General features: G+C 46.3%; 7 protein-coding genes and 3 pseudogenes across 10 annotated transcripts; 4 read left to right on the plus strand and 6 right to left on the minus strand.

Annotated features, from left to right (window-relative positions):
* Positions 1-2,786: 2,786 nt before the first annotated feature.
* LOC136461127 (exocyst complex component EXO70B1-like) lies at positions 2,787-9,792 on the plus strand (annotated as a pseudogene).
* Positions 9,793-10,329: 537 nt separating this feature from the next.
* LOC136459339 (GDSL esterase/lipase At1g58430-like) lies at positions 10,330-12,222 on the minus strand. Its single transcript, XM_066459205.1, has 3 exons — positions 11,344-12,222; positions 10,982-11,237; positions 10,330-10,681 (listed from the first exon to the last, which is right to left on the minus strand). Exons 1-3 carry the CDS (start codon positions 11,950-11,952, stop codon positions 10,659-10,661), a joined length of 888 nt encoding a protein of 295 aa, XP_066315302.1. The 5' UTR covers positions 11,953-12,222; the 3' UTR covers positions 10,330-10,658.
* Positions 12,223-19,460: 7,238 nt separating this feature from the next.
* Positions 19,461-20,611, plus strand: LOC136459340 (abscisic acid receptor PYL5-like). The gene has a single exon (XM_066459206.1). The coding sequence runs from the start codon at positions 19,728-19,730 to the stop codon at positions 20,367-20,369; it is 642 nt and encodes a 213-aa protein (XP_066315303.1). The 5' UTR covers positions 19,461-19,727; the 3' UTR covers positions 20,370-20,611.
* Positions 20,612-36,226: 15,615 nt separating this feature from the next.
* On the minus strand, positions 36,227-36,529 carry LOC136461128 (uncharacterized). The gene has a single exon (XM_066460563.1). The coding sequence runs from the start codon at positions 36,527-36,529 to the stop codon at positions 36,227-36,229; it is 303 nt and encodes a 100-aa protein (XP_066316660.1).
* Positions 36,530-43,027: 6,498 nt separating this feature from the next.
* Positions 43,028-44,990, plus strand: LOC136459341 (phenylacetaldehyde reductase-like). Of its 2 annotated transcripts, XM_066459207.1 has the most exons (7): positions 43,028-43,154; positions 43,238-43,444; positions 43,558-43,730; positions 43,838-44,023; positions 44,176-44,338; positions 44,431-44,617; positions 44,705-44,990. In XM_066459207.1, exons 1-7 carry the CDS (start codon positions 43,079-43,081, stop codon positions 44,844-44,846), a joined length of 1,134 nt encoding a protein of 377 aa, XP_066315304.1. In that variant the 5' UTR covers positions 43,028-43,078; the 3' UTR covers positions 44,847-44,990. The 2 variants fall into 2 exon arrangements, with proteins under 2 accessions (XP_066315304.1, XP_066315305.1); XM_066459208.1 differs by lacking the exon at positions 43,028-43,154 and having other exon boundaries at positions 43,219-43,444.
* A 2,206-nt stretch (positions 44,991-47,196) lies between these two features.
* LOC136459342 (phenylacetaldehyde reductase-like) lies at positions 47,197-50,052 on the plus strand (annotated as a pseudogene).
* Positions 50,053-59,173: 9,121 nt separating this feature from the next.
* On the minus strand, positions 59,174-82,366 carry LOC136456758 (protein G1-like7). Of its 3 annotated transcripts, none has more exons than XM_066456719.1 (2): positions 81,460-82,366; positions 59,174-59,188 (listed from the first exon to the last, which is right to left on the minus strand). In XM_066456719.1, the coding sequence occupies exon 1, from the start codon at positions 82,077-82,079 to the stop codon at positions 81,462-81,464; it is 618 nt and encodes a 205-aa protein (XP_066312816.1). In that variant the 5' UTR covers positions 82,080-82,366; the 3' UTR covers positions 59,174-59,188; positions 81,460-81,461. The 3 variants fall into 3 exon arrangements, with proteins under 3 accessions (XP_066312816.1, XP_066312817.1, XP_066312815.1); XM_066456720.1 differs by lacking the exon at positions 59,174-59,188 and adding an exon at positions 78,460-78,475; XM_066456718.1 differs by lacking the exon at positions 59,174-59,188 and adding an exon at positions 78,502-79,535.
* LOC136461129 (3-ketoacyl-CoA synthase 1-like) lies at positions 71,888-72,966 on the minus strand (annotated as a pseudogene).
* A 23,945-nt stretch (positions 82,367-106,311) lies between the features above and the next one.
* Positions 106,312-111,280, minus strand: LOC136461130 (protein VAPYRIN-like). The gene is made up of 3 exons (XM_066460564.1): positions 111,275-111,280; positions 110,775-111,176; positions 106,312-107,003 (listed from the first exon to the last, which is right to left on the minus strand). The coding sequence occupies exons 1-3, from the start codon at positions 111,278-111,280 to the stop codon at positions 106,539-106,541; spliced, it is 873 nt and encodes a 290-aa protein (XP_066316661.1). The 3' UTR covers positions 106,312-106,538.
* A 6,608-nt stretch (positions 111,281-117,888) lies between these two features.
* LOC136461132 (vesicle-associated protein 2-1-like) lies at positions 117,889-118,446 on the minus strand. Its single transcript, XM_066460565.1, has one exon. It carries the CDS (start codon positions 118,444-118,446, stop codon positions 117,889-117,891), a length of 558 nt encoding a protein of 185 aa, XP_066316662.1.
* Positions 118,447-143,642: the final 25,196 nt, after the last annotated feature.

Raw genomic sequence — 143,642 nt, forward strand, 5'->3', positions numbered from 1 at the left:
GTCATATCACTTGTGTCATGCTCATTTGCCCTTGCTTCCGCGCTTATTCTTCGAAGCAAATGAGCTTTATTACTTGTACTCATGCTTAATTCATATTCTTTGAGTACATTGTGTTGGCTTGGGTCATATAAGTTTGACTAACACTTTTGTTCTTACCGACAAAAGCTTATATGAACTAAGCCCGTCAAAAACCTCACTCATTAACATACTCGAGGTAGTATTGTCATCAATCACCAAAAAGGGGGAGATTGAAAGCATCTAGGCCCCTAGTTGGATTTCAGTGATTAATGACAATACAAGATTACTATGACTAACGTGTGTTTTGCAGAGGCAAATAAAGTTAGGTCATGGTAATGGAGATCGATTGGGCAATCGAGGTTGTCATGCCCCTATGATGGAAATCATTTTGGTTTTCAAAGGATTGACGACAAGGTTAAGGATGACTAGTTCTAAGTGTCGATTGGAGTTGGAGAGACACTTAGAATAGTTTAGGACTTTATTTTTCCTTTGGCCGTACTATTAAGGGGGGTATGAACGAGTAGCTTGACCTAGTTGAGTCTAGTGAGTTAGGTGTGGTGCACACTTGTTAAAACTAGCTCTAGGTAGCTCCTATGAATGCCTAAGATCCTTTGGAGCAAACTTCATTCACATATGATTGAGAGTTGGAAGTGAATGGAGGGTCAAATACTGACCGGACGCTGGCTCCGGTGCGACCGGACGCTGGCCGTAGGGTCCGGTCAGTTCATTTGACCGAGGAGAACAAGTCTGGTGTGACCGGACGCTGGAAGGTCAATGTGACCGAACGCTGAGGGCTAGCTTCGGTCGACTCCAGTAAGGATCCAGACTTGAGAAAGTGTGACCGGACGCGTCCGGTCAGTGGTGACCGGACCCTGAGTATCCAGCGTCCGGTCGATTACAGTAAGCATCCAAGAGCAACCGGACATGTTCGGTCAGTACTGACCGGACTCTGACAACGTTTGGTCATCACTTGAAAACTGTTGTGCGGGTTGAACTGACCGGAGCGTCTGGTCAAACCGATCGGAGCGTCCGGTCATCCCACAGAAGCTCATAACGATTCGTTTTTTAGACTGCCTTATAAATAGAAGCTCCACTCATGTGTGGAGTTGCTTTTGCTTATTCCAACAGTTGAGAAACACGTTTGTGAGTGCCAAGAAGAGCAAGGTCCTAGTGAGGTGTTTGTGATTTGAGAATCCAAGAGTGAAACCTCATTAGTGAATCAAGAGTAGACAAGTGTGCATCCATCTTCTCATTAGGCTTCGCGTGGTCAAGTGAGAGTTCGTGCTTGTTACTCTTGGTGATCGCCATCACCTAGACGGCTTGGTGGTGATTGGGAGCTTGGTGATCACCCGGCGGAGCTTGTGGGTGACCCAACTCAAGTTGTGAGCGGCTTTGGGTGATTCGCCGCGACGGAGTGTCGAAGAATCAACCCGTAGAGAGCACTTGATCCTTGCGTGGATCAAGGGGGAGCTACACCCTTATGTGGGTGCTCCAACGAGGACTAGTGGAGAGTGACGACTCTCCGATACCTCGGTAAAACATCGCCGCGTTCCTCTCTCCATTTACTTTGAGCATTTACTTTGAGTAATTTAATACTTGTCTTTACATTCATAGAATTGCTATGCTAGAGTAAGTGTGGAACATAGGTTGCAAGTCTTTTGTGCATTAATTTGATAGAAACATTTTTCTAGGCACAAGGGGTTAATTGGGCTATCCGTAGGATTTGATTATTGCAAGGAAATTTAGAATTAGCCCAATTCACCCCCCTCTTGGGCATCTTGATCCTTTCACCTGGCTAATCCACACATCCACAGCTCGTCGTTCTGGGAGTGATCAAACTCCCCTTCATCGGCGTCGCCTACGCCTGGGGCCATCTTTGCCGTCTTCGGTTCCTTGACGGCTACATCAATCAACAACAGAAAAGCGGTTAGGGTAGGGGATTAGGGTTAGGGTAGGGGATTACCCTTACCTCTAGAGCCGGAGCACCGGAAACGACGATGAGATGGACCGAATGCACACCCTCGGTACCTCAACAGAGACCGGAGCCCCAGAGGTGGCGGTGGCCGGCGATGAGAACGACGGATAGAAGACAGAGATGCGTCGAGGATGCTAAGAACGAGTCTCAATCGACTTTCTGGGATGAAGAATAAGGGAACAGATGGAGATTAAAGGCGGGAACCACCAAATCTGAGAGAGAAGAGGGAGATTGAGGGCAGAGAGGGAAAGCAGGGAGATTGAGGATGGAACCCACCGAATCTGACCCCTTACCTGCCAAAGAACACCATGGACACGACGGAGCAGGGGAACAAGGCGACGATCAGGCGAACGGGCGAGAGCGAGGAGCGAGACGACAGCGGGTGAGAGCGATGAGTGAGACGAGAGCGGCGCAAGGGAGACGAGAGCAGGTGAAATGAGCTAGGGTTTGGATGGTGGGGGGGGCGGCCGCGGTGGGTGGCTTATATACTGGCATACCGCAGCCCCACCGGTGCCCCAGAGCCGTGCTAGGCACGGGCATGGCATCGGGCCGGGCCAGGCACGGGCATGGCTGGGGTGGGCTAGGGCCGAGCTAGGGCCGGGCTTTTTCGCACCGAGCTCGTGCCAGCCTGTTTCAACCGGCCTGTTTGGAAATCTTTACTGGTGGCTGTGTGGTTGGATGTTGCTATTCCTGAGGTAATCTCATTGTGACCCCCCAACAGCCACCAACAGCATAGATGGATGTGATGCTATGGTTTTGTTCGTATCCACCGCCCATTGCACCTCGTACATAAATGGTGGTCTGTTGTGATTTTGCATCATTTGGAACATCAGTAACTCATCTGTATGGAGGTCAAGTTGGATGCATCTAGGTGCTACTAGGAAGATAAAGTTTTGCATCCTTAGGCCGGCTTACCCCATATTCGATTTGTTTGGCTTCTTTTTTAGCCAGAACAGTATTTTTTTCTCACAACAATTCAGCCGAAACCGTGTTTTTCAGTCCAAATTTCAGATTCGCTTTCTGTGAGGTACGTTTCACACTCTTAGTTCTTTTATGATATGAATATGAAATGTTTGAACTAGTCCATTTTGCCAGCTAGAGACTGGAGATGATTGAACTGCATTGCACCATCGTCTTCTATGATTTGCCCTGAAGGCTTAAAAGGCTCACAAATTTGAAGTTACAGATCCGCATAGACTTAAGGGTGTTTGCTTTGTAGCATTAGTGATTGGCATGGAGGAAACTCTGCAAGCACTCAATGATCTGATTTCCTAGTTCCTGAGCTTGGATCGGTCTCTCTGGTCCAGTTCTGATGATGTTGACGCCTTTTTAGAAGCTATGGATGAACTAACTTCCACCATCCATGGCCTTGAGAACACCTCAGCAGATCATGTGCCCCTTGAGAGCTTTGATCTCCTTCTAGAGCGATGTTCCACGAGGCTTAAGGTTGAGTTCCAGCAACTGGTGGGTACATCTGGCTTCAGTGATGACCATGGTGACCACAATTTCAAGAGAAGCCAAAATGAAGATGACAACCACACCTTTGTAGTCCAACCAGTTAGAAACTTTGACATCATTGTTGATGCCTTACCAGAGGGTGTAGTCACTGAGGCAAATCGAATCGCAAGAAGGATGATCACTGCTAGTTTTGGTGATACATGCGCCGAGACCTTCTGCATGCCGCAACTTCATTGATGAGAGTATTGCTCGACTTGGGGTTAATGCTCATTTCGAAGAATTGTGCAAGTCAACATCATGGGAGGAGCTTGAGACTCAGATCATGCGCTGGATACCTGCAATACGTGTTGTGTTCCACATCTTAATCCCAAGTGAGCGTCACCTATGCAATTGCATTTTTGAAGAATTTACATCCTACACTAACCTTGCCTTTGCTGCTGCATGCAAACCATTTCTTCAACTCCTGTCCTTTGCCATAGTTATTGCTGCTGTTGGACATAACCTGGAGTGTCTCTTCCTCATTGTTGACATGTATGATGCTTTAACTGATATTCTTCCTGTCCTTGATGAGGCCTTTGATCATGAGGTAGCTGCTCTTCGTGAATGCCTTGGATTGTCAATTAAGGGCATATTTGTGGCTCTAGAAAAACTGATACGCTGTGATCCATGTGAGTCTTCACCACGAGATGGTGGATTGCATCCGATAACAAGGTATGTGATGAACTATCTTATGACAGCTTGTGTGTCTCGCCATACTCTGGAAGAAGTGATGCTTGTGAGTTTAGTTGTGTGGGGGTATGGCCCAAGACATGGGCCGCACCATCAGAGGTGGCTCAGCTCACAAGATCAAGACGTGCATGGCACTGGTCGACATGCACCGTAAGATATTGTATAGTACCAAATAGTATACTTTCTTTGTAACCCTACCCCTCTAGAGTATATAAGGAGAGGCAAGGGTCCCCTAGTCGATATCTTCATAGATCTCCATACATCTCATATACAATACAATGCACCAAAGACACAGGACGTAGGGTATTACGTCGATCAGACGGCCTGAACCTATCTAAATTGCTATCTCTACGCCTTGTGTCACCATCCGGTTCCTGATTACGCGCACCTCCTGAAAGCTCTAGTTTAGTTTTGGTAAATTGATGAAACTCTAAGTGCTAACCTAGTTTATCAAGTGATTATGAGATAGGTAGCACATTCCAAGTGATGAAGCAAATAAAGATCATGACATGAAGATGGCGATGCCATGGTGATGATCAAGTGCTTGGAATAGAAAAGAAGAAAAACAAAAACAAAAAGCTCAAGACAAAGGTATAAATGGTAGGAGCTATTTTGTTTTGGTGATCAAGACACTTAGAGAGTGTGATCACATTTAGGTTTGATAGCCGTACTATTAAGAGGGGTGAAACTCGTATCGAAATGCGGTTATCAAAGTGCCACTAGATGCTCTAACTCATTGCATATGCATTTAGGATCTAGTGAGTGCTAACACCCTTGAAAATATTTGTGAAAATATGCTAACACATGTGCACAAGGTGATATACTTGGTGGTTGGCACATTTGAGCAAGGGTTAGGAACTTCACCGGTGAAGTGTCCGCTCGTAGAGTGAGGACAGTCCGACGGTGCCACCGGCACCCTAGACAGAAAAGACGGAGGTCACTATAAGTGACTGGACGCTGGTCTCTGAAGGACCGACGCGTCCGGTCAAGTGTGGCAGCGTAGACGCCAGCGTCGGTCATTGACCGGACGTTGGGTCTTGGACTGACCGGACGCTGAGGTCCAGTGTCCGGTCCTGTCGTCGGGTAGCGCAGAAGAAAGTCACTGTGAGATCGGACACTAGCAGGGTCCGGTCAAGCATGACCGGATGCGTTCGGTCGAGGAAATTCGTTTCTGGAACCTTACTTAAAACGACCGGACGCTGGAGGCTGAGCGTCCGGTTAGTTTGTGCGCTGCGTCCAGTCGACTGTTGACCGTTGAGATCGAGTGAACAATATTCAAATAGAGGGGACACATGGCGTGTATCACGTGACCAGACACTGAGGGCCAGTGTCTGGTCGATCGGACCGGAGCGTCCGGTCACCCTACGCTGTGCCTAGTGAAGGGGTACAACGACTCTATTTCGTGGGGGCTTCTATTTAAGCCCCATGGCCGGCTCAAGCTTACTCTCTTGGCCATTTGTATTGACATAGCAACTTTGTGAGCTTAGTCAAAGCCCTCCCACTCATCTCCATCATTGATTCATCATCTTTGTGAGATTGGAAGAGAATCCAAGTGCATTGCTTGAGTGATTGCATCTAGAGGCACTTGGTGTTCGTGTTTCGCTGTGGGATTTGCTTGTTACTCTTGGTGGTTGCCGCCACCTAGATGGCTTGGAACAGCGAGGATCATCGAGCGGAGGTTGGTGATTGTCTCCGGCTCCGATTATGATGATTGTGAGGGGTTCTTGACCTTTCCCCGGCGAAGAGTCAAAAGATACTCTAGTGGATTGCTCGTGGCTTGTGTGATTCTCATCTTGTGTTGGTTGTGCGGCACCCTATTGAGGGTTTAACGTGTGATGCCAATTAGCGTGTGAACCTCTAAGTGAGTGAATTGCCACAACGAGGAGTAGCTTGCCAACAAGCAAGTGAACCTCGGTAAAAAATCATTGTGTTCATCATTTGATTTCGAGGTGATTGGTCTTCATTGTTATTCATTCTTGTGATTGATTGTCTCCTTCCTCGACATGGCGGTATAACCTTCTTGCTCACTCTCATTATATTACCGCAAACTAGTTATCAATCTCTTTAGTGTAGCTAGTTGTGAGAGCTTGTTAGTTTGGTTAGTGTGACTCTTTAGTTAGCTTTTGAGAGCACGCTAACTTAGTATAGTGTCATATCTATTATGTGGATAGAAACTATATAAACTAGAATTGTGGTAGGTGGCTTGCTATTTTAGTAGGCTAGCGCAATACTTACTTTGCCTCATAATTATCTAAACGGTTTGTTAAGTGTTATTGTAGAAATTTTTAATAGGCTATTCATCCCCCTCTAGCCATTAGGACCTTTCACCTCCGCCGATCAATCTATCTTCGTGGGATACTCCTCGGAGGACTGCCGAGCATCTTTTGTCGACAGTTGGCGTGCCAGGTAGGGGCTGTGCATGCTGATCCATGGCGAACCAGATGGCGTACCTCAAGACCAACGTCGTTTGCGGCAACTCATTTTGCTGTGACAGCCTCCTTCAACAACATCTACGACGAATCGGCGGCGGCGTTCAACATCGTGCGCGGTAGCCGTCAACAAATCCATCTACGAGTTGGAGCTTGACTGGTGGTCGACGAATTCATCGCCCGATTGCGCACGTGGGAATTGATTAGTTCAGCATGGTCTGACTCACGCATCTAGACGGAATAATTATCGCCGAGTTGCGGACGCTGTCGCTCGATCGTTGCTGCTGCCTCGAAGAGTCGATTTCCTTCTTTGAGTTCATTTTGGAGCAAGAGAGAATCAATCTACAAAGGCTACTGACTGCTGTGTTGTCAGACCGAGCACTGACATCGGCACCATGTAGGATCGTGTACATGTGCTACGACACCAAGCTAGCAAAGAGGCATGCAAGCCGACGGAGATTACACATACGTGATTCCAAGCCAATAGCAAGCAAGCCAGGCCAAGGCGTTTGTGCATATGCATGCAGGTATAGACCAAGATATGTACATACTTACGTGTGTTTCTATCGGCCGAGCTGCATCAGATCGGCTGCTGCTCATCTACATATTCAACACAAGACCAAAAGAGAGCCGCCCTAGTCGCCGACCACTAATATAAAGGCGATGTCGTCTGGACTACTTACTCCGACCACCTGCCACGCCGTAACGATGATTGCCACATAGAACTGTGCCATGACGACCGCGATCGTCGCCACGATGACAGTTCGGAAAGCTCGAGCGCCGGGCAACTTCGTCAACGCCGATCATATAACGTCATACGCCGCCGACCAGACGTTTTGTCTAAAGCTAAGTCACGCTTTAATATTTTTCTAAATATTTTCCAATCTCTGTATATCGCCGTAATGTTTCTCTGAGTTGTTTTCTCCATGTTTGCTCTTCAAACGATTTTCCGAACCCCCGAACAATCATGTTGATGCTCGGACGCCTACAGAGACGGCCCTGTCTCCGGCTCCTCCCTACACGTGCACGAGCGTCTATCCTCTACGTTATGGGTGGTCGGCAGCGGCTCCTTAGCGACGCTTTGTTCTTCCTACACGCACACGGGCTCTGCGCTCCACGTTATGGTTAACGGACTAGCTAGGGCTGGAGACTCAGTTACACACTAACTAGTCGGATGATTTATATTAAATATAAATACATCTTCACACCAACTGATCGTCGAGCTACATATGCTATTTCATCGCTATTGTTGTTTTTTTCTCTAGAGTTCATATATTTTTACATCATGTACTACCCGTTCTACATATTTGTATTGCAGGATCATCGTCCAGGTGATCGGACCACCTGGTGCTCAGACATCGCTAGATACGTCGGGGCTTCCTTGGTGCTCGGACATCGCCAGATACGCCGGGGACTTCTCGGTGCTCGGACATCGCTAACTACGTTGGTTACTCCTCGACGCTTAGATTCTTCGTGCTCGGGGACTAAGTGGGCACACTTCACCCCAACGTCGCCAGCTACACTCCTCGGTGCTCGGACATCGCCAGGTACGCCGGGGACTCCTTGGTGCTCGGACATCGCTAGCTACACCGGGGACTCCTCAGTGCTCGGACATCGCCAGCTACGTCGGGACTCCCTTGATGGTCAGATCTTGCTATGCCTCATCGATGTGCTATCAAGCTGCTCCATGCTATTCGGATCAGGGTGCTGATCTTGGGCAACACATCTGAGGTCTTGATATGCGCATGTCAGACGACATCGGCAAGCTTTTAGACTTGTTTTTCTTTGACCCTGCTACAAGATTCATTCTTCATTTTCCAGCAGGCTCGGGGACTAAGTGGGCATACTTCACCTTGCGGTGAATGTGCGCTTTTCAATTCAGGGCTCCGCCCGTGGACTGGTTGCCTGCTCAGCCGGTCTTCTGCCTTTCTTCTACTTTTCTGACCCTGGCACCACGTGACTACGTCACCTACTGTCAGGCTCGGGGACTAGCTGTGGGGGTATGGCCTCCCGATATCTGCAAGACAAGACATGTACCGCACCATCAGAGGTGGCCCAGCCCACAAGATCAAGACGTGCACGGCACTGGTCGACGTGCACAGCAAGATATGGTATAGTACCAAATATGATACTTACCCTACCCCTCCAGAGTATATAAGGAGGGGCATGAGTCCTCTAGTCATATCCTCATAGATCTTCATACATCTCATATACAATACAATACACCAAAGACACAGGACATAGGGTATTACGTCGATCAGACGGTCCGAACCTGTCTAAATCGCTGGCTCTGCGTCTTGAAACATGTCCAGTTGACCCTGACCGTCCACATCATCACTGGCAATCCGCTTTGCTTGGATTGTGGATGTGCTGATAGGGAATCTTGTGTCCAAATCCAGGATTTATGGTCTTGCTCCTGTTGGCTGTGTCTTCCTGATCAACAATGGGATCTATATAATCAAGAAAGTCAATGGTTGCGAGCTTAAGATCTTGCTGGGTGAGGATTGGATCAGGGTAATATCTGCAAAGGTTCAGCAATGGGTGTTGGAATACCGCCGGGCTACTGGGGGAGGGCCATAGCGATACTTGAGACTGACAGAAGATCTGACAGTAGTTTGAGTATTATGTTAGAGAAACTGAACCACTTCCGTAACTTTAGCTGGGTTTAGTTCTCAAAAAGTTTTTAAAAAAGTGCTATAGTAGCTATCACATCGAATCTTGCGATATGTGTATGGAGCATTAAATGTAGACGAAAAAAAAGCTAATTACACAGTTTGGTTGGAAATCGCGAGATGAACGTTTTGAGCCTAATTAGTCTATGATTGAACACTAATTGTCAAATAAAAACGAAAGTGCTACAGTAGCCAAATTCTCAAATCTCGCGAACTAAACACAGCGTTTGTGGAAGCGATTTGCCAGGTGCAGTCACGGTGGGTACCGGTGGATCAGCAGCAAGCAGTGAATTTGAGCATTATGGTTGAGGAGCTGGTTATTCCAGTGTACAGGGATACAATTGAGATGTTAAAGGCAACAGAGGCTGTAGGGGTTTCATATGTGCGACCTGAGGACGTGAAGTCACGGATTCAGCGGTTGTTCAAAGCAATGGCCAAGTCATAGAGTGGCTTTTCTGGCTGCGGCTTTCTGACTTTTGTTTAATTTCTCAGGTTTGTACTGTAAGTTGTGTTTCTAAGGGCCTGTTTGGTCTCAGTCATCTCTATTAATTTGACATACGTATGTTACAGTGATTCATGTTTCACTAACTAGGATCAAATGAACTGATGAACTCCTGTAGCAACTGGGTCTCCTATGCAAGCATCGTAGTAAAAAAAAAGGCGTACCCAGTGCAGAGAGCTCCCGCTCTGTACGGGGTCTGAGGAAGGGTGTTAGTGACAAGCCTTACCCTCGTCTGTGCAATGCGAGAAGACCGCGACTCGAACCCGGAACCTTCCGGTCACAGGTGGTAAGACTCTACCGCTTACACCAAGCCCGCCCTTCTATGCAAGCAGCATAGTATGCTAGCAATTAGTTCCTCCTAGGTTGGTCTAATTTTACCATCATTAGTATTATTTACTATGAGCCTAGAAGACTAAAATTTGTAAGGAAGTTTAGTTCGCTACTAAACTTGCTCTGCATGTGATCAAACGTCTGTGAATCTGTGATGACTAATATGAGCATGATGTAGCCAGTATATTATTCGTCACTTGTAAAATGCATACCTGACATCCTGGGGGAGACTCAGTTATTTACCTAGTGCTCATAAATCCACTGTTCAGTAATCCAATAACACATCAATACATCATGCATAGCATGATAGGTGACATACGAGAAGCTCTTCTATACTGGACTTAATACAAGGAGAAAACCTTATTTGGGTATTTGATTAATTAAAACTGTGGAATAACGTATTTGACTATGTAATCATTTACTAACATGTAAACCCTCTCTGTTGGGTGCACAGCATCGTAAAATACATAGGATGATACATTTTTGCAGATAGGAGTCAATGCATTGCAAAACAGAGCAACCTCTCTGAGCCCAGTCCCGCAACATCACCGTGTTGTCTCTGTAAATCCTGTTACCATGGCAAACCTTTGTCAGAATTGATATGGTTAACAGCAAGTCAAACTCTGGGCTGACATGAAGAAAGAACTAAAATATACTAATCATCATGCATTTTGCAATTGAATTACTAAATGGTTTTCTGCCAGCCACTAGGTTTTGGCTGCCAAGTCTAGCACAATACTACTGCATTGGCTAGGATTTAAGGCATTCTCTCTGAATTTTGTTTCAGAACTTTAAGTCTGTGATCAATTTCCATCACAGTTCTAGCCTCCTAGTGTATATAAGCCATGGCATTAACAGAAAACGTTACCGTATTTGGCTGGGTTCTCCAGGATCTCCATGAGAGCTCTGTATGCATCCAAGTACACAACTCTGCTTCCATGGAGTGAACCTTGCAACGTTGTAAGTAACTTTTGAAGTTTAGAGTTATAGACCTGAGCATCCCAGTTTTGCTCATCCACACATGCCCCGTCAGGGTCTCTGCTCAATGTGATTTGGATAGGTGTGCAACCAAACGGCGGAAGGCCTGCCAAACAGAATTGCCGGCCCCCAAGGTCATATAATTCCTGGATTCAAATTTAGGGAATTGAAAGTAAAGTAATGCCCAGTTTTTGAAGTGTAATAGAAGAATTCAGTAGAGACAACTCAAAAGCAGGAAATGCCTATTTTCACCTTGACATGAACTTGTACCATCCGGAGAACAAGATCTTGGTAGTCACCAATGTCCATCTTCCTCTTCTTCCACGAACGGTAGTAATGTGAGAAATCGTTGGTTCCTGAGCTGATAAAAATCAGAGAGCTGGCAATGATCCTGGAAGCCTCCTTGTCCCCAACAATGTTCCTGAGCCGGAGGAGGTAGTCCTTGAAGAGGTCCACCTGTTTGGACATTGGTAGAGTATTGGACAGCTGCGACGTCTGGTCATCTAATCCTGAACCAGCTGATGCAAAGTTCACCCCTGTCACCATGTCGTTGTTCGACAGCCTTGTATCCAGGAACGGCGGCGAGAATTCTTTGAGTTGCAGCTTCTTGTTGAGGAGGTCTGGGATAAGCCGGCCATTGGAGAACCTCCCTGTTGGTTTCTTCCCTGGGAAATCTCTTCCGTAAGGAACATGGTTCGCTACAGCCACCGTGGGGAGATGATTGTTGTTGCCGGTGTCAAGAACCGAGTCGCCAAAGTAGAAGATAGCCGAGAACTTCGGCTGAATTCTCTTGGAGGAAGAAACGGCAGTGGGGGAGAGGAAGAGCAAAAGGATTGGGAGAACAGGGTGTGCCTGTGCCATCAGAACGATCTGCTTGCCTCCGCTTTAATCCGCTCCTAGTCTTATGGGTGCTTATTATATTCTAGGCTAGAGGGCCCTTGCATGCCTAGTAAATTTTGGGAATATTTGGCTGATTCTCTGTAACTAGCATATCTTCTCGTACCGGTTTTAAAAAATGTCACGCCCTTATGGTGTTTGATTTGAGGAATGTGTTTAGTCCATTATTTTCTCACATACGCAACTTTGATGCCATGAGGGGAAGAGTCAAACAGATCAAATATATATAAGAAATTATTAATATTTATGGTGTATAATAAATATAATTAGATTAATCATTGAATATATTTTTATAATATACTTATTTGGAGAGACAAATGTTTACTAATATTTTATATAAATCTAGTTAAACTTAGAAAAGCTTAATATGCATGAAATTTTTATAGAAAAGGACAGGGAGTAATAATTGCACTAGTACGAGGAATTAAACTTATCAGCCTAGCTTATCAACCATGGTATAATATTTTTCTCTCACAACAAATCAGTATCAGCCGGCTTATCAACCGTAGAAACCATCAGCTAACAGCTCAAAAACCATTTGTAATGAGCATCATATTATTTAGAATGGTTTAATTCCTCAAATCAAATACACCTTGTTTGGTTGATGCCTCCCAGGCAGGAAAACAGCCAGGCAGACATCTCGACTCCACAGGCTGATGAAATCCAATGCCTGGGAGTGGTTGCCTAGCCCTGGCAACTTTTCAATCTCCCAACCAAACAGCCCTAGTGACTAATGGTTTGATTGTCTTTGTAGAGCCGAAGACTATGCAGCTTACTGCTGGTGGACGGCATGCAAAGCATGTGCTGGTTATTGTGCAGAATTTGGCGAAGAGTGAAGATGCTGATCAATTTTTGGTACATTTTTTTTTATCTTGGAGTTCAGATTCCTGTTTCAGATTTGTGCGGCGTGGTTCAGATTCTATATTGAGTATCCCAATATGGTTTGGCTCTAGTAAATTGGAAGCGATTTTGGTTGCTATATCCCCGCTTGTTTTGTATGAATATAATTGTTCTGCTTCTTGTGATACGCATGATACTCCAAGAGCGACTCCTGATTTTCTTTGGAGTGAGGACTTCTATTTTTCTTTGATTTTCTCATTTTGTTTGAAGCAAATATTTGCCGCAAGAAAACAATTTACAGATCGATATTTGCTGTAGGACAAAGTGTACACGCCACACACACACAATGACACAACAATATATGGATGATGTATTGGATTGAATTGAAGGGCTTGCCTGTTGATTGGCGTCTGTCGGGAGTCGGGACAAGCTGCAAGCTCACGGGATGTTGGAGCGTAGAGGCCTGAGTGGGATCGTCCAGCTCCCTCCATTCCACTTTCCACATGGCCATCTGGCACGGCCGCACGCGCAAAGCTGAACTACGTTCAGACTTCAGAACTTCAGGTTTCCGCTGCCGCCGTAATCTGTGTGCGTCGTCTGAATCGAGATGAAGTTACTGGTACATGAAATGGGACCTGCCAGACTTCATTTTGCGTGGTATATATGCTGGTTTGTCCACAGTTTATAGCCAAGTTACGTCGGAACGCTTTTCTGTGTGGTATGTTCTACCACTGCCTGAGTTAGAGGTGTTCAAAGATGAAGTTTGCAGAAATGAAACTTCCAGAAATGTATACTTTGTTTGAAAGAAAAAAGTTGGGAGAATCCTGTATGGAGCAGATGTGGCTCAATTAGTAGAGCATTATAATAAGCTTTCTATAGATACGGGTTTCAATTTATTGAGGATTTTTATCATCATAATAATGATTATACTCCCTTTGTTAAACTATTATAAATTCGAGTAAATTTATAGAAAAAAATAAGACACCAAATTAACTTCATTAGGTACAATTATGAGATTTAGTTTTACAATTTGCTTCTTTAATATGGTAGATACTCTTTTCATACTAAAAAATGAAGTCGTTTTGGACAAGGCTTGGGTCAAACATTGGGAATATAATTCATGAATAACTTTTAAGTTGTTGAGTTTGAAAATGTGAAAACCATATGTATAGATTTGTCTTGAAAAATACTTTCACAAAAATTTACATATATCACTTTTTGATAAATATCTTTATAAAAATAAGTAGTCAAAATTATGGTTTAGAGACCGTGTTGCTGTCCAAAACGACTTCATTTTTTAGTATGGAGGGAGTATAGATAAAATAAATTTGGTCAAATTAGGATAAATTTTGATCCCTTATATGAGTAACTAATAGCTAAATGTTCATATGTTACTACAAATAACAAAAAACATAGTATCTTTAGAAAAAAAAAACTAGTAACAACATTTGTTTGAAAGAATTGTATGAGTAATTGTAAACAGTACATGACTTGCTGAAAGTAAACACTCGTATTGATTATTTGTAAGAAGTGGTTTCTACTAACTTGTTAGGGCATTTTTGGAAAGGCTTCGTAGTGATCCTTGCCAACTCACTTTGGAAGTGTTTCAGAGGCTAGCTACCTTAGGCAGATGGGTATCACAACTCATGAGTGAAGTTGCATAAGCTCTGCAGAGTTATTCAAAACTACCAGTCATGCTCTCGGTCATGAGCGACATAGATCCTGTTTCGATTAGTTGTTTCAATGGATTTGAGTTATGCTTCTATTATGTGGATTATCACCTGGATCCTCTAACAAAAAAGTGAATATTTGGGTCCTTCAACTAATGTCGCATCCGAGTAGATGTTCAAATCCCACCGCATCATCTCCATATGCCTATGTGGTTGTACCAGCGTGGATGAGGCCAGGTAAAACTTGCAGAAAAAATCCCTCCCTTCCCCTCTCCTCCACGTACACTCCCTACTCTATCTCATGTTGGTCCCATGCTCGTCTCGTGGCTGCCGCCGCGTGCTTGCCTGCACCGCCGGCCTTGCGGCTACACCTGTGCTCTAGAGGCACACACTCAGCGATCAATGGAATAAACAAAGAGATGTAGACTACAAGAGAGAGGGTCCGCAAGGGGAGAGAGTCGAGAGGGGGTTTTTTTTGCAACTTTAATCAGCATGTCCACATAGGTAGTTGGCGGTGGCGTGGTCTAATTTTTGGAGAGTTAGTTTAGAGATATGGACTCCCTCACTCTCAACACACCAAGGAGAAACAACTCATTCCAATCATATACAGATGAAGCCGTACTCCACTTAGAGCTTAGAAAATAGGGAGAGAGTGAGGAGAGTGCGGGGGAGAGCCGTCCTATCGGTATCTTCCCCAAACTGTACCTTGGCGGATGCGGGCTTGTTGTAAGTAAACATCCGATATTTTTTATGGTAATTGATCCTTGGGTTTGGTAACTGTTTACATAGTTGTCCATGGGTTCACCGCTCACACCCGAGTGCTCCAATCGCTTGCATTGAGATTTGGATTAAATTAGTAAGATATAGTGTAGATGTGGTGTCTATGCTATACGCTTACTTGTGTGTACGGCTTGCCCCACGATTTGGCTTGGTAGTTAGCAGGTGGTGACAACCCTATCTGATCTCTATATTCCACCATGTCTAGTAAGTTCTTAAAGCGTAGGTCCACCCTTGCTTGGCGGCTTAGCACCCTTCTCATCCCTTTTCGTTGCTAAGTGGCATCTAGTGACCCGAAGTGAACAACATTTGTATCTACTTTGTTACCTTTCTAGTTTCATAAACATAGAAATCCTCTGCTGTCATATACCCTTGTGGCATCGTAGGACGAACTTGATTCTTAGTAGTTCATTTCATGTTTCTAGTGGAAATTGATACTCTAGAATACTCTTGGTCCTGGGTGAAAGCTACATTAACAGTTGCGCGCTTGCGGTTTTATTTATCTGCCACCGTTGGTGTCAACAATTATCTAGCGAGCAGTTTAAGCAGAACCTAGGATAGTTTTAAGTGACCCAATTCTTCCTCTCCCTCCCTCTCTCTGTCTCTTGGGTTACGTGGATACCACCCATTCCCTACAATCTTATTGATGAAGGCCTTAAATGTAAATGTGATAATTGTGTGTAAAGATGGTATTTAGTTTCCTGTTGTGCTATATTTAGTAGAAAATTGTAGAAGAACCAACATTCACTAGTCTATTTTCTACTATTGTGATGGTCCCATAGAGTGGAATCAAACTTTTGAGAGAGTTCATAGGTTGGGATAATTATCAACCAACATGGAATGACTTGGTAAGCCTAATAAAGCTTGATCCTTTGGTGGGCCCTGCAAAAGGTGGGCGGTAGGTGGTGGGCGGTGTCACGCACACCGATATGACAATAGCCCTCCCCGCACTCCAAACCCTACCTTTCGGCACGCAACGAGCACACCTACAAGCCACATTCCGATCCACATTCATCCCCTCACCACCCACCCATCCACCCACCGATTTCCTTATCTTCACCTCCCTCACCAGTTCACCCATCCCCTTGCCATTTCCGCCATCAACCATCGCTCTCACATACCGAACCCACTTCCTGTGGTCTTCAGTGTCTTCCTCGCCGCCGCCGCCACCACCACCGTCGTCGTCATCGTGCAACACACCATCTCTGTTGCTAGGATCTCTATGCGAGGTAGGTGACTACTGCCACCATTCAAATCCTATTGCTTAACCTCTTTGACAAGGCTTGTCGAGTGCCAAACCGTCCGATCTGACGCCTCCGCCACCTCTGCCTCTTGACCTTGCGTTTTCCATTATCGCCACCTCTGTCACCTCTCCCTCTTGACCTCTTGCCGCCGCTATCATTAATTGGAGACCATACCTCTAACCTCAGCAGCCATCAGATCTGTCTCCCCCTACCCACCCAAAATATTGAACCGCTACATCCAATCCCAAAACCTGATATGACACCTAAGTACTGCCCATCGCAGGATCACCATCGCCCATTGATTGGAATAGAAGGTTTGAATCGAGTCCTACTTCATACCTTGCCTAACAAAAGAAGTGGAGCCTTGTTTTATGGAAAAGCAAGAACCCTCTTAGTTTACCTTTTCCCCTATTTTTATGCACCTCATTTATTTCTTATTTCTTATTTTTTTTGCAATCTATGTGGAATAGTGCAAGGGTTGGAGATGCAAATATACTTGAATTAGGTACAATTTGTATAGACATCTTACAATAGGACATTGGACTATAAGGTTACCATGCAAATCCATATGCTCATTTTTTAGAATTCAAGAGGGACATCCCCTGGTTCATTAAACTACTTATCATGGCCAAGCAATGGTTGTAGTACAACATTGTAGTTCAGAGTTTCAAAAGCTTCTCCCTTGAGGAGTACCATGGCAGAGACATCAGAGCATGACATTGGGCTGGAGGCCACACTTGCAGGTTGTCCAATCTCCCTTCCAGTGTGTATTGTGTTAGGGCCGACCCAGCACCCCAGCATGTCTTCGATCTCGATCCATTCATCAGGAGTCACTCATGTCGTTTTGCCAGTTCCTCTAGTCTAGAGATGGCCTCCTTGTATTGTTGTAGGTATCCCGTGGGGCACAACTGCTCCAATCGCTTGATCACTGATAACATAGGTTACCATAGTGATTGCAAAGAGCTCAAATTCCTGCATGGAAAAGAACTGAGTTATTTGTGAGTTTCCACAAGCTCCAACTTACAGCAGAGCTCAATATGTTCCTAACTATGATTTTTTTCTCTCACCCAAGTTAAATACCCTTGAACAGAGCCTATACTAGTTCATCCTCTTCCTCATTAAAAGAGATAGTGGAAGCAAGTTGGATGACCTCCTCCCACTTTATAACAAGCTGCTATCTCCACATATTATAAAAGTACATCTCAGCCTAGACTCATTCCACAGCTACACAATAGTAGCGGTCTGCTCATGTATCAGTACATAAGTAAGGGTCCCAAAAAACTATACCAAGGTTAGATGAGTCTAGCCACTAATTGTCTTCCCAAAGTATCACCCTTTCCCATTTCCAATTTTCCATTTGTACCCTATTTTAGCTACTTGTGCATCCCGAACAAACCCTTCCAAAAATGAGTGTTGTTAGCATCTTTACATGAAAGATATTAGGGCTTGTAGTACTATATTTGAAGTTTATAATCTGTTTCCATAGCTGGTCATCTCTGAAGCATATCTTTCACTAGTAGATAGAAGGATTTTAGTCCCGGTTGAAATCGGGACTATGAATCCTAGTCCCGGTTGCCTTGAACCTGGACTAAAGGTCCTCCAAGGATAAAAAAATAATGCCTCCATAGCTGGTCATCTCTGAAGCATATCTTTCACTAGTAGATAGAAGGACTTTAGTCCCGGTTGAAATCGGGACTATGAATCCTAGTCCCGGTTGCCTTGAACCCGGACTAAAGGTCCTCCAAGGATAAAAAAAATAATGCCTCCCACCTCTGCGTGTCTCGCGTGGGATTCGAACCCAAGACCTGATGCATTGCCTCGCGCATACCTTTCCGCCCCACCTACACGACACATGTGACTCTAGATGGGATGCTTTCCTTTTCAACTAACTCGTCAGAGGACTTTTAGTCCGGGTTGGTAACACCAACCGGGACTAAAAAGACCTTTAGTCCGGGTTGATCACACCAACCGGGACTAAAGGGTCTACTTTTAGTCTGGGTTGGTGTTATCAACCGGGACTAAAGGATCAAGGCTGTTTAGTCCGGGTTGGTGTTAACAACCGGGACTAAAGGTCCTCTGCCGCCCAAGAAATTTGGACCCGGGAGTAATGCTCACATTAGTCCCAGGCCCAATTCTAGCCGAGACTAATGTGCTGAACCGAAAGTCCTTTCTATACTAGTGTTTTTACCCAAGAAGCTAATAGACTAATATTAAGGTGTCTCAAGTCAGGGACACCAAGCCGACCATACTCTTTCCTAAGGGAAACAATGGACCAATTAACCATATGGTAAACCCTATGACCTTCACAGTCATTCCACAAGCAATGAGCCATGTAGGAATTGATAAGCTAAATTGCCCACTTGAGGAACTTGATGAAAGACAGGAGGTAAATGGGCTGGTGCTAAGCATGTTTTCATCAAAATCAATCTCCCCCAATATGAGAGAGAAGTCGCCCTAGCTCTCCACTCTGCAATCCTTTTTTTTATAACAGAATTGCTATCCGTCAACCGGATGTTTTGGCTCCTTGCAGCAACCGAATTCTAGACCATTGGATTTGACACGTGTGATGCTCAAAAGGCCTTATTTTCTCTCACTAGATGCATGCATGAGTAGTTACCAATTGCTTATCTACCTAGCCATGCATGTGATCAGGACCTCATGTATGCTTAAAACATTTTGCATTCATGAATATATTTTCGAGGTAATACTTCATTAATGTCACAAATGCTAGTAGATGCTAGCTCCAAGTTGAAAACATGTCTCCTATTTTTTTAGAAGGAAAAACATGTCTCTTATTGCCAACAAATAATTTGTTTTTGTTTTTGTTTTGCCCAGGTCCATCCGGTAATCACCAGTAAACTGTTCAAACAACTACTTCCCTCCCTTTTAGGCTTTTACTCCATACCATCCGTCGGAAACCAAAAAAGTCAAAACTCTCTCATCCCCAAAACTGCACTGACTATTCCCAGCCCAGCCATCTAGAGTAACCCTTAACTATCGCATCAACTCACCCAACCGCACAGTAACAATAGAGTGATTGATTTCCTATGGATAAAATAATTTATACTACTATATACTTATAACACTTTCATGGCTATGCATGGTTTCCTTTGTTCATCCCTCCTAATCCAATCTTCACCTCTTATTTGCAGAGAGAAACAACTCGACCGATCAAGAACACGCGCGAGGCTCTAGCTCGAGATCGACAATGCCGTACGCAGCAGCCACAAGGACGTCACCGGAGCAGCACAGCCGTGTGGTCACCAACGGGAGGGCCCTGGTGGCGTGCGCGGGGCACGCGGGCGTGCCGGCCGAGGTGGCGCGGCACCACGAGCACACGGTGACCCCGGGGCAGTGCTGCTCCGTCATGATGAGGTCCATCGCGGCGCCGGCGGACGCGGTGTGGTCGCTGGTGCGGCGCTTCGACCAGCCGCAGAGGTACAAGCACTTCATCAGGAGCTGCCAAGTCGTGGACGGCGACGGCGTCGAGGTGGGATCCGTGCGGGAGCTCGAGGTCGTAACCGGGCTGCCCGCCGAGAACAGCCGCGAGCGGCTGGAGATCCGGGACGACGAGCGCCGGGTGATCAGCTTCCGGATCCTGGGCGGCGACCACCGCCTGGCCAACTACCGCTCAGTGACCACCGTGCACGAGGCGGCGTCACAGAACGGGCCGCTCACCATGGTTGTCGAGTCCTACGTCGTGGACGTGCCGCAGGGGAACACCGTCGAGGAGACGCGCATCTTCGTGGACACCATCGTCCGGTGCAACCTCCAGTCCCTCGAGCGCACGGTCATCAGGCAGCAGGCGTTGGCGGCAGTGCAGCACAACAACAACAACAACCACAACTGATCGCCGCCGGGCCGGCCGGCTGGACACCATCGCAGTTTGGCTGCCGGTTTCTTCGGAGGATTATCTACCATTTTATATATATATACTTTCGTCGTTGGTACTCTATACTTTCTCCAATTTTTTTTTTTGGGTACTGTAAACCTTTTAAAGTTTGAGGTTGTTTGTCTTTCCTTTCTTATTAAACTCTATAAACAATGAAGTATTGTATGATACACCGTCAATAATATTAAGACCAGTAAAGTAGTATAGTTTATATATATATGTATGTCTGTCTGTGTATATCTTTTCTTTTATACTTCTGGAATGATAGGACTAGCTAGCCAATATATATGTGCATGTTCTTGAGGGTTTCTTTCTTCTTTTTTAGTTTTTTTATGGACTGGTTCAAGATCTATGAATATTTTGTCCTCCTTAATAATACGTGTTTTTATTCGTGCATAGTGGTTAGGCTCCTTCAAACGTAGTGATTAGGATTGCAGCATCTATTATGGTTAGGATTGCAACATCCACATGCTGGTTAGGGATTGCAATAGACTTATTTAATATTGGTGCTAGTAATTAGGGTTGCAATATTTACATTGATTGGGTTTATGTATGATCAATTTCCTATTTTTTAGAGTTCTCAAACATGTGTCTAATATAATCATTCATTTTGATTAGTGTATTATTATTATTAGTATCCAAATTGTTTGTTAACGGTTTCCACTGTCCACCCCCAATTTCTATTTTTTTTTGCTTGATGAAACCAACAATTTTGACATCCCGTCTAGATGATTAAATGCTTGTGTACATGGGTACCGATCTGATTAGTTCATTGATATTTTTGTCGTCTTGGCTTCAATCTATTTCCGTGCCTATGGATCTTTGATTTGGTCTCAATCATATGCACGGATCCTCCATATTTCACTTGTATTCCTTTTGCCTTTACTAGGTAGTTGACCAGAGGCACTGACCGATTTGATGAGTGTAGGTGCCGATGCCTAGTACTATTTATAGTCTGGTTGATGTATTGTATTTGACTTGATGTATTGTATTTGACTTTGGAAAGGGACAAGGAGAGATCTGAGAAAATAGGGACGGTGCAGACTCTTTTATGGTTTGGGAGGACAAAAGCATAGGTGAACGATCATCACGAAGTTATTGGGGGCTTTTGGTAGGTCGTTAGTACGGAACCGAGTTTATTAAACAGAAATGCTATACAACACATATATGTTTTAAGGGAAAAAACACATGGATTTTTTTTCTCTTTGCTTTGGCTGTATGTCTGTTGCTTTGGCTGGCTGCGCGTGCGTGGAAACAGTCCCTGTGGGTTGACGCCTGACGGAGAAAAAAAAATAAGACCCTGTGACGGAGCCAGGAGCTTTGACATGACGGCAGCGGGTACCTTATTTGTGATTTGTCCTTCCATAGAAAAAAAAATTTGTTTTCTTGTGATTTGTGGATCTGTGATCTTGTGATTTATGATCGTATGAAGATAGAAGAAGGCTGGATGTAGAAGGATGATGGAGGCTGTTGGATCTCTAATTCTATGGTGCAAAAAAATTTATGTGTTAAAACTACATAAAACACATGGTTGTTGGGTAAACGGGACATATGAGAAAGACAAACCAGGTAAGAAAAAGAAATTTTGTCACTTCAATATTAGATATAGATATATAGATTAATCTTGACAAAACAATCCGTCTGGACTGCTTTGCCAATGGGCCACATGTTATGAAGAAATGCACAATCCACAAAAAAAACATACATCTGTCTGATAGCTTCTAATCTAATGGCTGCTAATTCGGATGTTTCTTTCGACTGAAACACTCGATTATTGATGTGCTGTTTTCAGTTATATTCCACGGCTCCAATAAACTGTTGTTGAGTCTAAAAAAATGGTAGAAGCTTAAGCTCCCTTGTGTGATTTGAGCCTTTCTCTCACTCGAATTTATCTACCCAATCCAAAAATGCCATGTGATGTTCTTCTTCAAATCCAACGGCCTTAGAAGGGGCTCGGAAGAAGCAGGCTGGCCAGGCGGTGGGGACGGTGGAGGGCAGCGTTAGGGTTCCGACGATGGTGGAGGCGACCAGACCAGGTCGGGGCGGGGCGTCCATGGTCATGGCCGTGTCCGTGGAGCTCGAGTGAGACCCTATGGAAGTTCTAGTTTGATTTTGGTGAATTGATGAAACACTAAGTGCTAACCTAGTTTATCAAAGTGATTATGAGATAGGTGGCATATTCCAAGTGGTGAAGCAAATGAAGATCATGGCATGATTATGGTGCTTGGACTTGAAAAAGAAGAAAGAGAAAAACAAAAAGCTCAAGACAAAGGTGAAATATTATAGGAGCTTCTCAGTTCAGTGATCGAGACACTTAGCGAGTGTGATCACATTTAGGATCGATAGCCGTACTATTAAGAGGGGTGAAACTCGTATCGAAATGCGGTTATCAAAGTGCCACTAGATGCTCTAACTCATTGCATATGCATTTAGGATCTAGTGGAGTGCTAACACCCTTGAAAATATTTGTGAAAATATGCTAATATATGTGTATAAGGTGATACATTTGGTGGTTGGCACATTTGAGCAAGGATAAAGAAGATAGAGTTGAAAAAAAATTGAATGCGCTGGTCACGGGGTGACCGGACGCATCCGACGTGAGGACCGGACGCGTCCGGTATCTTCCTGACGTGACCGGACGCGTCCGGTATCTATACCGGACGTGTCCGGTATTCTAGCCAGGCATGGCAGAGTTGACGAAGTGACCGGACTCTGGGTCATAGTAGTGACCGGACGCTGAGCAATCACCGTTTAGCGTCCGGTCGAGGTGACGTGAGGCGCTGGTGTTGGTCTAGAGAGGACCGAACGCAAGGGTGTGTCTGGTCGCAGTTCAGTGGCTCTGGGAGCTCTCTGGACGCGTCTAGTCACCACACCGGACACGTCCGGTATGAACCAGCAAGACTCGGGTTTTTAGCGCAATAATTGATCGAACACTGGGAGCGTCCGGTCCGGTGTGACCGGACGCGTCCGGTCGGCCCAGAGCGGCTCTGGAAGCTCTTTGGACTCGACCGGAAGTTACGTCTCCCGCGTCCGGTCGTTTTCTAACGGCGCGTCCGGTCACCAGTATTACTGCGCGTAGAGATAGCCGTTGGACGCGTATGGCCAAACAATTTAAATAGGGCACGTGGCGGTCAGGCTATGACCGGAGGCAGCGACCAGACAAGTCCGGTGCACACGACCGGTGCGTCCCGCAGTCAGCCCAATAATTGAGCTAACGACTCTATTGTTTCGGGGTGTCTATAAATATTATTTGGCCAGCTCTAGCTCACTCTCTTGACCAATTGCATTGATATAGTAACCTTGTGAGCTTAGCCAAAACCCTCCCACTCATCTCCATCATTGATTCATCATCTTTGTGAGATTGGAAGAGAATCCAAGTGCATTGCTTGAGTGATTGCATCTAAAGGCATTTGGTGTTCGTGTTTCACTACGGGATTCACTTGTTACTCTTAGTGGTTGCTGCCATCTAGACGGCTTGGAGCAGTGAGGATCATCGAGCGGAGGTTGGTGATTGTCTCTGGCTCCAATCGCGGTGATTGTGAGGGGTCTTGTGCCTTTCTCGGTGGAGCGCTGAAAGGTAACTCTAGTGGATTGCTCGTGTCATTGAGTTACCTCACTTGTGGGTAGGTTCTTGCGGTGTCTAATTGTGTGGATGAGGTTAGTGCAACACCTCTTAGCCGTCGAACCACCAAGTGTTGGTCGACACAACAGGGACTAGCGTGTTGACAAGCATATGAACCTCAGGAGAAAAACATTGGTTGTCTCTTGCCCTTTGGTATTCTCTCAGTGATTGAATTAGTATTCATCTTGTGATTAGTTCACTCCTCTACGTGGCGGTATAATCACATTACTTACTCATTTATATTTCTGCAAACTAGTTGTAGCAAGATCTTTAGTGTAGCTAGAATTGAGAGCTTGCTTTGTAGCTTAAGTTCATCTAGTGCAGCTCTTTAGTGTAGCAAGTGTGAGAGCTCTTAGTGAGTAGTGACTTAGCAAATTATGTGTCTAGTGATCATAGTAACTAGAATTGTTGAATAGGTGGCTTGCAATCCTTGTAGAGCTAGAGCAAGTTTGTATTTTGTTATTTGTCATACTAATCAAATTGCTCTAGTTGGTTTGTAGATTTGTAAATAGGCTATTCACCCCCCTCTAGCCTTATTAGGACCTTTCAAGTGGTATCAAAGCTGTGGTCACCGTTTGATTGAAGGCTTAACAACCTTGGTGTCAAATTGTGGCTCAAGTTATGTTCAACCATGTTAGGGGCAAACCACCGTTCTTTGATGACACATGTTACGATTATTGGAAGAGAAAGATGAAGATGTATCTTGGTTCAATCAATGATCAAGTGTGGGATGTGACCGAGAGTGACTATGCCATCATTGATCCCGACAATCTCACCAAGCAAGACAAGGCCAACAAGCAATGCAATACAATGGCTCTCAACACCATATACAATACCATTGATTCCAAGGTGTCGGTGTTTTGGACCAGCGAGCCCTCAACCAACTAGTAAATTTGTATTGTGTGTTCCCAATCCCGGATGGTGATGTAAAGAGACACAAGGTTTATACTGGTTCAGGCAATAGGTGCCCTACGTCCAGTCTTAGAGTTCGATCTTGTATTCCTTGCACCGAGGTGCTCGTAGTAGGGGTTTACAAGCAGGGTGAGAGAGGGAGCTAGTCCCAGTTCTCTGTGTGGAGCGGTGTGAATTGCTTGAGATGTTGATCTTAGGCAGCGGGGAAGCTTGTGTGTTCGTCCGTGCGTTTATGCGTGAGTTCGTCGTGTGGGCGTAGGCCTAATCGTAAGCGTCCGATTCTCTCCGTCCTAGAAACGGCCCGGTCCCTCCCTTTTATAGTTGAAGGGGGGGACAGGGGTGATACATGTGTTAGCTATGCGGCGTCGTGCGAATAGAGGCGGCATGTCTGAGCCCTGTAGCCTGTTACTATGGCGGCGTGGTCGATGGAGTGGTCCCATCCTTGAAGTGCTGGAGCAACACGCCGATCACATCCGATCCTATGCGATGTGGGAGCTCCAGTGATAGCTTGACGTGGGGCCTAGCGGGCGACGTGTCGGTCGCTGTGTGTCGACCACGTGAAGAGCCGAGGCTCAGTTGGTGCCGAGGCCGAGCCATCATGGGGGGCTCGACGGGCGTGAATCCTGAGGTTGCTGAGACCCTAAAGTAGATTGCCGAGGCTTGGAGGGAGCAGTTGGTCCCGTACACTGATTCTAAGGCTATTGTGACCCAGACTTGACTCCCCAAGCTGCGTTGTTCCTAGGGCGGGGTTTAGGTAGCACATTGTAGTGTAGGCGCCGGTCGTGGGCACATCACCAGAGCACAGTGGCCGGTAACCCCTGCCTCGTCCTGTCCTGGATGGTATGGCATTGATGTGACTTCCCATCTCGTCGGCCGCTCTACAGTGTCGAGCCATCGTCCAACTGATATCGTGGGAGTGGTTGGTCGCATTAATTGGATGCGACACTTTGTCGGGGAGATCGGTCGAGGCAGAGGCGACGGGTTATTGCTGAGCCGGCCTCGAGCGAGATGGAGAATCGACATCTCATCCGAGGCTTTACACGCGGGGCCTCGGGCGAGACGGAGAATTGGTTCCCCATTCAAGGCCTTTCATGCGAGGCCTCAAGCGAGGTAGAGATTCGATAGGCCTTCCGAGGCCTTTCGTGTGAGGCCTCGGGCGAGGCGAAGAGCCGGTGGCCTCGGACAAGGCCAGGGGTTAGCCAATGGTTTTCCTTTTGGCTTTGATTTTGATGGGGTCTAAGCGATTTTTTGGTATATGCTTAGGGGACCCCGTTTTATGGTACCCGACAGTAGCCCCTGAGCCTCAGGGAGAGCGTGAGCGCTCTCCTTGAGGTTTTGACGAGACTTGGCTCACGGTAGCTCCTGGCGGGATGGTGTTTCGTACTTCGAGGCCTTGGTGGGTGCGCGCAAATGCACCCGCCGGGTGTAGCCCCTGAGGCCCTGGGGGAGTGGATTTATTCCTCTAGGGTCTTTTTCTCACGTTGAGCGAGGGGTTTTATCATATTCACCGAGCCCATGAGTGCGAGTTCAGGTCGCAGGGTCTCGGCGCGGTTGTGGGAAGAGTCTCTGAGCCTCCGCACAGAGCGAGAGGGTGGTCAGGAGTTCCCCTAGCTTTTTGTGTGACCCTCGTGCATCCTTTTTCGCTCGGAAAGAGGGGTTGTTTGCCGAGCCCTCTCGAGTGCGAGCCTAGGTCGTTGGGTCTCGAAAAGGTTGCAGGAAGAGCCCCTGAGCCTCTGCACAAAGCGAGAAGGCGGTCAGGAGTTCCCCTGGCTTTTTGTGCGACCCTCGCGCTTCCTTTTCGCTCGGAAGGAGGGGTGGAATATGCCAGGCTACCCTCGGTGGGCGCGAGCGGTGACACTTTCGGTGAGCTGTTATCGGGTGAGTCCGAGTGGAGGCCCATGCCCCATTTGATAGGGGCCGGCTAGCAGTCCAAAGACGCGCTCCAAAGGTACTAGAGGGCTTCTCTAGTGGGTCTTAGGGCCGTTCGATAGGCCCTAGGGGCTCGATGCCTCCCTACGGTGGGATCCCATTCGGAGACTTCCCTACTGGTCTCGGACACGACTTAGGGTGTCCCAAGCATTTCGCTTGCTTGGGCCTCGGCCATGTATGGGCTCGCCCATAGTCATCCATGACTCTATTGCCTTGGGGCGGCTGTCGAAACCCTTGGGGCCCAGCCTTTGAACCCCTGGATTGTAACAGGCTCGGTGCCCCTTATCGCGCTTTTCCGATCCACCAAGTGCGAGCTTGGGTTACTTGTCTTCATCCTAGGTGCAGGAAGAGCCCCCGAGCCTCCGCACAGAGTGAGAGGGTGGTTAGGAGTCCCCCTGGCTTTTTGTGCGACCCTCGCGCATCCTTTTCGTTCGGACGGAGGGGTTGTTTGCCGAGCCCCCTCGAGTGCGAGCCTAGGTCGCTGGATCTCGGCAAGGTTGCAGGAAGAACCCCAGAGCCTCTGCATGGAGCGAGAGGATGATCAGGAGTTCCCCTGGCTTTTTGTGCGCCCCTCGCGCATGAGGGTTTGTTTGCCGAGCCCTCCTTGGGTGTGAGTCTGGGTCGCGGGGTCTTGGCATGTTTGTAGGAAGAGCCCCCTAGCCTCTGCACGGAGCGAGAGGGCAGTTAGGAGTTCCCCTGGCTTTTTATGCGACCCTCGTGCATCCTTTTCACTCGGAAGGAGAGGTTGTTTGCCGAGCCCCCTCGAGTGTGAGCCTAGGTCGCTGGGTCTCGGCAAGGTTGCAGGAAGAGCCCCCTAGCCTCTACACGAAGCGAGAGGGTAGTCAGGAGTTCCCCTGGCTTTTTATGCGACCCTCGCGCTTCCTTTTCACTCGGAAGGAGGGGTGGAATATACCAGGCTACCCTCGGTTAGCGCGAGCGGTGACACTTCTGGTGAGCTGTTATCGGGTAAGTCCGAGTGGAGGCCTGTGCCCCATTCGATAGGGGTCGGCTAGCGGTCTAGAGACACACTCCAAGAGTTCCAGAGGGCCTCTCTAGTGGGTGCCAGGACCGTTCGATGGGCCCTGGTGGCTCGGTGCCTCCCTACGGTGGGATCCTATTCAGAGACTTCCCTGCCGGTCTCGGACATGACTTAGGGCGTCCCAAGCGTTTTGCTTGCTTGGGCCTCGGCCCTGCATGGGCTCGCCTGTAGTCGTCCCTGACTCTGTTGCCCTGGGGCAGCTATCGAAACCCTCGGGGGCCCAGCCTTCAAACCCCTGGACTGTAACAGGCTCGGCGCCCAGTTCCTTCGTCTGAAAGAAATCGGGTGGGGGATATTCCCCCTCCCCATCGGCTTGACAATGGCAGGCGCGCCTTTTGAGGTGATTTTCTCAGGGAGGCAGAACGGCACCTGCCGCTGCAGTGGTCAGACATGACGCTGTGTCAGTGGATGGAACATAACTGTTCATGCGATTAATGAGGAAAAGGTGGGTATGTGGGCGGTAAAATCGGATCTGGATTAACTATGCCGGATCTGAGGGAAACTTCCCTGATTTTATCGCCCATCCGTTTTGCCTTCTTCCTACATAAATACGCAACGAGCCTCGCCCCTCCCCTCCTTACCTTGCCTGCATTCGCCTTTGCCGCCCTTGAGCCATTGCTAGAACAGAGAGCACCGGGGAGAAGAAGGGAGAAGGGCGAGGCAGAGAGAGGGAGAGAGAGAGGCTTATTGCTATAGTCGTATTCTCCATCGCACTCATGGCCGGTGCTGTTGTCATTGAGGCGGACCCTTGGGGTCAGTTCGACGTATCCGTGGAGATGCTCTAGTCGCTCGTTGACAACGGCCTTCTCCGTCCGGTTACCGACCCCAATAGGCCGGAGTGGATTGCTCCATCAGGCGAGCCGGAGCCGAGGCCACGCGATGGCTATGTTGTGAGCTTCATATCCTTTCATGAGCGCGGCCTCAGCCTGCCAACAGACTAGTTCATGTGGGCGCTCCCACACTACTACGGTGTGGAGCTCCACAACTTCAATCCCAACTCCATCGCACAGGCGGCCATCTTTGTTGCCATCTACGAGGGGTATCTGGGGATTGCTCCCCATTGGGAGCTGTGGCTCCACCTCTTTCGGGCGGGGCATACCACCAAGCCGACGGGCATGTTGGGCACAAGGAAGGTGGTGAGGGCTGGCAGCTGCACTCTCCAAGTGCGCCAGGACCGTCAGCACCTTTACATCCTAGCCCAGCTCGTGTCGACCAATCATTGCTGGTACACCAGCTGGTTCTATCTCTGCAACGACGATGGTGGACTTCCCCCCTACACCGGGTGGATCATGGAGAGCTGTCCGGAGAAGTGGAAGTATGGCGTCCCGAAGGAGGATCAGCCCAAGCTGTAGCCGCTCCTAGAGGAGCTAGAGAGGCTGTGGAGCCACTGCCTTACGATGGCTGTGGTCATGGCTGCCTTCCACCGCTGGAGGGTGCTGCCGCTAATGGCTCGGCGGCGGTGCCTATTCGAGATGAGACTGGATGAGCCGATCGAGGGCATCTAGATGTCCGCCTCCGCTCTCTTTGATGAGGAGATTCTTCATCGGGTGAGGGAGATGGTGGAGGCGAAGCTGAGGAGTGGTGGCCTAACCCCCATCACGATGCGCCCGTCATGGGGGTACCTCACCCTGGTAAGTCACGCGCCACTACAGCCCCCGAGGCCTCCCTGTTCCTCACCGTTTCTTGTTCTTATTTGTGTTCGCCGTTCCTACAGGGGATGAGGGACGTGCGAGCCTCCTCGCCACCCGTTCCTGAGGACGCAAAGCGACGGGCGGTGAATCGGGCGCACACCGAGGCGCAAAAGAAGAAGAAGGATGCCGAGGAGGCAAAGCGCACGAGGAAGATCCTTGAGCGCGAGGCGCTGGAGAAGTGCCGCCGGCAGCAGAGGCAGGATGGTCTCCTAGTGGAGGCATCCCCATCGCCTTCATTGTCGGAGGATTCTTCGAACGGAGATGATGAGAGCGAGAGGGGGCGGGGTCCCCTAGACCATCTCCCTGACGTCGGGGAGACGGCGCCCGGGGCGTTGGCAAGCAGCCCGGTGCTCCCAGAAGGAGGAGGAGAGGACGCCTCGAGGCCGGCGATCGCCTGCCCTAGGGCCGAGGCCGACACACCCAAGGCGCGGGCATTGGGAAAATGCGCCGTTAGCCCGGTGGGCTCGACGGTAGAGGTGGAGCAGGTGGTGGCGGGGGCGATGCAACTGCCCCCGCATGGGACCGAGGGGGCGTTGGAGTGCGGTGAGGGCCGGCCGGCACCGGTAGATACAGAGGCCGTGCTACCGCCGCCACCACCGCCATTGCAGAGGAGGGTCGCTATGCAAAAGCGGTTGCAGCCCCGCTCGAGGTAAGCGTTTTTTTGGCAGAGTTGCAGCATTTCCCATTTGTTCTTCGGTCGTATGCTGACCCCGTAAGTATTTTGTCTTTAGCCGGAAGCCACCTACGGAGGTGCCCGCCTTAGCGTCCCTTAAGGCACTCAAGGCGAGCCCCAGCTCCACCACCCACTGGGTGGTGGAGGCGTAAGCCGCCATACAACGTGGCGCGGCGTCGGTAAGGGCTGACCCGAAGGAGCCGGTCGCCCAAGGAGAGGCTACCGAGGCGGCCCCGGCATAGGTGGGGGAGGGAGCGCCTACGCCCTGCGAGGCCGAGGCCCATGGGTCAGATGGGGCCGAGGCGCCCTTGGTCGCTGAGGCCACCGAGGCCGAGGCCCCCCAGACCTCCAAGGCTAAGGCAACAGAGGCCGGGGTGCCCGGGACCACCGAGGCCACGATGGCGGAGGTCGGAGCCCCCGAGACCACCGAGGCCAGGGTGGCAGAGGCCGGCGTGAGCGCGGCAAAGCCGGCGGCCCAAAAAAGTGGAGATGAAGGCGGTGGAAGCCTCAGTACCGCCCTCGGTCCAAGGCCCACCGCCGTTATAGGAGAGCACCCAGGAAGTGGAGGTCCATTCGATCTCCTCCGATTATGCTTCCCAGGGGAAGGAGGGGGTGGATGCCAAGGCGGCTAGCACTGTGGAGCTGCTAGCTCCAACCTCTGGCGAGGGTGGCTTGGCCCTCGTGCGGGTATGACTTGAGCCCCGCAGGTGGGATCACCCGTGTGTCCTATGGGGAAGCCGGGACGACCCTGAGGGGGAGCCTATGTTTGCCCTGGAGGACGTGATCGAGGGAGGGCGCTGGGACACCTTCGAGCAATACCGCCAGCTAGCGAAGCGGTTGCTGCGGATAGCGCTGTCTGTTGTGGCCGACAATCTGCCCGGCGTCGCCTAGGTACGCGCCTTCCTTTCTCGTGTGGTGTCGTCTTTTTCCGAGTTTTCTTGCAGTGCATGACCCTTGTTCTGCTTATCCAGAAGCTCGAGACCCAGTCCCTCGGGAAGTCGGTCTTTCTCTAGCGGGAGAGGGACGTCTAGGACTAGCTCTAGCGGCAGAAGGACCTGCTTGCCGGCGCCAATGAGCTTCTATCAGCGCGGAGCGCGAAGGTGGAGGACCTCCGCCTTTGTTGTGTCGATGCGAAGGCCGAGGTGGCCGTGGTTCAGGAGTAGGCCGCCCCTTTGGCGGCATGGGTCAAGGAGCTAGAGGAGGAGCTGACCCGTGTGGCCAGCGATCGGGACGCCTTTAGGTCCCGGGCTGAAGAAGCGATGACCTCTATGAAGGCCCTCACTGGACAGCTAGTAGCGGAGCAGGGTGCACACCTACTGATGAAAGGCGCCCTGGCAGAGGCCCTCAAGGCGGCCGAGGCCTCTCGGACCGAGGCTGTGGTCTGGAAGGGAAAGGTCGAGGGTAAGTCCTGTTCCCCTTGTTTTATTTATTTTTCCTGTGTTCGACCCCTAACTCCCTGGTGTGATGCAGAGCTAGAGAAAGAGGTCTCCTGGGCGGCCGAGGCCTCTCGGATCGAGGTCCAGCGCCTGAAGGAGAAAGCCGAGGCCTCTCGGGTCGAGGCCCAGCGCTAGGAAGAGAAGGCCGATGGTGAGTCCCGTAGGCCCTAGCCCCTATTTGGATTGTTTCCCTTTGCGCTTAACCCCATCCTGCCTGTCTTGGCATAGGGTTGGAGAAGGAAGTTTCTCGGATCGCTGAGGCTTCCGTCGTGGTGCAGGCGGTGCTCGATGCCAAGATCGGGGAGCACAACATGCTACAGAGCGCTGCCCGTACCGCCTATGAGGCCCTGGAGGTCGAGGGGGTCCAGTCGGGCAGCTCCCTTGGGAGCTGCTTGATCGCGTTGAGTGGCCAAGTGCGCGAGCGCCTCCGAGGGGTGTTGCACATGGGCATCAAGCGCGCCCTAGCCGTTGTCGCCTCGCACTACATCGGCATTGACCTTGAGGCCATCAGCGATGGCTACGTCCTGCCCGATGATGACGAGGAGGCCAATGAGGAGGTCGTGAAGCTGATGAAGGCGGCTGAGGGACCTGGCACGGTGCTGGCCAAGTTGTTCGAAGAGGAGGTGGTCCCTCCCACGCCATCCACCGATGCTGGAGGCCCTGAGCCTTGACCTAGGCCTAAGAGGCCATGTAAATAGAATAGGGACTATTTTTGTATCATAACGCTTGTGGCCGTTGAGGCCTTTTTAAAGTACTCGTGCTTCTTAATCATTTTTATTATATTTCCAAGCCTCTGCCCTCTATCTCGTCTCTGAACCGATCTCTTGCAAAAAACTTCCTCGGAGCCTAAGCTACCCCTTGGGCGAAAGGTGGTGAGGAAGTGCCATAGCCCGGAGGCGTAGGCCGTCTCGCGACTCGACCGACCTTCTGGCCTTGAAATAGACTTTCGGTCCTTAGGTTTTTTTCAACCGATTTGTCAGGGCACGCTAGAGAGTTTGGCGTAGAAATTTTTTCAAAAAACGACTAAAAATGGTGCGTGGGACTTAGGGGGGGAGTCCCCCCATCTAGCCCCGAGGGAGACTTCGTTCTATAGAGGCAGAGCCGTGTCCTGTTCGAGCCCCGCAGTGGGCACCTCTATGGAGGCAGAGATGAGTCTCCCTTATGGTGTTATCATAATGCCAAGGCCCGCGATGGGCTCGGGGGGTTTCTTGAAAAATTAGAACAACTAAAGAACACTTCTTAATTGTATTTCGAGAAACAATGTATATAATGCTTGGAAATTTAAGGGTAAAAGCGACATAGATGTTCTATGTTGCAAGCGTTGGCGAGGATTTTGCCCTTCTCGTTGGCTAGCTTGTAGGTGCCGGGCTTCAGCACTTGGGCAACGATGTACGGTCCTTCCCATGGCAGGGTCAGCTTGTGGCGGCCCTTGTTGCTCTGCCTCAGCCTCAGCACCAGGACGCCCACCTTCAGGTCTTAGCTTCGAACACACTGGGCTTGATAGCGTCATAGGGCTTGCTGGTACTTGGCCGAATGTAGTAGCGCAACATCTCAGACTTCCTCCAGTTGGTCAAGGGCATCCTTGTGGGCGGTGCGGTTGCTCTGCTCGTTGTAGGCCTGAAGCCTCGAGGAACCGTATTCCAAGTCAGTGGGGAGGATAGCCTCGGCTCCATAGACCAGGAAGAATGGTGTGAACCCCATGGCTCGACTCAGAGTGTTCCTCAGGCTCCAGATGCCCGACGAGAGTTCGGTGAGCCATTTCTTGCCAAACTTCTTCAACCGGTTGTAAATTCTTGGCTTGAGGCCTTGTAGGATCATGCCGTTGGCACGTTCTACTTGGCCGTTTGTCCTAGAGTGTCCTACGACTGACCAAGCCACACGGATGTGGTGGTCGTTGCAGAACATCAGTAATTTTTGGTCGGTGAATTGTGTCCCATTGTCGGTGATGATGGTGTTTGGAACCCCGAACCTGTGGGTGATATCTGTGAAGAACAGCACTGCTTGCTCGGATTTGATTTGATTGATCGGGCGAGCCTCGATCCATTTGGAGAACTTATCGATCGCTACCAGCAGATAGGTGTAGCCCCCGGGGGCCTTCTATAGAGGCCCAACCATGTTGAGCCCCCACACGGCAAACAACCATGTAATGGGGATGGTTTGGAGGGCTTAGGCCAAGAGGTGCGTCTGCCGTGCATAGTACTGAGCATACTAGCTTGGTGGTGTCAGCAACCGCCGTCGACCAGTAGAACCCTTGGCGGAAGGCATTTTCGATAAGCGTCTGAGGCACCGCATGGTGCCTGTAGGCTCCCACATGCAAGTCCCAAAGTAGGACTTGGCCTGCCTCGGTGGTGATGCATCGTTGGAGGACACCAGATGGGCTTCACCTATACAACTCGCCATTGCAGAGGACATAAGTTTTTGCTCATCGCGCAAGCCATCGGGCTTTGGTCCTGTCTGCAGGAAGCTCTCCTCGAATGAGGCAATCTAGGAATAGGACCTGCTAGTCCGTGCCCTGGTTGGCCTCGGGAGGCTCCGTGTCGACTTCCATGACCTCAGGCTCGGCCGAAGGAGTCTTGGCGGTAGAGGGGGCCTCGAGCCCTACGGTGGGTCCGGCCGGTGGGCCCTCCTCCGCTATCGAGGCGTAGTCGATGGAAGGTTTGTGGAGGTCTCTAGTGAAGATGTTCGGGGGGACTGGGGCCCATGCCGATGCCATCTTTGCTAGTTCGTCCGCGGCCTCGTTGAATTTTTGCGCGATGTGGTTGAGTTCAAGACCATCAAACTTGTCTTCTAGGCGACGTACCAACTTGCAGTACACCTCCATTTTGGGGTCGAGGCAGTTTGACTCCTTCATTACTTGATCGATGACGAGCTGCGAATCGCTCCGTATGTCAAGACGCCGCACTCCGAGTTTGATGGCGATTTGCAAGCCGTTGACGAGGGCTTCATACTCGGCTACGTTGTTGGAGGCAGCGAAGTGGAGTCGAACCATGTAGCGCATGTGTACTCCGAGGGGTGAGATGAAGAGCAGACCCGTGCCTGCCCCGGTCTTCATCAGGGACCCATCGAAGTACATGGTCCAGCACTCCATCTGGACCTAAGCAGGTGGTAATTGGGTGTCGGTCTACTCAACCACAAAATCGGCCAAGACCTAAGACTTGATTGCTTTCCGAGGTGCAAAAGCCAGGGCTTCCCCCATGAGTTCGATGGCCCACTTGGCTATCCTACCCGAGGCCTCCCAGTTATGGATTATCTCTCCCAGGGGGAAAAACAACACCACGGTCACCGGGTGGGACTCGAAGTAGTGTCGTAGCTTGCGTCGAGCCAAGACTACAGCGTAGATCAGCTTCTGGATGTGGGGGTAGCGTGTTTTGGTCTCAGAGAGCACTTCGCTGATGAAGTAAATAGGTCGTTGGATGGGTAGAGCGTGCCCCTCTTCCTGCCTCTCCACTACTATGGCCGCGTTGATCACTTGGGTTGTTGCGGCGATGTAGAGTAAGAGGGCTTCAACTTCGGCTGGCGGTATTAGGACGGGAGGATTGGTGAGCAGTGCCTTGAGCTTGGCGAGGGCTTCTTTGGCCTTGGGGGTCCAAGAAAAGCGTTCGGATTTCCTCAGGAGGCGGTACAGAGACAAGCCTTTTTTGCCAAGGCGCGAGATGAAGCAGCTCAGGGCCACGAGGCATCCCATAACCCTCTGTACTCCCTTGAGGTCTCGGATCGGTCCCATGTTGGTTACGGCCGAGACCTTCTCTGGGTTGGCCTCGATGCCATGTTCTAAGACTATGAATCCCAAGAGCATGCCTCGGGGAACCCCGAACACACACTTCTCGGGGTTGAGCTTGATGCCCTTCTCTCTGAGGCATTTGAAGGCTATCACCAGGTCATCGATGAGATCACTAGCCTTCCTGGACTTGACAATGATGTCGTCCATGTAGGCCTCTATGGTTCGCCCAATGTGCTCGCCAAAGACTTAGGTCATGCAACGCTGGTATGTGGCCCCTACGTTTCTAAGGCCAAAAGGCATAGTCACATAGCAGTACATACCGAATGGCGTGATAAAAGAAGTCGCGAGCTGGTCGGACTCTTTCATCTTGATTTGATGGTAACCGGAATACGCATCAAGGAAAGACAGGGTCTCGCATCCCATAGTGGAGTCAACGATTTGGTCGATTCGAGGTAATGGGAAAGGGACTTTCGGACAGGCTTTATTCAAACCAGTGTAATCTACACACATCCTCAACTTTCCATTTTTCTTTTTGACTAACATAGGGTTAGCTAACCACTCCGGATGGGATACTTCCTTGATGAATCCGGCCGCCAAAAGCTTCTGCACCTCCTTGCCGATGGTCCTACTCTTATCCTCATCGAATCGGCGTAGGTGTTGCTTCATCGGTCTGGAGCTGGCCCAAATGTCCAAGGCATGCTCGGCGACCTCCCTCGGTATGCCCGACATGTCCGAGGGACTCCACGCAAATACGTCGGCATTCGCGCGAAGAAAGTCGACGAGCACGACTTCCTATTTGATGTCGAGGGTGGCACTAATCCTCAGCGCCCGGTCGTCGGGGCAGGTGGGGTCGACCAGGATGAGCTTGATGGCCTCCGCGGGCTCGAAAGTCCCAATACGATGCTTGGGCTCGGGCAGCTCGCTACCAAGTCGGTCAAGGTTGGTGATGAGGGTCTCGGCCTCCATGAGAGCCTCAGCATACTCGATGCATTCGACGTCGCAATCGTATGCAATCTCATACGTGGACTCGATCGTGATGATGCCGTTGGGACCCGGCATTTTGAGCTTGAGGTAGGTGTAGTTGGGGACCGCCATGAACCTAACGTAGCATGGCTGCCCTAGGATGGCGTGGTAGGTTCCCTTGAATCCAACCACCTCGAAGGTGAGGACCTCCTTGTGGTAGTTGGAGGGAGCGGCGAAGCAAATGGGCAAGTCAATGCACCCGAGGGGTCACGTGCGTTTCCCCAGCATGATGCCGTGGAATGGCATGGCATCACCCCGGAGCTATGAGCGGTCGAGCTCCAAGAGCTCTAGGGTGTTGGCATAGAGGATGTTAAGGTCGCTGCCTCCGTCCATCAACACCTTGGTGAGTCGGGTGTTGCCGAAGATCGGGTCGACAACGAGTGGGTATTGCCTGAGATTTGGGACATGATCGGGGTGGTCATCTCGATCAAAGGTGATTGCCTCCTGAGACCAGTCGAGGTATCGGGGAGTGGCCACCTTAACCAAGAAGACCTCCCGGCGCTCCCTCTTCCGCTGGCATGCCGTGAGGCATGCTGAGGGCCCACCGAAGATCATGAAGGCATTGTGCACCTCGGGGAACCCGTCGTCCCGGTCGCCGGCATCCCTCTTCTTAGCATCGTCGTCGGGGGGCCTGAGCTTGGCATAGTAACACCAGAGCATGGTGCACTCCTCAAGGGCGTGCTTCACTAGGCCCTGGTGGTAGGGGCAGGGCTTCTTCACCATGTCGTCGAAGAGCCCGGGGCCTCTGGGCCCCTGGAGATTCTTGCGCTCTATGACCGCGACTAGATCGGCCTCGAGGATGTCCTGCTTCCCTTGGCGACCCTTTTTCTTTTTCTTTGGGAGGTGGGAAGCCGAGGCCTCGAGGGCTTCGTCCCTCCGCTTCCCCTTGGTGTCATTGTCGGGGAAGATGGCCCTAATAGCCTCTTCGCCCGAGGTGAAGTTGGTGGCGATGTCGAGGAGCGCGGCAGCCGAGCTCAGCACGTTCCAGCCTAACTCTCGGACCAAGTCTCGGTAGGTGGTACCGGAGAGGAAAGCCTAGACAATTTCCGAGTCATCGATGCTAGGCAACTCGGTGCATTGCTTGGAGAACCATCGGATGAAGTCTCAGAGAGACTCGTCCGGCTTCTGGCGACAACTCTTGAGGTCCCAGGAGTTCCCGAGGCGCACGTATGTGCCTTAAAAATTCCCAACGAAGACTCTCACCAAGTCGCGCTAGTCGTGGATTTGTGAGGGAGGGAGGTGTTCGAGCCAGGCTAGCGCTGAGTCTGATAGGAACAAGGGGAGGTTGCGGATGATGAGCAGGTCATCGTTTGCGCCGTCTAGCTGACAAGCCAGGCGGTAATTGGCCAGCCAAAGCTCAGGGTTGGTCTCGCCGCTGTATTTCGTGAGGTTGGCCGGTTGGTAAAATCGGGCCGTGAAGTGAACGCCGCGGATGGCTCTGCTAAAGACTCAAGGACCAGGTGGCCTAGGGGAGGGACTGCGGTCTTCGTCGCTATCGTAGCGACCGCCTCGATGCGGTTGGTACCCTCGGGCAGGCCCCTCATTGTCATGGCATCATCGCCTGCCGACCACATTGTGGTCGCCCTGTCCCTCGCGTCGGCCGCCAAGGCGCTCGTGCACCGAGAGGGTTCTGTTGGCCATTGGTGCCCGAGCAGGCTCGGGACGAACCGAGGCCTCTCTATCCTGTCGAAGCAATGCTGTGGGTAGTTTCGAGGCACCCCCATGCTGTCGAGAGGCAGAGCTCTCGGCCTGCTGCACCGCGGTGGTCTCCAGGAGGTCCTGGAGCTCGCCATGGACCCATCGCCCAGTCGTGGTAGAGGGCTCGGGCATCATTCGAAGAAGCATCGCCACTGCCACTACGTTCTGGCTAGCGCGATTGAAGATAGGGGGCTGCTCGCCCCCTACGTCGTTGTTGATGCGGTGGTGGACATTGCGAGCCCTCCGCCGAGCTGCTCCGCGATCACCGTGACCCTGCTGCTCTTGCTCGAGAGTGTTTTAGAGCTGTTGCAGAAGGAGTCGGTCTTGTTCGACCTTGGCCTAAAGCTCGCGGAGCTGCTCCAAGTCAAGGCGTCGATGTTCCTCAGGGGCGAGGTTCTCGTTCCACGCCGCAGGGTGCTCGTTCTGTGGAGGTGCGGCGCCGCTCGCCCCGGTGGGGGGTGGGGAGCGAAAACCTGTCCCTTCATCCTCATCGCCGGTGCTCGGCATCCCGAGCCTGACGTGGAAGCACTTACGAGTGGGGTCGTAAGTGCCTTCATCATCAGAGTCAGAGAAATCGAAGCAGTAGTCGCTTGCTCGGCATCCCGAGCCCGATGCGTGTTCCTCTACTCTACTCGTGAGAAGGTAGAAGAAGGACCTTAATGCGAATAGAAATTAATACATGGATCTTATTGTAAAATACGTGACTCAGGTTAATAGGGTTAAATAGTGTCTAGAGTACTGCAGGTTAATTTAAAGAAAGATCAGGGGTCTCGGCACAAAGGGGTGCCGCCGTCGCTGGATTCTCACCCGTGGGCCGGCTTGCTGGGCCGGCCTGTCACTGACTGCTGTTGCGCCTAGGTCGTTCACCGCCTGTGCCGCTTGGGCTGGCCTGGTGCCATGCTGTGCGCTAGGCTGCGTGCCCCTGTGGGCTGCGCCGCGTTGCTGTTCCACCGCCTTGACCATTGGGCCAGGCTGAGTGGACCGCTGGGTCGAGTGGTGGTTGCTGGTCCATTTAGTTCAAAGAAACTATTAATTTAGTTTCATAAATAAATTTGTAAAATTCATAGTAAATGATAGAAAAATCGTAAAAATGCCAAACTAGTTTTGTTAAGTTCCTAAAATCATGATCTACCTAGTAGTGTATTTTGTTCACGTAGACTCAGTATATTTTTAGGGTTGCTCTAATTATTTAAAAATGCTTAATATTGTTAAAAGGAGAACTTATAGGAATTTCTATGGTAAATTAGTACTAATATGAATTTCTATGGTAAATTAGTAATAGTGTTGGATCTTAAATTTCTATAGTAGATTCCTAGCAATATTATGTACATATTGTAATTGTTGTAGCTCCAGGATAATTAGTTTGTTAGAAAGATAATGATGCCCTATTTTGAATAATGATTTAATCGATAGAATGAAATAAAGAAACAACTTAGATTTGTATAACTAAATTATTTGTTGAGAAATAACGTCTTATTCGACAACATGGATACGTAGAGTAGTACGTTAGTTGTTAGAATTAGCTTGTTAACTTGAAAAGCGTAAATCGTATTTTACGAGTCACGATTACAGTCGATTAATTACGTCTTTCCATTGCATCGCATTGCATATCATAATAGGGACGTCGATGGATCGCGGAGTCATCGGGAGTTGATGAAGAAATGGTGTCTCCAAGATTGGGTCATCATGATAGAAAGCTAACTTCTGATTATATGTTACCCAGACAAGCCCCGGTGCATAACCCCTACTTTTTCTGCAGTTTAAATTATATTTGTGCATTAAGTTTTAAGGAGTTGAATGAAACCCACTTGCATATATCTATCTTTATCCTATAAGTCTTACTAGTATGATAGGATCGTGTAGATTGCTATGCTACAGGACTCCGGTAGATGTCGAGTGATGGCTGTCACTCGCGAGAGATAGAAAATATATTATTGGATTATTACCACTTGGAATATATAAAAATTGTGGAAAGGAAAAATGGTGATCGGGTAGGGATATGGTTTGGGTATTGGTGGGTGTAAGAGGTTGTGTTGCCGCGGACGCGGGACATAGCTTGGTTACACTGCTTTCCCTGTCTATATCGGTTAAGGACCGGTCGTTGCATAAGCCATCGAGGCAAGTCATAGATTTACTATCCCAAGCACATACTTGTATATGGGCGCTTGGAAGACTTGTTACTCTTTTGTCATGGGTTCTGACTCTTTCCGGACCAACTGTCATAGTGATTTTTGCGTTAGGAGGTCCTTGCACCGCACTGAATCCGGGACTCAGGGGTGGGGCTTGGAGTCGTAGTTTGGACGGGGACCTGGACCCCGTGACAGGAGGGTAGTGGATTGGTCCTGCTTGTGCCCGGGGTACAAGCGGGGCATATGTTTTCGGGGTACCCAGCTGGGAGCATTGATTCGCGAATCGCCGGATAATTCGATACAACTTATTTTGTGCCTAGCACCGTAGTAAGAACTGAAAGATGAAAGATAGAATAGAAAAGGAACTCTGATTGCTTACCACCTGCTTAAAAGTAGTACAGGTGCTTACATAGAATGGTTAGTTAATGAACCAATGCGGCTGTTAATGAAAATTGAATATAAGAACACACTTTTAGTAATGCTCCTACCGATGAAATAAACCTACAAGCCAGATAGCCTTGCATATCCTTAGAGTCTTTTCTTTCCTCCTGTCGGGTAAGTCTTGCTGAGTACAATTGAGTACTCAGGATTTTATTTCCCCTATTGTAGGTGATAGGTGAATGCTAGAGTTGACTCTGTGTGTGGATTTCTCCTGGTGGGCTTAGAGAGGATTTCATTTACGCTGCGATCGTAGTTTTTATTTATAACTCTCACAAAATGCTTTTATAAACAAAAGTTTTTATAATCAGTTGTCATAGTTCATTTATCAATGTTTCATCATGCCATGAATAGATATTTATTTCCGTTGTAATTCTGATCATATGATTATATTCCACTGTTAACTAAAATTGTTCATAACTCTGATAATATGATTCCATTCCACTGTTATAATAATAAATATTATACTCTGATGTTGTATTAAAGTGATATAAGAAATAGTTAAGAATGATGTAAGCTTTATTATCTCATTTGTGATCCTAATGGCAAATATGTGGATTTTTGGGTTCTCCCCTGGGGTGCGCCCGACGGGACCGTATGATTTGGTGTTCTCCCTTGAGTGCTTAGTGTCTAATGGAAGACGAGCACTTCTAAGAGGTATTAGATTAGGCGGTTCTGCCACAACGTCCGGTCATAGTTCAGCGTCTCTGGGACCTCTCTGGACTCATCCGGACACAGCGATCGGACGCGTCCAGTCGCCACACCGGACACGTCTAGTGTGAACCAGCAAGACTCGAGTTTTCAACGCTATAATTGATCGGACGCTGGGAGCGTCCGGTCCGGTGTGATCGGACGCGTCCGGTCAGCCCAGAGCGGCTCTGGGAGCTCTTTGGACTAGACTGGACGCTGCGTCTCCCGCGTCCGGTCACCAGTATTACTGTGCGCAGAGATAGCCGTTAGACGCGTATGGCCAAACAATTTAAATAGGACACGTGGCGGTCAGGCTCAACGGACACGTTCGGTATACACGACCGATGCGTCCGGTGCACATGACCGGTGCGTCCGATCATCCCGCAGTCAGCCCAATAATTGAGCTAACGACTCTATTGTTTGGGAGTGTCTATAAATATCATTTGGCCGGCTCTAGCTCACTCTCTTGACCATTTGCATTGACATAGCAACCTTGTGAGTTTAACCAAAGCCCTCCCACTCAGCTTCATCATTGATTCATCATCTTTGTGAGATTATGAGAGAATCCAATTGCATTGCTTGAGTGATTGCATCTAGAGGCACTTGGTGTTTGTGTTTCGCTGCGGGGTTTACTTGTTATTCTTGGTGGTTGTCGTCACCTAGACGGCTTGGAGCAGCGAGGATCGTCGAGTAGAGGTTGGTGATTGTCTTCGGCTCCGATCGCAGTGCTTGTGAGGGGTCTTGTGCCTTCTCCGGCGGAGGGCCGAAATGTAATTCTAGTGAATTGCTCGTGTCATTGAGTTACCTCACTTGTTGGTAAGTTCTTGTGGTGTCTAATTGTGTGAACGAGGTTAGTGCAACAACTCTTAGCCGTCGAACCAGCAAGTGTTGGTCGACATAATGTGGAGTAGCGTGCCGACAAGCACGTGAACCTCAGGAGAAAAACATTGGTTGTCTCTTGCCCTTTGGTATTGTACCGGTGATTGAATTAGTATTCATCTTGTGATTGGTTCACTCCTCTACGCGGCGGTATAATCACATTACTTACTCATTTACATTCCCGCAAACTAGTTGTAGCAAGCTCTTTAGTGTAGTTAGAATTGAGAGTTTGCTTTGTAGCTTAAGTTCATCTAGTAGAGCTCTTTAGTGTAGCAAATATGAGAGCTCTTAGTGAGTAGTGTATAGTGATTATAGTAACTAGAATTGTTGAATAGGTGGCTTGCAACTCTTATAGAGCTAGAGAAAATTTACATTTCGCTATTTATCATACTAATCAAATTGTTCTAGTTAATTTATAGATTTGTAAATAGACTATTCGTCCCTCTCTAATTATATTAGAATCTTTCACCCTACCACACCGTGATGGAACGGTGGGCGCTGGGCAGCGACGGTGCGTCTGGAGGAGAAAGATAAATAGTGATCCGTCGGAAGAATAAGAAAAGAGTGATCCGTCAATGGAGTGACATACGAGATATAGACAGATTAAAAAAGATAACCGGCAGTTGGTGGCGTCCACAACACTCGGATAAGTCATAAGAGGTAGACAGCCCTTGTTGGATGCCTATTGCATGCTTGTTGTGCGGCTCCCTGCGACACGCCTCAGAGGCTTCCGTCGACCTCGCCACGCGCCAAACGTGCACTCGGTCCCTGTCCACGTCGGTTGGCCATGGTGTGCCGGGCACTGACTCTGAGTAGAGCGGCAGACGGCACATGCTTGTCTCTGTCTTCACTCAGAGCTTATGGTTCCGTCCCCTTAAACCTAGTTTGATCCGCTTCTTTTTTTATCTAAAATCGTATTTCTCTCTCACAAATTTCTCCCATCCAGAATTTCTCCGAACGAACGGAACCACCTACCCGAGCTCCCCTGTCGTCTGTCGACGACGACGAGAGAGACCGATCGCGATGGCATCTCACGGAGACGGCGGTAGCAGCCTCGTCTGCGTGACGGGAGGCAGCGGCTTCGTCGGCTCCTGGCTCGTCCGCCTCCTCCTTGGTCGCGGCTACACCGTCCACGCCACCGTCAAGAACCTCCGTGCGTGACATGCTCTTTCATCTCTCTGTTTCCTTATTAACACCTTCGCATGCCTGCCACTGCGCTCGCTTCGTTCACCGATGAAGCCGAATCGAAACTGGTTGTTCCTTCAGAGGACGAGAGCGAGACCAAGCACCTGCAGACCCTGGATGGAGCGGACTCGCGGCTCCGGCTGTTCCAGATGGACCTCCTCGAACCCGCCTCCATGCGGCCGGCGGTCGAGGGCGCCCGCGGCGTCTTCCACGTTGCTTCTCCGGTCATCCTGCACCCTACACAGGACCCCGAGGCAATTTGATCCTTCTCCATATTTAATCAGACACTGTTGAAAAAAATCCATGCTGATAAATTGCTAGTCCGAGTTGATAAATTGGTGTTTCCGCTGCTTGAATGAAGAATGAGCTGGTGGAGCCTGCGTTGAAGGGCACGCTGAGCGTCCTCCGCGCCGCGAAAGACTGTGGAGTCGGCCGTGTTGTCATGGTGTCATCGCAGACGGCCGTGGTGCCAAATCCTGCGTGGCCTGCTGACAAGGTCGTAGATGAGGACTCCTGGGCCGACATTGAGCAGCTCAAGAAACTTCAGGTACATGGTTTTCTTTTAGGTCCATTCCACACTGACAGATTTGTCCAATAGAATTGCTATCTACTTGCATGCACGATCCAGTTCAGACATTCAGTGTATTAGTAATAAGCTTAGGAGTTAGGACTGTGCTAATTACATGCATATCGTTGCAGCTTTGGTACAACGTTTCTAAAACACTGGCAGAGAAGGCCGCATGGGACTTCGCCAAAAACGAAGGTTTGGAGCTCGTTGTGCTCAATCCAGCTCTGGTGCTGGGCCCTACTTTGACGCCCTCTATCACGGCTAGTCTCCAATTGTTTCTTCAGATCATGGAAGGTCAGTTGTCTGCACTGAAACAACACAAGCTTCAGGCTTGCAGCTCATTTGGTATGAGTACGTTTTTTTTGTTCTAAGAGTGATCTTGGCAGGGAAGAGGTATGACATGGACGAGTTCTTCATTGGCTGTGTTGATGTCCGAGACGTTGCACAGTCTCTGATAGTGCTGTATGAGAACCCATCTGCCGAGGGACGCCACTTATGCCTGGAGTCCTCTCAACGGATGATCGATTTCACCGATAAACTTGCTCATCTCTACCCTGAATTTTCAGTTTACAGGTGATATATGCATCTCTTAGAACACTACCGGTCCTTTCGCCGGTTGCACATTGTTCTTCACTTGCTGATATCTTCTTTTCGCTCTAGAATCCAAGAGGACAAACAAGACTGGGTGGTGAGGGCAAAGGACCCCTCCAAGAAACTGATCAATCTGGGTGTCCGTTTCACTCCATTGGATAAAACTATCGCGGACACTATGGACTGCTTTAGGAGCAAAGGACTCGTCTAGCGCGTCACGCGGATTTCTTCAGAGGAAATGTCGAATATCTCATCCAGCTGGCTGAATGTGAAAATGTGTTGTTCAAAAACTGTTGTAAGGTGAAAATAAATTGCCAGAACGCAAATAATACATTTCTAAATGACGTTTTTTTTTCTATTTTCTTCTCCTTTCTTTCCCTTTGTTGCGTTTTTTCCAACCACCGTTGCATTTTTACATTTTTCCTTTGTTGCGATACTGCCGTCTAAGACCAAAACTTTGACTGCTTTACACAATTCATGCATACTACTATACGGAGTAGTAACTAATTCTAAGAGTGCACTGCACGCTGTGCATGCAGGTGAGAGACTTGACATGGACGCCTACCACATTGGTCGTGTAGATGTCAGAGATGTAGCACAATCTCTCATAGCGCTGTACGAGAACCCATCGGCACGCCAAAGGTCCAGTTAGATGGCTCCGACGGTACTCAGGTCCTGAGTGAGGAGTTCGATTCCTCACGAGGACAAATTTCAGGCTCAAGGATAAAAAGACTTCTCTTCTGTCCCACACCAATTTCTCTTCTGTCCCACACCAAAGCCGTGGCTTGAGAGAACCGGCACAAGGACGCCACTTATGCCTTGAGTCCATCGAACGGATGATTGATCTCACCGATAAACTTGCTGATCTTTACCCTGAGCTCCCAGTTCACGGGTGATGCAGATATCAGAAATGACGTCTTCTCATCAGGTGTAGTTCCTCGCATATGCTAAGCTCTTGTTTTCACATCAGAATCCATAAGGACGAGCAAGGATGGGTGATGAGGTCAAAGTATCCGTCCAAGAAACTGATCAGTTTGGGTGTTTGTTTCACTCCCTTTGACAAAACTATCAGGGACATTGTGGACTGTCTCAGGAGCAAAGGACTCATCTAGAACATATGCTGGATAAATTGCTAGATTGCGTAGACATCTGTTTTTTTTTTCACATGAAGGAATGTTGCATATGGACATCTCTGTAGACTGTAGACCATGCCTTTCTTGCTTTCGTTGCATGGATCTTTGTAACTGAAGCTCGTTAATTTTCTCTTTATTAGTCTCATTCATACATAGAATTGTGAGATTGCAACTTATTGGACACAAGTGGCCCCAGGCCCAGGAGCGAGAAAGAGACCTAAACTGCAGCACTTTGAACCTCCACCTATCAACTCTTGATGCCCCGGTCTCGAAGGAGAAATGGCTTGTTTGGAGCTTCGCCGGTGAAACAGTTTTTCGTGGTTTTAACTCGAAAAGCAGTTTTACGGATAAAGCTGAAATCGTTTGGTAAAGCAACTTCTCTGATGAAAAAGATAAAATGACTATTATACCCTTATGCTTTTCTCTCTGTTTTTCTTTTCGACCTCTCCTCTTTCTTCCTCGCGGGTCGTGGCGGTCTTCTCTCTCCCGATGCCTCTCTTCCCCCACGACAACACCTCACTGCACACCCTGCTCTCCCCGGACGGCGGCGCCTCCGCGTTCCCGTGCCTCGACGCCCTAGCCACACCGCCCCTCTCGGCGCCTCTGCACCTTGTCGGCCCCTCCTCAGCGGTGCGGCGCCTTCCCGGCATCGTGGCCCCTCCCCACACGGGCATGTCGTCGCTCCTTGGTGTGCTATCGCCTCCGTCGTGCGAACGGACATGGGAGCAAAAGAGACCATGGTGAAGATGGACCCCACCAGACGCAGGTGAAGCTAGGTGAAGCTAGAATTTTTGGCTCTTCCTCGTTTTCTCCTCCCTTGCCTCAGCTGAAATTCTGGGGCTCATGGCGTGAAACTGGGCGGGCGGAGGCCATTTGGCGCAGAACAGCTCTGAACCGCTCCAGAAGTTAATCCATAATCGGTACCAAACCCACAGTGTCAAGAGCAACTTCTCAAATGCTAAAGGACAATACGCGAGGCCAGATGGATTCTCAGGACTTTTCTTCAAGGAATGCTAGCCAATAATCAAGAATGGCATCATAGTGGTCGAGTTTAAGGCCATGTTTGGCAAAGCTCTCAGAGCTGGCTGAATCCAGCAGGAGCCCTGTCAAATATTTTTTCAGACAGAAGTATTTCTCTGCTGATTCCGTGACTAAGAGGTTGAGAGCTAGAAAAAAAAATAGTTTCTTTTGATTCTGTGAAGCGATTCTCCATCGTGATTTTAAAAATTTCAAGAGAATTGATCTCTTTCAGCCACAAAATCACCTCTTAGAGATAAATCACTTCTCTCAGGGAAAAAAAATCAGAAAGGCCTACCAAAGAGAGAACTTTTAACCGCGGATACAGCCTTCATTGTTGGGACGTCTCCATAGACGAGTAGCAAGATTTTTTTTCACAGTATGACACGTCTGTGTGGCAGCTATTGCTTGTGGACGCCGGGCGGGGCGCTGCTAGTCGCGCGAGGGACCAGAGGCCGAACGTTGCTCCGTCTCTTTCCACGTGCCGGCTCGCGCCTTTGGTTCGACTGCGACACCGGTGATTCCGTGCGAATTTAAGAGCGGCAGGCGGGCAGGCCAGTCCACCAACGCCGGCGCAACGAAATGGCGGCAGCCGGGGACGGCGGCCTCCTCGTCTGCGTGACGGGCGCCAGCGGCTTCATTGGCTCCTGGCTCGTCCGCTGCCTCCTGGACCGCGGCTACACCGTCCACGCCACCGTCAAGAACCTCCGTAAGCGACACACGTGCTCCGATGCTGGCTCAGATCACAGACCTCTTCCTGCTCGCCGTGTAGCCTCAAATTCAGTTGCCGGCTGAACCTGACACACTGGTGGATTTTCGCTGCAGAAGATGAGGGCGAGACGAAGCACTTGCAGGCCATGGGCGGCGCCGACACGCGTCTCCGGCTGTTCCAGATGGACCTCGTCGACCCTGCTTCCGTTCGGCCAGTGATCGAAGGCGCCCACGGTGTCTTTCACCTGGCGTCTCCTATGATACTGCAGGCAGAAGATCCAGAGGCACTTCTTTCTCCATGATCGATCACCCGATCGTTGCATAATCTGATTGCTCGAGTAGGTAACACTTGTATATTGGTTACGCGCATATGCAGAAGGAGCTGCTGGAACCTGCGGGCACGCTCAACGTTCTGCGTGCCGCGAAAAATTGTGGAGTGGGCCGCGTTGTGCTCATGTCGTCACAGGCGGCCATGGTGCCGAATCCCAACTGGCCTGCAAGCAAGGTCATAGATGATGATTCTTGGGCCGACGTTGAGCTGCTCAAGAAGCTTCAGGTAAACTGTATCTCCATACTGGCTGTTTTGCTGCACTGTTGCAGAAGCTATGGTTAAGGCTTCATGCTTGTGCTCATTTATGCTCGGAGTTGCAGATTTGGTACAGCGTTTCCAAAACACTGGCAGAGAAGGCCGCATGGGACACTGCCGAACAGGAGGGGTTGCAGATAGCTGTGCTCAATCCAGGGATGGTATTGGGCCCAATGTTAACACCATCAGTTAACGCCAGTCTGCGTCTGTTGCTGCAAATTCTGGGAGGTCAGTCAATCACTGTTTCTTGTTGTGTTGCGAATCTACAAAAGATGAATGGGTACCAGTATATATGCTCATGGTACAAAGTGTATAGCTTCTAAGAGTGCAAACTACTCAGGCGAGAGGCTTGACTTGGACGACATCGGGCCGTGTTGATGTGAGAGACGTCGCGCACTCTCTGATAATGTTGTACGAGAACCCATCAGCGCAAGGACGCCACTTATGCATCGAATCCGTTGAACGCCTGGTTGATTTGGCCAAATAAGATTGCTGATCTTTACCCTGAACACCCGGTTCAGAGGTGATACATCTATGAAAACCACTTCTACCTGATACAAAATGTCAAAATGTTCTCCAATTTACTAATGTTTTCTTTTTTTCATAAAATATTAATGTTTTCTTTTCAAAATAGAATCCGGGAGGACAAGCAAGGCTGGGTGGTGAGAGCAAAGGAGCCTTCCAAGAAATTGATCAAATTGGGTGTTCGTTTCACTCCACTGGACGAAACCATCAAGGACACCGTGGATTGCTTTAGGAGCAAAGGACTCATCTAGCCTATGAAGTATGCTTTATGAAAAACTTTTGTAAACACTATGTGGGGCAGATCAAATAAATTACCTAAATGAAGTAAAAATAAAATCAGCCTTCAAAAGCATAAATGCCACGTGGACATCATCATTAGATAAACATGTTGCCTGAATGCATATACTCTTTCCAGTAACATAATTCTTGACCTTTTGGATACCGACATGGTATCAAAAACAGTTTTGACTATGATTTTCTATTTATATTGGAGTATACAATAAAAAATAAACATTTTTATAAAGTACTTTATAAGATTAATATTCACATGTCATCTAAGGATCTGCTTAGATCTATTAGCAATGAAAATTAGCAGCTAAAATTAGTACCAATGAATCCAAACAAACCTGCTAATAAACCTGATAATTATTAACTGTTGCTACTAAAGTTGTTAATAGGTTCTAATAAGTTATATCCACCTTCAACTCACATCCAACTACCTATCCCACTGGGCCTGTTCAGCTGATCAGATTTTGGATGATTACGGATGATTCAATAGTATTCTGTGAGAGAGAATAAGCCGAAACAAGCTGAGAACTGAGCTGCCGAATGGTTGAACAGGCTCTAAGTGTCTTGAAACTAAATATTTCAAAAATTACTAAATATTTTTAGTGCCTATTAACAACTTTTTAGTGCTAATGGATCTAAACAGGTTCTAAGTGTCTTGAAACTAAATATTTCAAAAATTACTGGTAGTTGAAGTTTTAAAAAACTGACATTAATCTTGTTTAAAATGACAAGAATTGTGGAACGAGGGAGTGCATATCTTGGATATGGTTTTTTTCACGTGCTTTTGTAGTTAAACTCCGTATCCCACTACTACCTCCACTCAAAATTTAAAGTTAATAACTGGCCGGACTTTGTTAATTTCAGCTGCTGTCATTCCACTTAAGAAAAGTCCGCATCTTGGCTTGGAAGATGTACCGGTAGGCTCTTGTCATTTGTCATTTGCCAATGCTGGACAAGCGCTCACCTGATACTTGGACTCCAAGGGGACCAGGTCGTGTCTCAATATCTTCAGTAGAGTCATTATATGATATATGTCTTTCTTTATAGTTTTGGAAATCCGTGTATCAATTGTCCCTGGCTCTCCTTTTTGATAGTCCTTGTACAGGTGTTTGACGGGTTAGGCGTGGTTGTTGCATGGGCTCTCCATGAGCTCGTTGAAGTGATCCGGAAGGCCCTGCTGAGGCTGCTTGTCCGTGTGATCAGCCGTGGCGACCAACGCGGAGTTGGCCGGTCGGCGGCGATCTTTTTTATTCTTTTTGCCCCTCTGCGTGAAGGGGCCCTTGTCCTGATCCTCGCGTTTGGCCTTGCCTTTGCCTCGGCCTTCATTGAAGCGTTGCGGGAGCAGTGCTCTCTGGATGCATCGGGCAAAGCCCTGTGGTCCCGAGCCATTCGGGCTAGGACTCCGATCGTCTGGCCGGTGCCCGCGCATGGGGTGTGTTTCACCACCCCTCGCAATGATCCAGTCAGGGTCTGTGTCGCCTACCATCACTGCTGCTCGATGGACGCCATCATCCTGCTGAGACTGACGTCGGTCGCTGATGACGTTGTGAGCGTCTTGGTTCGGTCCGAGCCGCTCGCGTATAGGCGGTCAGTGCGGAGCGGGTGCCAAGTCAAGCTGAGGCGCAGATGAGGCCTCCTGTGCCACGCTCTTCGGCTGTAGCGGTGAGTGGGTGGAGTGATTTGTCTGGTGCGTCTCCACTCCCCTAGTAGGGAGGGAGGTCATGAGTCGGTGTTGTGATATGAAGCTCTCTGCCTGTTGAATGGCGACAGTTTCGACTAGTGCCCGGAGGTTCTAGTGGATCACCTGTTCCTAGGGGGCGTTGGGCTCGGGAAGGCCACGCAAAAGCATTGCCACATCGACGATGTTCTGGTCAGCCCGAGCAAACTATGGGGGATCGTTTCCCCCATCCATGATGTTGCGTTGGAGCCGGCGGGCGTGACCCCGAGCGCCGCTCGCTGGTTTATGCGCATGGGGCATAGTGTGGTGCACCGAGCGTGTCGGCGCAGGTGGCGGCTGGTTCTACCGCCATTGTCGTAGCTCCTCGTCGTGCTCTCGTGCAAGCGCAAGGGTCCCTGCACAAGGGTCTAGAGGGGTGTGAGTCTGTAAGGACTCCACTACCCCTGGTGGTTGTCCCAGAGCGTCTGTCATAGCGCACTCTTGGGATGGACGGTGGCTAGGTGCCACGTCGCCGATGCTGGAACCATCACTCTCAACATCGTCATCCATGAGGTCAAGGAAACAGGTGGAAGCATAGCTCGCCATCCCCACAAATTTGGACATGAGAGGGGGTGGCACCGGCATCCTTCGAAGTCCCCGGGCGTACGCATCCACGGGGGACGCGAGGCCGTAGGGGAACCAGTCGCATGGCGGCCACGACAGGGACAACGGGGTCCCTCCGGATAATCGGCGGAAGATAGTGAATAGCAAGTAAATAACAACATGTACATTACTCACAGCGGGGTTTGAGCAGCAAGTTTGCTTAGAATGAAACACAGGCGCCTCATCGTTGAAGTCGTCGGGTGTCTCGAAGCTGACGGAGGGCGCCCCTCTGACGGGCACTGGGATGGTTGCCTCCTCACGGAGGTGTAGTACGCCGAGCCGATCGGCGACGAAGTCCAGGCTTCCGAAGAGGAAGGCCTGGGACGGCTCGAAGACGGGTGGGACTCGCGTCCCGATGGGTGGGACTAAGTTCGAGAAACACCAGTGAGCTGAAGTGAGTCGTATCGCTTGAGCCCGCCATGACGAAGGTGGCAGAAAAGTGGGCCATCCGATGACCAAAAAGTGTTGAACGTACATCGTCTTCCCTATGGACGGCGCCAACTATCGGTGCAGAAAATGACCAACACGTAAATATTTGTAGTTTTGTCGTACGTTGTGATCGGATGTGGCCTAGCACTCAATGACACAGGGTTTATACTGGTTTAGGCAACGCACCCTACGTCCAGTTTGGGTTAGTCGGTGACTTTATTCCTGAGCCCAGGTGCTTGGAGAGGAGCTGTAAGCAGAGGTTCAACGCATTCTTGGTCGAAGAAGCGGGTCAGAGTCAGAAGTGGTGTTTTAGCCAGGCCTTCCGGTCGGAAAGGTCGTCCAGAGGTGGGCTGGAGACCGAAGCGAGCACTTCGGTCGGAGAGACAGGCTAGAGTCGGAAGCAGGCGTCGTTCCTCCTCGGCCAGGCCTTTCGGTCAGAGATTGAATCGCCCTTCTGGCCTATCGTTTTAGGTACTTGGGCCGGCCCAAGAGTTGCGCATTGGTTCGCAATGTGGTCTACTAGGCCAAGCCTTTATTGGGAGGCCGGTCCATGAGGGACCCTGGGTTTATGAACCCGACACTCTTCTTCTCGCTCTATCACCAGGGTGGCACTGACCACTTGCATGGTGGCCATAATGTAGAGTAGAAGCGGTTCCCTGTCAGTCGGGGGGATCAGGATCGGGGCCTTTGTCAGGAGTTGCTTGACCTTGTCAAGTGCCTCCTAGGCCTCGGGTGTCCATTTGAAACGGTTGTCCTTCTTCAGAAGCCGATAGAGGGGGAGACCTTATTCGTCGAGGCACGAGATAAAGCGGCTGTGCACGGTAAGGCACCCTATAACTCATTGTACCCTTTATGTTCTGAATTAGGCCCATCCTCACGATGGCCGAGATCTTCTCTGGGTTGGCTTCAATGCCATGCTCAGAGACGATAAAACCCAGCAGCCTACCCCTCGGGATCCTAAAAACGCACTTCTTGGGGTTGAGCTTGATGTCGTTTTCTTGGAGTTTTGCGAAGGTCTACTCTAGGTCGGCTATGACCTGGTTGGTCCATTTGGATTTGACCACGATGTCATCCACATAAGCCTCAACGGTCTGCCCGATGAGATCCCCAAAACACTTGAGCATGCAACATTGGTATGTAGCCCTTGTGTTTTTCAGACCGAACGGCATTGTGACATAGCAGAATGATTCGAACGGGGTGATGAAAGACGTCACGAGCTGGTCGGACTCTTTCATCACGATTTGATGGTACCCAGAGTACGCATCAAAGAAGCAAAGGGTTTCGCACCCTGAGGTTGAGTCGACTACTTGGTCTATGCGTGGCAAAGGAAATAGATCCTTTGGACACGCTTTGTTGAGACCTGTGTAGTCAACACACATTCTCCATTTCCCACTCTTTTTCATACAAGAACGGGATTGGCTAACCACTCAAGGTGGTATAATTCCTTGATGAACCCGGCCGCCAAAAGTTTCACAATCTCCTCGCCGATGGCCCTATGTTTCTCCTCGTCGAAGCAACACGGGCGCTGCTTCATCGGCTTGGAGCCAGGCCTGATCTTCAAGGCGTACTTGGCAACTTTTCTTGGAGTGCCTGGCTTGTCCGAGGGTCACCAAGCAAAGATATCTTTGTTGGCACAGAGGAAGTCAATGAGCGTACTTTCCTATTCGTAGGAAAGCTTGGTGCCAATGCACACCACTTTGCCTTTAGAGCTGCTATGGTCTATGAGGACCTCCTTGACGCCCTCTATAGGCTTGAAAGACCCAGTTGACTGCTTAGGGTCTGGTGCTTCTTCAATGACATCCTCCCTAATGGCCGCAAGCTCTCTAGAGGCGACAATTGTCGTGGTGTGTTCACAGCACTCGATCTCGCACTCGTAGGCGCGCTGGAAAGAGGTGCCAACGGTGATGACCGCACATGGACCTGGCATCTTCAACTTCAGATAGGTGTAGTTCGTGATGGCCATGAACTTCACATAGCATGGACATCCTAGGATGGCGTGGTAGGTTCCGTGGAACCTGACCACCTCGAAGATAAGGGTCTCCGTCCTGTAATTGGTCGGATCCCCAAAGGTGATGGGCAGATCGATCTGCCTAAGTGACACACCCTGCTTTCTAGGCACAATGTCATGGAAAGGTGCCCTGGTCGGTCAGATGCATGATCAATCGATGCCCATGGCTGTCGAGTGTTTCGACATACATGATGTTCAGGCCACCGCCTCCATCCATCAGCACCTTAGTGAGCCGCTTCATGCTGATGATCAGGTCAACCATGAGCGGCTATCTTCTTGGTTGTGGGATGCTTTCTGGGTGGTCAGTCCAATCAAAGGTTATGGCAGACTCCGACCATTGGAGGAAAGTAGGCACGGCCAGCTCAGCCGTATAGACATCGCGGTGATCAAGCTTCTAGCGACGCTAAGAGTCATAGGCCATCGATCCTCCAAAGATTATGAGGCAGCCATATAGCATCGGAAAGCTGCCATCCATCCCCTTGGTGGGCTTCTAACCCCCTTGCGGTCGGTGGCGGCCATGAGTGAGCTCTCGCACTGCTGCTTGTTCTTCTTCTTGTTGGGACGATTGGAGGCACCTTCGCCAACGTCCTCGTCCCACTTCATCTTGCCTTTGAGGCGATCAAAAATCGCTCTGGCCGTCTCCTCACCCGAGGCATGGCTAGTGGTGATGTCGAGAAGTTCCTTGGTGGTTCATGGGCCCTTACATCCTAGCTTGTGGACGAGGGACTCATAGGTGGTCCCAGATAGGAAGGCTCCTATGACGTCGGTGTCGGCGACATTGGGCAGCTCACTGCACTACCGAGAGAAGCGTCGGATGTACCTACGAAGAGTTTCCCTGGACTTTTGTTGGTAGTTTTTGAGATCCCATGGGTTCCCAGGACGTGTGTATGTGCCCTAGAAGTTTCTCATGATGATCTCTTTTAGGTTCGCCCAACTTTGGATTCAGTTGGGCGGAAGGTGTTCCAACCATATTTGTGCCGAATCGGCCAGGAACAATGGAAGGTTGTGGATAATGAAATCGTCATTATCCACTCCACCAGCTTGGCAAGCAAGCCAATAATCCTTGAGCCACAATCCAGGCTTCATTTCCCTAGAGTATTTTAGGATGTTGGTCGGTAGTCGGTACCACAGTGGGAAGACAGCGTTGAGGATGTGTTAGCCAATGGCCCGAGGTCCCAACAAGTCGGGGCTCAGGCTTTAGTCCTCACCGCTGTTGTAGCATTCGCCACGAGGGTGGAGCCATGGCTAGCCTCCTCCCTCGCATCTCCATGGGTACGCCTGTGGGCGTCGAGGGTGTCACGCGTGTCACGGTGGAGGCCGAGACGTTCGTGCACCAGGACCACGGTGCATGGCCTACCACCTTGTTGTGCCTGGTGGACCAACACATCCTTATTGGGTCACTCTGATGGCGCGCACTAGCTGGCGTCAAGCTCACGTCTTCAAAACAGCAAGCTCATGGCCTGCTACGCTGCCGCACGCTCGAGTAGCGTGCGAATCTCGCGATGGGCCTGATGATCCTCAGGTGTCGTTGGTCCTAGAAGCCCCGGGAGTAAGGCCACCATAGCAATAATGTTCTAGCTTGCCTGAGTGAAGTGTGGGAGGGCTTTGTCATCCTCGATGATCCTCCAGTTCACATCATGGGCCATGGCACGCACACGCCCACCGTCTCTGTGGCGCTCGATCTCTTGGTGCTAGGCCTTCAGCTGCTCTACCCACAGGCGAGGTGGGGCCCTTTCATCCCCCTCGACCTCGTTCGGGTAGCCTCTCCTTTGTGGATGCTTTCGACGTATCCCTCGGTGGTACCTGCCATGAAACATTCACAAGAAGGGTGATGGCTTCCCCTGCTGGACTCAGAGTTAGAGGGCGACCTCGATTCTTCTGTGAGGAGGTTGTGGAAAGATTCCGTGGTAGGAACAGGGCCCCATAGGAGCACGGGCACCACCCCTATTCCCGCCGTTGCCACCGGGGCCTCCACGGGCGAAGCCACCAATATCCTAGGCAAGCATCTCTAAGGCACGGACTGACTCACGTCGAGCAGCCATCATCTCCGCATGGGTCATCAGAGGTGGTGGTGGCAGAGGAGGAGGAGCCAGAAGTGGGGCCTCGTGGCTGTCCCCATTGGTGTTGCCATTGTCCTCACCATGACCATTATCACCTCGATCTGCCCCAGCGCTAGTACTCCCCCGACCAAACCTCAGGTTCATCTATAAACAGATAAGAACCAACCATTAGGGACAACCCTCCAGATTAGGAACAAGGGACTTAGAGAAATGATAAGGCTTTTATTAAAGCATTCTTTTATATTATCCTATCAATTCACTAATCCAAATTATATATGTGGGGGAGTTTAGTTTAAGCAAGATTCTCTTTTCATGATGCATGCATCGGCCTACCCATTCAATTAAGCTAGAATATAGTGGTGTTAGTGTTTTTGGACCACCGATGAGTAAATTTGTATTTGTGTGTCTAGCTCGGATGGTGTGCTTAGAGGATACGAGGTTTATATTAGTTTGGGCAGAAAGTCCATACGTCCAGTTCATCACTGCTGCTCATGTTACTAGCACTAAAAGTTTGTAGTAGGGTTACAAACATGTGAGAGAGGGAAAGGGTCCCAAGTCTCTGGTGAAAGGAGTGAACGGGTGCTGAGAGCTCGATCGCTGCTCAGTCGTGTGCTCATGTCGTGCTCTTCTATGGATCTAGCCCCCCTTTATGGGGCATCCTGCTTCCCCTTTTATAGGCGAAGGGAAAGCGTGGGTTACAATGAAGAAAAAGGAGAAGAACGAGAGAGAAGGTTTCTAGGATCGCCAGGTCCTTCTCCTTCATGCAGGTCCTACTGATCCTATAAATGTCAATAGGGATGGCTCCACGTCGTGGCCCTATCTGTCACTGGCACCATGCGCAGGCATCATCTGTCGGTCATAGCATTCCGTCCCGTCCCAACGGACATCGTGGTGAACTAACACGTCTATCAGCGTTCGTATGAGGGTTAGGCGGAACAACACTAATATGTCCAACGCTGTTCTTGATGTAAATCCTTAGGTATGGCCTATCATGGCCTCGGGTTACATCGACTCATGCCTGTCTCTTCCCTAGTGTTAGAGTTTTGACCTAGGCCCATACGCATGGACTTAGAGTGGTTGGCGGCGATATGGGTCCCCGTCAGGTGAGATAGAGCGACCCTTTGGGGTAAGGCGAGACAGAGCCCGTGACCCTTAGGGTCGGACGAGACGGAGCATGCACCCAAGGGTCGGGCGAGACAGAGCCCGCGGCCTCGGGGTCAGGCAAGACAGAGCCCGTGGCCTTAGGTGAGACCCCTGTGGCCTCGGGGTTAGGCAAGATGGAAACTGCGTCTTTGGGGTCAGGTGAGATGGAGCTCATGACCTCGCGTTTGGGTGAGATGGAGCCCGCGGCCTTGAGCGAGACACCCACAGCGTCGGGGTCGGGCGAGATGGAGCCCACAACCCTTGGGTGTCAGGTGAGACAGAGGACGCACCCAAGGGACTAGCAAGATGGAGCCTGTGGCCTCAGGGTCAAGCAAGACAGAGCACGCACCCAAGGGTCGGGTGAGATGGAGCCCGTAGCCTCGGGGTCAGGCGAGACGAAGCCCGCGACCTTAGGCGAGACCCCCGTAGCCTTAGGGACAGGTGAGACAGAAACTGCGTCCTTAGGGTTGGGCAAGATGGAGCCTAGACCCAAGGGGTCGAGCGAGACATGTTAATATGTCTTGCTCTGTCTGAAGAAGCCAGCATGGGCACTAACTCCCTTGCTTTGGGTATCCCTAATATCGATACCTGACAAGTGGCATTCGCAAAAAATTTCGGCACATCACACACTTACTTTTTGCTTGATAAACGATTCTTATGCAGCGTAAGTTAATGTACCTGTAGAAAATTGATTAGATAAAACTAGTGCCGCTATTCTAGATAGACCATATTGCTAGGGCTTATACTTATTTACATAATTTTGTCGCATCCTACTTTTCATAAAACTTTTATTGGTCAAATTTTAGGTTTTTAAAAGAGTTATGAAACTCATAACTCATTATTGGCTCTGATACCACCTATGGCAGAACCGTTTGAAATAACACACCTTTGGAGGTGCTTGTCTTCCACTAGACACTAAGCATCCTGAAAGTAAGCTACACCAGGCGGTTCCATCGAGCACACCCTAAGGGAGAACTCGAATAGTCCATGTTTTTTATCCAGAATTCAATAATGAGAATGATTTTACAATACTTAGTCCATTTCGAACAACAAGAGTTCTCAGAAATATATTATTACAATACCAAGTTCAGAGTGCGGAATTTAAACAATGGAATTGAAATAAACATCTAACAATAAGATACAAGGATCCGACTGTGCCCACCAGAAGAATCCTCCAAACAACAGCCACTCCTCATACTGCACCTACAATAGGGGTAAATAAACCCTAAGTATACAATGTACTCGCAAGACTTACCCGACTAGTGGGAATAATTTCCTCACTCCAAAGGATATGATAAGCTTTATGGTTTGCTAGGTTTCCTTTTTGCAAAAAGCATTACTAGTAGTGAATCCTTATGTATGTGTTTTATTAGCAGTTATAATTAGTTCATTACCAAGCCATTCTACATAAGTACATGTTCTACTTTCAAGCAAGAGTTGAGCAATTAGATCCATTCATCCCCTTTTGTCTTCCAATTCTTACTATGGTGCTAGACCATAGCCAAGCCATATCGTATCACACGGCAATTCACTAACCAATGTATCCTAGCTGGGTACCTCGAAACACACGCACCGCTTGTACCCTAGGCACAAGCAAGACCAACCCACCACTCTCCTGTCAAAGGGTCTAGGTCTCCATCCAAACTTGGACTCCAAGCCTCCACTCCCGAGTCCTAGACTCAGTGTGGTGCTTAGACCACCACCATCCCTGCCTCTAATCAGTCGGTTTAGAAAGAGCTAGAACTCATGACAAGAGAGCAACGAGCCTTCCCGCTCCCATAAGCAAGTATGTGCTCAGGATAATAAGTCTATGACCTAACTACCATCCACAACAACGGACAGTCCTTAACCAACATGGACAGGGAAAAAAGTGTAACCAAGCTATGCCCCGTTGGTCGTGGGACACAACCTATTACACTCACCAATACCCGTACCATATCCCTACCCAGTCTCTATTTCCTTTCACCATTTTATCATGAGAGTAATAATAATCACCAATTATGAGTAATGGCAGGTTACTCATGCTACTGATAGCCTAAGCATAGCAGCTACTCGACCTATGCTAGTAGGACTCATAGGTAGGTTTATCTATGCATGAAGTTTCAATATAAATCCTGTAACATAAATGCACATCACACACACACACACATATATATATATATAGTGATTATTCAAAATAAGGGTTATGCATCGAGGCTTGCCTTAGGCAGGTGGATTGTCAGCTATGTCAGTCGTCGGTGGCTGTGGGGCTTCCTCCTATACGAGAACCACCTCCTCGATCACCTCAACGTACTCCTGCTCTCCGGCAACCACGAACTCCACCAACTTATTATCTACATGCATGCAATGATGATGCAACACTTAATATTTTAGCAACAACAACTCTTAAAATAAGAATACACATGCTAAGCTACTAAGCTAGCTCTAATGACTAAGATACTAAGCTAATCATTATCTCTACCAAATAAATTTTAAGCTCACCCTACAAGTGCTTAACTTTTATAAACAAATATCATGCCATTATTCCTTTAGTCTTAATGGGTATTTAGCTACCATATTAAGTAGTCTATTCTAGGGCTACAAAAATTACAGTGAGCACATAATAATACAATGAAGCTACTATAAAAAAATTAGTATTTTTGCTATCACCAATCTACCACAAAAATTCCTACAATTATTAATCGAAATAATACTAAACATCTCAACTATTTTAATGCTCCTTAGCAACCACACAGATATGTATGAACTAACTATACTAACAGGTAGACAATGTTTTTGAAAACCTAACAAAATTAGTTTCATAATTTTTAGGTATCTACATTATTTTATATTAATTACCAAAGTTCAGCTCACAATTAAAATGAAAAGCTATTTCTATTTTCCACGAAAAAGATAAACCGATTTTGGTTCAACGCGGCCCACGCGCGAAGGCGGCTCGTGACCACGTGCGCGCAACGTCAAGGCAGGCCCAGCAGCATAGCATAGCTATAGGCGCGTAGCATGGTGATGCGATGGTGGTGGCAGCGGCGGCGGCGCGGCGCGGCACGGGCGTAGAGACAGCAACAGCACCAGCGATAGCCACGGTGGCAGGGGTGGTCGGGCGTAGAGCGGACCGGTGGCCTAGCGGTGCGGTAAAGCCGCGGCAAGGCCACGACGGCCATGGCCAGCCTGTGCGCGGCCACACACGCATGCACAACACAACCGCACGGCGACACGGGTTGGCCACGCATGATGACCACGCGCACGGCGCCAGACAACACAAAGTTATGACGTGCACAAATTTTAAAGCGCTGATCACGACGAAACTATTGCTCCTAAACCTAAACTGGCTTCACTACACTCAAGATGGCATATGGAACTACTAAATCGAATTATAGCACTACACCACTCCTTATCCTAATCTCTTCAAATAAATTGCTAAACATAGCAGCGTCTAGCTGTCCACAGACTTAGAAATTTTCTAAGCGTTTGAGCTAATCTTAATTTCATATTGCATTTCTAAGCTACTGAAAATATTACTTAGCAATATTCTTTTTCAACAACAAGTATTTCATTGTTATCTATAAAGTTTGCACTTTCAACTTTATTTAAGTATCACACACATGTTCTATAGTATTTTTACTTAAGAAAAATTGGTTTTATACCCTACTTGATATGCATGAAGCATCGAACCAACTTTTGTTTAGCATTTTTATTGATCATTATGAGTTATAGAAATTGATCTACACACTTCACCACATGTATTAACACACAAGTATGATGCTCAAGACACATTTTAGTAGATGATTAATGGTGTAACACCGAGGGTGTTACACCTAGCAAGCACATTCTTCACATAGCCATTAAGATCAGAAGCTGCTCGATCCTTGGGATTTATTGTGTGCCTGATTAGATTGTTCAGAATGTAGTAGTAGCTCTTCAAATCACTAACCTTACCATCTGCACTTCTCATGTCAGTCCACATATATGCAATGTTGTGGATCTCAGCTCTAGCCTCATCATGAATATAAGTGAAGCTCCGCTCCTCCTCTTCAAAATCAAGGATCTGGTTGAAAGTCACAAAGTCAATCCTATAATGCCATCCCTTAGTCATCTAGTGAATATCATCAGTGTAGATACCATAGAAGAAGGTGGCATAAAACTAGGCTAGCACTTCCTCATTCCAATTGTACCGGAAGCTCATGATATCGGTGAGGCCAAACAGCTCACAAGCCTTGATCACTTTATTGAACTCAGGCTCATTCTTCCCCTTCATCTCCTTCCAGTCAACATACTACATCTTGACAATCTTTGACTTTTTGGAGTTGAAAATCACTAAGGAATAAAAGTTGGAATGAAACTCATTCCGAAACCTATAGTCCACCCCCAAATCCTTTGGCTGCTCATAAGGATTGTTCTCATGTGCTTCTTCCACCATCTTTAGCTTTCCCGCATAGTTGAGCATGGGATGAGCGTGTGTGTCAACAAGACGCCTCATGATCACTTCCTCAGAATACTCTCTGATGTAATCTCTGTCAAACTCCTCAAGGTGAGGTGGAGTATCTAGGCAAGCACCTAGAGGAATGGTGTGGCTAGCCCTCTCTAAGTTCTCCTCCTCTAGGATCAATTGATCCTTTCTCCCCCTATCACTAGCATCCCCTCTGCCTACTGCACTGATGTTGCCCCCTATGGTTCTACCACGACCACGATGAGACATTTTCTTGTCATGAGGCTCGGTCATCTTCCTCTTCCCCCTCTAGTCATCTTCACCTTCAGAGGAGATCTATGCAAAAACATAGACCAAAATGAGAAACTATACAAATGAAGAGTAGAAGTTACCTTATAAAGCAAGTTAAGTACTCAAGAAGAGTCAACGTGCAAGTGAGGGAAGCAGCTGATGTGGTACTGCCCCTAGATGTCCAGCACTATCGTGCCTGGAAGTGGCACTGCCACACCAACTATTTCACCAAGACTACATTTTGCATCTTCTTGTCTACTAAACTTACTTCATGATTTAACTCTCAGCCCACTATACAATCTCAACAAGCATAGACATGTCTGTCATCGATTCATCTAGATACGATTGAGAGAAAGCCTAGTAATCATGAATCTTAGCATTGGGAGCTGAGTGAAATAGATAAAGTGAGCAACCATCGAACTAAGAGTTTAGCACTGCCAGCTTTGCCATAGAGGTGTGGCACTGCCATGCTGAGGGTGTGGCACTGCCATAGCAGTTAATTTGGCTCCAAGGTTGAATCATGATTTCTACTTCAATCAATCCTCAAAGCACCATCCAAACTACTATCTACTTTCCTATCAATCATCTAAGACAACTAGAATCGACACATTGCATAGATCAGGAAGGATTAGGGTTTCACCTTTGATTCACGCGGATTGAGGAGGAAAGAGATGAAACGGCTTCGCCCAAGAGCTTCAGTGGCACCGGTGACATGGGAGGGAACCGATGGACGGCAGTGCCGGAGGTGGTGGCAGCGCTAGACAGAGGCGGCGGCGGTGCTATCGCCCATGAGAGGAAGAGAAGGGCGATGGCGTCAGGTGAAAAGTGAGAAGAGGGTTACCCTAGGGCCAGATGAAAAGAGTTGAGTAAATGGGCCCCCACGGTAACTGTTGTCGTGGGCTGAATTTCGATTGAAACTCAAAGTGTGACACTGCCGCATTCTACCCGCGGCACTACCATAGCGCGGCACTGCCATAAGGCAGGCGTGGCACAACCGCACTCTCCAAACCAGCAAGATTTAGCTACTAACTAAACAGCTATATATATATAGGATATGGACATATATCTCAAGCATACTATGATCAACATCAAATAATCAATACAAACAACGATCATAATACACTTGTTTCTTATGATAAATTATTTTGAAGCACAATATTTAAACTTTTCCAATTCATTTCTCCTATCCATGCTAGTTCATCAATCAAGGTGTGCAATAGTTCAAACCATGTTACGAGAATCAAGTATATTTAGCTCACCACGCAAAGCACAAAATCTTGACTCATCGAGCAACTTAGTGAAGATATCAGCCAATTGCTTTTCGGTGCTCACATGGTGAATTTTGATATCTCCTTTGGTTTCATGGTCTCTCAAGAAATGATGTCTGATATCTATGTGCTTAGTTCTTGAGTGGCTTACGGGATTGTTCACGAGCTTTATGACACTTTCATTATCACACAAGAGTGGGATTTTAGTGAAGTGACATCCAAAATCTTGAAGAGTTTATGTCATCCAAAGTAGTTGAGCACAACATACACCGGCTGCAACATACTCAGCCTCGGTGGTGGAAAGGGCTACACAATTTTGCTTCTTAGAACTCTAATACACTAGGGATCGTCCAAGGAATTGACATGTCCCCGAGGTGCTTTTTTGATCTACTTTGCAACCGACGTAATCGGAATCCGAATACCCAAGTAGATCAAACTTAGAGCCCTTAGAATACCACAAGACAAGGTTAGGAGTGTGTACTAAATATCTCAAGATTCTCTTAACAGTCACTAAGTGGCACTCTTTCGAGTTAGCTTGAAATCTAGCACACATGCACATACTAAGCATAATATCAGGCCTAGATGCGCACAAATAAAGTAGAGAGCCGATCATGGAGCGATATACCTTAGTATCCATGGCTTTTCCTTCATCATTGAGATCTAGATGTCCATTGGTTGGCATGGGAGTTTTGATAGGCTTAGCATTCACCATGTCAAACTTCTTGAGCATATCATGGGTATACTTCATTTGGCTAATGAAAGTTCCATCCATCATTTGCTTGATTTGAAATCCGAGGAAGAACTTTAATTCACCCATCATGGACATCTCAAATCTCTTGGTCATGATCCTACTAAATTCCTCACAAAAAGAATGATTAGTACTACCAAATATTATGTCATTGATATATATTTGGCACACAAATATATCTTGGTCGACTTTGTGAGTGAAAAGGGTAGGATCGGCTTTGCCTATTTCAAAGCCTTGTTTAAGCAAGAATTCCTTAAGGCATTCATACCATACTCTTGGTGCTTACTTAAGGCTATAGAGCACCTTTTGGAGTTTGTAGACATAGTTGGGAAACTTGTGATCTTCAAAGCCTGGTGGTTGCTCAACATAGACAAGTTCTTGAATAGGGCCATTGAGAAATGCACTCTTCATATCCATTTGATATAGCTTGAAGTTGTGATGAGCAACCAATCTTGCTTCGTTCCTTGTCACCACTCCATTGTCATCTTGCTTGTTGCGGAAGACCCACTTGGTGCTAATGACATTGGTATTAGGTCATTCCACCAAGGTCCACACTTGATTTCTTTCGAAGTTGTTGAGCCCTTCTTGCATGGCCATCAGCCAATCTGAGTCTCCAAGTGCTTGTTCTACCTTAAGAGGTTCCAAAGAGGAAACAAACGAGTAATATTGGTAAAAATTTGCTAAATGTAAACGAGTTGTTACCCCCTTTCGAAGACTCCTAAGGATGTTGTCAATAGGATGACCCCATTGTATTTTTTGCCTTAGCCTTGGATGCTCAAAGGCCGCTTATTCATCTTCTAGACCTTCATCATTTTCTTGCTCAAATATGGGATGTAGGTCTTGTTCACAAGCTGGAGTCGAATCAGTTGTTGCTGACTATGTAGGTGCGGCACTATTGCTCTCAAGTGCGGCACTATCGTGTGCAGGTGTTGTAGTAGGTGTTTGCTGCTGTTTAGCATTAGGTACGTTAGCAGAAATTAGTGCAGCAGCAACTTGAGGAACCTCCATTCAGTGACTTCAACTTCTTATGGTCTAATATCACCAATGGCCAATTGCTTGATAGCTTCACATGGTGGAACGTCCTTTCCTACAACACTTGAATCTACTTGCTCCACTTGAGAGCCATTAGATTCATCAAACGTCATGTCTATCGCAATCTCAACTCTCCTGGAGGTTTTGTTGAAGACGTGGTAGGCATGCTCATTTGATCCATAACCAAGAAGAACACCTTCATCAACTTTAGGTGCAAACTTAGAGGTTTTGGGTTTCTTGTTAAGTATGAAACACTTGCACCCAAATACTCTAAAGTAAGACACCTTAGGCTTGTTACCGGTTAGAAGCTCATATAAAGTTTTCTTCAACTTCTTGTGTAGGTAGAGGCGGTTGATGGCTTGGCAAGCGGTGTTGACGGCCTCACACCAAAAGATGTCCGACATCTTATACTCATCTAGCATTGTCCTTGCCATATCATGAGTGTATGATTCTTTCTCTCTACTACACCATTTTATTGAGGGGTGTATGGAGTTGAAAACGCATGCTTGATGCCCTCTTCATCAAGAAATTACTCAACTAGAGTATTCTTGAATTTGATCCCATTGTCGCTTCTCACTTTCTTGATGGGAAGACCGGACTCGTTTTGAGGTCTTCTAACAAATATCTTCACCTTCTCTTGAACTTGGCACTTGTCATGCAAGAACCCAAGTGAAATGGGAATAGTCATCAACAATAACAAGACTATATTTGTTACCCCGATACTTAGGTAGGCGACCGGTCCAAAGAGATCCATATGTATTAACTCTAATGGTTGCTTGGTGGTCATTATGCTCTTTGGTGGGTGAGGTACGCCAACTTGATTTTCGGCTTGACAAGCGCTACAAATCCTATCTTTCTCAAAGTGAACATTTGTTAGTCCAAAGATGTGTTCATCTTTTAGAAGTTTGTCCAAGTTCCTCATCCCAACATGAGCTGTTCGGCGATGCCAAAGCCAACCTATGCTAGATTTTGCCACTAAACAAGTCTCAAGCTTAGCTTTACTTTTGTTGAAATCAACTAAGTAAAGCTTGTTCTTTAATCAACTCATAAAGACAATAGAGGAATCCTCCCTTCTAAAGACTTCCACACCCTTATCCGTAAAGAGACAATTATAGCCCATCTCACACAATTGAGAAATGGACAACAAGTTGTAACTTAACAAATCAACATGTAATATATTTGTAGTTGAATGCTCAAGGGTTATAGCAACTTTACTGAGACCAATCACATCCCCCTTTGAATTGTCTTCAAAGACAATATTTTTATTTGAGTGCGTCATCAGGGAATATGATGAGAACATACTTCTTTCTCTGGTCATGTGATTTGTATATCCTCTATCAAGCACCTAACTTGATCCACCAGAGGAGTATGCCTACAAAATAAGTTTAGTTGCTAGATTTAGGTCCCCAATTTGACTTGGGGCCTTGCATGTTAGTCACAAGAAATTTAGAAACCCAAAAAAAAGTATTCCTATATATATTGGTTTCCTTTCCAACATATTTGGCAACCACTTTTCCACTGCTATTGCTCTTCAAAACAAAGCATGATGTCAAGCTTTGTCGAGGTGCATAGATCTTTGGTTGATAGGCAGACTTGTTCTTATTGCCCCACATTGATTGCTTAGGCTTCTAGAAACATGTTTCTGCTGGAACACCTTCTTCTTGACCTTAGTTTGATCAGGAATAGAATTGGTAGCCTTCCTATTTTTGCGGGGTGTGGCACTGCCGCCCTTCACCACAGCATTGCCACTGCGCGGTACTGCCGCTCAGGGACACTACACTGCCACAGTCTGTGTAGGCTGATCTATACCAATTTTGCCCTTCCTCTCAAATTACACACACTCATAGCCATTCGCTATCATTCTTCCATTTGTCTTGGCTCCTTTTGTGTGTCCAAGCACATGCTTGATTGAGGGATGCCATCCTTAATGGAATTGTGGCCCTTCTGATTCATTATTCTTCTTGTCATTAGATTGGGTCTCACCCATCCACCCTTTTCCAATGATTTCATTAAGCCTAGCAATCTTCTTTCTCATAGCCTCCATGTTTGCAAGGTTAGTAAAATAGGCATTCAAATTAAGATTAAAACATTTTCCACAACCTTAACTAGTGGAGGGAGTTGAGGTTTCCTTTGTCTTAGGGAGATGTGAGTTGCTATCCCAAAGAATGCCATATTGCATCTCAAGTTCTTTGTGCTTTTCAACCAAGTCACAATACTTTTTCTTGATAGCTTTATTTGCTTTCTTTGTAATAGCATGGTCATCTTGCTCTTTGGCCAAAGCCTTGCACAAGGATTCCACCTCACTTCTCTCTAATACAAGAGCTTCTTTGCTAGCAATGTAGAGATCCTCTTGTTGGATAAGAGTCTCTTCTCTAGATTCTAGCTTGGCTTGGACACTCTCTAAATCCTCCATTAGCTTAGTGATGAATAATTTGGTCTTTCCATCCAAAATTTTAGTTATCATATTTATTTCTTTATCACTAGATTCATCATCACTAGATCTATCACTAATATCACTACTAGAGATATCACTAGGAGGTGGAGATTTGGCCTTCGATTTGGATTTTACCTTCTCACGCTTTGCCATGAGACAAATGTAAGGGAAATAGTAGTCATCGTCAGACATGTTGTTGAAGAGCCTTGGCATAGGGGATGACTTGTGAATAGCAATGGTTGTAACCTTCTCATCCTCCTCACTTGTGCTCTCTCTAGTTGAGTCCCATTCATGCCCAATATGAGCCTCTCCCATGTACTTCTTGCTCTTTCTATGGTCGATCTTCTCCTCTTTCTTGTCCTTCTTGTATTTGTTGTCCTTGATCTTATATGGACACTTGGCAATGAAGTGATCGGTGCTTCCACAATTATAGCATGTCCTCTTTTTCTTGTTTGGAAAGTTTCTCTTCACTACCTTGTAGCCTTGCTTCTTTAGCCTCTTGTGAAACCTCTTCATAAAGAGAGCAACATCATCAACCTTCTCATATTGATCATCATCATTTTCAATTTCACTTAAAGATGATGTGGTTTCTACTCTTCCTTGGATTTGCTTGATTGCATTGGGCTTGCTAGTTGAAGCTTGCTTGTTGATCTTGGACTTGCTTGTAGAGCCTTGCTTACTTGATTTGTTGGTCTTGAAAGCTACATCCTTGATCTTGATGCCTTCTAGCTTTGCTTGCAATTCACCAAGCTTCTTCCTCTCATTTGCTTCTTCTCTTTACATGTCAAAGGTCAAGATCCTCTCAAGTACATCACTTGGTGTGAAGTACCCAAACTTCTTCTTGTCTCTAATTAGAGTCACTATGGTCTCATTTCTTGAAGAATAAGCCTCCAACATAATCTTGACAACTTTATGATCATCTAGCTCATCATAACCATAGCCTCTAATCTTGCTCACCATCGTCATCAACCTATCAAACATCTCTTGTTGCTCTTCTCCATCCAAGATTACAAACCGGTTGAGCTTTGACAACAACAAATTAATTTTTGCCTTTCTCACTTTGTCAACCTCTTCATGTGCTAGGTGCAAAGTGTCCCATATTTGCTTGGCAATATCAACCCAATCACTCTATTGTACTCATCACCATCCAAAACACTAAGCAACACACTTGTGGCTTGACCATTGAGGTGAATGATTCTCATCTCTTCTAGTGTTGGGTTTTTGGGATTAACCGGTGGCTCAAATCTATTGCAAATAATCTCCCAAATGCCGAGGTAAAGACCTATAAGATAGGCTCTCATCAAGTGCTTTTACATGGCTCCCATTGAAATGGGGTAGCTTGCCCACGGGTACATTGATGAAAGACCTCCAATCATGGTTAGTCATAGGTATAGAAGAGTAGTTAAAGGACACGGTGGTAGATTTGTTGTTGTTGGCTTTGCCCTTTCCTCTCTTCTCCTTCTTGTCCCCCTTCAACACCTGGTAGGACTTATCATCATCTCCATCTTTAGAACTACTTGATATGTCACTTGATGATGCATTTATTGCCTTCTCTTCTTCTTCCTAGCTTCTATCCTTCTTCTTCTTCTTCTTCTTGCTTCTCTTATGAGCTTTCTTTCTTCTTTTCTTTGCTTCTTGTCTTCTAACCGTTGTTGCTCCTTCTTCCTCTCTTTTGCTTCTCTTTTGAGCTTTCTTGCCTCCTTCCTTCTTCTTTTCTCATGTCATTGAGAGCTCTTTAAGCATCTATAGCCTCAAGATGTGGTAGCATGATGTTGCTTGCTGTTGATGTGCTCAACTCGCTGTTGTCGGTGTCGACATCCACCGGCTTAACACCACTAGTTCCTTCTTCGGGCTCCATACCTCATGTGGTCAAGCGCACATGAGGTAACCTGCTCTGATACCACTTATAGGATCTCTGGTTAGCCTAGAGGGGGGTGAATAGGCCTATCAAAACAAACACTCAAACTTTCATCAAATTTAACTTACGGCACTACCGCTCTGACCTCGTGGCACTACCCGACAGCAGCACTACCGAGCTAGAACAGCGACACTGCCGCACCTATGGACAACTTCAAGTCATAGTTCAAAATCATTGAATGTAAACTTGAATCAGAGAAATTTCTTAGCTTCCTATAGGTATGAGATTCACAGATCGAGAGCTAAAAGTGGTAGGAACACAACACACAAGTAGATTGACCACAAACCCTAAAAATCACCTCAACAACAATATGAAATGCAAATGATATAAATCAAGCACAAGGTGACACGATGATTTAACCCGTGGTTCAGCTCATCACCAAGGCTTGCCTACGTCCATGTTGTTGAGGTTAGCCACTAAGGCTTAGGGCTTTGCAACCCTTCCTTGTTCTCAAGTCAAGAGACTCAACTCTTGAGATGAGTGGTGAGTTTACTAGCTTCAAGAGATGGTTACAAACCTCCCGGAGCTGCCACATAAGTTGGCAAGCTCCACGGGCGACGCTCTAGCCGGCTAGGAGTAAAGCTCCAAGAGTAATAAACACAACTGCCGGCTAAAATGTAAACCAAGTGCTCTTTTGAGTTGGGGAATCAAATGATCTGCTCTCTAATTGAGTTTGGGACCTTTTTCTCTTAAAGATTGATGGGAAAATCAAGGGAGAATGCTTGGGAGCTCAAGGTCACCAATGGAGGAGAGAGAGAAGGGCACTCTTCTATTCTTGGATGAGTTGAATGAGTGGGAGAGATAAGAGAGACGTTGGGGAGGAAGGGGAAAGGTATAAGTACCCCCTAGCCCCAACGGTCACTTAAGTCATGGCAGTGCCTCTCTCCAGGTGTGGCATTGCCGCACCAAGCAAGACAGCAAGGGTAAGAGTGATGTGTTGGCTATCTTGGCTAAGTAACTGGGGATGTATGTGTAAGATTGAGCACTTGGTAGCACATGTTAGCTTAAGCATTGTGTCCCCCTCTATAGTATGGCTTTTCTTATACTCAAATTCAAAGTATAAAAGAATTGAAACCTCCTTTGAGTTTGAAGTCATCAACATTTGTAATTGGGGCTCCTCCATTTTGTGTAACATCTTCGAATATAGATTCTCTGTTTGTCATCTCGATAAATCTCATTAGTTCTCTAATTGCATGGTCATTATCACCAAAACCCACAATTAGGGCTTGATTGCACTTTCACTCCTGCTCCTCCTCCGTGCGCCCGTCTCGCTGCTCCTGCCACTACTTCGCTGCTCGCACCTGCTCTGCCACCCGTTTGGCCTGACGATGCCGATAGGCACCACCATCGCAAGGAGAAGTGTCAGGCCCTGGCGCACTGCAGCGCCTCGATGCTGACGGTGGAGGAGGCCGCACTGAGATATGATGCATATTGCAAGCTCACATTTCAAATGTTTTAGATATTTTAGAGGTATGTTGTAAGTGTTTCATACGGATGTTGCAAAAGTAGATCGGGATGTTGCATATATTGCAATGGTTGTACACGCATGTTGCAAGAGTTTGTCTCCAATGTTTCATCTGCTTTTCAGACGTATGTTGCAAGCGTCTTTATTTGGATGTTGCGTATGTTTTCACACATATGTTGCAAGTGTTTTATCTGGATGTTGTATATGTTTTGCAATGGTTTTCACACATATGTTTCCACACATACGCTTGGTACCATAATAAAAACACATCACTTATCGGCAATATCTAGCGATCAAAGACACGACCATTGTAATGGATTAAATAAAACATGAAGCATGCAAATTACCATACTTTCCTAGGTGCTTAGCTCCCATCCAAAGTACTGACACATGCACCCCCAACTTCTTTTTATGAAAGAAAAGGATGGACATAGAGCAATGAGTGCATGAGAGACGAGAGCAGGCATAGCACATTACCATTGCTGGAGCATAGGGGATGGGGGCGGATGCCGCTGCATTGGGTGGCGGGAGCAGTGGTGCCAGAGCAAGGTGGACTGGCACGTGGAGGAACGGGCCCGGCGAGACCACGAGAGGGTCTTGTGTCTGTGTTCAACCCTATCACTCATGACAACTCGTCGTGAGACGGGTGTGTAAACCTTCTAAACTTCTTCTTAATAAAACACATGACATGCACGTTCTTGAAAAAAAAAGACCATGGGAGGGCCGAAGACGGACTGACGCTCGGCAGAGGACGGCAGCCGATGCTAGGGCACTTGGCAGACTCAGAAGGCGGAGTATGGAGAGGAAGCCAGGAAGAGGAACAGTCGAACAGGGACGAGCGTCGCGCTCGCAATCGCGTGTCCTATCCACGTGTCATCTCTCTTCTCTATGCTGGATTGCTGGGCCAATTAGAGGTGTACACATTTGGCCCAACTCCTAGAGCCAGGCCAAAAAAGAACATAGATGATCGGTGACTCGGTGAGGATACTCACGGTGCGCCGATGTGATTAGCCATTTTCTGCACCCCCAGAGCTGATAGGGCATAGCATCACCTACTTGCTCGCTGTCGGCTGTGGCCCGATGGATCCCGTTAAAGCTTCCACAGCTTGGGGGGCCAGAGAATTTGTTCACTGTGGCCACGTTAGAGGCATTAGGGTCATTAAAATATGTGCTTGAATTAGCAAACATACTTTGTAAAGTACTATTTTTTCATCCCTTCAAAAAATAAAGAGTTAAATGCACCAAAGATCCATTACTTGTGAGGAGGTTTCAGTTGGGTCCATCAACTTCCAAAGTGGTTTTTTGGGTCCATCAACTTTTAAAATGGTTCACTGTAGGTCCATACCTATTTATTTAACCTTAAATTCAAAGCACATTTGTAGAAAACCCCCTACCTTTATTTATCTTCTACGCGCTCACCCTTTAGTCATCATATGTAAGAGCTCTTGCTCTACGCGCCATTCCTGTCCAGCCCCGCCATGGCACCGGTCGACGACGACAACAGCGCCGACACGTCGTGGAGCGCATGCCACACAACGCTGTTGCACTTGAACCCGGAGCCGAAGCCGATCTGCCACACGCGGTGGCCGCGTCGGACTCGGCCCTTGGCCTTGGCGTACGCCAGCTCGTACCACAGCGAGCTGCTGCTGGTGTTGCCAAACCAGTGGAGGGCGCACTTGCTGGGCTCCATGTCTGTGTCTTGCAGGCTTAGGCTATGCTGCACCTCCTCCAGCACCGCGTGGCCGCCGGCATGCACACAGAAGTGCTCGAACGCACGGTGGAAGTCCGGGATGTAGGGGTGCATGCCCTTGACGCAAAACACGCGGCGCATCATCAGGGACTTGAGGAACTTGAGCTACTCGCTCAGGGGCAGCACCAGGGGCCCAGCGTGGTGATGTTGGTCTTGAGCGCATTGCCGGCCACCGCCATGAGCTCCCGCGCCAGGGAGACGCCCACCTTGCTGACCTCGTCCTCACGCTGGTACACGCAGTTGAAGCACTCGTCGATGGCACCCTTGTGTGTGCACACCGTGTGGAGCAGCCGGTACTTGGCTCGCCCGGTGTCCACGCGCTTGTTGGACAGCAGCGCCGCCGCGCCGCCCATGTGGAAGATGCAGTTGGAGAGGAGCATGGAGCGGTTGTTGCCGAAGTACCAGTTGAGGGTGATGTTCTCGGTGCTGAGCACGACGGCGTACGAGCTCGAGTTCGCCTGGAGCATGTCCTTGGCGAGGTCGATGGCGATGAGGCCGGCACTACACCCCATGCCACCGAGGTTGAACGACTTAACGTCCTCGCGCATCCTGTAGTGGTTGATGATCATGGATGCTAGCGACGGCGTCGGGTTGAAGAGGCTGCAGTTGGCGATGAGGATGCGCACGTTGCGGCGCGAGTCGATTCCTGTGGACTCGAACAGCTCGTCCAGGCACCCGAACATGATCGCCTCCGCCTCCATCCGCACCTCCACCATGTTGAGCCTAGGTGGTCGTGCCTAGACGCTCGGGGGCAGGTACGTCTCATCTCCCAGCGCGCCGCTGCGGGGCCGGACAGGAAGGGCTCATCGGCGGGGACCTCGGGTTCGTGCTGGACCTGGTGAGGAAGGCTAAGTCGGCGGTCATGTACGACTACCTGCTGTCGGTGGCGGACCTGATGGTGCTCACGGGGCGGTCGTTGTTCGCGCTGTCCAGGACGTACATCGTGTCGGACGTCATCCACGCCGGGTTCCTCACCAGGTCCAGCGCGAACCCACGGTCTGTAGTTTGCAAACCGAACCGAATAATCCCAAAGTCATGTAAACAAACTTGTAGATTGCTTCTAGCTCTACAATTTTTGTTACTACACCTTTCGCTGGATCGGGCTGGTTTGAGAGTTTGAGGGAGCGGAAGATTGAGTTTCAGCTTGTATATTTGAGGTGGTATTAATCAGTTCATTCAGTTCGGAAATTTTGAACGTGGCCGACTGTTCAGAAGCTTGCTGCCGCGTGGCCTCGCGCGCTCGGTCGGACAGGAAGGGCTCACCGGTGTCGAGGGCGGTGTCACGCTGCTCCAGCGCATAGGCGTGGGCATGGTGCTCTCCGTCGTGGCCATGTGGTGCCGATGCCTACAGCCTCATCGATCGACGGCCCCGCGTTCGCCGAGGTGGAGGTGCTGGGCCACCTCTGGCACCGCAACATCGTCCGGCTGCTGGGGTGGTGCACCGACGGCGAGCACCTCCATGGCGTCGAGGCGGGTCAGCGCGGGGAGACGCGCGAGCCGGGCGTGGAGCGGCCGCGGCCGGACCTCCACAGCGCGGGCGGCTTCGGCCAGCGGGCACCGCGGCCGCGCACTGGTGCGTCACGGAGAGGAGGAAGAGCGGCGGCTGGAGGAGGGCGCTGGGAAGCGAGCTGCTGGTTGAGCCCGCATGGCCACAACAGCGGCTCACTAGCGCGCCCACAGCAGCGACGGCGGGCGCCACGGAGCCGTTCGCGTACGTGACGTGGTACGGGAAGGGGTTTTCTCCAAATGTGCTTTGAATTTAAGGTTAAATAAATAGGTATAGACTACGGTGAACCATTTTAAAAGTTTATGGACCCAAAAACCCACTTTGAAAGTTGATGGACCCAACTGAAACTTCCTCACAAGTTAATGGATCTCTGGTATATTTAACTCTAAAATAAATGAACACTAGTTTCTCTATGGGTTCGTCAGAAGGCATTTGGTTCACATGACACCATTCTTAAGAACAACTCCAGACAAGTCCAGCAAGATCTCTCAAACTAGACCTTTACTTTTGATTTAAGGGCCTCCACTACTCTTGAGGGTTTGTTTTTTTACTCAACTTCAGAAAATGCCCTAGCTTCTTATGATAGGTAGGACCCACCCGTTAGTGAGTTACATTGGTATTTTATTTTATTTTTCTTCCACTATTTCCTCTTCTGGGTGCGAGGCGAGTTGCAACGGCAAGGGCTGGAGCTCGTGCTTGGGTCAGACGAAGGATGAGCCAGGCTCGGTGGACGAACTCCAGGGGCGGCCGCCCCAGCTACCGGCATTGTCGACGCAGACCTCCTCCTCTTTCTAAGCTCCGGCTGCCGAGTGCCCGACCAGAGTTATGCGGCCGCGACATGGCAACGAGCAAGCGCTGATAGTCGATAGAAGAAGATGACCCCGGCTGTTGTGGCACTGGGCCTATTTTTTGTCACTTTAGTTTAGCCCAGCAGCGGCCCATTGAAAGGGCAATTTTTTATCAACATTTCATAATCTTGTATTGAATATTTTAACCCCCTAAATGATTTCAATGAAAAAAGTTTCAACTATAAAGTTTTAGGTTTTGTCGAGCTCAACAATTATGATACATGGTTTGTCTCCATCCGAGACTATTTAAAATTTTCAAAATTTGAATCTCAAAATATATGAATTTGATTTTTTTTTTACAAATTCAAATAAATTTATCAACAACAAACTTGTAGATTGGGTCGGCTGCTACAATGTTGGTATGAACCATGTGAACATTCAAGGTGGTATGGAAATTCTAAATTTTGAATTTCAAAATATAAAAACTCACATATTTGGGACTCTAAACAATGTCACATCAAAAACTTTTTAACTATAAAGTTTTATATTTTATTGAGAACTACAACTTTGGTATATACCTAGCAACATGCCAACATCCAAAGTCGTTTGAAAATTTTGATTAAATTTTAAATATCAAAATATGAGAACTTAAAACAATATTTTGGGACTAAAAACAGTTTCAAATAAAAAAACTATCAACTGCAAAATTATAGATCACATCTAGGGCTACAATTTTATATGAAGTTTGTCTTGGTCTGACTTCATATGAAAAAGTTATGAATTATTTTTGGATGCATCTATTTCTAGAGGCACATCTGTTAAGATGAACGTCTCTGTTAATTGATTTCTATCGGCAGGCCCTTATAATGCTTGTCTCTATTAATAGCGATTTTCAGAGACAACATCATAAGAAGCTCGCTTGTATTAACGATTAACAAAGACGGTCACCTTAAGATGCTCACCTCTAAAAATGATCAACATAGGCGGACTTTTGCCTGGCCATTTACGTACAGAGGCGGTTACTAGACATACCGTCTCTGTTAATTAGAGAGGTTGTCTCCTAAAATCCTTTTGTTTAGTGACACGGAACAACAATGGCGATGCAATATAAGAAATAAAAACATTTCATATTTGATCTGTCACTGAATGTTGAAAGCAACACTAATTAAGTTGATTGAAATAGCATAATATAAGAAATCCGTTCACATTGCCTTAGGAAATTATTTGAAGTTGGCATGCGTGTAACGCGCGCGAGCTAGGAAAGAAGTGGATACGATTATGATGCGTGCTTCAACAAAATTATTCCAGTCTCTATCTTTTTAAGAGCAAAAACTATTCCCTACGCGCTTGCTCTCCTTTTCTGATGCTTACATCTTTTCTATATGAACCATTTGTCTGCAAACACTGATATAAATTCGTCTAGTTCTGTAGGCTTAAAGTGGTCCGTACATGCCTACTGTGAAACAGCCACACAATATATGAGTAAAATAGTGAGAAATCGAACATATCTCAACCTGCCCCACTTTTATTCTTCAGATAGTGAGGGCCCATTGCGTGGTGCGCTCTGCGCTGAAGGGAAGCATCATTCTACCAAATCACTAAGTTTGATCGCACTTTATCTTGTAATAATGGTTATCGCCAGCAAAAGATTTCAACACTCTGAGGCTTGTTTGATGCACATGTATCCCCCTCGGTCTATGTGTGTTGGAGCGTGGTTTGGTATGGAATACGTAAGTACATAAATTGCATTATTACTAGCAGAGTTTTTCGAACAATAGGAGCGTAATTTGTCGCGTGGACATAGGCCTATCAGGACTAAAACTTTACTTTGAAAATTATAAACTAATTGAAATGGCCATTTGTTGAGAATTACAAACTAATTGAATGGACATAGGGAATAATTCTTAGAGGGTCGACCACCAAGGTAATTGAATTTTCCTTGTGCTTTATTCTAATCTTAGCGGATTTTGCTTGACAGTTGATTGCCAAATACTATTTCCTTGGCAGCTCAGGGCTTTTTCTTGTTGGTTTTTGCCACCAAGGGAATTCTGGATTATGGTAGTGACTGCGGTTATTAACAAACATAGTTACACAAATTTATTGTCCCCACCCATTAACCATTATTAAACTGATGAAGGGGTGAACAAGAAACACACCAAAAATTATCAAACAGATTTCCATGTGTAAATGAATGCAATAATGTATTTTCAGTGGACCAAATGGAATAGAAGTTTACATGAGCATGGAGTAGAGGTGCCCTCTTTACCTCCACAGAGAAAAGGCTGTATAAATTTTAAAGCGTCATAAGTCTGCCGAAATAAGGAAGTATTTGAAGAGAGAGGCTAGCTGTTCATATCTAACATCATACCGTCGAACTGTACATTATTATAGGATCATACAGTCACGTTCTCAGAAAGAAGATCATATGTATGACCATATTTGTTCTGTAATATTAACCTCATCTATACATATGCAATAATTATGTCTTAAATGAATCTTTTGGTCAAAACAAGATGGAGATGCTTGCTGATTAGTGGCAAACAAAACCGAACATAAAATAAGGTTGCTTGCAAAATCAGGACAAGTACACACCTAACTTGTGATCTTGTAAATATTATTATATTTATAATTTATTCGTTGGTGTACTAACCAAGGTTTAAAATAGCGGGCTATTGCAAATAGCGGGCTATTGCAAATAGCGGCATCTTTTTTCCAGAAGCTATAAAGCTATAGCACAGCTATAGCGGAGCTATGATAGATAGCGGTTTTTAAGAAAACCATAAAAAAATCAAGTAATTATTTCATAAAAACACAAGAATCATGAAAATTACTGAATACAAATATGTTTTCAAGACTTTAGGAGTCTAGGGAATATTATTTAATATAGCATTATAGCACAATTTGTGAGACTCAAGTGTTCAATTTTCGAAAAGATCAACTTAACAGCAAAAGATAAATATATAATAAATAGATTGTCACTCTAAAAGCTAAAGTTGAAATAGCAGCGCTATTTTGAAGTCACAGCTAATCAATTTAGCGACGTTAAAGCATAATATAGTGGTTATAAACAATATAGCGGAAAAATAAAAATAGCGTAGCAGGAGCTCTCTCCAGAGGCTATAGCGGAGCTATAGCATTGCTATAGCCCGCTATTTAAATCCATGGTACTAACACTTATTTCTGAGTCTGGGTGACACTGTCATTAAAAGTGTAGTAGAATCTAAAGCTACCCACCTCTTTCTCTTCTACTCCCTCTGTTCACATATTGTAGTTAACTTTATTCTAACTCGAACATTTTTATCCCTGACATTCAATCTCTACAGAATTTACATATTGAGCAGCATGCTGATTATATATCATGAAAAGTATTTCTCATGGCGAATCTAAAAAACGTAGGAGTAATTCTAATTTATGATGTTAAATTATCACAATTCGTAGAAGTTGGTGGCCAGATATAGAAATGTTTTAACTTTGGACAAAATTAGAACAAAAATCTTGTCAAAATAGACAAATTAATTGAAGAGTATTCATAAAAAAATTAACATTATTAGTTATGTGGTACTTCATCCCAAATAAATCAACTTATAGAGTTATCCTAGGTCAAATTATTTTTAGTTTCACTGTAGCTTGGAGCCGATTTTCTCTCTCATGTTTTCTTCTCTACTGTAGCTCGGATACTGTAGCAAATTAAATTTTGGCTTCCCCAATGAAGCCGCTGGCTGTGAGAGGGAGAGAAAAATCTGGCGTCCGCTACATTGAATGAACAGTAGAATTGCAAGTGGGAGCCGGAGCCGTGCCAAACGGGCCGGCTTCAGCCTTAGATAGATTTTCTGTTCATGCAATCAAGTACTAACAAACAGTATCTGGGCATCCAATCAAAACAGTTACTGTACTAGCTACTATCCGATGTCCACCATAAAGAACAAGGCGACGATGTTGATGATGGTGGCTCTATATATGCACCACATCGTAGTACAGTCTACCACCTGCATGCTGTCGCCAAACCACACAAACATGATTTAAAATGGCATCATGATCATCGTCGATGAAGAATCCAATGATGTCTATCATTCCTGAGATATATTTTTTTTAGGACGTACTGAAAAAAGCTTAACATATATTTTTTGAAACAAAAAGGTTAACATATATTAATGAAGCACAGCCCCGTTCCCCATTTTTTTTAGATTAGACTAGTAGCTAGAAGATCGATCCATGATACCAGACATTGTCGACGAGGTGATGACAATGGGAACCTGCTACATGATTGCATGTGGTACTGTAGTACTAGACAGGCAAAATTGCAAGAAATTCAAGATTCCTACAGTAGTTAAGCCTTTGTCTTGCACAATACTCCGTATGGTGCAAGCCAGGGGAGGCTATATATACAGCAGGCATACTTGTAGCCGTCTATATGCATATAATTTCAGACAAGACCTGACAATTGTACACGTCCGGGCGGCAAGAACACGGGCCGCCTGTGATCGACCAGCTGCAGGACCCAGGAAGATCGAGTAGGATCGGAGGACGTCGCTGCGCCTCGCCGGTGGTGGCCGGCTGCACAGTGCGATTGCACGGTGGGGCCGGACGCGCGCGGCGGAGCAACGGCGACGCATGGCACCGACGCGCGCGGAAAGAGAGAAGAAGAAAAAAAGACGCTGATGGCAAGCAGCAGGCAGGCGGCCGGGCAGGCAGCCAAGTTGCGGGCTTGCGGCCGGGTACGGCATGCATGCCACACAGCGCGATACAGTGGCGGCACGAGCGCGGAGAGGCCCGCGCACGGGGTGATGTCATGCCGCTGGGGCTGGACACACAGGAACATGGAGGGATCACATACGTACAGGGCACGCGAGGGTGAGCAGCGCCTCGTCGGCTTTTCCTGATTCCTCCTCCCAGGCAGGCCAAGTGTGGACATGGCTAAGCGTTTGCATGACCCACACAGATCGAGCGAGCCCTTTGTTGACAAAGTGAGGGAGAAATAAAGCCTAAGCAAGGCCAAGGGAGAGACCACTAACCACTGTTCACCCTCGTCCTCGATCTCTTATTACGTATACATCTGAAAGCAATGCAAGCACTCGGTCAGAGAGGTCATATGGAAAACAATAAATGCTCATCAGATCAATTGGGCAACAGCTGAGACAGTACTGGATGATAAATTAGGCTCTAGGGAGATACAGTTATGTATTCATACTTATCTCTGGAAGTGACAGTACTAAACTGGTAGCTTGAGAAATATTGAACAAGAAAAGAAAAGAGAAAAGTGTAGTTAGACCGATCTACCGTTCAATTATGTGGAGCTAGCGAGGTTACTAGTTGAATTGTTAAGAGAGAGAGCGAGACAGTGAAAGAAAGAGATATTGAGAGGAGGCTTTGGCGATTATTGGCATGCAAAAATCCGCAAAAGGACCACGCGAACTGGCAACGGGCAGATGCGTGCGTCGATCTCTGGGAGAGGCAGAGACCAGAGAAGACGCAGTGCACGGCGGATCAAGCGGCGCGTGAGAAAGAGATGACGGCAGTCAGTGTGACAGTGAGTGAGTGGGCGGAGTGCACGTGTGGCCAGAGTCTTCAGAGCGCCTGCATGCCGTGCCATGGACCTGATGACTGATCTCCCTCAGATCCGTGCTGCATCCGCAGTCTACAGTCCATCCGCCGGCCGGGGACCAGGGCAGAGATCTCCTCCTCCTCCCCCGCGTCCGCGTCCTTTTCTATTTAAAGGTCAAACACTCAAACCCCTCGCGCATGGTGCATGCCTAGCCGACCGACTATCCCCTCGCACCCCTCCCTTCTCGTCGGCTCAGCTCGACGCCATTACAAACCACAAGAGAGTTACTAGCTGACGACGACACACGCACGCCTCTCCCTCCTATACATATACATACATGGTATAAATGTGAGCTGGTGGCTAGGTCAGGGACGATAGGTCGGACGACTGGGTCACGGAGATAGGGCAGCCGTGAACTGTAGCGGCCGTCAGAGGCGTGCGCCATGTGTGCCCTGGAGGGAGGGAGCACCGCCATCAATGCCGGCTTCGGGTGACTGTATGCCTCCCCATTTGAACAGTTCAGTTCATCCAACAGAAATCAATTGCATGATGAGCCACACTCATCGATCCGGTGCGGCAAAATTCAGCAAGAGAGAACGAACACGCAAGAAATGCTTGCGAAATGATAGACAGATATATACAGCATACTACGATGAATGTGGTTTTGAGTTCCACGAGTGCATCATAGCATGTAGATCCAGAATGCAAATTGTGCTGTTGATAGTAACTAGAAGCAAGTATATATATGCCATGCGAGGAACCATATATGCTTGGGAGATTTTTGAGCTCAAATGTTATTATTAGCAAGCTAGGAAGCCATGCATTAACATGGCTTCAAATCGTGCTTGCTTTACCAAGGATAATATATGTACATACGCATCAAATCAAGAACACATAGTTGCACCGATTAATAATCAGCCCATTTCCCCTTCGGCTACTCCAAATTCTAGCCATATATATACTACTGACCTAGCTAACAAGGGGGTGTTTGGCTACTCCTAAACTTTAGTTGTTACACATGCTTGGCACATGGAGCTAATTGTATAGTTTGCGATTAATTTGCGATACGAATCTTTTAAACCTAATTAGTTCATGATTTGACACTATGGTGGCTGCAGTAAACATGTGTTAATCACGAATTAATTAGACTTAATAAATTCATATCTCGAGGAGAGACGGATTCTGTAATTTGTTTTTCATGCGACACCGCGACACCCTCACGTACAGCTCCTAAATTTTAGTCTTCGGATCCCAACACCCCCTAAATCTGGAAGAAGAAAGATCCGAAAACAAGCTACAAAAAGGATGAAACCGCCGACAGAAAGAAAGATGCAAGAAGCATATGTGGAGCAAAAGTAGAATGAAAGCTCAAATCTTGCGATGCGGGAGACGGAGACGATAATTAAACAAGATCTGCAGGTCTACTGTACTGTACTCTCAAGTGGTGCTCGGTGCAGCGCTACTCCCTCCGGCCTGAGAGGCGGACGCAGCTGCAGCCCTGCTGCTCCCGCTCCCGCTCCCTCCGGCAGCAGCGGACGAGCTCGTCGAAGGCTCCGCGGCGGCCTGCTGCGCGCGCTTGCGCTTCTTCTTCTCGTAGGGGATGCCGCGCGCCTTGGCCTGCGAGTCGCGCACCTCGCGGAGGTAGATCCGCACGGCGCGCGCGGCGAAGGGGTTGGACTCGGGCGTGCCGCCGCTCTCCTCGTACGCCGCGCGCAGGCGGCCGATGAGCGCGTCGAGGGAGCCCCACGCCTGGCGCAGCGGGCACGGGCACGGCCCCGGCGGGGCCGGCTGGCCGTAGTAGGCGCACCCGGCGGCGTGCACCTTGGTCTTGCCGAACTGGTCCAGGTACCTGAGGAACTCGATCACGTGCGCGCCGCTGCACCGCGCCAGCGTCAGCGGCGGCCGGTGGTTCCGCAGGTACTGCAGGAACGTGTTCCAGTCCCTCCGCTTCTGCGACTCGTACCTACTCAGCTGCGCCGGACGCTGCGGCGCCACGGCCGGTGCCTCGCCGCCTGCTGCCCCCATGACCGACGACGGGCAAGGCCCGGAGGCCATGCAGGTCAGCAGGTGGGAAAGAGCTGAAGAGCGAGCGAGAGACTGACTGACTGAGTGAACAAGAAGGAAGAAGCGCAGCTGCGAGCTATACTAGCAGCTTGAGATATCAATCGAGCAGGCGATCGCGATGAGTGGACGCGCACCAGGGCGCGGGGTGCGCTAAAGCAGAGAGAGATCTGGGGGCCGCGACGGGGTGGATCGAGATGTGACGTTGGAAAGAGAAGGGGAGCGGGGGAGCGGAGTCGGAGAGCGACGGGGAACCGGGAACGGGGAGGAAGGGGGATGAATGTCACTGGTGAGGTGTTGTGAGCGGAGGGAGGGGTGACCCGCGGGTGAGGTTGATAGTATAATATATGGCATATCATCTCTTAAACATATATGCTCCTCAGTCTCGTGTAATATAGTGTATTTAAACGTAACATTTAAAAATTTATATAAATATAAAAAAATTAGGGGACAAGAGATAGTTTTGCATTAGATAGTATCATAAATGTGTTGTCATTATCAACTAATCTTCATTAATCACACCGATGATAACGTTTGATTAAAAATAAAATAAGGGTATAAGTGTCTTTTGTATTCTCCATATAGCCTTACTTCATTCTTTAATCAGACGTTATGTATCATCAACATATTAATGAGATTGGTTGGTAAATGATAAATATATAAGAGCCTTCCTATATACTCTTACATACATACAAGATGTCTTCTTATTTATCATGAGCGTGTGCCTCGGTCCCCATCAGGTAAGATCCTTCTTATACGTATACACGTGTTTGTGGTATACTTCATAGCCAGTCATAAAATAACTTATTCTATGATTATTTTGAGTTCATGCAGCCTATTCGTTTCGACTTATTCGCTCGTATCTGACTTATAATTCACGGCTTAAACAATATTTTTCTCTCACACCAAACCAGCCAGCAGTACTTTCAACTATGGCTTATAAGCCAATTCAGTCGAAACGAACATTCTGATGGTCGACCATAAAATAACTTATTCTATAGTCATATATTTTGAGTTTATCATAAAGATTATACTAGTTTGGAAGATTACACACATTGCTATCAATTTGTATATAAAAATATATATGTATATAAATTACCTCCTAACACCTTATATGTTTCTAACATTTTTTTATCGGATAAACAACATCATCAGACTGGGAACCATGGACACCATGATCAGGTAACAAAACAAAGCTCGGACCCATATACCCAGGAACCAGAATCACAGTTTTGTAGTTGACAGGTGAACCTTACATAATTTACTTTTTTCAGCAGATTCATCCAACGGCAGCACGTTGCCTTTTCCCACCGCCTAAAGACAACCAAGGAACACATCCAGCAGAAAAAGAATAAAAAAAGAGAAGGATGCAGACTACAAGATCCAACACCAGCATCTGTATGATACGCCCAAACTATGTAATATATAGGGGTCGTTTGGCAGGGCTCCGCGAGCGGCTCTGTCTCTGGCTCCGGCTTCTGCCGAAGCCCTGCCAAATGCACACCCAAAGAATAGCTCCACCGGCGAAGCCGCAAAGGAGCTGGAGCCCTTTTTCTACTGTGCCAACGGAGCCACGAAAACGAGCTTCCCCGGGCTCCTCCTTCGTCAGGGCGCGAAAGGACGCGGTGGTCCTCCGCTGGTTCGAGCGTCGGTCACAGCGAGGCCGGCCAGTTTTGGTGTGTGCACATGTTGTGCCTGATGTGCGTGTAGTAAAGAAAGAGGAGCTGCTAGCAAGAATAGGAGAAAAGATAGGGTTCCTAATGTAAAACTACAAGAGAGAAAGAAAATAAAGAATGGCTCCAATAATTTAGAAATAGATCAGGGTTCCCAATGAAAAAAAACAACTGTTAGCTTTCTCCTGAAGCTGACCAAATCACCCGATACTTGTAAAATACGTAATAAATCACATAAATATAAAAAAATAGTAAAACTAATTTTTCTACGTTGGATTTAACTAGATCTGCACCATAGTAAAACAATAGGTAGGGATATTATAGACATTTACCATCTTTCATCCATTCCAAAAAACAGGAGGAACTGTTGTGCCAAATGTTTTTTAAAACGGCTTCAGCTACTCCAGAGAAATTGCTCCTTCAAAGAAGTTAGAGCCACAGCTATTTTTAGAGCAGCTAGAGCCTGCCAAACATGCCGTAATATACACCCTGTAAATATGAACCAGTCATCGTACCTGCACTTTGTAAATCGCAGCCACCTCCTATGGTACACCGTAAACTACCAATGCCACTGCCATATGCCTGCACCTTTGTACGTTAACCATTCTGTAAATATATATCAGTGAAGGTACGTTGGGTCTGTTTGTTTAAACTTATTGGTCGACTTATTAGCTAAAATCTACAGTATATTTCTCTCACAACAAATCAGCTTTTAATATCAGCCGACTTTAATACCACACAAATGACCGTGCCTACGACATGTGCATCATACAGCATGTTCGCTTCGTCGTATTCGGCTTATAAACCATGACTTATTAGTCAACAAACGGTATTTTTCTCTCACATCAAATTAACCAAAAATACTTTCAATCATAACTTATAAATCAAACAAGCTAAAACAAACAGCGCCTTACACTCATTATTTTGACCATAGTCCTTTGTCCTCGCGCACGAGGGCCCGCGCCCTTTACTCGTTTGCATTGCTACGCATTTGATTAGACACAGGTTACTTTGTCCTGCAAAAGGAAAAAAAAATGCTGCCTCTGCGTGTTGCATCTCGGTGTTTCTAGACCCTACACACTTGAGTTTTTTCTTTACTTATGTCAATCTACCAAAACTTGTCATTTTATTAAAACACCGTTGTTTTTTAGCAGGACAGCCATTTTGCACACACGCCGCTTTTCTTATTACCCCGGTCATCAATTTATTTAGAATATATAAGTTCACCAAAAATGTTTCAAAAGTCTTTAGAAAATTTGTAGAAAATATGTTTTAAGGAGTCTTCTTAGATAGCTTTGTTTGAATAATTCTCCGTAAAGTAAATTTATGAATAGTGTTTTATAAATTATTCTAAAAAACTCTAAAAGTTGCATTGTAAGTGTGGAAAAAAATTCGAAAAGCGAGTTCGCTAGGAACCTTCCCAGCGCCTACATGGCAACCAGCAGGACCTGATCAGTTGGTTGAGTTCTTTCCAATGGAACCTATAATCTTGATTTGAGTACTAGACTCATCAATGATGTCCACGGTTTTCAACTATTTATGCATTTATTTATTTATTAGTGGACATGATATGCCCCTTGATAGCGATACCATCAATCTGAAGACCCATTAGCCAATATCTCATAGAAATTGATGTGTGTGTACACATGGATGTGTATATGCCCATCTAAAAAGTTAGTATTTTAACCTTCCTCACTCTACCCTTCCTTGCCCTATTGTTTCTATCTCTGCCAATATATATGAACATTTGATGGGCTTTTATCTGAAAGCACTAGAGCATACGTGTTCATTTCAAGAAGAAAAAAAGTGTACCATCTATATATGGACATTTGACTATTTTTTTAGTTGAAAAAAGTGCACTAGAATGTTTCCTTGTTCAATCCAACAAAAAAATGAGCGCCATGGGTTTTTGCCATGTTCCTTACTCAACCTACCATTCACTATCATTTGGATTTAGTGTCTGTTTGGCACAATATATTTCAGATTTTAGACCCATCATGGATTTGTAGTTTGTAAACAAAATTAAAGTGCTCTAAATATTTATATTTATACTCTCAATTATACACAAAACTATTCATCTAAATACTCTTGACTTACCCCAGCTTCAAATTCAATATTTTTAAGAGCTACATATATTTACTAGCTCCAAAAAAATCCTTTTTTTTGAGTTAGAGCTCTACAAAAAGTCCTTATTATTAGAAGACTTGAGTGGGTGGATAAAACACTTAGTGTTTATATAACAAAGTTGTTACATGCATGCTACAGTGCTACCACTGAACATTCAAAAGAGCAACAAATTAACACTCTCATATTTAGAAAATAATGGCCTGTTTATTAATAGTAATATGAGAAATTTAAACATCTCATTCCAAAAAGAAAACCATGCACATTATTTTTGCAAATTATCTATAAGTTAAAGAATTCTATCAAATCAAAGTAAAAAAAAGTTTCAAAAAACACACAATAAAAAACATAGATACTCACGTACAGGCAAGCAACTCACCCCTACAAACATGCACACAAGTCGCCCCTACAAATATGTAGACATCACTACTACAAAACTGATTTTAGAGACATCTTGATTTTTTTTCTCAAATACTGTTGTCATTTTAACTGCCCCTAGAGAAAGATTGATTCATTTTTCTTTGTTGCTTGCTTTTATAAATTAATACTCCCTCCATCCCCAAAAAAGTGATGTTCTGGGATTTTTAAGATAGATTAGTGGAGAAGAGAAATGTCCATAATACCCTTAGTAATCACACATGATTCTCTTAAAATAAGGAATGTCGCATGATGTACTTCCTAATTAAGACGCGCCGCATGCAAGCATGCAGAGATCCGAGGCAGGCAACAAACAGTAGCGCGTCTCAATTGGTTATTTGGTGCTGGATCTATGGGCCAACGGCGTGTCTAAAACTCATAACATCATTTTTTGGGACAAATTTTAAATCATAGGTCATCACTTTTTCAGGGACAGAGGGAGTATATAGCATGATATGGTGTATGAGTTTTGCCCTACTGTAAAATTATATAAATCATCATTTCAAATTAGAGAACCCTGAAACTTATACTCCTGTTTTAAAATTATGTGCAATTTCTTGGACTCACTTATCCTCAATCTAGGCTTTTTGCTAGGTTACTAAAAAAAATGGAACTGTATATCTAAAAGTTTTTTATGCAAATTTCCAGTTCTAGACATAAGTAACCTGTACTCCATCTTGAAAGGCAGTGGCAGAATTCTGAACTCTGAAGGGCCATTTACTGACTTCAGCATGTTCGTTTGGCTATGGCTTATCGTAAATAATCATAAATTTTTAGTCGAAATAGTATTTCTCTCTTATACAAATCAGCTAGTAATACTTTTTTATGAACCAGCAATAATACGAACCAGCCAACCGAATAGGCTGAAGTCAGATGAATTCCTGTCTCTATACTCCTTCGGTACGGAGCACCTTTGATTGGGGGCAGACAGACAGGTGCGCAGCTGTGGGCACACGGTGCATCAGAGTTTGACCAAGTGCCGGGCGAGGGCGACGCCAATTCAGCTGCCTTCCCCAGCGAGGATTTTTTTTAACCTTTTTTATTCAATATTTTAATAAAAACCACTATAAAAAAATTATAGACCTGACCAGTCCGGATGGCGCGACAAAATAACGGTCTCGCGTCGTATTCGTAGTAGCAGCTATGGATGAAAACGGTACGGATATTTATTCGACCGTCCGTTCGACCGAACAAATATGAACATTTATCTGGATAGTTACTCGGATATCCGGATTTTTTTTCGGATACGGATAATAAAACGGATATCTTAGGCGGATATCAAATACGGATGTAATATCATCGATATCCGGCGGATATCGGATAATCCGGATATTAAAACGGATATTATCCGGATATTAAAACGGATATTATCCGGATATTATTCAAACTTTCTCAAATGAAAAAATGGCCTATATAAGGATTGTAGATCTTGATGAGCTGAACAAACTTGGTATTCAAAACTTTTCAATTTGAGACAATCTAGGGTTCCGAAAACTAGTTTGTAGGCGTCGAAATTTAAAAATCACAAATTTGAACCGTCCAAACTATCTCAAATGGAAAGTTGACCAAAACAACAATTGTAGATCTTGATGAGTTGAACAAACTTGGTATTCAAAACTTTTCAATTTGAAGTCATTTAGAGTTCATAATACTAGAGTCAAAGTGTTGTTTTTTCATTTGACCAAATTTGACTTGGTCAAACTTGCTCAAATGAGACACTAAATGACCTCAGATGAAAAAACTCTGAATACCAAGTTTGATCATCTCAGCAAGATCTACAATTGTTACATAGCTAATTTTCCCATTTGAGAAAGTTTTATCGAACACTAGTCACGAATTCTTGAATCTCATATAGACTTTCTAAAACTATGTCACACACTTCTGAAATTTGAACTACATTTTATTCAAACTTTCTCAAATGAAAAAATAGTCTATATAAGGATTGTAGATCTTGATGAGATGAACAAACTTGGTATTCAAAACTTTTCAATTTGAGACAATCTAGGGTTCCGAAAACTAGTTTGTAGGCATCGAAATTTAAAAATCACAAATTTTAACCGTCCAAACTATCTCAAATGGAAAGTTGACCAAAACAACAATTGTAGATCTCGATGGGTTTAACAAACTTGGTATTCAAAACTTTTCAATTTGAAGTCATTTAGAGTTCATAATACTAGAGTCAAAGTGTTGTTTTTTCGTTTGACCAAATTTGACTTGGTCAAACTTGCTCAAATGAGACACTAAATGACCTCAGATGAAAAAACTCTGAATACCAAGTTTGATCATCTCAGCAAGATCTACAACTGTTACATAGCTCATTTTCCCATTTGAGAAATTTTTATCAAACACTAGTCGCAAATTCTTGAATCTCATATAGACTTTCTAAAACTATGTCACACACTTGTGAAATTTGAACTACATTTTATTCAAACTTTCTCAAATGAAAAAATGGCCTATATAAGGATTGTAGATCTTGATGAGCTGAACAAACTTGGTATTCAAAACTTTTCAATTTGAGACAATCTAGGGTTCCGAAAACTAGTTTGTAGGCGTCGAAATTTAAAAATCACAAATTTAAACCGTCCAAACTATCTCAAATGGAAAGTTGACCAAAACAACAATTGTAGATCTTGATGAGTTGAACAAACTTGGTATTCAAAACTTTTCAATTTGAAGTCATTTAGAGTTCATAATACTAGAGTCAAAGTGTTGTTTTTTCGTTTGACCAAATTTGACTTGGTCAAACTTGCTCAAATGAGACACTAAATGACCTCAGATGAAAAAACTCTGAATACCAAGTTTGATCACCTCAGCAAGATCTACAATTGTTACATAGCTCATTTTCCCATTTAAGAAAGTTTTATCGAACACTAGTCACGAATTCTTGAATCTCATATAGACTTTCTAAAACTATGTCACACACTTGTGAAATTTGAACTATATTTTATTCAAACTTTCTCAAATGAAAAAATGGTATATATAAGGATTGTATATCTTGATGAGCTGAACAAACTTGGTATTCAAAACTTTTCAATTTGAGACAATTTAGGGTTCCGAAAACTAGTTTATAGGCGTCGAAATTTAAAAATCACAAATTTGAACCGTCCAAACTATCTCAAATGGAAAGTTGACCAAAACAACAATTGTAGATCTTGATGATTTGAACAAACTTGATATTCAAAACTTTTCAATTTGAAGTCATTTAGAGTTCATAATACTAGAGTCAAAGTGTTGTTTTTTCGTTTGACCAAATTTAAGTTGGTCAAACTTGCTCAAATGAGACACTAAATGACCTCAGATGAAAAAACTCTGAATACCAAGTTTGATCATCTCAGCAAGATCTACAACTGTTACATAGCTCATTTTCCCATTTGAGAAATTTTTATCAAACACTAGTCACAAATTCTTGAATCTCATATAGACTTTCTAAAACTATGTCACACACTTGTGAAATTTGAACTACATTTTATACAAACTTTCTCAAATGAAAAAATGGCCTGTATAAGTATTGTAGATCTTGATGAGATGAACAAACTTGGTATTCAAAACTTTTCAATTTGAGACAATCTAGGGTTCCGAAAACTAGTTTGTAGGCATCGAAATTTAAAAATCACAAATTTGAACCGTCCAAACTATCTCAAATGGAAAGTTGACCAAAACAACAATTGTAGATCTTGATGAGTTGAACAAACTTGGTATTCAAAACTTTTCAATTTGAAGTCATTTAGAGTTCATAATACTAGAGTCAAAGTGTTGTTTTTTTATTTGACCAAATTTGACTTGGTAAACTTGCTCAAATGAGACACTAAATGACCTCAGATGAAAAAACTCTGAATACCAAGTTTGATCATCTCAGCAAGATCTACAATTGTTACATAGCTCATTTTCCCATTTGAGAAAGTTTTATCAAACACTAGTCACAAATTTGAACTATATTTTGTTCAAACTTTCTTAAATGAAAAAATGGCCTATATAAGGATTGTATATCTTGAATCCATGACCATGACTCCATGAGACCCATGAAGCCATGAGCTTGGCTATTTCTACTCATGCCGCGAAGATTGGTGCTTGTATGATGTTTGATGTATGATGTATCTGTATCTTTATCTTATTTGTTGCTTTACTCTTTAGTCTTTTGACTTAATCTAGATGGATTATGGACTTATAGAGTGGTGTAATGGTTTGCGCACGTATGATATATATATGCTGCTTTTACTCAATATCCGAATAGATATTTGTATCCGACCTTCTCCGAATCCGATTCATACCGTATTCGATACTCATTATTCGTATCCGTAACCGAGTCAATCCGTATTCGTATATGTATCCGAACGCTATCCGTGTCCGAATCCGAATCCGAACAGAAATATGAAAACAAATATAATATGAGTGATATCCGTTCGTATCCGATCCATTTTCATCCCTAGTAGCAGCAAGATCTTTCACGTTGGACGACATTTTCTAGGTCGAAAATCTTGTCACGCCTCCTCCATTAACGTGACAGTATTATTTCATCGTGCCATTGAGGGTGACGTGACAAGACTTAACCTTTGAAAATTATAACTCTTTGATACAAACCTTTGAAAATTATAACTCTTTGATACAACGTCTGGTGAAGATGATTCATATATGAAATATGCTGCTGAATTTTATATTATTTTTAAGCATTTTAATGTCTTCAAATGAAAAAGCTCAAAACTAGATAATTATAGATCTCATTAAGGACTACAACTTTAATATAAAATGTGTCTTCATTTGACAACAAACAAAAAAGATATTATTTTTTAATACGACAAGAGCTAGTACACGATTATTATGCTGCTAAAATTTATATTATTTTTTTAGCACGTTAACATCCTCAAATAAAAAAATTCAAAACTAAAAAATTGTATATATTATCGAGATCTATAATTTTTATATAAAAATCATCTTCATTTGACGTCGTATCGAAGAGTTATGATTTTTTTCTAAGAGCCTGTTTAGTTGCTCCCAACTCCCAACTTTTGCACTATGCAAAAAGAAGATTCTCCGTCACATCAAACTTATGGTACATGTATGGAGTATTAAATATAGACGAAATCAAAAACTAATTGCACAGTTAGGTTGTACTTTACGAGATGAACGTTTTGAACATAATTAGTCAACGATTGGATAATTATTACCAAATACAAACGAAATGCTACAGTGCGCTGCTGTGTTGCACAGTAAACCCGGCGGCGCCAAATTCGTCGAACTAAACGTGGCCTAAGGTTGAGTCTTATCACATCACTTCCAATGACGCGACAAAACAATACTGTCACGTCAACGGGGAGTAGTGTGATAAGGTTTTACACGTTAGAAACATCGTCCAACGTGACAGATCTTGCTGCACCAACGTATGTGGCGCGACAGCGTTATTTTGTCACGGCAAAAAAAGTTAGATCTATAAATTTTTTAAAACAGTCATTATTAAAGTATTGAATAAAAAATATTAAAAGTAAAAAAAAAAAAATCCTAGCCGGAGATCGTAGTTCCTGTCCCCGGCTGACCATGACCTGATGGCCGCCTCGGCGAGCCCAAGTGCGTTACTCTGACACGCTGCGCATGTTCATCGACATGGCCTTTGACGCCCGGAGCGAAAGATGTGAGGTGGACCTGTATAAATCTTGACTCAAAAAGAACCACAAATTGAGTTCTTCACGTAGGCGTTATGTTGATAGCAAAATAGAGCTGAGACAAATTTAAGCGGAAAGAATTAAATTCGAAATAAATTGGACTTAAATTGATGGATTTAGGCCAAGGCTGGTTTTGAAACTGGCCTGAGCCGGTTTTAGTTGGCTGAGTCAGTTTTAAATCTAATTGGATGGGAACTCGTTTGATCTCATGAAAAATTTGCAGGTTTTGTGTGGAACAGGTTTTCTACTAGATAAGACTACTCCACCTACTCCTTCTGTATATATCAAAGGATCACAAACAATTAAGGTAATAAGACACAATCGATCAAAAAACCAATTTACTATCCTCTTCTCATGCCTCAAGCGTTTCCAACCCCTGGTGTCCATCACCTTTCGCGACGAGATTTTGACAACGTTCTGGATGACCATGTTGATCCTAGGTATCTTCATTGTGCATCGGGTGCTTTGGACGAAGAACGAGCGTCAAAACTGAATAGCCGACTTGCTGGTCGGTCTTGCTGTTTGGGCCTCTCTCCGCTGCATGTCTTGGTCGTGTTTGGGTGTGGCCGTGGGGATCCAGCCTTTGTTCGTATGTGACTGGAATTCGTGTCAACACACTGCAATATAAGGGGTAACGAAACATGATCAAGTTTGTGAAACTCCCTCTGCGGGTGCGCACACTTGCTCAAAAAAGGCATGAAATGCGTGAGCCCATTCTCTCGTAAACTCAGGGATGTGAAAACTTTAAGTTCACTAAAAGATAGCTCAATTAGACATGAAGCATACTTTAAACTTCTTTGATCGATCACCATATGAGTTGTTCAAATCACGCTTGAATCATCACTTCATTGTGATCAACTTTCTCGTATTTATGATTGTCTCTTTTGTGACCTACCGTCATGCAATGCTAAATGCATTATTTAAACGTGGGTGCATAGATATACTGCAAGCAAATGCAAAAGAATAAACTAAGAGCATCCCTAGGAGTTTTGTAAAACAACTTTCTATTTTGATTTTTTAGCAAAAAGGAAAAAAAAAAGTCATTTTCTACATTTTGGTAAAAAGGCTCCTTAAAAATAAAAAGTTGCCAAAAATTCTCCTCAACTCGTAAGTTTTTGCAGTCGAGGGGAACTCTGCATCTGACGTTTTTGCTGGGAGATCGGAGTAAATTGGACGTATGAGTAAATTAAGAAAACAAAGAGTTCCAGGTGAGAAAATGGTAAAAGAGAGAGAAACAATTAAAAGAGGTTTGGTTGGTTAGAAATAGTTTAGGGTTTTCAATACAAAATCGTTTAGAAAGCTTATATAGAAAACCATTGAGAGGAAAATAAATTGAGATTGCTACTTGTTTTGTTAACTCACTAAACTTATTAGTTTAGCAAGTAAATTATAGGAAACACCTGATATAAGATCTCTCAATTAAGCATACACTACTGCAAAACAAAAAAACTTTTTAGAGGTAGGCCTTTTGGATTAATGGAGGCGGGCAACGCAACCACCTCCAACCAAAGGTTACGGTTAATCCGTGACCTACGGAGGAAGTTGCTTCGACCGCCTCGGTTAATCCTTGAACGGAGGCGGGCGTCTTATGGTGCCCGCCTCCGTTAATCGATTTTTTTTTTAAAAAAAAAGCCCAAACGAGCTCACTGTCGAGCCCAATCGAGCCCGTCGTCGTCGTGTCCACGCTGCCGCGTCCACGCTGCCGCATCCAGCTCGAGGTTCCCGTCGTCGGATCAGGACCCGCCGTCGCCGGAGAAGGATTGGCCGGCTCCAGATCTACAAAGAGGAGATAGGGAAGAGTGAGGGGGAGAGAGAGGGAGATGGGGGAGCTGGCCTATCTACACCGTCGTTGCGGACCTGTGCCTCACGGCCCCGTGCCACCGCGCGTTGCGCGTCGCCCAGCCCTGCGGATCCTCGGCACTACACCACCACGCGCCACCTCGCGTCGTCACGCCAACGTGGCCCCGCACCGCCCTGTGCCACCGCGCGCCGCCTTGCATCGTCGTGCCAACACGGCCCCACGCCACCCTGTGTCACCGCGCACCGCACGAACGCACCGCCCAGCCACTCGTCGTCGCCCGCAAGAAGTGAGGGACAGGAGAGGAGGAACCGGCAGAGGGAGGTGCGCCGGGTGAGAGAGACCGGAGGGAGGGAGGCGCTCTCACGCGTCTTTTGTTGCCAGAGAGAGAGAGAGAGAGAGAGAGAGAGAGAGAGAGAGAGAGAGAGAGAGAGATGGAGAGTGGCGCCTGGGACTGGCTCACTGGGAGGGTGAGTGGGAGTGGTAGCCGGCTAGGGTTTTCTGTTAGGTTATATACTCGACAGTGGTTATTGGGCCTAGAAATCGCAGCGGGCTGAGCTAGAATTTCGGAGGCGGGCCTTATAAAATAACGCCTCGGGAAATAGATTTACGAAGGTGGTTTTCTTAAGACGTCCGCCTTCATAAATGTACCATTTTTGGAGGCGGTTGTTTTAAAATGACCGCCTCTGTAAGTTCATTTTTGGAGACGAGCACTTTCCAACCGCCTCGGTTGATCGATTTTGCAAGGCGATCAATTTTTTGTGCCTCGGTAAATAAAATGACCGCCTCGGTTAATCGCCAGGCATTAGCCGAGATGGTTGGATTTTGGAAACACCTCAGTTAATGTTTGGATAGTGCCTCACAAAATTATTTATGTAGTAGTGATAAGATAGAGAAGAATCAGGTTGGTATTGATTTTCCGTTTCTTTAACTGGCCACAAAGATGTAACACCTACTAGTGGGAAGGGGCGCGCCCTCGCGCGCCGCATCAATCGGTTAATGATCTGAGAAAAAGTCGCATGGATAGAAGAAGGGATGGACACCACACCGAGTAATAAAATAGGTACGCATAATTTACATACATAGATATTACACATAGGATGGCACATCTAGGTTCTTCATAGTGTTTTTTTTTTATTTTTAACACCTTTTGTAAACTAATTTTAAATTTAATACTATTTTTTTCTAAAACTAACACTTTTGACCGCGCCTATTGCCATGGCGTGGCGAAACGCCTGTGACGCGCCATGCATGGTGGCGCTGCGGGAGGATGACGTGGCGTCATCGTGGCAGGGTCTGCTACGCCACCCATCTTGGCGCGGTTGTGACGCGCTAGAGCAGGTGGCGCGGTAAGGCCCATTAAAAAGCCCGCGACGCCCCCACTGCGCCCGCCCTCGCCCTCGACCCCAGCGCACTCCGCCACCGCCTGCGCCACCGCCTTGGCTCCGCCCAGCGTCGCCGTCGCTAGGGGTCGCCGCCCGGCAGCCGACCGCCAGGCACCGCCACCTAGCCAGTGTTGGGGCGCCAGCGCCGCCGATCAGCGAGGCCGCCAGCAGCCATCTCCTTCGGCTTGGGTGACCCCAAAAGGTCCCCGCTCATATCAAGGTAGCTCCCTCTCTTGATTTCTTGTTATTATGAATGTTGTTTTAGTTAGGGTTAGTGATTTATGATAGTTAGGTTAGTGAATTTATTTATTTAGGTAGGTAGTTTTTAGGGTTTAGATTGTGTGTTGTAGTATAGTTAATTTTTGGTTAGGTAGTTAGGGTTTAGGTTACTGTTAGTTAGAACTTTGGGTTTAGGGATTGATTAGGTATTTATTATTTAGTTAGTTTATAGTAGTAAAGGTGGTATAGATACTAGTTTTCAAGTGTCGGTACTTAGTAGTGCGTGATACGACGATTTAGATGACTTGATGAAGTTTCGTCAAAAGCTTATTTTTCTAGTGAAATTGTTTAATATGTCAGTTAATGTTACTTTGAACATATACATGTGCTTTCATATTCTGTTCGTATTGCATAACAAGTTGTTCAAATTTTGCAATGCTATATAATGTTAATTTGAATATTGTTAATTTGAATACTCTAACCCTTTGTTTATCAATTTATAATAGGATGGTCCCTCCCACGCAGCACCAGTTGTACCCCCTTCTTGAGGTGGAGTACGATAACCCACACCGAGCACACTTCTTGACTAACACCGACGCAGAGGTGCCCTTGCCTCCTTTGAGGCCCCGCACACACACCAGGGCGCACCAGTGGGACGAGCGTTACGTGTCATACATACGACATGTCAGCTTTCTCGAGCTTATTCGTGTTGTCAACTACGGTCTTCCACCCCTTGACCCAGCACTACTTATTGCAGTTGTAGACAAGTGCGAGTGCCTTCATTGTACGTAAATATTCTTATAACAAATTTGAGGTAACTAACAGTCGTTCTATTCTTATAACACGTGGAGGCCTGAGACCCACATGTTCCACCTACCTTGCGGCGAGATAACCTTGACCATGCAGGACGTGAAGGCTATCATTGGCCTTCAGTTGGGGGGACTTCTAGTGACAGGTATAGTTGACAACGATCACTAGAGAGAGCTAGTGGCTCAGTTTACTGGCTTTCTTCTACCGGATGACGAGGTTTCCTAGAAAAATAAGTGAGCAATTCAAGCCTATTTAATACTTGCATTGCTTTCCTGCAGCTATCAGGTCTCATTTTCTTTGGTGAATTTTAGGAAAAGTTCCAGTGTTTCATCGTCGTGGATCACAGAGTTCTTTGATTACTTGGACCCATAGGCTGATGAGCCTCAGATTGATAGGTTCGCTAGAGTGTGGCTCTGGCACTTCCTTGGTGCTTTCCTATTCCCAGACGCCTCGGGCAACACCATCAACTAGATCTTTCTTGACATACTACACCAGTCGTGGGATAACATAGCGGCGTACAACTGGGGTAGTGCAATCCTGGCATGGACGTATCGATAGCTATGCGTTGCCTGCCATCGCACCTCAGGGTATGCGAACCTTGGGGGTTGCTCCTACCTACTCTAGGTTTGGTGTTGAGAGCGATGGCCCGTTGGGAGGCCCCTTGTTACTGGTTTCCCTATAAGTACTTCGGTTCACTATATTCTTCGAGACAGTTACATATAATGAAATTATTAATGGCTAATTCATTATCGTGTTCAATGTAACATTGGAACAGGCAAGATACACTGCCTATAGCTCTGTATATCTGGACGTAAGCAGAGTTAGTTAGAGGGAATACGAGGCGCAAGTATAGGGAGTACACAGACTGTCTCGACGTCCTAACACAGCACTAGGTTACGCTCTCTTTACTATCATACACGTGTCTTGTTCGATGTACACTATATCACAAACTAACTCAATTATGAAATGTTCAGGTGCATTGGTGTCCTTGTGATGCTCCGAAGCTCCAGGACTATCTAAGTCCTGTCACTAGGGATGAGTCAGACGAGTATCGCTGCAACGTCCCTCTTATTTTCTTCCACGTGGTCGAGATTCACTTGTCCATCAGGGTTTGCAGGCAGTTTGGAAGAATGACAGGCTACCCACCACCACTTTACTCCACCAACCAAGAATTGCACGGGTGCGTTATCGATTAATAACAAAGCTATAATTCAGAGGTGCATATGGTACAACTAATAATCGTTTTGTTGTAGGTATGATCATAGGAAGAGGTACAAGACCAAGGATTGGTGTGTGACACACAACGTGTACATCCAGTTGTGGTAGACCAGGGACCGGCAGCCGGTCGATGCGGGTCCCCCACACGACCAGCACACCTTCAACGAGTATCTGCGGTGGCTTCACAGGTCTACGAGGACACATATCAAGCCCCCGTACACTGAGGAGGCGATTGACGAGGATGTCGAGGAAGATGTGTACGATGTTGCCACTAGGGATGACACATAACTACAGAGAGCCCCGCTTCAAAGATACATGGTAAGATACTCGAATGGTATAATTTGTTATCCACTTGGTATTAAGTATGTGTACTAAAACTGTCCAACCGCGTTTTTATACCCAGGCGACACAATTGTCAAGGCCGTCCAACGAAGCAGCGTTTCGGCTTCACGAGTCTAGAGGGCAGGGGCCAGACATTCTCGAGGCTTTTCTAGAGGTAAACATAAACTTGTCCTTTCTGAAAATGTTTCATTAGTGTATATGTGTTTGAGAAATGCACTAACTTTAACGTCTATTCATGCAGAAGGTAAAGCGGAGCTACAGGAAGCTAGCTCAGAAGTTGAGCTGCATGGACACTCCTTGGGTGGAATCCGATTACCAGGCGCGGTCGGGTGCCACGTCTTCTGGCTCTTTGAGGACACCAGCCGGCTCTTCTCAGCCGGTGACAGGTGCCGCTTTCGCTGTGCGTACACCACCACATTATAGCGCTGGGAAGGACCCTGCAAACGAGGACAACGATGACGACGACGACCCCCCGGGCTTCCGCATACAGCACCACCAGTGGGACCCTTGGCAGTAGGACGAGATCGGCATGTCGTGCCCCGCTTGGTACCCAAGGAGCCTCAAAAGTAGTAACAAAGGTAGTGTCTTTAAATACATAGGCTTCATGAACTAACGATCATAAAGATTATAAGTAATCGTGCATATCATATACTTGCAGGGTACGAGCCGTACCCACCGGCAACGCGACCACACCGACGTTGGCTACACTCCCAATGTGTTGCCTACAAATCCGAAGAGACAGAGGCGTCCGAGGCATCCTTACACTCCTGTGACTTAGTTAGTTATGTCGAACTTATGTCGAACGAATATTGTCGTCGGAAACTTACAGACTCATGAACCAATGAAAATGTTATGTGGCAACTTGTCAACTTGCGCACGAACTTTATTTATTTGCTTCATATTTGTTTCAATGCGCCGCGACAGCACTTGTAGTTGTTTACAGCACCGACAGCAGCTCCCGTTCAATTGCAATTGAGGTTGGTCGGCTTCCGTCTGCGTTCAGGTCCTGCCGTGCCGTAGGCCTTGGCGCGTCAGTGCCGCGCCGTGGGCTATGCCGCGGCAGACCCTGCCACGTCACCGGTCAGCGTCCTGATCGTCGCCACGTTATTCCTCTCGCCGCGCCACCATGCATGGCGCGGCATAGGCGTTTCGCCGCGTCGGGGAAATAGGTGCGGACAAAAGTGTTAGTTTTGGAAAAATAAAATAAAACAGTGTTAGATTTAAAATTAGTTTACAAAAAGTGTTAAAAAATCCTTCATAGTACTACGTGATTCCACTTGTAGCTAAGGAACGATAGTTTAAGGTAGCATAGCCTGGCTAATTTACAGATAACAGGCCTAGGTACAGGTTTGTTCCTTGTTTGTACAACAAGATTTTTTATTAAGTCCATCCGACATCTTTCATAATCTAACAGACTTGACATGCGCAGGAATCATTGTCCATGCTAAGTTTGTGAAGCATAGTCATGCACATGTCACAAAATGGTGTGGCGCACACTTTGTTGAGCGACAGCACCTGGTTGCACAAATAATTTGCTGGATCAATAGATGATAGGTATACGATATGATTTGTATAGCGTAAGGAAAAAGCTATTTGAATTTGTCAATTGCATGGGCGCGGCACATACCGGATATTTTGCATCTTGAATATATTTTAGTGTGACAAATTGGACCAATAAAGTGAACAGAATATGGTTGTGACAAAGTAAATTCTGAACTAACAAAACATTGTTTGTGGATAGACTTCGACACGGGGTTTGCGGATCACTAATTACAATATTTGTGCAAAAGAAGTAGGTTACTGATTGGTAATTATATTATGTTGAAAGCTGAGCAGTCATGAAATGTTTACCTATTCTGGGGTCTCAGTTAAAGAGGCCCTGTGAGTATTATCCTTTGGTTTATTCTTTGAAGCAGTGGATTTAGACCTGTAATTTGCATGTAAATACTGATGAAAAGATGTGTATGCTCGGATGAATAATAAGACATGGCTAGATCTGTGATTTTACCTTTTGGCTTTGCGTTGTAGCGACGATGCAGATGGATTCTCTTCGTCATCCTATATGGCTGTGGTAGTCTCCAAGATCTCATGCTCAACCGTTTCGTGGTAAATGGAGGCAAAGTTATTTAGGAGATTTGAAGATGCAAATAATTTGATGGATTCAGGTTTAGGAATCATGAGTGAGAAAATCCGTATGGAGCCACTTTGTTAGCGTCAGTATTGTCACCGAACAGCTGCCTGCGAGCGTGCGTTGTTGCTGTTGATGATCTGGGACAGTTTGGACGAATATGATATCTCCAAATAAATAATTTGTAAGGAATAAGTTTGGTACACTTGATTGACTAATTATGTTATGTTAGTGTGACTTGCCCTGTGGTAAGATCCTTTATTATCAGGATCAACTGATGGTGCAGGTGTCTGCACATTGAATGTAAAAATGAGCCTATGTATGTACGGAATAATATAAGGAAACATGTGAACACTATTAAGGCTAATTTAGAGTACTAAAGAAATTGCAGAGTTTACCGATAGAGCTTGTGGGTCTTGTACGGTGTCGAGTAACGTTCTTGCTATTGTCATACCAGTTATGGAGCTTGGATCATCCTGTGTGGCCGTTTCTGAAACACCGATGTTTAAAGCAGAGGTGCGCCACTGATCTGTCTAAAATGGAGTTAATCAGATACTGCCTCCTTGCTCTAGAAGTGAATGAGTCCTCGGTGAGCCCAACGGAGAATGCAAATTTCTTTGAGATTACTGCCTGGAGAGGCTGAGGTAAACCAGTTGTCAATTTCAGTGGATTTAAAATTGCTTTGCATTATTTGTGAATGATCTGCCTCGCTATATCATCATATGCAAAGAAGCTGGCCTCAGCTGTGTTGTCCTTGGCAGTAAGGAATAACAGGCATCTGTGTATCATGGAATAAAAAGCGTTAAGATCATGATATGGGATGTTATATTGTTCACAGAGCTAGCAGCTTTAGTGTTCCTAGGAACAATGATTACCTAGGTAGTGTGGCTGTGCCATGGCATTTGGGACATTTATATCCACCACCAGGTTGTGGGTTTGATGTTTTCTTGCGTCCTTTACAGGACATATACAACCAGGTGTTGTTGTCCGCTATGTGTGTAACAGTAACTGTGCATTTGTAGCCTTCATCCTATTATAAGGCACAAGAAACTGACATTTAAAAGGAGGCATAGGGCACTTGCACAAGTGACTGTTTTCTGATGTTTGCTGCATGTCTGCAGTTATAGAAAGGGAAAAAAACATGAAAAAAATGGATGAGGGGGAGTGAGGGGGGTACCGCAAAATCAACTGGGTCTATCTATTTAGCTCTGCAACATGTTTGTGTTGTAGTGGAGTAACTTGTATCTGCTTAGGTGGCTGTTCCTCAGATGGTGGAGGTCGTTCTATGTAAACGGGCTGATCTTTGAACCTGTTTCATGAGCTCATCAAAATTCCATGAGCATGGATCATATAGTCTGAAGCTAGTATTTTTTGACTGAGGTAACAGAGATATAATAATTTGCAAATTAATTTTATGAGTTCTTAGCGTAGTGCTGCATAGGTCTTACCTGGAGTAAAATGGTTGAGCCTCTTCGATATTGGGATTCAAATGGTGAGAAAAGGCGGTGCCACCACTGACATAGGGTGTATCTGTAATTTACCGGGAATGACATTGGTCCATGTATAAGTACAGTTTTTTTGTATCTATAACTAAGGAAAATCTAATGTAAAATATTCTCAAGAAATAAGATCTTCCTGAATATTTTTTCTGAGCATGCAACCAACAAATATCTTGACATTGTAGTGCCTCTTCGAGGCATAGAATCGCATTTGTAGTACATATCGTGGACGAGGCAGCAGCGATAAACCTGGCAAGAACAACAAAGTAGGTCTATGAATCCAGCGGAAGAAACAGCAACTGGCAGCCTTCGATGGTAATGCCCAAAGCACAGAAACAGGCCTGTTCGCTAGTTGCTTTCTGAGCTGGTTTGGACCGACTGGTGTTGGTTTGTTGTGAGAGAAAAATACTATCGGCTGGCTGGTTTGGGCTGGCTGAAACCAACCAGCGAATCATCCATCTTAAACTACACAAAGCATCTGAGGCATCATACAACAATAAACTAAAAAATAGTCCTTTCATTGTTTTGAAAAGGCAGAATTATTCCCTATAGTACAAGAATTATTATATGGTTCGGACTTATTATACACAATTTTAGCACTTGGTGAGGCCACTGTCTTAGTTAAACAGACTAAATGCAGGGAAAAACTATAGTACAAGATAAGGAATATATATATATATATATATATATATATATATATATATATATATATATATATATATATATATATAGAGAGAGAGAGAGAGAGACACACACACTCAGCTGAATCCATCAAGCATGATCACTATACGGGGCATAAAAAAAACAATAGATTTGGCATGCATATAGTACTCAACACGAATTTGAAAGCTTGAAAAATAATGTGATGTTTAGCCAGTCCCTGTTTTTTTGTTCAGCATATTAAAAAATCAGACTCATAGGTCATAAACAATGCATCCAGTGCAGTATCATAGACAAAACTGGGAAAAATGCAAGCGATTTGCACAGCTGTCCGACGTCTCGCACGTTTCACTAAGGAGGTGCAGCTCGAGCGAATGACGCCACTAATCGCCAGCCCACCCAGACAGAAGGTGGCAACCCATGCCTTAACGGAGCAGACGAATTGCCGCTCAGCCGCTGGCGCACATTCCGATCTCCAAGCGGGGCGAGGTGCTGCTCATGCGGAGGATGGGCTTTGCACCGCCGGCACGTCTAATCTCATCCGCGTCCAAGAGAGCTTACGACGACTTTTTCGCAAGAAACTTGACGTCGAGCGAAGTGGAAGCACTGGACGAGCTGTTCCCGACGACCACTGCTACGACTGGTAGAAGGCTCTTCTCGGATGACGGAGCAGAGTCGCGCGGCCATTAGCGGAGACGCACAGCTCCATAGGTTAGTGCGCTGCTCGTAGTTCAGTTGTTTACTTTTATGTAATATCGAAGTTTGAAACAGTCTGCTACCCTAAGGTCCAGTCAAACTGTAAGACCTCCTAGGGCGCTCATTAGAAGCGTGTCATATGTATGGTTAAACTCTTCTTCTTCTTAATTATAATGATACGCAAATCTTTTGCGTATTCGCAAAAAAAAGGTGAATTCAGTCATGTAACGTCCAGGAACAGGCAAGTAAGAGGATTTAGCACTTTTAACTTCGAACCTAGTGGTAGTATATACTTTCTCAGCGCTTAAGAGCGGGCTCTATCATGTACCTCTGTTTTAGGAATTTCAGCATATACATAACATTTCCCTGTTGCAATTTGGAAATAATAGATTTAAATAGAACATAAGGTTTCTTTATACTAAAAAAATGAACCACGCTTCGAACAAACAGGTTAATATAATCTGTATAGAATAGAAGTACATGTAGGTTTCTTTATACTATAAAATCAACAGTGAGCCAAGAAAGGTGGAATCACAAGATCTCTTAAAGGACTGGCAGAGCAAGGGGATAACAGGAAGGAAGGGACAGTGAAAAATAAAAAAATGAACCTGAGATAAAATGAACAACAGAGCTATGTTGTTGAAATTACAGCTTAGCACATATGAGATTCAGAGGCCTAATAAGAGGATTGGATCGCATCTTAATAAATGTAAAGCAATGGGGAAAAATAAATAAATCTAAGCATGAAAGGCAATTGTAGCTTGACATCAAAAGTAAAATTGGGAGACCTAAATGGCGATGGAACCTGGTGCTGTGCATGAAGAGGCTGTTTTTTTTCGTTACACATATCTAGAATAAGTTAGCAAATCACATTTATTCATAGCAGCAAAACGCTGAGGACAGGAAAGCAGTGAAATAAATCTTCATTAGCTGACATTCAGGTAACACGAAAAAGCACTTTCATCTAGCAATCTGTAAATCTGTGTTGGCCACTGATTCATGGTGTGTAACCAGGAATGGCACAACACTCTATCATTTCACTGTGAGCACAACTTGCATAGGGAAACATAAAAGGCTGAGGCTAACCTCGTTAGCAAGAATAAAGCAAATGGCGAAGAAGCATGTGAAAAAAGCTTACACAATAGTAGATAATGAGAGGACTGGCTGAAAATGAACCCAAAATTTACCATAAATCCAAAACTATACCAAATTAGTATCTCACTGACCTTTATCCAGCAAACAAATTCCAATTGCACAGAGCTACACAAATGAATAAGATCAGTATACGCAAATTAGGATAAACCTCCAACATAGGGAAATTTAATTTATAAGAAGCATAAGAAAGTACAACAGAAAAAAATGGATAACTCAAGGAAAGAACACTGAGCGTCACATTGGGATGCAACATACATCAGGTAGGCAACAGCAATCCTCCAATTGGCCAAAACTAAAGGGAGTAAGGGGCCAAAGAAAGAAGGGCAATTTAAATACTTTGGTATAGGTAGACACCGACAATTGTATACCTAATCCATATGCAAGAGATTTATTCAGGTTGACATGCATGAAGAACAACTAATACGGTGAAAACTACAAGTCAGTCCGTGGCAACCTAGCCAGACCAGGTGCACTGCAAGTTGTCTTCTTTTGAAACTTCAAAGCGAGTGAGCGAGCAGCCATTGCAAGTTTACTACTGGACTACTACTACTGACCATGCTGGAAGCTAGAAAGCAACGGTTCACCTGCTACTGAAAGAGCATGTCTTTCTTTTTCTGATGCCTGTGCAAATGTATGTAGCAAAGACCAATGGCCTCAGACCTTTGCAGAGAATCCCCCACTGTATGTTCAGCATAAGGACAGTACAACCAGAATAATAATATGATTATGAGAATAGCCCCAAAAGGAACAGGCGTGTATTACACAAGGAGCAATTTTAGTGTCTCCCTCAACAAACACGTAATCAAAGGAATTCGACAATAGGGAGTGCAATCTAAATTGGAATTTTAAAAGAACCAAGATCAATGATTTTCAGATGTCTCATAGGTGATAATGTTATAAGTGTCCCAACCTTCTCATGTATGGTACCGGCGTGAGTTGGTAATCTACTCGGGCCTTTATTTCCTCTCTATAATACAACGATACGCAACTCTCCTGCGTATTCGAGAAAAAAAAAAGATCAATGATTTAGTTATTTATTTAAATAAGATATTCAGTAGGGCAAGCCACAAGCATGCGTAGCATGTTTACAGTATGAGAACTTCAAGCCGATAGATGGGAAATCAAGGCTCTAAAAAGCAATTCAGTAAGTCAAAACTGTAGATACTTTGAAATGTGATACAAAAATAAATTTAGTTATCGAATTCAGTTAGTGCAAATATATGAGAATGAGAATCTTACTAACCCCACAACCTTTAATGTGTCATTCGTGGAAAGAGGAGGTTAGTGCTGTGCTCAAATGTTCATCTCCAGTTCCTGCAGGCACGTTGGATGGATCAACTCAGAAAAAGAGATGCATGTCATAAATTTTGACAGCACTGAATAATTTCTAACACGGTTTGGAAGGCATAGAGTGATCTAAAATATAGGATTCACATGAGTAAAGCAATGCAGTTTCCCTGGGGCAAGCCATTAGCATCTCAAGAAATGGTGTACCTATATACAAGCATGAAAACATACAAATATTCGTTAGTGAGTGGCACCTTTGGAGCAAGTCAGGTGACTGGAAGCTTTATAGCCTACAATGAACCAAATATTTTAGATTAGGTAACGTATGCAAGGAAAATTATATCAAAGAAGAAAATCGGATGCATCACCAAGTACTACCCGAAGAGTAATGATTTTAGAAAAGCTTGGCCTGTAGGCAGTCAGTTGCTTGCAATGACTTTTTAATTAAATATTTTGCTTAAAACTGAAAGAACCCTCAGACCACAGGGAAATAGGTACCTGCAGGTCACCACAAGAATAACCTCACTGCAAAAATAATGCCGGTTGCACGCGATTATGGGAACAACACCACAGGGGGAACAGGGACTCGCCTGCACAAATGTTATGGCAAAGAAGCAAAGCACGGGGAGAGGCTTTCCAAGAAGCGTCTCTGTGCGAACACAAATAGTAAGATCTGTGGTCCAACATTGTAAGACATGAAAGCTTATTTAGGATGAGGCAACAAATGAACCTCATAATGGCTTTCACATGGTGAAAACAAATTCTTGCAATAGGAAGATGGTGGAACCATAACTAAGATACGGAGGAGCAAAACTTACTTCGGTTCCCTCTTATAGCGAGAGCATACAAGTTGGCTGCAAACTGTGATATGGAGCAAAACTTACTTCGGTTCCCTCTTATAGTGAGAGCAAAAATATTGGCAGACCTTGAACGCTTACTCTTGTGGTATTTTAACTCTTCTCCCGTGCTAGAAACTGGAATTGTATTCGGATGAAGAACTGGTTAATCCGTGTGCTACTGTTGGTCTGATTTTTGCAATTTTATAGGCTGTTTATTTTGTTTGATGTTCCCAGTTACGCCAAATGCTACTTTTGTTTATTTTCTAAGCTGAATAATATGATGAGTGAGGAACAGTAGATGTTTTCCTGCATAGTAATACACACCACAACAATAACATCAACATGTAAAGCACTGCAATTGCATGCTTTTTTCTTCACCAGCACACTGCGTATAGCAAAGGGGCAGCCAATCGACCGTCCCCTTAAATAATGAGCTACTCACTCGTCTCTCCCAATAAAGCAAACAAACAACTATTTTTAGACTATACAGTACAGTGCAGTTTCGTGTCCTTCCAACCCTCCCAACTCTTCTGAAACCAGCAAACCAAATCAGGCGCACGATATGGACGATGAAGACGACGACGCGACGCACAACGCCGGTGCAGCAGCCACCTCTGCGCCTCTAGCGCACAGAAGCTGAGCGACGGCCTCGTACCCCATGGCCTCCGCCATCTGGAGCGGCGCGGCGCCGCGCCTGGTCCTGGCGTTAACGTCGGCGCCCATGTCGAGCAGCAGCTCCACGGCCTCGGCGTGGCCGCCCTCGACGGCGAGGTGCAGCGGCCTGTGGCCTTCCACGTCCTCGCACTCGACGTCCATGCAGCCCGACCCGGCGAGCAGGGCGATCGCATCGCAGTGGCCCTTGATCGCCGCCAGGTGGAGCGCCGTGAGGCCGTACTGGTCACGCCCGCGGATGCCCGCGCGCTTGCTGAGCAGGGACTCGAGGCTCCCGAGGTCGCCTCGCCTCGCCGCCGTCATGACCAGCTCCCACCGTTCCAGGACGTCCACCACTTCTTGCTGCACCCAGCAAAACAACACCGCCGTTACGCTATTGGAGAAGAATGACCTTGCATTAGCTAATACTATCGCTCGTCCTACTCGACCCGTTCCTGTCATGATTCACGAGCACAACTACGCGGCTCGCATAAGCCAAAAGTTGCGTGCAGCCTGAAGCTGGTCCATGGCGTGATTCCTTGTCTCTCTTCTCGTGTTCTGTTCGTTAATTAGTGACAGATTAGTATATGCGGTTTCCCGTAAGGGTTGTTTGTACATGGCAAATGAATCTGTGTCCGGTGAGGGGAAATTGCATTGTGCCTGCAAGTCCTGCACGGCTTCCAGCTGACGATCGGCGCCGCCGCCCCCCACCCAGCCCGCGGGCTGCTCGCCGCCATCTGCTCAGCGGCGGCTGTGAAGGATAGAGATGATGATGGGGCCCCCTCCCAGCGTCGTTCCTGGGCGGATCTGGCTGAGGGCGAACTTCGGGCGGAGGCTGCCGACCTGCAGTGGGAAGATGTCCTCGGCCGTGGTCCTGTGGAGCGTGTGGCTCTCAGTGACTCGGAGGACTATCTCGATTCTGATGTGCCCGAGTCGCCGACGCCGCCGCCGCAGGGGAAGGGGAAGAGTGTGATGGAGACTGCTGGTAAGCGTCAGCGGGCGCATCGTCATCGTCACAGCAAGCGCCGCACGGAGGGATTCATGGCGGCCGCGCGACGTTCCCACCCGGCCGTGGTGCCTGATCTGCCGCCCCCACCACCGCGGCGTGCTCTGGTCTGGGGCGGGAGGTCCCCGCCGTCGCACCCTGCGCGGCCTCGGGGACAGCCGGACCAGGAGGGGTTCTTCCAGGTGCGTTCCAGGCGCTGCGACAGGCGCCACAGTCCTCCAAGGTCGCCGCCGAGACCCGTCCCACCGGAGCTGGAGGGCTTGTGCTTCAACTGCCTCCAGTCGGGCCATGTCAAGGCGCAGTGCCGCGCCAGGCCGAGATGCTACAACTGTTGGGGCGAGGGCCACCACGCTGCGAGCTGCCTACTCCCCCGCTCCTCGGCTGTTGGGGTGAAGCGTGGCCGCTCCCCGCGGCGGTCTGGGGACGCTCGCCGGGTTGCGCCGCGGCGCCCGGATGGTGCTCGCCTTCGGCCCAACTCGGCGGACACCGTCTCCGGGGGTTCGTTGTTAACAGGGCGGTCCACGTCGGTGCCTTACTGCTGTCGGCATCCATCACCACCGGCTGCGCCGTCGCCGCCCCCACCACCTCCGCCTCCACCTCCGCCGCCTCCGCCACCTGTCTTCCAGCCCGCCGCCGGCACCAGCTCGGAGTTTGACAGGGGCTCCAGGAACCTTGCCGACCCTGCTATTCGGGACCCCCGCGCGCGCCCACGGTGGTTATCTCGCGTTCCACGGAGATCCAGGCGGCCGAGGATGCGCTTGAGCAAGCCCTGGTGGGCTTGGTGGGGGGCACCAGGCCGGTGGTTTCTACGGCCACAGTCTACAGCTTCCTCTACTCTGAGTTTGAGCTTACGATGAACAATGTGGAGTTGCGGCGGCACCACCCGGAAGATTTCATCGCACGTTTCCGCCGGCGTGCGGACCATGATCGTGTCCTTGCTTCGCGGCCGGGTGGATACCTTCTGCCCCTCACCTGGAGACCTTGGCAACGAACTTCACTGGCCACTGCAGAAAGCTTCAATTTTCAGGTGGTTGTGGGCATGCTGCGTGTACCGCTTCACGCGCGCAATGTGGCTACTGCCCAGATCATCCTGGGCCCTTCTTGCTCGGGGATTGAAATCACAAGGCTTCGAGACATACCTGATGACGACGACCGAGAATTCTTTGTCAAGGCATGGTGCAAACATCCGGATCTCATCGAAGACGAGCAGACCATCTCAATTCCGGAGCCTGTTTTGCCTGTTGCAGCTATGGGCAATCCTGCCCCGCCACGCCTCTTGCAGTACCAGGTTAGGATCAGGGTGGTCGCCTTCCAGGATTGGACCACACCCCCTGCCTCACCTGGTGATGATGATCGTAATGATGATAGTGATGGCCCTGATGATGGTCGTGCTGATGATAACTTTCAAGACCGGGGGGAGCATTGGCCAACACCGCGGCGCGATAGTGATGATGACTCCGGTGATAGCAACTGTAATAATTATCACCCAACATGCTACTACCCACCAGAGGAAGCGGGTGGACGTGATCCATCCATGTCAGTGCAGGTGGGCGAGTTCAGATGCCCCTGTGCGCCGGAGGTCGTTGCTCGGCACACTGATGTTCATGGCACGCGCAAGGAGTCTGTGGAGGCTCCCGAGCGTTGGGAGATGATGTCTGCACCGCGTACTCCTTGGACGCGGGCATCAAATTTTACGACGGTCAACACTCCATCACCGTGGATTGATAGGCAGCTCGGCTCCCCTACCACCGGCGTCGTGGCGCGGTTCCTGAACGTCGCGCCACTGCTCCTCCACGCGGGTGTTTCAACACTCGAACCTGTACATGTTGATCAGGACTGGTGGGCTGATCTGGCGGTGAATGAGCATTCAAATGATGTCAGTGCTCAAGCGTGTGTTGGTTAGGAGGGGGCCACTTCCGGGTCGACCTCGAACTCGGTGGACTGGTGGGCGGACCTGATTGAGGCTGAACTTGTCTCCACCACATATGTTGCGGCCAGCCCAGTTGTTGATGGGGCTGGACTTCATGAGGAGGATGAGAGCGCTGTGGAGGAACCTGTTTCTGTAGTGGATGCGGCCAATGATGCGGCCACTGTCATGGATGCGGCAGCTGCTACACAGGCTGCGCTGGAGGCGGAGGTGTGCGTCCCCATGCACACACCCCTGATCCGCGCGGGACCTAGGCCTCGGCGGGCGCGAACGCCGGTCTCCATCCCGTCGCTGCGACGGAGTGGCAGGATTGCAGCAAGGCCAAGGGCACCAAATGCAACGGTGCAGGCGCAGCTGCTGCTCCTTAAGAAGCTGGGAGTCGCTGTGGCGGAGGGTGAGCATGCCTATGAGGTTGAGAAGAAGATCAAGCTGGCATTCAGGGGAGATATGTCGACCAGGAAAAGGGAGGCACTACAACTCTTCCTTGAAAATGGAATTGACCTGACAACTGTGGACCTAAACCTCCATGGTCTGGAGGACGTGGCGCTCTGAGCGCTGCAATCACACACGGATGTCGCCAAATTGGTTATCCAATGTCGACGACCTTCAGTTGCTTCGTCTGGAACGTCCGCGGTCTCAATGATCGCGCACGTCGTAATGTGGTTTGCGAATTGCTGCTGCTGCACAAGCCGTCGTGTGTGTATCCAGGAGACCAAACTCTCCAGCTTATGTAATTTGCTTGCGAATGGTGGTTGCGGTCTAGAAAGACAGTTCAAAAATCGCTGCGACGTGGCTTTGATTCGCTTATTTTCCTGGTGGGCTGGATGTTGTGGAAAGAAAGGAACTCCCGCACCTTTAATGCTGTTGCATCAACGCCTGGGCTGCTGGTTCTCGCGATGCAGGAGGAGGCCGAGCGCTGGTGCTTGGCAGGGAACATATGCCTGGGGCTGATCTTGGCGAGGTTGTAGTTCGTTTTGCCCTTTGTCGCAAAATTTGCTAAAATGTAATCTTTGGTTGTGAATCCAGTAGTGCTAGGTTTTAGTAACCATGTCGTTACCATGGCTTGTTTTCAAAACTCTATCTGCTTAATGAAATATGCGCTGCGGCGTGTTTAAAAAAAAAATCCGAAGTCGATGTGCGAGTGTTGTTGGTACAGGACAGTAGGAAGGACAAGCAGGTAGATTCGAAGTCGCTCGCTTACGTATCCCTTCTCGCGGGCCACGTCCAGCGGAGTCCTCCCGCGCGCGTCGACCGCCGACGTGTCGGCGCCCATGTCGACCAGCACAGCCACCGCCTCGGCCTCGCCGGCCGCGGCCGCAGCGTGCAGGACCGTCCTCCCTTGGCGGTCACGCGCGGCCAGCGCCTCGGGCCCCAGCCGCCTCACCTCCCCGCAGTCCCCCCTCGCGGCTGCCGCGTGCAGCTGCAGCGGCTGCGGCGCCCACTGCTCGGCGTCGGCGGGCGCCGCGGCCTGCAGGTGCTCCAGGAACGGCAGCAGGTGCGGCTGCCGGCGCAGGATGAGGCGTGTTAGTATTGATCTCCCACCAGTTAGGCCCAACGGCCTAACTGGGCCTTGTCCTCGCGCCCTGATCGGGGGCGCCCAACCCTACATGGTTGGTGGGCCCCCGTCGCACAGCGCTATAAAGGAAGGTGGGGGCCGGGGCTCGCGACACGAGGTTTTTACCGCGCCGCCAGTCACCCCACCGACATCCTAAACCCTAGACCCGATCGAAAGTAGGGGCGCTGCCAGCGACGAGAAGTACCACCGACGCCGGCAACGCCACCCGACGCTCACGCCGCCGTCGAGGACGCCACAGCGCCGACTCCCTCTCCACCGACCGTCGCTGCCGGCGCGCAGATGGCGTCCGCCAACGAAAGCCCGGCCGGAGCTTCAACAACTACGGCGTTTGACGGTTTGCTACTTATCACCTATCCCTCAATCTCTCTCTGTGAAATCCGATTGATCTATTACTGTGCTAAGAATCCCGATCCGATGAACATATCTAAGAACCTTAGAACTAACAATGGCATCCGAGCCAAGGTTCGACAAGAAATCGATCCAATACGATGCGGATCGGGAAAGAAAACAGGAAAACCGAACTAAGACCTAACCCTAGAAAGAATCCCATCACCAATCGGTTCAATCCGAGAAGAAAGAAGAGGAACCCTACCATCTGGATCTCGAATCACACAAAAGGTAAACACGGATCGGGGAAATCGGGTTCAACCGAACCCTAACCCTAGATCCCCTTTTCGGGTGAACGAGTGAGAAGAAAAGAAAGAAGAAAGAAATCAAATCCGAAAGGGGAAAAAGGGAAAAGAACAAAAGGCGGCACAATGAAACCCTAACCCTAATCCCATTCGGATGAACAAGCCAAAAGAAACACAGTAAAAAAAAACCCCATTCCCAAACCCTAACCCTAATTCCCGTGCGTCGGAATGGGGAAGAAAGGGACGGGGAAGAAACCAGCGCGGAAGAAGAAGAAGAAGTGCACCGGCTCTTCCGCCGGCGCCGAAGAAGAAGCCGAGCCGGGGCGCGAACTCGTCGGGATCGGCCAAGGTAGCGCCGCGGCCAGGCCGCTCGACGGCGGCGTGCTCACCCGTTGGGGAGCACGCGCGCCGGCGAGGGGGCCGGCGACGGCGCAAAGGACCGCCCGCTCTGCTCCTCGCTCGTGGCTGCTCGGTAGCGGCTGTCCTCGCTGCTGCGACTGAGAAAGGAGAGAGAGAGAGAGCAAGAGCCGAAATGGCTAGGGTTCCAGGGCGCCGGCCGCGGCCTGGGTTTTGATCAGCGCGAAACAGCCGCTCGGCCGTTGGATCGACACGAACGGCTGCGATACGCTGGGCCAACTCGCCGGCCCAGGCGGGAGGAGGCGCGCGCGGCACTTTGCCGGCCCAGGCCCAGGTTGCGGCCTGGGTGCGGCCTGTGCGCGCGAGGCAAGCCGGGCCGAGCCGTTTTCAGCGCGTTTTGGGCCGCGCTGGGCTGAAATGAAATAAGAAAGAAAAATGAAATTTTGTTATTATTTTCCAGGAGTAATTTAAATGCATATTTTGATGAATTTGAATGATTTTGATACAATTTTCTGTGCAAATTTTATCCAACGATATTTTGCCCAGAAAACAATGAATTTTTTTTAGTGCTTCTGGAAAATAATAACATGAAAAGATTATTAATATTTCTGCTGTGCATGATAATGATTGTTCTCTTTGATTAAATTTGAACCAACGGGATAATTTAATTTTCAGAGAAATGAATTTCTGATAATTTTGATGCAATTATGATATTGTTATTTTCTGACCAACGTTGTTAATAACAATATTATAATTTTTGATCCATGAGAAATTGTGCATTAATTTTACTTCTGCCCAACGGTGATGTAAAATATTTTGCATGGATGAGTTATAAGTTTTAATTTGACCAACGTTGAGTTAAAGCATGGAATTTTATGTATAAATGTTTCTCACTTACTCTGGTATGATTTCAGGAGGCAAATGCATTGTGAACATTGCCAACATCCCGACACTCAATGGAACCAATCACCGTGTGTGGCGGGAGAAATATGAATTGGAACTTGCGTTGGGAGAGGTCGATTTTGCCATCACCTCACCGTGTCCTACTGAGCCAGAGGAACCGGTGAGAGGTGACAATGAATCTGACGCTGATTTCGCTTCTCGAAAGCGTGATCATGCTGAAATAAGAATGAAATATGACCTTGAACATAGGCAATGGACTCTCTCCAACCGCAAGTGCCTGTTGGTAGCCAAAGCCACCATAGAAGAACAGATAAGGGGCTCAATCCCTGAATGTGCTACTGCTAAAGAATATCTTGAGAAAATCAAGAGTCAGTTTACTGGGTCTACCAAGGCCACAGCAAGTTCACTGATTAAGAAGCTTGTGAATGAGAAATTCACTGGTGGTAGCATAAGAGAGCACATTTTGAAGATGAACACTACGGCATCTAAGCTAAAAGAGATGAATTTGAAGGAGGAGGATTTCCTAATTCATTTGATTTTTGCTTCTTTGCCGAAAGAATATGACATCTTCATTGTGAACTATAATATGCAGCCTGAAAGATGGGGCATAGAAAGACTTATCTCAATGTGTGCTCAAGAAGAGGAGAGGATAAAGTCCTCACAAGGTGAATCTGCTCATTTTGTGAAGGACAACAAAAGAAAGAACTTTAATGGCAAGAATTCTAAACCACAAGGAAAACCTAAGTGGGATAAGTCCTCTTCCTCCAGTTCACAGGGAAAGAAACCCCAGGATTCTGAGAATCAGCAGTATGATGGAGCTGAAAAAGATCAGTGCAAGCACTGCTTCAAGAAGGGACACTACAAGAGGGATTGTCCAGACTTCCTGAAATCTCTGCTAAAGAAAGGTGATGAATTTATTACATTTGTAGATGAATCTCTGTATTTATGTTATGATAAATCCACTTGGTGGGTTGATTCAGGAGCAACTACTCATGTTGCAAATTCTTTACAGGGGTTAAGTGGGACGAGAACCTTGCAAAGAGGAGAAAGAACGATTAAAGTTGCAAATGGACTGCAAGCCAATGTTGAAGCCATTGGAGATTTTTCTTTAGAATTGAATAATGGTTTTGTACTTAGACTTAAAGAAGTACTTTATGTTCCCTCCTTGCGTAGAAATTTGATAAGTGTTTCGAAACTTGATGATGATGGAATTGATTGCCATTTTGGTGATGGCAAGTGTAAGATACTGGTTAATAATAAATGTGTTGGTCTTGCCTTCCGACAAGACAAGCTTTATTTATTATCTCTTGCTGAGAATGCGAACAATGTATGTGATGAGAATGTGAATGATTCCCCATCTACGGATGTAACTAAGAAGCGGAAGAGAATTGATACTATCTCTTCGAAATTATGGCATTGTCGCTTGGGCCATATTTCGAGGGGGAGAATGGAACGATTGGTTAAGGAATCAATTCTCCCGCACTTAGAATTTTCAGATTTAGAGCAATGTATTGATTGCATCAAAGGAAAGTATGTCAAGAAAATTAAGAAAGATGCCAAACGAAGCACAGAAATTTTAGAAATAATCCACACAGATATATGTGGTCCTTTTCCTGTGAAAAGTGTGGATGGTTATGACTCGTTTATAACATTCACAGACGACTACTCTCGTTATGGCAATATTTATCCAATTAAAGAAAGATCGGAAGCATTGGATAAATTCAAAATATTCAAAGCTGAAGTTGAAAATCAGCACAATAAGAAAATAAAGATAGTACGATCAGACCGAGGTGGAGAGTACTATGGGCGACATACCCCATATGGCCAAATTCCTGGACCATTTGCAAGGTTCCTACAGGAAAATGGCATAGTTGCTCAGTACTCCACACCGGGGGAGCCTCAGCAGAATGGAGTGGCTGAAAGACGTAACCGTACCTTAATGGATATGGTAAGAAGCATGATGAGTTACTCCACATTATCGATTAGTTTATGGATGGAGGCACTGAAAACCGCCATTCACATACTTAATCGAGTACCAAGTAAATCGGTGCCTAAAACACCGTATGAATTATGGACAGGAAGGGAACCCTCACTTAACCATTTGCGTGTGTGGGGCTGTCCAGCTGAGGCAAAAGTGTTTAACCCGAACATAGGAAAGTTAGACTCCAAGACAGTCAGCTGCCATTTTATTGGCTATCCAGAAAGATCGAAAGGATATCGCTTCTATTGTCCTGACAGACATACGAAGATTGTAGAAACAAGACACGCTGTGTTCTTGGAGGATAACATGATCAGGGGGAGCATGGTAGCACGAGAAATCAGCCTACAGGAGAAGCGGGTACATGTACCCACTCCGATGGTTGAAGAACCATTCTTCACGCTACCTGCTACTGTTGCACCGACAGTGCAGGACACTGTAGTGCCAACACCTGTTGCAAGTTCTCCCGTGGCGACAATGAATGAACATGAGGAACCTGTTCTTGAGGAGCCTATCCTTGAGGAAACTATAGAACCAAATGTTGCACATGAGGAAGAACTACAACAGCCCAATGTGGAACAAGTGCCGGAGGCACCTAGAAGGTCTCAAAGAATAAGAAGATCAGCTATTACTGATGACTATGAAGTTTATGAAACTGAAGAATGTCAGATGGGGGACGATCCAACCTCATTTGAAGAAGCCATGAGAAGCGACCACTCATCAAAGTGGCTTAAGGCCATGGAAGATGAATTGAAATCAATGAGTACCAATAAAGTTTGGGACTTAGAAAATATTCCTAAAGGAGCCAAAACAGTAGGCTGTAAATGGGTCTACAAAACAAAATATGACTCCCAAGGGAATATAGAAAGATTTAAAGCGCGACTCGTTGCGAAAGGCTTCACGCAAAGAGAAGGGATTGATTACAATGAGACGTTTTCTCCAGTCTCATGTAAAGATTCCTTCAGAATTATAATGGCACTTGTAGCCCACTATGACTTGGAGTTACATCAAATGGATGTAAAGACGGCTTTCCTAAATGGGGATTTGGAAGAAAATGTTTATATGGCACAACCGAAAGGTTTTGTCGTAAAAGGAAAGGAAAATATGGGATGCCGCCTAAAGAAATCAATTTACGGATTGAAGCAAGCTTCAAGACAGTGGTATTTGAAGTTTGATAGAACGATAAAAGTTTTTGGGTTTGAAGAAAATGTTGAGGACAATTGCGTTTATGCAAAGTTCAGGAATGGAAAGTACATATTCCTAATTTTATATGTGGATGATATCTTGCTTGCTAGCAGTGATATCAATCTACTAATGGAAACGAAGAAATTCTTGTCCTCGAATTTTGATATGAAAGATCTCGGTGAGGCCTCGTTCGTTTTAGGAATAGAGATTCACCGAGACAGGAGAAAAGGGGTTCTAGGATTATCGCAAAAGGCATACATAGAAAAGGTCCTGAAGAAATTTAGTATGCATGCGTGCAGTCCTTCACCTGCTCCTATAGTCAAGGGCGATAGATTTGGGGAACATCAGTGTCCCAAGAACCAATATGAAATTGACCGAATGAAAGCGGTACCGTATGCTTCAGCTGTTGGAAGTTTACAATATGCTCAAGTGTGTACACGCCCTGACCTAGCTTTTGTTACCGGGCTACTTGGCAGATATCAAAAGAATCCAGGAATTGAACATTGGAAATTAGTGAAGAAAGTCCTGCGTTATTTGCAGGGTACGAAAGGCCTCATACTTACGTATAGAAGATCTGATTCCCTGCAGATAGAGGGGTATTCAGATTCTGATTATGCGGGAGACGAAAGAAAATCCACGTCAGGATATGTATTTACTCTCGCAGGAGGGGCTATATCGTGGAAAAGCTCCAAACAAACCGTAACTACATCCTCGACAATGTATGCCGAGTTTGTAGCATGCTATGAGGCAACGGGGCAAGTGAACTGGCTGAAGAAATTCATACCCGGATTGAAAGTGATTGATGATATAAATGAACCACTGCGATTGTATTGTGATAACAATCCAGCGGTACAGTACGCTCACAACAATAGGTCAAGTGGTGCTGCCAAACACATTGACATAAAGTACTATGTTGTGAAAGATAAAGTTCGGGATCATATAATAAATCTTGAGCATATAAGTACAGAGAAAATGCTCGCGGATCCGCTCACAAAGGGCTTACCACCCAACGTGTTCAAAGAACACGTAGCCGGCATGGGTTTAAGGGAAAGCCTATGATTCCCGAACATACGAAGGGCCCAAAGAAAGTTTACATTTCAAAACGGAGAATTGTATTGTGACTGTTAGTCTAACGGCACTAATTGCTGTGACGATGGGACAGTTCTATGCACTAATCTGTGATGAAATAGGATGAAAGCAAGAAAAATATGAATTGGAAGTTTTGAGTATGAAATTAAAGAACGAAGAATAGATGATAGATCAAGGGGGAGAATGTTAGTATTGATCTCCCACCAGTTAGGCCCAACGGCCTAACTGGGCCTTGTCCTCGCGCCCTGATCGGGGGCGCCCAACCCTACATGGTTGGTGGGCCCCCGTCGCACAGCGCTATAAAGGAAGGTGGGGGCCGGGGCTCGCGACACGAGGTTTTTACCGCGCCGCCAGTCACCCCACCGACATCCTAAACCCTAGACCCGATCGAAAGTAGGGGCGCTGCCAGCGACGGGAAGTACCACCGACGCCGGCAACGCCACCCGACGCTCACGCCGCCGTCGAGGACGCCACAGCGCCGACTCCCTCTCCACCGACCGTCGCTGCCAGCGCGCAGATGGCGTCCGCCAACGAAAGCCCGGCCGGAGCTTCAACAACTACGGCGTTTGACGGTTTGCTACTTATCACCTATCCCTCAATCTCTCTCTGTGAAATCCGATTGATCTATTACTGTGCTAAGAATCCCGATCCGATGAACATATCTAAGAACCTTAGAACTAACAAGGCGCACGGCCGCGGCGTCGCCGGCGTCCGCGGCGAGGCGCAGCAGGTACGGCCCGCCGAAGAACACGCGGAGGCGGACGGCGCTGACTCCGCCTCCGCCGCCGCCGCCGCCTTTGCTGCCGCCCACGGCGGAGTCGAGGCGCGCCGCGGAGAGCGAGGAGAGGACGAGGAAGCGGTCGGCAGGGGAGCGCGGGAAGGACGGCGGCGCGTGCGGCTGTGGGCGGAGCACGACGCGGAGGGACGCCGTGGAGAGCGGCGGCACGGCGCCGCGCGGCGGGCTGACGAGGAACTTGAGCGGGGAGGAGGTCTGGACCTTGAAGGCGACGGGGAGGGACGGGTGCAGCGAGCGGAGGCGGAGGTCGGCGCGGCACTTGGCGTTGGGCTTGAAGTCGATCACCACCTCGTCCTCCTCCACCTCCAGGAGACGCTCGGGAGCTGGCGCGGAGGAGGCTGCTTCCGCCGCGGCCATTTCTTGGAAGGGGAACTCGCTATAGCTGCACGAGAGTGTATAGTGTGGAAGGAGTGACCGGGGCAGCAGTGGAAGGAATGCAGCAGCATGGAATGGTGGCTAGCTACCTAGGGCGACGCTTTTCTTGTCACGGTGTTGGATGGGCAAGCTACGAAGGAATGTTGATCTTCTGTGCCACTGTGGTGGCGTGAGCATTGAGCGGACCACATCATACGCCCATGCCATGCACCGCCCCGGTAGGTAACTTCGATGACCACGGCTCTGCACATAAGTCCGTGCGGATTCCCTGGATGGCTGGATCCGTTTGTGGCCCTCGATTGCATGATAAACAAGGGGACCACTGGGGAATGATGGAGCAGGGCTACGCCTACGATCGAGGTCGAGGTCGAGGTCGAGCAGGCCCGGCCGTCCGGTACCAGCGCGCACAGTACACGTCCCATTCGGAACGGGTGGCGAGTCACGCACGCCGGCCGGGTGAGGGTGAAGAAGCAGGCAGCGCCCAGCGCGCGCACTACAGTGCCCTCGTGAAAGGCCCCCAGGCCCCCACAGGCCACTTCCTCGCGCGATCTCGCTCGCTCGGCCTGCGTCGCCGCCGCGTCTGGGCTGGGCAGCCACGCATGTGCCGACGCCCTCCCCTCAAATTGCCGTTTGTCGCGCACGAATCGGCACAAAAGCGGGGCTTGGCCGCGTCCGCGGCCTCTGCGTGCTCCAGCGTCTCGCATATACGCGCGGCTTGGCTATACGCGCCTGCCCGCAGGCCCCGGTCGGGGCTACAAACAAAAAACTCTCTCTCTTGCGTCTGCTGCCGCTACGCTACAACCTCTGACCCCTCGTTTTTATGCATCGTACGTCATGTGGAAGCGGTAGAATGAACTCGCCCTCCTCCATGAAATGCTTGGGTAACTCAAACGTATACAGGGGCACAGACGACTCTCGACCCAAATTGGCATATTCCGCAGCATATATGATAGAGTCATGGGATAGTAGAAGAAATCTGAGCGTGTCATGACCTTGTCTGTATGCTCGGAGTCTAGACGGTTAGAAACTTAGAATAGAACCAATCCCCTCGTTATCTCCTGGATTGGCTGGATAGTACTCCTAGTCATCGCATGCGAGACGCTTTTAGTGTGTCGTAAGACGGTCTCCAACAACCGCGACCTAAAATACAAGACTTATTCGTCTTTCGAATAGCGCTAGAGGCAAAAGGTTCAATACCTATTTTTGACGTTCTTCGGATAGCGCTATAGGTAAAAGGTTCAATACATATTTTTGGTCTTCTCCAACAACAAGACCCAAGACAACAATTTCTACAAATAAGTCTCCAGGAGAGAGGATACTCAGATTTGGGTTATGCCTCTCCTGGCACCAAAAATAGGTCTTCCATATAGGTACTCTGTTGGTGGCTATATGTATTGTGTTGAAGATCTATTTTTGGTTTGGGTTCCGCAATGAGTCTCCTGTTGGAGACAGCCTAAGGACAGAAATAAGAGTATTGCTGTTTATTACTGAACAAGGCATTTGTAGTCCAACGGTTAGGATAATTGCCTTTGGAGCAGTAGATCCATTTGTAGTCCAACGGTTAGGATAATTGCCTTTGGAGCAGTAGATCCGGCTTCGACTCCCGACAAACTTATTTTTGCTATATAAGCTAACTTCTATGTTTTTCGGTGATGGGTAGATAAACTAAGTTGGTGTTTGGATTCAGTGACTAAAATTTAGGAGGTGTGTCGGGAGAATGTTGCATGTGGTGTTTGAATACTAATAAAAGCATTAGCATATGTTTACTGTAGCACCGCGTTGTCAAATCATGGACTAATTAGGCTTAAAAAATTCGTCTCGCAAATTAGTCGTAAACTATGCAATTAGTTTTGTAATTAGTCTATATTTAATACTTCATGCATGTGTCCAAACATTCGATGGGACAGCGACTAAAATTTAGGAGGGGCAACCAAACACCACCTAATCAACTCAACCGCTTCAAAGATTTAAAGCCTAGTTTTACTAGTTTTTTTACTGTTCTGTCGCATCAGGTTCAGACTTCAGACGGTTGGTAGGTAACGGTGTTATGGCGTATACGATTTTCAGGCCCAGTTTAGCTTGGGCCTATTCATCCAAGTCCCGCAAATGGACCTATGACCTGTGGTCCGACGAACCCACACTTCGGCAAATTGAACGGAGCTGTCTGCCCCGTTGTTACGAGCTGTCCCATTCTTCCTCCAAAAAGAAAACAGAAATGTTACTTTAACATAGAAATTGAAAAGTCAAATTAAACTGAATCAGAAAAGGTATATAATCCTGCAAGGACAGAGGCTCCGACCTACTAGCATTGGCACCAGCCTATATTCTCTGAATCAAGAGCAATGCTGACCAACATGTTGCGTGTATGGTTTGGTACTTTGCAAGTTTGGATCTGACGACAACTGAGACGCGAACTAACGCGTCAGGATTCAGCGTCCTCCCTCCTCCGTATAATTCACCTTCTTCATCTTTAATGTTGTTTAGATCCACTAATACTACGTAATAGTTAGCAATTACTAAACAGACTTATTAATAGACCAACTACCTATTGGCCAGTCTCAATAGGAGTTTCATCGGTGTTTTATTTATACTTAATGAGCTGACACATAAGCACTTTTAATGATGTGGTAACATTTTTAAGAAAAGAGAAGAATTGAGTTTCATAGGGATAAAACTTTATTGGCATAGTTATCAACTCTTTATGAGTAATGAAATTAAATATCTATAAAACTATATAATGAAACTCTCCATTGAAAGTGGGGGTATTTTATCAATGTTTCATTTCATTCTATATGACATGACAGCTTGGAAACTACACTACGAAACTCTTCACTGAGACTGGCATTACTTAGAGCTCTGCTTACTAGTTTCATTAGCAGGTTTAGGGTTCCATAGATGCTAATAGATATCAATATAGGGGATTCAAACCGGTCCTAAAATAAATGCGTTATGTCACAGCAAAACTTGTAAAAAAAAGTGCAAGACATGAGCACGGCTCGTGCTGGCATTGTAATGCGTATAAATCGTATCCGCTCGGCGCTCGCCAATTTTCTTACTGCTGAGTGCCCATCGACTGATCGAGCCGACCAACTGATGCTCATCCGAGGCGGCGGCGGCGGCTGCGGTACAGGACGTCACATGATCGCGCCAGGTTTTGGTTGAACGGAGGGAGTCGCCACTCGGCAGTCGTCACCAAGGGTCAGTTTAGTTCCAAAATTTTTGATAAAATGGACACGGTAGCATTTTCGTTGTTATTTGACAAATAGTGTCCAATCATATTCTAATTAGGCTTAAAAGATTCGTCTCGTGGATTTCGTCTAAACTGTGTAATTAATTTTATTTTTTATTTATATTTAATACTTCATGCATGCGTCTAAAGATTCGATGTGACGGAAAATATGAAAAATTTTGCAAAATTTTTGGGAACTAAACTGGCCCCAAATAATTTCACGGCGAAGATGAGGTGAGGTACAAGGCTCCAGGCAGCGCAGCCTTTGCAGCGTGCAGCCTTTCCACCGTCCACCGTCACGTGGGCGGAGCATGCGGCATATTCTTGTTTGACATGTTGGTCGATGCTGCTCATAACGGACAGCAGCTCAGCAGGACCAGCATTAGCAGAGGCAGAGTGCTGCGTGCGGTGCTATTGCTGAGCAGTCGGTGGTCAATGCAACTAGTACTGTGGCAGCTCCTGGATCGAGCACTAAGCGCGCCTTCCAACCTCCTAATTAAACACCTGTCCGGAGGTAAAATCGGCAAAGATTGTTCCTGTTTTTTTGCGCGCGCCAAGATACTATTGCCTCTTGGAAGTTGAAACCAGGAAAAACAACATGTCACTACACTACACTCCATGGCGGGTGGCGTCCCTGCTGCTGGTTGCCATCACCCTCCTCCGTCCTCTCCGTTCGTCACCCGTTGCCCTCCAACGTACAGTGGCAGTTCGGTAGTCGCCAGCTGACAGCCCAGCCGTTGCAGAGGCGGTTCAGGGGAGCTGTAGATCCAGACAAAACAGGCAAGTAAACGAATTCGATCTGGAAAACCTGTGCGCCAGCACGCATGCCCCTGTTGCGTCGTTGATTGTCCTATTGCACGTACAGTACGCGGTGGCGGAGACACGCAATAATTTCACAGCGCCAAGCCAACCAGACTCGTATGCTTACCGGGAAAGCCAACATGTCATGAGTTACTGTCCTACGCCAACGCGTGTCATACTGCTCGTAGAAAGGTGCTGCGGCTAAAATATAACCCTAAAAAGAAGAGGCTACAGGGTAACATTACAAATTTGGAGCCTTTTCAACATTTGTATACAAGAACTACTAATGATATGCAAGCTATCGAGACACGTCTTCAGAAATGGAGCTTGCTGACAAGACTTAAAACACTCATCACTGGTAACAACCTTATAGTTTTGTGATTAGGTTTTGATCCACACACACACACACACACACTTCCAGGCTTCAATGCCAATCACACGGATAAGGTGACCCACGAGCACTGGGACAGTGTGGTGGGGTTTGGACTGAAATATTGAATGGACGGAGGGGAGGACAAAGCTAAGCTCACATGTTTGCCATTAAGAAGAGACTTTTCCCTGTGTGCCCTTATAAAAGATCGTAATTCCTTGTGTGCCCCTGAAAAAATTCAGCGGTCTTCAGCGCCACTACTTCAACTTTTTCGTGTCATCCATGCCACTTCCGTCAGTTTGGGCTCTAACGCCGTTAAACTGCAGGTGTGAAAAGACGAAAATGCCCTTAAGTTCAAATATGTTATTAATTTTTTTTGAGCATCTTAACGACTTCAAATGAAAAAACTCAAAACTAGAAAGTTGTAGATCTCGTCGAGATCTATAATTTTCATATAAATTTTTTTTTCATTTAATTTCGCAAAAAAATAATATGATTTTTCTAAGATATATTAATCATATCAAATCATATTTTTTTTGCGAAATTAAATGAAAAAAAATTATATGAAAATTATAGATCTCGACGAGATCTACAACTTTCTAGTTTTGAGTTTTTTCATTTGAAGTCGTTAAGATGCTAAAAAAAATTAATAACACATTTGAACTTAAGGGCATTTTCGTTTTTTCACACCTGCAGTTTAACGGCGTTAGAGCCCAAACTGACGGAAGTGGCATGGATGACACGAAAAAGTTGGAGTAGTGGCGCTGAAGACCGCTGAATTTTTTCAGGGGCACACAGAGAATTACGATCTTTTATAAAGGCACACAGGGAAAAGTCTCCATTAAGAAACAGCAGGGGTACACTCTCCGTATAGAACAAGAGAGAGAAGACACGCACGCGCTGGGCCATGCATGCTTTCTGCGAATCAGCACCGGCCACCGCGTCCGACGGCTGAGGGCCGGCGGACCCCTCCGCTCTCACGCTCTCCCGTATTCACCTTGCGAGCACTCCATTTCCATGAAACTTGGACATGCTATGTTTATGTTAGGGTGACACTGTGACAGGGCCCATCATCTTTTAGTGATCATGTTTGACAAATATTTTTTTTGAAACAAGATGTTTGACAAATATTCATACATCGCAATCATGCTCATGCTCATCGATCAACTCTTTTGGTGCAAATTCTCTCCTCCAGCTTCTGCAAATCCCGGCCGATGTGTACAAAGTCTATTTATAAAAGCACCTGGTTTTCCATCCTATATCAAGTTACGCAGTCTATGTGATGATTAATGAAGCAACACATTTTTTAACATACTTGATGATTTATTTAGTTTTATTAGGCGACTCATGTTTCGTGCTCAAATAAAGAATATATTCAAGATTAAAAGGAAAGGGTAGCAAAAGACAATTAATTTAGAGGGGAAAAGCAAATTTTTCCCAAGCATTTACCTCAGTACTACCTCTGTCCTCCTAGAAAGGATACAACTCCAGTTTTGGTCCAAGACAAACTATCTTAATTTTATCTAAGTTTATAGAAAATAATCACTACACTATGACCCACTTTTCCCTACGGTTATGTGTTGGTAAATCATAGTTTTTAACTACACAGTATCTGTTGGCAATTGTATAACTTTTTAGTGTCAAATAAAGTGTCGCCAATAGTACTATAAGGCTACACGTTATATGTTGGCGTTTCTCCTTTTGACAGAAAAATTGTCGGCAAAAGTTTCTAGACAGAAGAAGTGTCAGCGTAGCCTAGAGAGGCCACTGTCCAAGTGTCGCCAAAAGAGTGCTCTCAAGCACCAAATAAATGCCCCACGATCGACCGGGAGCGCGGAGACGGACGGAAGAAAAAAAAACACCGCGAAAATACAACCATGCACACGTGGGAGCCAATTACTAAGCCCACTAAAAACTTGTTGCCTTCCACTGAAACTCTCCCCAATGTTTTCACAACGCCACACAGCCATGAAAAAGAGAAAGAAAAAACACCCGCAGCACAACAGCGCCGCACCGATGCCAGTCAGTCCCCTGCCTCCGTGCGCCGCCACACCGCCGCCGGTGCGGCCACAGGGATCCACCGACGCCTCCGCCACCGGCGGTGGCGAGCGAGACCCTTGTCGCCGCTTCTGCAGTGGATCTCCCACGAGGCGTCCTCCAACGATGGCGGTGCATCCAGGTTCGTGTGCATCACATCCCCCATCTCATCCTCTACATCATGCCCTTCCCCTCATCCCCATCCCTTTCTTGCTAGGGTTTGGGCACACATTGTGCCACCAACGACGCCCCCGCCGACGGCCGGCCATCCACCACCTCAATCGACGGATCCGCCCGCCGCCACCAACGCCCTGACTCCTCATCGGCCAACTGACACCCACCACCGCTGGATGCCCCCAAGTGGCCACCGCCCCCACTCTCATCTGTTGGAGATCCACATCTGAGCCCCACGAGCCCCATTACGCCACCCGTGCTGCAGTCCCTGCCATTATAGGTTCTGAGCTCGACCTCTGTCCGTGTGAGATCTTGATGGTGACTTTTGTTGAGATCTTGTTCTCCCTTTGATTCGATTCTTTAGGTATGGGAGCAACATACTTGTTTCCTTGGATCTGGGAGCAGCTAGTACTAGTATTTTGATGAATGCAGTATACATAATACATCTAGATGTTCCAGTTGAGCGGCTCATAGGTGGTTGGGTTTGAAAGGAAGGCAGAGGAGGCCTTTGAAAGTGCATTTGCCCCCTATGTGGGTTTTGGTGTATTGATGACATCCAAATTAGGGACTAATGTGATCTTAATGAGATATGTCGCAGCTATTAGTCCCATGAAAGATTCAAAGAGTTGATAAAGATAAAATGGTATCCCTCAATTCTTAAAGTTGAAAAGGCGGACGAACTCAAAACGCTCTCCAAAGGTTTTAATTTTGTTTTTGAGTTTAGGATCCACCGCACTATAAAGAGGGATGCAAATTTAGTTGGTCTGAGGAAGATAGAGTGCTCAAGCATTAAAATAAAATCAAAAGAGAGACACTCTAGCACTCCACGAGCATGTAGATTAATTTTCTATGACTGTCGGTGTTGGAAGTCCCGACGTAAGCCGGAACTCCCGACAGTCGGAAGTCACGACTCTTGCCGGAAGTTCTAACTCCTAGTCACTTAGCCTACACGGTGACTGTGGATGTCGGAACGGAAGTCCCGACCTAAGCCGGGAGTCCCGGCATTGGTGGTTGTTGATGCAAAAGTGGATCTGCAAACACAAAGGGCTAATACCCGAATCGATATCCAAGGCGTGCCAGTCGATTTGACCTATTAATCGACAAGGATGAAGATACGAGCACTTTGGTCCTGACAACAGCGATACGCCCGGAAGTCATGGCCAAGAGGTACTCATGCGGAACTCGAGGATCGCCGAAGGTCGCACTGAAGCGATGCAGCTCGCCGAATCAATGAGAACTCGTAAAGAGAAAATAATGCAAATTGACGAAGTCGCCGAAAAGTAAGTAGATGTAAATAGTAGTAAAAATTGGTTTTGATATTGATTGATATCTCTAATTACATTGCCTCTCACTCCATATTTATACCCTGATCTAAAGAGACACAACCAAACACAACTAGGACACCAAGCCCATATCTAAGGAAACACGTGACTCTTACATGAATCATACTCTAACAAATATAGAAAAGGAAATCAACTCCTATCTATTTCCCTGTCCGCCTCAATTACGATGGAAATCTCACCGTCCTCCTTCCCATCGGCATACCCCCTGTTTCATCGGCAGTAGTCCTCAAGTCTTCCTTCATCAGCATACTCCTTGTTTCATCGGCAGTAGTCCTCAAGTCTTCCTTCATCGGCATACTCCCTGTTTCATCGGCAGTAGTCTTCAAGCCTCCCGTCTTCAAGCCTCCCTTCATCGGCATCGACAATGACACCTTCAACCTCATCGGCAACGCCCGAGTCTAAATCAACCTCTCCATCGACCATCACCAGCTATCGGCAACCATCTTTACAAGCTGGCTTTCATCGGCTATCAAGTATATAGTAACTCTCTCCTTGCCGATTAGTCCACTCCGATTATTTTGACACGTGCAAAAAACGGTGTCAACACATGCCCCCCAATTTCGGAGTATAAAACCATTAATGCTCCGAAATTTACTCCAGATTACCGTAACTCATTCTCCAAGCCAAAACCTGATCCGTTATCAAATCCAATCAAATCTAATCCTGATTCACGCACTTCAGTAAATATCGCACAATCGCCAACCACTCTTGCCTTGATTATGGTTAAGATACCGAAACAATAACCCATCGGCAAGATCTTAACATGATAATGCTGTCATTTTTAGAATTAAAATATCCTGTACCGATATCTCTTCCAAGTCATGATTACTTGCCATCAACCCATCTGTACAATCCCCTGATTATCGTGCGAACAGTTACCATATCCATCTGAACCACTTCAACCTACATGCGTGCGGTATAGAGATAAGTCCAAAATACCCCTACTCCAAGCGGCTTATAAATAGATTCCTCTGGAACACTCGTCTTCTACCCTCAGACTCTAATTTTTGACATTTTCTCTTTCCGGTGACGACTCCGACGAACCACTGCACGACCTCAACCAACAAGAACCCTTCTCTAGCATTACCTCAAGTCTCTGGCTCATGCCCTCACCTTCCTCAAGATAATGGCAATCAACTTCGACGTCCCCGCGGTTCGCTCCACTTCCATTACCTTTACTTTGATTCCCCTAGTTTTTGCAAATCCATACAGTTGGTGATTTCTTTCTTTTGTTCTCCGGATCCTTCAAACTTAGGAACTGCGCAACAAATTAGTTATTCCAACCGATCAGCCGCATGTCCAATGCCTAGGACCAATGGGCAACCTAGATCCAACCGATCTGATTAATGCAGAGGTTAACAGAATCCCCTTTAGAGCCCAAAATTTCTCTCTGAATTTATGGAAAGACACATTTCGATCTTGGCCCAAAACCACCAAAGGGTGGAAAGATTGGTACTTGAGGGTTAATAGATCGATGCAAGTATACTGGGCAGAACGGAAGTTAGACCAATGCATTAGGTTATCTATTGCCGATATGCAGAAGAATAAATCGATGATGATTGCAGCTGCTTACTTCTGGTCAGACACAACAAACACTTTTATGTTTGGATATGGCCCATCTACTCCTACACTTACCGATGTCCACATGCTCACTGGCTTGGATATTTCAACTGCCGATGAAGGCTCCATTTATGGTAGAAAATCTGAATATAGGGTGAATACCCGCAACATCGGCGGTTGGACGGAATACATTCAAGAATACCAGAAGATTGGGACACTTAACCAGAGGGAACATGCCACATTCTTGAATATGTGGTTAGAAAAATTTATCTTCTGTGGTCGATTAGTAGGACCAACCAACGCCTTCCTCCCCGCAGCTGAACTTTTGGCTAATGGTGTAAGGTTTCCTCTTGGCCGATATCTTCTGAGCTCCACTTATCATCTTCTTCATCAAGTGTCTCAGAAACTTTTGCTTGGCGAACCCATCGGCAACCTAGGAGGCCCGTGGTGGTTTATCAACATGTGGCTGAATGCCCATATGCACAAACGTCTGCAATGGGACTTTTTTGCCCAACAATTCCCATGAGAAATTGCTGAAGACCATGTGCTTGGGGATGATGAATCAGCAACACGCTCACCCCTCAATTTTGGTGAAGCCATAATTGTCCTTCCTGGAACAGAGGCCAATGAAGACCAGATCGGCAGATTCTTCCAGAGCCTCTACAATGGTCTTTCTTGTGATCATAGGGCCTAGGTACCTTATATTGACGAAGAAAACAGATTCCCCCTTCTTTTCAACTTTGCCGATGACACTCTCAATCAGGATAAGGAACTCATGATGGCCATCATTACTCCCAGGGTAATCCTAGTAAATACATTTGGTAGCGGGAAAAACACCAGCATTACGTATGAATTTTACAACCCATCGGTAGTATCCCGTCAATTGGCTTTTGGGCAACTGCCAATCAAACTTTGCTTTGCCAATGTGATCAAACCCAGGGAAACAATTACCTGCGGAACAGATTAGAACAAGGTAGTACAACTCTCCCCCGATGCCGATACTACAGATGTTGATATATCCACCTGGATGCCAGTATCTTTCATCACCGAGTCATATAAGCAATGGTGGCGAGAATGGAAGGAACAACTGTTTGCAACATCTGTTCACACATATCGACACATGATCGACCCTGAATATGCCATTCCCGATGACGCAGTAAGTTCCTTTTAGCTCCCTTTCGCTTTTTCCTTTCATATATCGGTAACTAACTCTCTCGTGACAGGTTAACAACCCAGCACCAACTATGAGCAAAAGTGGGAAACCCTTCGATCTTCGGCCTGTTTCCCCGATATCACCGATCGGCTACAACGCTCCCACCTTAGCCGCTTTGACTCACCAGAAGATTTGTACCAAGACCATTACCTCCAAGTCCAAATTGGCTACAGCCAGGGCCACTCCATCGGCTGCTGCTACAACCTTGGTCAAGGCATTCAAGGTAACAACCTTGTTTATTTCTACTCATGCCGATCACAAACTATATTAACATTAATCACCAGGGGGTAAGAGCTGCTGCTGGATCGTCATTGGTAATTCCTCCGATATCAAGCACCACTTCTTTTGACGAACCTTCAGAGGTATCTTCTTAACTTTACATTTTATATGTTAAATATCATACCTTACACTTGTTTTGCAGCAACAATTGGGTACATCGGCAAGCGTACCAGATGTCCAAGCTTCACAATCAACAAGTGCCGATGCCCTCCAGCCAATCGTTGCCAATGCCCAAGCAAAGTGCAAAGCTTTAACAGATGCTGAAGCACAGCCAAAACGACAAAGATCCATGCCGATCCCTACATTTGCCCCAATGTCATCGGTCATCATACCTCAAGAGCCAACCACCGATGAAGTCACAGAGTATATCCCATCGGCAAGCTCAACCGATCCCCCACACGACATACTCCAGGTTGCTTCCTCTAGTCAAGCACAGGAAATCGCCTTGAAACAGGTAAACCGATTAACCTAGCTGATTTATAATACTCATACTTATCCTTAACTGACCTCCTTTCCTTTTCCTCAGGAACAAGACTCCCCAAACAGCCTATTCTCCTTCGCTATTGACGTCTCTGACGATGATGGAGAGGAAACAAGTTCTTCCCTTGCACTAGGAACAATATCGGCAGAAACTAAGTCTAGGTTGGAAGCTCTCCTGAACTTGCTACAGCATGATACCGCCCAACTGGTAGATGACTCGGACCCCGCAAAGGCAATTTTCAAAACAATCCATGGCCAGGTCCCTGCCGATGTTGAAGAAGTACTCTTCCCAGCAGCCCATTTAGAGAGTCGCCAACTACAATATCAACGGGTTGCTCAATGTATTGCCGATAGAGCAGCTCAGGCTCAACTCAAAGAAGAGATGCTACAACTAAAACAAATTGCCGATGAGAAGCACAAGGGCATCGGCAACTTGCAGACTTCGGGTGCTGAACTTAAGCAGAAAATCTTGGATTTATCAGCAAGAAAGATGGCTCTATTGGCTGAATTGAAGAAAGTCGATGCAGCCTTAACTCATGCTCAACAAAAAGAAAGCCAGCTACCCAATGCCATCAAAGCCCTTCAGCAAGAAAGAGATATCCAGGCTCGCAAAGCTTTGGCCATGAAGAAAAAACTCAAGCCTATGGAGGGTACTGCCGATGACGATATCAAAGAAATGGAGGAAGCCGAGCAGATTCGCCTGCGTGCGATATTAGCTATCCAATCCTTGTTGAACTTGTAATCTTGTTTATTGCATCGGCACTTTATGAGACATTGACATCCTTGCATAATTCTAGCCGATAGGACTGTTATCGGCACTTATACTTTTATGCATCCATCCAGATACTAGGGTAATATTTCTTTAAATATTTTCCATTTAATGCTCTAGGAAACACAACCCCTTCGAGGGTTTCTAGAATATATGCGTTACTAGGAACAAACTGATTTATCCGATATGGACCTTCCCAATTAGGAGACCACTTTCCAAACTTTGAACTTTTAGTCCCAATCGGTAAAACTAATTTCCAGACCAGAGCTCCATTGGCAAACTCCTTTATCTTCACCTTCTTGTCATACCATCTGGCTACTCTTTTCTTATTTTCTTCGATGCTAATTAAAGCCCTTAACCGATGACCCACCACATCTTCCAACTCATCCTTCATAAGGGTATTATAATCATCGGCTGTCAGCTGATTTTGAGAACGTATTCGCCTAGAGCCAATTTTAATTTCCCAAAGCAATACTGCATCGTGTCCATATACTAACTGATAAGGCGTTACTTTGGTTGCACCATGACATGACATCCGATATGACCACAAGGCTTCATTTAATACTGTATGCCACCTCCTAGGATTTTCTTCAATTTTGCGCTTAATGAGTTTGATAATCCCTTTGTTAGAAGCCTCAGCTTGACCATTAGCTTGAGCATAATATGGAGAAGAATTTAAAACTTTAATTCCCATACCTACAGCAAACTCATCAAATTCTCCTGATATAAACATAGTGCCCTGATCGGTAGTGATAGTCCGAGGAATACCAAATCGGTAGACAATATGCTCTTTCACAAAATCAATCATATTAACCGATGTCACCTTTTTTAAAGGAATTGCCTCAACCCATTTTGTGAAATAATCGGTAGCAACCAGAATAAATTTATGTCCTTTACTCGATGGCGGATAAATCTGACCAATGAGATCAATAGCCCATCCCCGGAACGGCCACGGTTTGATTATAGGGTTCATAGCCGATGCAGGCGCTCTTTGAATATTACCAAACTTTTGACACCCCTGACATCCTTTAAAATATTTAAAACAATCTTCAAGAATAGTCGGCCAATAGTACCCATTCCTTCTGATCATCCACTTCATCTTGAAAGCCGATTGATGCGCCCCACACACTCCTTCATGAATTTCACCCATCAAGCTTTTTGATTCATCACTGCTGACACATCTAAGTAAAACTCCATCTATAGTTCGATAATATAATTCATCATCGAGGAGCACATACTTAGTAGCTTGGAACCTTATACGTCTCTCAACCTTTCTATATGGATCCTTTAAATAATCGACAACCTCCTTCCTCCAGTCATCGGTATCAACTGCCGATGTTAGCACTTCCTGAATATGCTGATACCCTGAAGCATGCTGAGCTAGTCGATTAGCTTCCTCATTATGCAATCGAGAGATATGTTCAAGACGAAAATCTCTAAATCCTTTCAACAATTGCAAACATCTTTCATAATACGAAATCAAAGCTTCACTTCGGCATTCATAAATTCCAGTCAATTGATTTATAACTAGCATAGAATCACCAAAGATTTCAACAGCATCGGCACGTATCTCCTTCAGTAATTCTAACCCTTTTATCAAGGCTTGGTATTCAGCCTGATTGTTTGTCGATGTAGCAACAATCGGCAATGAAAACTCATACTTCCTTCCTTGAGGTGAAATCAACACAATGCCGATACCTGCTCCTTCACCGCATGTGGAACCATCGAAGAAAAGTGTCCAAGGGGCAATCTCCAGAGAGTCCACTGTATTACAATGCTGAGTAACGAAATCAGCCATAACTTGCCCCTTAACTGCCTTGGTCGATTCGTAACGTAGTTCAAATTCTGATAATGCTAAAATCCACTTGCCGATTCTACCACTTAATATCGGCATTGACAGCATGTACTTGACTACGTCGTCTTTGCATATGACCGTACATTCGGCAGATAACAAATAATGTCTCAATTTGACACAAGAAAAGTATAAACATAGACATAATTTTTCGACGGCCGAATACCTTGTCTCAGCATCCACTATTCTTCTGCTCAGATAATAAATAACACGTTCTTTCCCTTCAAATTCTTGAATAAGAGCTGAACCAATAACAGTATCATCAGCTAACAAATACAACCTGAAAGGCTTCCCGTGTTGAGGTGGAACTAGCACTGGAGGATTTGTTAAATATTTCTTAATTTCATTGAGGGCTAACTGCTGCTCAGCTCCCCATACAAATTCCTGATCGGCCTTCAATTTAAGTAATGGACTGAAAGCCTTGATCTTACCCGACAGATTAGATATGAATCTTCTAATGAAATTAATCTTACCGATCAAAGATTACAATTCAGTCTTATTGGCAGGAGCAACCACCTTGTTAATTACATCAATAGACTTCCTACTGATTTCGATGCCCCGCTGATGCACCATAAAACCTAAGAATTGACCTGCCGATACACCAAATGCACATTTATTAGGATTCATCTTCAATCCATGCTTCCTTGTACACTCCAGTATCTTTCGTAGATCGGCTAGATATTTTGTGATATCTTCAGACTTAATCACCACATCATCAATGTAGATCTCTACTAATGTGCCGATGTATTCATGAAAAATAAAGTTCATAGCTCTCTGATAAGTAGCGCTGGCATTTTTCAAACCAAACGTCATAACTATCCACTCAAACAACCCCACATGACCTGGACATCTGAAAGCAGTCTTGGGAATATCTTTTTCAGCCATGAATATTTGATTGTAGCCTGCATTACCATCCATGAAGCTGATAATTTGATGTCCGGCTGCAGCATCAATCAACAAATCAGCAATCGGCATTGGATAGCCATCCATCGGTGTGGCTTTATTGAGATTCCTGAAATCAATACAAACACGAAGCTTTCCATTCTTCTTATAAACATGAACCACATTAGAGATCCACTCTGCATATCGACACTGCCGAATAAACTTTGCCTCAATTAATTTAGTTATTTCAGCCTTAATATCAGGAAGTATATTAGGGTTGCATCGGCGCGCTGGCTGCTGATGTGGCCGAAATCCAGATTTGATAGGTAACCGATGTTCAACTACCGATCAGTCTAACCCAGGCATCTCAGTATAATCCCAAGTAAAACAATCTTTATACTCTTTTAACACATCAATTATTTGCTGCTTACACTTGGAATCTAACTTAGCACTAATAAAAGTAGGTCTTGGCCTATCACCATCACCGATATCTACTTCTACTAAATCATCTGTCGATGTGAACCCTTGACCTAATTTTCCATCATCGGCAAACCTATCCATTAAAACTCTTCTTCAGAACCGACTGCTTGGATCGGTGGAATTTCATAATCAGCAACTCTAAGGAACTCTTTTTCCCAAGCTTCTCCTGATATGCATTTAGTTCGCTCATAAGTATCTGACTCTGCCGACGCGATGATATAAGAAGAATCACCAGGGACAACCACAATCTTATCCCCAATCCACTGTACGAGGCATTGATGCATTGTAGAAGAAACACAACAATTAGCATGAATCCAATCCCTCCCTAGAAGCAGATTATATGCACCCTTGCCGTTAATAACAAAGAACATCGTCGGCAAGGTTTTGCTGCCGATGGTCAATTCAACGCATACTGTCCCTTTAGCCAGTGACACATTGCCTTCAAAATCTTTCAGCATCATATCGGTTTTGGTCAAGTCTTGATCTCCCTTACCAAGTTTCCGATACATCACATAAGGCATAATATTAATCGCAGCCCCTCCATCAATAAGTACCTTAGACACAGGCTGCCCATCAACTCTGCCCTTCACAAACAAAGCCTTAAGATGCTATCTCTCGTCATCGGTAGGTTTCTCAAAAACAGCCATCATTGGATCTAGTGTCAACTGAGCTACTTGATCAGAGAGAACAACTTCTTCCTCATTATCAGATAGTGCCAAAAATTCCATCGGCAACATGAATACCATATTAACATCTGCCGATGGACCCTTATTTTTGTGTTTTATCTGCCACTGCTGATGACCGGACCTCTCATTGGAGGAATTTTCCTCTTGGTATAAATCCTCCTGACGCTCACGTTGCATCCTCCTTCTCTGTGTCTTTGTTAGACCCTCCGGGCACCATCGAGGAAACTTGGTTTTCCAAACCGGCTGATAACAGGTCCTAGTCGATTCTACACGGCGTATATTAGGGTCCCTGTAGAATATTTCCTCATCGGGAACTCTTGCATTTGCTATTTCCTCAAGCTCCTCTTGATTCCTTGGAAAATATCCAGTGCGTTTACCAAGCCTTTCATGTACACTAAGTCTGCCCCCAGCCGATCATGCACTGATGCTCTGCTTCTGATCGGCTCATTGATAAATAAACCCTAATTGCCAGGTTGAAATCTTCTTTCTGACCGATTGACCCCATAATAACCATTGCACTCAGGGCAATTTTCAATAGTTGGCAATTTAATACCTTCTTCCCAGCAATGGATAAAAAACGGGCACCTTCAATGATCTTTATGCCGATGCCATTCTTCCCGACGTCTTTCTTCTTGTTGTTGTTGATATCGATCATTACGCTGACGCCAACCCTCCTGCTGCCTTCGATGAGTAATCACAATGCCAGGTCGAGGAGGTTTTTTTGGAACTACTGCTTTCTCCCAGCAAACCCTTACTTTTTGCATCATCGGTAGTTATCCGATGTTGGGGATCCACTGATGCATTTTTCTCAGCAGCCTCAGACGTCAATACCTTGGTCTTCCCTTTGGCCTCCAACGTATTTGCTGGAAAAGGGTGTTGATCAATTTTCATCGGCCTTTGGGCATTGGAAGTACCAAACTTAATTCTCCCAGATTCAATAGCCGATTGTAACTGTTGCCTGAACACCTTGCACTCATTTATACTATGTGAAGTTGCATTGTGCCATTTGCAGTACAAGATCTTCTTCAACTCTTCTGCTGATGGGATCACATGATTAGGTGACAGCTTAATTTGGCCGTCTTGAAGCAGAAGATCAAATATTTTGTCGGCCTTGGTGATATCAAAGGTAAACTTTTCTGGCTCTTTTTGACCAAAGGGACAAGATATCGGCTTTTTATTCTTAACCCACTCAGCTAAGCCGATAACTGGTTCTTCATCAGAATCAGAATCTCCTACTTCTTCAACAAATGATACCTTTTTACTCCAATTCTTTTTAGGTTCAAAAACCCTAGTATCTTGATCAGAGATCCTTTGCACAAGATGACTGAGGCTTTCAAACTCCTGAGAAGCATATCTGTCTTTAAGATGTGGCAATAACCCTTGGAAAGCCAGATCGGCAAGCTACCGATCATCCAGCACCAGACTGTAGCACTTATTTTTTACATCTCGTAGTCTTTGCACAAAGCTCTCTACCGATTCATCATTGTGCTGTCTTAATTTTACTAAATCGGTAAGCTTCTTTTCATGGATTCCAGCAAAGAAATACTTATGAAATTGTTTTTCTAGATCAGCCCAAGTAATAATAAAATTTGGTGGTAATGAAATGAACCACGTAAATGCCGATCCAGACAAAGATGATGAAAATAATTGAACTCTTAATTCATCTCTGCTAGCTGCCTCTCCACATTGAATAATGAAGCGATTGACGTGTTCCATTGTTGATGTGTCATCTTGCCCGGAGAATTTAGTGAAATCTGGTACCTTGTACCGATTTGGGAGAGGAATTAATTCATATGCAGGAGGATATGGAGTCCGATAAGAATAAGTATTGACCTTGGGCTTTATCCCAAACTGATCCTTCATAATTTCCGCTATCCTATCGGTCCAAAAAGCATCAGCCTCCTGATGACGAACTGGCTGAATTTCTACAGGAAGTGCCTGCTGATATCCCTCCACATATCTTTGTGGCCCACGATCTCTAGCAATCGGCATATTTGCCGTTACTTGTGGTCCATTAACCTGTTGGAAAGGATTCATCGGCTGTGCTACCGATGCTTGAGTCTGGACACCAGCTTGCATATAACCCTGTTGAATCCCTGCAATCTGTTGATTTTGCTGAACTGTATGTTGAACAGGTAACTGTCCTGACCAACCATTATTAGAACCCATCGGTACAAAACTTACCGATGGCTGGTAATTTGCTGACATTGTTGGATAATTATAACCAGCTTGAGGCATAAACTGAACCCCAGTTTGACTCATAACAGGGGCTTTCTGCTGCATCGGCAGTAAGCTTGCCGATGGATTTGAACTGGGCATTTGAACCAAAGGCATCTGGAAACCCCCTGGAGTTGGTTGCACAGTAGTTGCTGTGGCATATTGAGGCACTTGGGCCATCGGTGAAACAGCCGATGGTATAGGAGCTTTTCCTACTGCGTCAAACACTTGAGGTAATCCAGGATTGAAAGCAGATGACTCCGGAGGCATACCATATCCCCACCAATTAGTAGGAATCTGGCTATTCTGAGACATAGGGCCTGACATAGCTGATGCCGATAGATCTGTACTAAGCTGAATTTATCCTCCTGGTAGTACCGAATCTGATCGTATCGGTGTAGATTGAATATTAGGTAAGCCTGCCGATACTGGAGAAGAAGTAACTTCTGTACCCACAACGGCCGAGGGAGCCGATGGAGTATTGACAGATGCCGGCTCTGGTTGATGATAGGTAGGCCCAACATAATGCGATGACGCTTGTCCTTCTTTGAGAGTTCGAACCACAGCATTATGAACAGTATTGGACAACACATTGGAATGATTAATCAAAGCATGATTTACTGCAGAATTAACCATCTCTTGAAGTTTACCAGGATTGGAGTCAAAGGTAACCTGCTGAGGCAATGGCAAATCTTGCTTCTAGATGACTTGTCCACTCTTGTTCAGGCTAAACGATTTCAGACAAAGCTGCCTGTATTCTTCTATGGCCTTTTCCATAGCCTGCCTCTGCTCTTCCTTAAGATCTTCTTCTGATACCACGATAATGTTCCCCGCATCGATCTCGGAATTAAACATATTGATCGGATTGGTTTGTCCCACCAGGCGTGCCAAAAGATGTGTTGATGCAAAAGTGGATCTGCAAACACAAAGGGCTAATACCCGAATCGATATCCAAGGCGTGCCAGTCGATTTGACCTGTTAATCGATAAGGATGAAGATACGAGCACTTTGGTCCTGACAACAGCGATACGCCCGGAAGTCATGGCCAAGAGGTACTCACGCGGAACTCGAGGATCGCCGAAGGTCGCACTAAAGCGATGCAGCTCGCCAAATCAATGAGAACTCGTAAAGAGAAAATAATGCAAATTGACGAAGTCGCCGAAAAGTAAGTAGATGCAAATAGTAGTAAAAATTGGTTTTGATATTGATTGATATATCTAATTACATTGTCTCTCACTCCATATTTATACCCTGATCTAAAGAGACACAACCAAACACAACTAGGACACCAAGCCCATATCTAAGGAAACACGTGACTCTTACATGAATCATACTCTAACAAATATAGAAAAGGAAATCAACTCCTATCTATTTCCCTGTCCGCCTCAATTATGATGGAAATCTCACCGTCCTCCTTCCCATCGGCATACCCCCTGTTTCATCGGTAGTAGTCCTCAAGTCTTCCTTCATCAGCATACTCCTTGTTTCATCGGCAGTAGTCCTCAAGTCTTCCTTCATCGGCATACTCTCTATTTCATCGGCAGTAGTCTTCAAGCCTCCCTTCATCGGCATCGATAATGACACCTTCAACCTCATCGGCAACGCCCGAGTCTAAATCAACCTCTCCATCGACCATCACCAGCTATCGGCAACCATCTTTACAAGCTGGCTTTCATCGGCTATCAAGTATACAGTAACTCTCCCCTTGCCGATTAGTCCACTCCGATCATTTTGACACATGCAAAAAACGGTGTCAACAGTGGTTCTGCTGGCCGGCTGTCTGCGCTCGTCGAAACTCCCGACGTACGTCAGAAGTTCCGACTATCGAAAGTCCCTACCCAAGCCAGGAGTCCCAGCATCAGCGGTGCTGGCTAGTTGTTTAACTACACACGTCAGAAGTCCCGACGTTTGCCAGGAGTTCCGACATTGACTTGCACGTGCGGACTTCTGACCCCTATGAACAGTGTTTTCTATTAACGTCGAAAGTCCCAAGATCTGCGTCGGAACTTCCGATGTAGATCTGAACGGTTAGATTTTTACTTAGGGTATAAATAGCCCTCTCTTCACTTTTTACTGTTACGGACTCATTTACAGCTGACCCACTTCATGCTAAACAGCTCCTAAGCAACTAAAGCACCCCTCTCCTTCCCCCTTTGCGCTAATCTTCGATTCCCTTAGGGTTTTGAGTGAAAGGAGAGTGGATTAAGTGAGAGCATCACTTTGGCAAGCTTGAGCACTTGATTTCTTCATCAAGCCGATTGATTTTGTGTCTATTACTCTCAGGGCTTTGCCCCTAGCTGGCTAGGCGTTGCCCAAGAGCTTCCATCTTGTGGAAGAGCCTTGCAAAGTTTATATCACCCTTCAATTTCTTAGTGGAAAGCTCAAGTGACCTTTGTGGTCGCATTGAGAGAGGCAAGGAGATGGAAGAGATTCGGACCTTGGTGGTCACCTCAACAACAAGGACATAGGAGCTCCTTTGTGGAATTGCCGAACCTCGGGATAAATCCTTGTGTCCCGCTGCTTGTTGTTGTTGTTGTGATTGCTAGAGATTACTTGTATTTGTTTGTCTCTTTCTTTCCCAAACTTCCATTTTAGGGTTTGGACTCGATCTACGGATTGGAGGCATTACAGAGTCAAGGGAGTGACCCAACATCTTCACCAAACCACTAGGAAATGAGATTGTAAGATTATTTATCCGTAAAGTTAAATTTGGCTCTGCTTTTATAGTTCACATAGGCGTTGGAACTGCTGATGTTTTCGCTGGAACTTCTGACAACGTCGGGAGTTCCGACCCAAATGCCAGGACTTCCGACATTGACTGATAGATTTGAACTTAGTATTTGTAGTAAATTTTTAGATATGCCTATTCTCCCCCCCCCCCTCTAGGCATTGTTAGATCCTTTCAATTGGTATCAAAGCAAGGTCTTCTCTTTGCGCTTCACCGCGTGAGAAGAAACAATGTCGGAGTCCGACAAGATGCAAGTTGTTGTCATCGAGATGGCCAAGAAAATAGCCAAAGAGTTGATGGGTGCTCAAGTCAAGTTCTTTCAATATGAAATGAAAAAGATGCAAGATGAGATGATCAAGATGAAGAAAGAATTGAGCAAGAAGGTTGATGATGCAATAAGTGACAAGAATGAAGCAAACAAAGATGTCGCTAGTGATATTGGAGCCAGTGAGCATGCTCATGGAAAGGGAATATATTCAAACATGAGCTTTGACTATAGACAACTCATAAAAGGTTCAACACTACATACTCCGTCCGTCAACATTGGCAAGCCAACTCACTTTGATGGAATAAAATACACCGATTGGTCTTACAAGATGAAGATGCATCTCATTGCCGTAAGACTTTGGGAAGTTGTGGATGTTGGTGTGATGATTCCTACTGATAAAGATAGAGAGATAACACCAGAAGAAATGCACAACCTCCATCAAAATGCACAAGCCATAGCATTGCTTGTGTCAAGCCTAGCTCCAGATGAGTTTAGAAAAGTGAATGGAATGGAAAGCGCAAAACAAATTTGGGATACTTTGAAAATGTCATCTGAAGGAGATAAAAGTGTGAGAAAAGACAACATTGAGTTACTTCATGGTGAATTGGAAAGATTTGTATTCTTACAAAATAAAACAATACAATCCATGTTTGATAGGCTCATGGCATTGGTCAACCACATAAGAGCTCTTGGAAGCACTGAATGGGATGACAACAAGGTTGCTAGAAAGATGTTGAGAACCTATAGAGCCAAGAACAACATGCTAGCGTCCGTGATCATGGAAAGGCCTGGTTATGATGAGATGACACCTCAAGAAGTTCTTTCAAAACTCAAGCATCATGAGTGTCTAGATGAAGATGCAATCAATGCTCACAATCAAAATCCTAATGCAATAGGATTCAACAAGAGTGTAGCCCTTAAAGCAACTTAACAACATGAAGATCAAGGTTTAAGTCAAGAAAAGAAGAACAAAGTGAAGGATGATTCCTCAAGTGGAGAAGAAGATTCTAATGCGGAGGTTGCATTTGTGATTAGAAATCTTAGAAAGTTTATGAAGAAGAAAAGCAACCGTAAGACCTATGGTGATGGAAAGAGAATGTTCAAAAAGAGATTTTGCTATGGATGTGGTCAAACCAGTCACTTCATAGGTGATTGTCCTAATGAGAAAAAGAAACACAAGCATAACAAAGATGAAGACAAGAAGAACAAAGGCAAGAAGAGAGGTGAAGCTCATCTTAGGGAAGAATGGGAGTCAAGTGATAGTGACTCAAGTGATTATGAGAAGAAGAAGAAGGGAGCCGCAAACATCGCCATCCACCACTCTTCTTCACCGACCATGATCTTCCTCGACTCAACTTTACCACCAAAACTCTTCCCCAACCTATCTTCACCACCGAAGCTCTTCTCCAACCTCATCGACAATGACTACTATACCCCAACTTGTCTCATGGCAAAAGGGGAGAAGGTACATACTACACATGTTTCCTCTAGTGATGAGAATGATAGTTGTGATGAGAACATAGAAGAAATTGAAGCAACTATGATAAAGAAATTTGGTAAAAAGGCCTTCACTAAAATAAAAATGCTAATGAAGAAATTAGAGAAGAGGGATAGATGCTTAGAGATGTAAGGAGATATAATCACTCAAGAGAGAGAGAAAAATCTTGCACTTGAAGCATCTACCGTCAAGAAAAAGATGAAGGTTGAGAAGTTAACCATAGAATTGTCTTTAGCCAATAACTCAATTGGGAAATTGACTAAGGAACATTCCTCGGTTAATGATCAAGTAGCTAGCCTCAAGAATGAGAAGAGTATAACTCAAGAAAGCCTCACAAGCTTGGAAGAAAAATATTGAAATCTTGAGCTAAACTATAGTACTCTTTGGGCTAGCACTTTAACTTCTCCTAAGGCAACCGAAGACTCTAATGTCTCCACTAGTGATGGTTATAAAAGATGCTATAAAATTAATGTAAATGCATATACAACTAACCTTGTTGAGTTAGAGAAGAAAGACAAGGAGATTCATAGGTTGAAGATGATATTGAAGAATGGGTGCAAGTGTCAAGAGCAATCCAACAAGACTATATACAATAGGTATGATAGAAAGGCCAATGGAAGGAACATGATCAATGGTGTGCCTTGTGTGAAGTTCAACAAGGGCGTTGCTCTTGATGAGCTTATATGCAAGGCCAACAACAAGGTCTACATTCCAAAGATCCAACCTACAAGTACCAAGACAATCATGACAAAGCAATCCGATGTCCCCAAGCCACAAGCACCACTTCCACGGTGCTATGCTAGTGACTATATGTGTTGTTGGGGCAAGGATGGCAAGATTGTGGTTAAGTATGTTGGTGCTCAAAAGAGAAAGGAAATTATAAGAAGTGTTTGGGTGCCCAAGTTTTATGTGACTAACCCCCTAGGACCTAAATCTTTTTGGGTGCCTAAAACAAAAGCTTAATTTGTCCTTGTAGGAATATTCCTCTGGTGGAACAAGTTGGGTGTTGGATAGTGGATGCACCAATCATATGACCGGAAAGAAGGACATGTTCACATCATTGCAACCAAGTCATGATCAAAGTGGAAATATTATGTTTGGTGACAATGAAAAATGAGAAGTCCTCGGTTTGGGTAAAATTGCTATATCAAATGATAATTCCATTTCAAATGTTTTACTTGTGAATTCGTTGAGATACAATTTGTTGTCCATCTCACAACTTTGTGAGATGGGTTACAATTGTCTCTTTACGGATAAGGGTGTGGAAGTCTATAGAAAGGAGGATTCCTCTATTGTATTTATGGGTCATTTAAAAGGGAAACTCTATCTAGTTGATGTCACATCAAATAAAGTAAATCTTGAGACTTGTTTAATGGCAAAATCTAGCATGGGTTGGTTATGGCATCGCCGACTTGCCTATGTTGGGATGAGGAACTTGGCCAAACTTTAAAAAGGCGAACACATCCTTGGACTAACAAATGTTTCTTTTGAGAAAGATAGGATTTGTAGTGCATGCCAAGCGAGAAAATAAGTTGGAGCTAAACATCCCGTCAAGAATATTGTGACAACCGAAAGGCTATTGGAGTTGCTTCACATGGACATATTCGGACCCGTCGCTTATATAAGCATTGGTGGTAACAAATATGGTTTTGTAATTGTTGATGATTATTCTCGTTTCACTTGGGTATTCTTTTTGCGTGAAAAGAGTGAAGTCCAAGGTATCTCCAAGAAGTTTGCAAAAAGAGTCCAAAATGAGTTTGATGTCAAAATCAAGAGAGTTAGAAGTGACAACGGGATGGAGTTCAAGAACACCAACATTGAAGAGTTTCTTGATGAAGAAGGAATCAAGCATGAGTTTTTGGTTTCATACACTCCACAACAAAATGGTGTTGTGGAGAGGAAGAACTGAATGCTCATAGAAGCCGCAAGAGCAATGTTGAATGAGTACAAGACTCCAACTATTGGGCGAAAGCGGTCAACACGGCATGTCATGCCATCAACCGCTTATATCTTCACAAGAAAAGAGAAAAGACTGCCTACGAACTTCTAACAGGTAAAAAGCCTAAGGTGCACTACTTTAGAGTTTTTGGATCCAAGTGTTTCATACTTAACAAGAAATCCAAAAGCTCAAAGTTTGCACCAAAGGTTGATGAAGGTTTCATGCTTGGTTATGGTACTAACGAACATGGATATCATGTTTTCAATAAAACCACATGTTTGATTGAAATCATGGTAGATGTGACTTTTGATGAAACCGACGACTCTCAAAAAGAGCAAGTCAATGTTGAGATTGTAGGTAATGAAGAAGCTAC

This window comes from Miscanthus floridulus, chromosome 6 (assembly GCF_019320115.1).
Source record: "Miscanthus floridulus cultivar M001 chromosome 6, ASM1932011v1, whole genome shotgun sequence".
In the NCBI taxonomy this organism is placed as follows: Eukaryota; Viridiplantae; Streptophyta; class Magnoliopsida; order Poales; family Poaceae; genus Miscanthus; species Miscanthus floridulus.

What these genes read in the sequence shown, in the direction of transcription:
- LOC136459339 (XM_066459205.1), bottom strand. Translation starts at nt 11,952, where the DNA reads ATGGCACAGGCACACCCTGTTCTCCCAATCCTTTTGCTCTTCCTCTCC. An exon ending in TGGTACAAGTTCATGTCAAG is followed by an intron (nt 11,238 to 11,343) that starts GTGAAAATAGGC and finishes ATTTGAATCCAG; the next exon opens with GAATTATATGACCTTGGGGG. An exon ending in GGAGAACCCAGCCAAATACG is followed by an intron (nt 10,682 to 10,981) that starts GTAACGTTTTCT and finishes CCATGGTAACAG; the next exon opens with GATTTACAGAGACAACACGG.
- LOC136459340 (XM_066459206.1), top strand. Translation starts at nt 19,728, where the DNA reads ATGCCGTACGCAGCAGCCACAAGGACGTCACCGGAGCAGCACAGCCGT.
- LOC136461128 (XM_066460563.1), bottom strand. Translation starts at nt 36,529, where the DNA reads ATGGCGGTCCCCAACTACACCTACCTCAAGCTCAAAATGCCGGGTCCC.
- LOC136459341 (XM_066459207.1), top strand. Translation starts at nt 43,079, where the DNA reads ATGGTGTGCCGGGCACTGACTCTGAGTAGAGCGGCAGACGGCACATGC. An exon ending in CGCCACCGTCAAGAACCTCC is followed by an intron (nt 43,445 to 43,557) that starts GTGCGTGACATG and finishes TTGTTCCTTCAG; the next exon opens with AGGACGAGAGCGAGACCAAG. An exon ending in GTTTCTTCAGATCATGGAAG is followed by an intron (nt 44,339 to 44,430) that starts GTCAGTTGTCTG and finishes TGATCTTGGCAG; the next exon opens with GGAAGAGGTATGACATGGAC.
- LOC136456758 (XM_066456719.1), bottom strand. Translation starts at nt 82,079, where the DNA reads ATGGCCTCCGGGCCTTGCCCGTCGTCGGTCATGGGGGCAGCAGGCGGC.
- LOC136461130 (XM_066460564.1), bottom strand. An exon ending in TGGCCCGCGAGAAGGGATAC is followed by an intron (nt 107,004 to 110,774) that starts GTAAGCGAGCGA and finishes TGCTGGGTGCAG; the next exon opens with CAAGAAGTGGTGGACGTCCT.
- LOC136461132 (XM_066460565.1), bottom strand. Translation starts at nt 118,446, where the DNA reads ATGGCCGCGGCGGAAGCAGCCTCCTCCGCGCCAGCTCCCGAGCGTCTC.